Genomic DNA, 142,602 nt, shown 5'->3' with positions numbered 1-142,602 from the left:
TACTGTTTGAGTACTAGTTATAGCATTAAATCAAAATGTACAGCACATTAAGGACAGAGATCCCACATGAGGAGCAAGTGCACAGTGACTCCTGTTATTGACCCAACAAATTGACACTCTAGTTTATGGCGCCAGTAACCACCCTAGGCTGTCGTCATGAGTTGCCAAGGCTATGGAAGCCTTCCAAGTTTGCCGACTCTGATCATATTTAGACAAGGTCATAAAAGACAGAGTGAGGATAGTAACCAATGATCCTAAGAGTGGTATTTACAAGGTTTGAACAATTATACAGTATTAAGTGGGGAAGAGGACCATCAGTACACACAGGTTGGGAGTAGAGCCATTGGAGGTAGAGTAGAGGTTATGATTACAAAGGAATGAGGCCCAAGTGCACTAGACAGGGTCTAGAACAAAGGACAGAGTCATTATTAGAGGAGCTAAGAAAGGTGCTGTCTAAGCTACAATTGAGTTTTCTGATTGAGAGGCAAATAGAACCTGACAGAAGGGGCTTGATAATAATCTGGTGGGCTTTAGGCCTTGTAAGTTAAGAGGCCCAGACCTATCTATCTCTTCACATGGGGTACATCCTAAGGGAGGTGTGAACATCCTAGGGGAAGGCACTCTGTTGACTTTCATTACTTGGCTGGCCTGGGAGTAGAGCTGGCCAGATAAAGGCAGGGGGCATCTCTAACAAGAAATTTACAGTCCTGCCTGCAATGTTCCTGACCCTACTTGGCTGTCCCCTCAACTGCAGTGGTCACTTTGGAAGTTGGGCTGAGTGAAGGGCTTTTCAGCTTAGAGCCAATAAGATCTATGGCTCTGACCTGGGCATCCTTCGACTCCAGTGCAGGTCCATATCCAGTGATCCAATTCTTGGCAGAGCTGCCAGGGCTCTTCACAAGCTGACTTCTGCTGAAGCCCAGGCTTACCACATTGAAAGCCATTGCAGTGGACTGGCCTGTTGGGTCTCCTTGATGACAGATCACTGTACAGATCAGCCATTAATAGGCCTGCCACCCATTGCTTCTGATGCCTAGCTTTCTTTTCTTTTCTTGGTTTTTGTTAAAGCAGACCAGAGGATGCTTTCCTACCTGGAAGACAATAGAGAAATGAAAGAACAAGTTGGGCTTAGAATAGAGAAATGAGGGAGCAAGTCCTAGATCGCTTGCTGACAATAGCAATATCACATGAATAGTTAGCAAACAGTTTCAACCATTAGATAACAACTTAAGAAAACATTTACCAGAAGATCCGATGCCTTCTATAAATTTTAAGAATCATGTATTTGAAGCCGGCGCCGCGGCTCACTAGGCTAATCCTCCGCCTTGCGGCGCCGGCACACCGGGTTCTAGTCCCAGTCGGGGCACCAATCCTGTCCCGGTTGTCCCTCTTCCAGGCCAGCTCTCTGCTGTGGCCAGGGAGTGCAGTGGAGGATGGCCCAAGTGCTTGGGCCCTGCACCCCATGGGAGACCAGGAGAAGCACCTGGCTCCTGCCTTTGGATCAGCGCGGTGCGCCAGCCGCAGCGCGCTACTGCGGCGGCCATTGGAGGGTGAACCAACGGCAAAAGGAAGACCTTTCTCTCTGTCTCTCTCTCTCTCTCACTGTCCACTATGCCTGTCAAAAATAAAAAAATAAATAAAAAGAATAATGTATTTGAAAACACTTCTTAAATATCTAACATGGTGTAGTTTGTTTAACCAGTAAACTTAAGCACAACCATCTAAAATGTTTTTAGTTTCTTTCTACCAACACGTTTAAAACATATGATACACAGATTCAGGTCACACAAATTAAAATGTATCCTTGTTTCATTTTAGCAGCTTAAATTTATGGACAATCTTATCTATAAGCCACTTAAAATAAAACTCTTAATAAAATTTCCCCATGTGGACATACAATATGTACACACATATAACATAGCATAATAGACCAATATAGCAATTTTAATAATAGCTTTTAAAATCTTTAACTCTTTTTGTAGATTGCCAATTGATTTGAATTGCTTTTTGTTTTTAGTAACCTCAGTTAACCATACTTTCTCTCAGTTGGTACTGTTAATACATTATTGGCTTCATCTGTTTACAGAGCCATCCCAAAGTACTGAATACAATAGAAGTGGCTGGAAAAAGTCCATAGGAACCTATAGGAGGATAGATAAACACAGAACCAACAATGCTTTGGTTTTATGAGCAGCAAATCATATATAACTGTGGATGACAAAAGACTTTAAGTTGCCATGTTTAAAATTATAAACTCATCAACAAACAAGAGGCACTTGCTTACTTCACAGTATTTTTGAAAGCACCAGTAGGATTTTACAAGTATTTAACCCTTTGGGCCTCTGGGGCTTTCTCATTAAGATAACTATCATGTCTAGTAGCACAAGATCATTAGACTTTTTATTTCTCAAACATTTGTATTAATAGCATTTTCATTCTAGAAACTTAAAGTTTGGTACCACATCACATCTTGACAGTACTTCTAATATAATCCAAATAGCCTGATTAGTCGGTGTCTCTATAAGATGAGAGACATAGGTCCTTTGATTTTTTCAGTTGGGCCCAAACTGGAAAAACCAAAGTCCAGGATTTACTGGAAATTTTAGAGACCAGATTGTTTGAAACTTTGATTTTTTGAATGCCTGTCAAGAATGCCAAGAAGGCTCAAAATCCAAAATATCTGGTTGAAATAAGATTCCTTAAAATCATGACATAACATAGACCAAATTTGATCATTGTTACAAGGTGATTATTCAAATCTTTGAAAATAAGCACATATTTAAATAACCCATAGCTCTTAATAAAAATTCAGCTGTTTTTGAACAATTAGAATTTAACAGACATCAAGAGAACATAATAGATTACTTTAACACATTGCTTTAACAGAGCATCAGAGTTTAATTCTATGTCAAAGAGAAATTGAGCTTCCTGTGATCTTTTGCTGTGAGGTTTCCTTCCTTTACCTTCTTTCATATTGGTGACCATGTTTCTGTGTTTCTGTGTGTAACACATCTTTAAGCATCTTTTGCAGGGCAGGATGAGTGGCGACAAATTCTTTCAGTTTCTGTTTGCTATGAAAAGTCTTAATTTCACCTTCATTCACAAATGAGAGCTTTGCAGGATATAATATTCTGGGCTGGCTGTTTTTCTCTCTTAGTACCTGGGCTATGCCTCGCCATTCCCTTCTAGCTTGTAGGGTTTCTGATGAGAAGTCTGCTGTGAGTCTAATTGGAGATCCTCTAAGAGTAATCTGACGTTTCTCTCTTGTACATTTTAGGATCTTTTCTTTATGTTTCACTGTGCTGAGTTTGATTACGATGTGTCGTGGTGAGGATCTCTTTTGATCATGTTTATTAGGGGTTCTATAGGCTTCCTGTACTAAGATGCCTCTGTCCTTCTCCAAACCTGGGAAATTTTCTGCTAGTATCTCACTGAAAATGCCTTCTAATCCTATCTCCCTCTCCATGCCTTCAGGAACTCCTAGAACTCGAATGTTGGGTTTTTTAATAGTATCCTGTAGATTCCCGACAATATTTTTTAGATTTCTAATTTCTTCTTCTTTTCTTTGGTTTGCCTGTTTCCTTTCCTGTTCTCTGTCTTCTAAGTCTGATATTCTCTCTTCTGCTTCGCCCATTCTGTTTTTAAGGCTCTCTAATGTGTTTGTCATTTGATCTATTGAATTCTTCATTTCATTATGATTTCTCGTCACTATCACAGTTTCTTGTTCCACTAGTTGTTTCATTTCATTTTGATTCCTCCTTAATATTTCATTTTCACGAGAGAGATTTTCTATCTTGTCCATGAAGGATTTCTGTAGTTCAAGAATTTGTTTTTGAGAACTTTTTAATGTTCTTATCAATTTTTTGAGATCTGCTTCTTTCATTTCTTCTATCTCATCATCTTTATAATCTTGAACTGGGGTGTCTTTTTCATTTGGGGGCGTCATAGTTTCTTCCTTGTTCTTGTTACCTCGGTTTTTGTGTTTGTTGTTTGGCATGTTGGAGATATTTGGTTTCTTCACTGTGGTGTTTTTATTGTTACACTATGGCTCTATATTAAGTGGACTGTCTGCTTTTGGTGGATCCTTAGAGGCTTGAGATGAGTGTGGACTGAGAGCTGTGTTTGGTTCCTCAGGGTTGATTGTGTGCCAAAGATGACACTCCCAGGTTAGGCATGGTAAATCTCTCTTTCTTTCTTTCTTTCTTTTTTTGATTCAAAAGGGAAGTAATTCCACACAGCTGAATGTAATTGGAGGTAGTTAGCAGGCAAATGATATACCCACAGGAGCCAGAGATCGGAAGCTCTTTCCCAAGGACCACACAGGGAATCTCTGCTGCCCTCAGTGTGGGCTCCAATTCTCCTGCAGTCTCCCACTGGGTTGCCAAGTTAGATGCTAATCTCCTGTTATTCACCCCTCCCCCCAGAGTCAGGTTTTTCTGCTAGGCTCAGGGCCGGTGCAGACCTGAGGTTGCCCTGCTTATGACGTATGTCCAAAATGGTGCCTGCTCTTTGTCTTGCTCACCTTTGAGAGGTGAGCGGAGAGAGAGAAACTTGTGTCCATATCGGTCACATTTTTTTTCCCACTCTCTCTCTCTTCTAGTTAGCCTGGTGAACTTTTCCCCACGGAGTTTCAAGCCTCGTTCCCTCTAGTTTCCTCTTTCCGCTTTCCTGCTGGTGTCTCGGGCTATTGATGTTCAGCTCACCTCGCATTCCAGCGCTGGTGTGTTGATTCTGCCACTGGTGTCCCGAACTTGGGCTCCCACGCTCTCCACGCAGGTCCACTGTGAATCACTAGTTCCAGAAGAGTTTCCTCTGCTGTTTCTTCCCCTACTCTTCCTTGACCCTGCAGTATCTCCACTTTTATTAAAGTGTCTCTCCCCCGGACTAATAGTGTGCTACCTTCCTATTCCGCCATCTTGCCACGAAGAGCATTATATTTTAATGTTAGAGGTTATTTTTAATAATAGATCAGATTTAATAATAAATGAGATTAGTTTGATTAAAACCGAGAGTTTCAACTTCTCATCAAATAATCATTTTATACCATATTTTGTGATGTTACCCTTGGAATGATTTTAGGGAAGTATTGGAGTATGTTTAAATCCATAAAGCTTGTCACAAACACCTTTGTGATAAAGAATTCAGCATTTACTTGGCAGCTTTGGACAAATATGGACAGTGAAATCTTCGTGTTGCATGTAAAATCTATTTCCAGGAAGCTTTTACTCAATAGTTTCCATCTAAGCCCTATCAAATCAATGCATTCACATTGGTACCCACACCTGTCTCCATACCATCAAGTGCATCTATTTGATCTATATGGAAAGGGTATGCCTGGCGCTGGTAGCTGTTCTGGTGTGTTTTTTTTTTCAGACTCTGATCACAGAAATGTATGTATCCCTAGACTATCAAAAATTCCTTTTCCTGTTGATGTATTTGTAAGGTATCTTTCACTTTTTCTTTTTCCTTGATTCTAATAAGATATACCCACCTTTGTGGTGATGGTTAAGATTTGAGCGATATATAACCCCAGTTGTATTGTCAACTCATATTGCTCAAGAGGAAATCTTTTTCTTTAAAGATTTTTATTTATTTATTTGACAGGTAGAGCTCCAGACAGTGAGAGGGAGAGACAGAGAGAGAGGTCTTCCATCCACTGGTTCACTCCTTAAATGGCCACAACAGCCAGAGCTGGGCCTATCCAAAATGATGCTGTGACAGTGCAAACAGCATTCATTTTATTGCTCAATTTCGGCATGGGCACATACAATAGTTAATTTTTAAAAACCATTTATACAGATGTTATTGATAAAGCTCATGTAACAACTGAGTGAAAATACAAAGAATATCAAAGCTAAAACAGTCTGTAATAAATACAAATACAATGAAAATGATAAAACTTTGTGTTTAAAGTCAGTTTGAGAAAAGGAAGAATATTACATAAAGTCAACTAACTACATCTAGCAATAAAACAACTCAGCATTTGGTACAATCATCACCCTAACATCAGATGTTAAATACCACAAGTGGCACCCACCCGCTAACTTTAAGCTGAAGCTTAAAACAGAAGCAGAAGGAGCTGCTTTAACCAAACTGCGAAGATGGCTGGAGCAGTCTCCACTCCCACCAATGCACTGGAAGTTTAAAGCGGATTTAGTGTTGTAAAATAAAGTGAATTACACTGTATTTAAAAGAGAAACTTGTGCTCTGGACCACAAATACAAGAAAGATGACTTGGTAAAAAAAAAAACCATTCAGGGCAACAAACTATGTGCAAAACAAAATTACAATATACACAGCTGTATTTAAATGACACTAAGACATATGGCCCTCTGACAGACTCACCTCCACACTCATGCTGCCTGTGAGCTCTACAAAGTAACCACTGTTCATAATTAAGCATTCATTCATGATGGAAAGGCAATAATATGGAAAGGTGACATCACATATCTGAAATAATAGAACTAGAGGAAGGATAAGAAAAAAGAGGGACATGTGGAAATAAATATTCATATTAAACATGAGATGCAAGTCCAAAGTCCAATGATAGATTGGGGATTGGTTTGCTTAGCACCTATTTGGAAGCAATCAGGTAATTCTGAAACTGAAATCTGAATCATTTTTCATATATCATGTAGGTGATACTACAGACTGTAATGGAGGGTAATTTCTTTTAAAGCTGTATTAAGTCATTGTTACAAAGTTAAAAAAGCACTCAAAAAGCAATGGTATTTGCCTGCTTTCTACTTTACATTAAAACAACAGTGGTAGTAGCATTTCGTCACTACTGCATCCCTGTCAGTTACAACTTTATAAAGTGTTCATCACGTACTTACATTTTACTGAAAGATTTTAAGAGTAGGCACAATCAACAGCTGTGCTAGTGCTTTAATATAAAAGAGATGGATCTGTGAATAAAAGATGGAGGAGATGTACAATTTGGAACATGCTCAATCGGACTTACCCCAAATGGTGGAGTTAGAAACATGCCAGGGGATTCCAATACAATCCCATCAAGGTGGCATGTACCAATGCCATCTCACTAGTCCAAGTGATCAATTTCAGTTCACAATTGATCACATTGATAGATCTAAGAGTCAAAGGGATCACACAAACAAGACTAATGTCTGATAATACTAACTGATAAAACCAAAAAGGGAGAGAAGTATCCAACATGGGAAGGGGGAGACATAGCAGACTCATAGAATGGCAGATGTCCTAAATAGCACTCTGGCCTCAGAATCAGCCCTTAAGGCATTCAGATCTGGCTGAAGAGCCTATGAGAGTATTTTAGACATGGAAAGCCAAGACACTCTGGAAAAAAAAAGAAGAAGAAGAAGACCTAAATGAAGGATCTCAGCGAGTGTGATCCCAGTGGAAAGAACGGGGCCATCAAGGTAGGAGGTACCTTTCTCTGAAGGGAGGAGCGAACTTCCACTTTGACTATGACCCTGTCGGAATAAGATCGAAATCAGGGAACCCTAAAGGCTTCCATAGCCTCGGCAACTCATGACTAGAGCCTAGGGAGATTACTGATGCCATAAACAAGAGTGTTAAATTGTTAAATCAACATCAAGAGTCACTGTGTACTTACATCCCATGTGGGATCTGTCCTTAATGGGTTGTCCAATGTGAAGTAATGATATAGCTAGTACTGAAACAGTATTTTTACACTTTGTATTTATGTGTGGGTGCAAACTGATAAAATCTTTACTTAGTATATACTGAATCGATCTCCTGTATATAAAGATAATAGAACATGAAAAAAAAACTTGGTGTTAAATTGGAAATTACATAGAAAATTAATCAAATTTTTTTAAAAAATATCATGCAGGATCACTGTCATTAATGTGCTGTACACTGTTATTTAATACTATAACTAGTACTCCAACAGTATTTTTTTCACTTTGTGTTGCTATGTGGGGCAAACTGTTGAAATCTTTATTTATACTAAACTGATTTTCTGTATGTGGAGAGAATTGAAAATGAATCTTGATGTGAATGGAAGGGGAGAGCAAGTGGGAAAGGGGAGGGTTGTGGGTGGGAGGGAAGTTATGGGGGGGAAGCCATTGCAATCCATCAGCTGTACTTTGGAAATTTATATTCATTAAATACAAGATAAAAAAAGAAACAGTAGTTTTACACTTTGTGTTTCTGTGTGGGTGCAAACTGATGAAATCTTTACTTAATATATACTGAATTGATCTTCTGTATATAAAGATAATTGAAAATGAATCTTGATGGGAATAGAATGGGAGAGGGAGCAGGAGATGGAAGGGGTGCTAGTGGGAGGGAAATTATGGGGGGGGAGCCAATGTAATCCATAAACTGTACCTTGGAAATGTATATTTACTAAATAAAAAAAAAGAAAACTGTGGTGGACTATGAGATTTTTTCCTTTTTTTCTTTTTCTTTTTTTTTTTTTTTACTTATTTGACAGGTAGAATTAGACAGTGAGAGAGAGAGATGGAGAGAAATGTCTTCCTTCTGTTTGTTCACCCCCCAAATGGTTGCTACGGCTGGCACACTGTGCCGATCCAAAGCCAAGAACCAGGTGCTTCCTCCTGGTCTCCCACACGGGTGCAGGTGCCCAATCACCAGGGCTATCCTCCCCTGCCTTCCCGGGGCACAGCAGAGAGCTGGACTGGAAGAGGAGCAACTTGGGACTAGAACCCAGTGCCCATATGGGATGCTGGAGCTGCAGGCAGAGGATTAGCCAAGTGAGCCATGGTGCTGGCCCCAACTTTTTCCTTTTTAAGATTTATTTATTTATTTATTTGAAAGGCAGAGGTACACAGAGGCAGAGAGAGAGAAAGAGAGAGAGAGAGAGATCTTCCATCTACTGGTTCATTCCCCAAATAGCCACAATGGCCAGAAATGGACCAATCTGAAGCCAGAAGCCTGGGGATTTGTCCAGGCCTCCCACATGGGTCCAGGGTTCCAAGGACTTGAGCCATCCTTCAAAGCTTTCCCAAGCTATAGCAGAAAGCTGAATCAGAAATGGAGTGGCTGGAACTTGAACTGACACCCATATGGGATCTCAGCACTGCAGCACTATGCCATGGCACCAGCCCCCCAATTTTTTTCTTAGTATTAAATAAATCTAAGGTAAAAAAATTAATTAAAACCCACATGCTATGAAGAGCTTAAACTTCTCATTGAACAGGCTAAGATTATTTACAGGGACCGGCGCTGTGGCGTAGTGGGTAAAGCCTCTGCCTGCAGTGCCAGCATCCCGTATGGGCGCCAGTACAAGACCCAGCTGCTCTACTTCTGATCCAGCTTTCTGCGATGGCCTGGGAAGGCAGTGGAAGATGTCCCAAGTCCTTGGGCCCCTGCACCCACGTGGGAGACCTGAAACAGGCTCCCGACTCCTGGCTTTGGATCAGCCCAGCTCTGGTAGTTGCGGCCATCTGGGGAGTGAACCAACAGATGGAAGACCTCTCTCTCTCTCTCTCCCTCTCTCTCCTTCTCTCCCTCTCCCTCTCTCTCTCTCTCTCTGCCTCCTTTTCTCTCTATGTAACTCTTTCAATTAAAATAAATAAATCTTTAAAAAAGATTATTTACAAGTTAATCCTGGATATTTAATATTCTAATATTTGATATTTTAGATTATATATATATATATACTTGTGATATTCTACAGTAATAACTTCTGGAACTGAAAATATCTATATATATACAAATAAATATATGTATACTCAAATATATACATTTATTCATATATTTACTCAAATATATACACTCAAATAAACATACTCAAATGTAAGTTGTATTAATGGTTCAAAGCATATACTATTTTTAAATTTTTATTTGGAAGGCAGAGAGAGCTTCATCTGGTTCTCTTTCCCACAATGCCCAGTGTGGATAAAGACAAAGCTGGGAATTGGTAGCTCAGTTCTCCTACATGTGTCGCATGAATCCAGTTCCTGAAAGCATTACTTCATGCTCCCAAGGTGCATATTAGCAGGAAACTGCAATTCAAACTGGAGCTGAGACCTCAATCCAGCCACTGTGTATGGGATGCAGGAATCCAAACCCATGTCTTAATTGCTATGCCAAATGCCTACCCTGAAAGCTAATACCATTTGTAAGTTTCATCTTACATATTGCCAAATTTCTTCTTAGAAAGGTGGAGGCAATTAATATTCACAATGGTGATATTTGAGTCATTTGTCACTGGGCGTGTTCTTCTTGCTTTGATTTTACCTTTTAATTCTATGATTTCTACATATAATTTTTAATTTTATCGAGAAAGAAATTAGTTACTAACTTAATTATTTTCATGTTAAACATGTTTTATATATCACAAAGGAGATCAAAATATTGACACTCAGGGCTCGTGTGGTGCAATGGATTAAGCTGCCATTTACAACATCAGCATCCCGTATCAGAGTTCCAGTTAAGTCCTTGCTGCTCTGCTTCTGTTTCAGGGTTCTGCTAATGTGCCTGGGAAAACAAAAGGAAATAGCTCAAATATTTGAATCTCTGCCCATCATATAAGCAACCAGAATGTCTCTATTTTCCTCCCTCTCTGTTACTGAATTTCAAGTAAGTAAACAAATACATAAAAAATTTAAAATAAGAAGACTGACATTGTTTTGTTTAATTTGGTTTCCTATTAAATAGTATTTAATCAATTCTGTTTTATCTGAGATGAAGACAGACAGAAATAGAAGAAGTGGAAACAGAATTTCCAGCACTGGTTCACTCCTTAAATGTTGCAAACTGCCCAGGTGAGGCTACAGCAGTAGGTGGAAAGTCAATCCAAGCTTCACTTGACATATTGTTGCTGATGTTTAGTGAAACAGATTGAGACAATACACACTTCTTACCTTTTAAATGTAAATACAATGTGAGGTATTATCTAGTACAGAATGACAAATATCTTAAACTTTCAGAATGCCACTGAGAAGCAGACAGTGCCATTTCTAATTTCTTAGCTTCATGATTGCAGCAGTGTCAAGGAGACTGAAGCCTCTGCTTCTTGCAATGTTATCCAGATGTTTGGCTTCCTAACTTTCTTTATAAAAGATTTATTGATTTGAAAGGCAGGGAGAGAGAGAGAGAGAGAGAGACAGAAAGAGAGACCGACCTTCCATCCAGTGGTTCACTCCCCAGGTGACTGCAATGGCTAGAGCTAGGCCGATCTGAAGACAGGAGCCAAGAGCCTCTTCCAGGTCTCCCACACAGGTGCAGGGACCCAAGGACTTGGGCCATCCTCTACTGCTTTCCCAGGCCATAGCAGAGAGCTGAATCAGAAGTGAAGTGGCTGGGACGTGAACCAACATCCATATGGGAAGCCGGCACTGCAGGCGGCTTTACTTGCTACACCACAGCACCGGCCCCTTGTTTCTTGACTTCTAAATTTTCCTTTATGGCCCTTCTTATAACCACTCAATCCGTCTCCAAAATTCAATCATTTCTCATTCCAAGGGTGTTCTCTGAACTCTGGTTACTCAGATGCCCAGTTATCCATGCAAATATCCTTTATCCTAGAGAGGGGCACCTCTCTGTCTTACTTGAAGTCATTGATGCATTTTCCAAGTTTCTTTTTTTTTTTCACCTTTGATTACAGGAGCAATAAAATCAATCTAGAAATTCTAGTTCCTTCATTAGATCCTTGTCCAAAAAACTGTTAAACTGACCCTAGGAACAGACTCAAAAAGGCTCTATTCCTTATGATTTGATGGCCTATTAGAGAATTCCCAAGATTATTATGCATTTTAAATAATAAAAATTGGGGCCAGCATGGTGGCATCATAGGCCAAGCTTCCACCTGTGGCACCATAATCCCATTTGGGCACCGGTTTTTGTCCCAGTTGCTCCTCTTCCAATCCGTCTCTCTGCTGTGGCCTGGGAAAGCAGTAACAGATGACCCATGTTTTTGGGCCCCTGATCCCATGTGGGAGACCAGGAAGAAACTCCTGGCTCCTGCCTTTGGATCAGCTTAGCTCTGGCTGTTGGGGCCATTTGAGGAGTGAAGCAGCAGATGGAAGACATTCCTCTGTCTCACCCTCCCTCTAACTCTGCCTCTCAAATAAATAATATAATAAAATCTTTTAAAAATTGAAATAATAATTAAAATGTAAAAGAAATATAAAAATAAAAATATAACTACAGTGGAATATAAATTGGATGAAATGCTAATGCCTTTTGCTGAGGTTTAAAAATAGAAAAGGCAAAGGGCCTATCAACTTATTTGAAGTTAACTGGCTAAAAGAAGTCTGTACTTTTCTGTAACCTAGGGTTCTTCCAAGGGGAAATGTACTGGTATTTGCAACAATTGTTCAAGGCAAAGTATTGAATAGACCTCAGCCACTGCCTCAGCATATAACTGGGAGTGGCATGTAAACATTTTTAAGATTTATTTATTTATTCAAGAGGTAGAGTTACAGACACAGAGTGGGAGAGACAAAGAGAAAGGTCTTCAATCCACTGGTTCACTCCCCAAATGGCCATAACAGGCAGAGCTGGGCTGATCCAAAGCCAGGAACCAGCAGCTTCTCCCAGGACTCCCGCACGGGTGGAGGAGCCCGAGCATTTAGGCCATATTCCACTGCTTTTCCAAGCAAAATCAGAGAGCTGGGTCAGAAGAGGAACACCCAGGACATGAACTGGCACCCATATTGGATGCCAGCATTGCAGGCAGAGGCACTATGCCACAGCACCAGCCCCAGTGGCACATTATTTAGCAGGGGAAATAAGATGTTAGGGAACCACAAGCCTGGGGTTGGTGTTGGGGCATTAGCAGGTAAAGTTTCCACCTGTGATGCTGGCATTCCATATGGGTGCCAATTCATGTCCTGGCTGTTCAACTTCTGTCCCAGCACTCTGCTGATGGCCTGTGAAAAGCAGTGGATGTTGGTCCAAGTGTTTGGGCCCCAGCCACCAATGTGTGAGACCCAGATGAAGCTCCTGGCTTCTGCCTTTGACCTGAACTAGCACTGGGCACTGTGGCCATCTGAGAAGTGAACCATCAGATGGATGATTTCTCCTCTCCCTCTGTCTTTGTAAGTATCTCGAATACATGCTTTTTTTAAGAAAAATAAAACACAAGCTGTTTCTCCACTGATGTTGAGTCACATTATCAAAGGCAGAATTCATATCATTTCCATCCCTCTCCTAACCAGTTATGTTGTTCTACTCATTGACAGACTATAAAAATGTTTTTATATATATATATATATATATATGTATACACATATTAAAGGCAGAATTATGGAGAGAGCAGTAGAGAGGAGAGAGAGAGAGGGAGAGAGAGAGGGACACTGGTTCATTGCCCAAATTCCTGCAATGGCTGGGCTTGGGTGAGGCTGAAGCCAGGAGCCTGGAGCTTCTTACAGATCTCCCGGGTGGATGCAAGAGATCAACCCAAGCCCTTGAGCCACCTTCTGCTGCTTTCCCAGGAGCATTAGGAAATTCTAGTCCTGGTCGGGGCGCCAGATTCTGTCCCGGTTGCCCCTCTTCCAGGCTAGCTCTCTGCCGTGGCCCGGAAGAGCAGTGGAGGATGGCCCAAGTGCTTCAGCCCTGCACCCAATGGGAGACCAGGAGAAGCACCTGGCTCCTGCCTTTGGATCAGTGTGGTGCGCTGGCCACAATGTGCTGGCCACAGTGCGCTGGCCGCGGCAAAGGAAGACCTTTCTCTCTGTCTCTCTCTCTCACTGTCCACTCTGCCTGTCAAAAAAAAAAAAAAAAAGTGGTGCAATCTTGTCATCAGCAACAACGATTGAACTGGAGGTCATTGTGTTAAGTGAAACAACCCAGGCACATAAAAATACTGCATGATCCCACTAATATGTGGAAGCTTGCTGCATGATCTTTAGAATGAGCTTGACCAGTTGAAATGAATGAATATACTTATAGTATACTTATTTATATACCCACGTTTCTGCTATGTTCTTCTTACTAGATTTTTTTAGGCATTTTATTTTTATAAACCCACCAAATGTATTTCACATTACATACACACACACACACACACACACACACATATATATATATATAGCTGTGTGCTATGTTTTTTATGAAAATGCTATCTCTGTGTGTGGCTGTATGTGTACACTAACATTTAACCCAGTAATTTATCAAAGTCGTCTATTGTTTATATTCATTTTTAGGTGACTGGTTATTGTAGATAAAAAATTATACAATTTCTGTGATTCATTCTTTTTCACATCAAGTTGTTATAAGTGGTAACATAAATGCTAAATAAATGAGAATACCTGGATTCTTTCTTATTGCAATGAGAACACTGCAGTTGATCTTTTGCAGGCACATTGCATGACCTCTTGTCTGTTGGGTCCAATGTATAGAAATAGAAAGTGATAGGGGCTGGCACTGTGGCACAGTGGGTTAAAGCCCTGGACTGAAGCGCCAGCATCCCATATGGGTGCCAGTTCTAGTGCTGGATGCTCCTCTTCTGATCCAGCTCTCTTCTGTGGCCTGGGAAAGCAGTAGAAGATGGCCCAAGTCCTTGGGCCCCTGCACCCATAGGAGACCTGGAAGAAGTTCCTGGCTCCTGATCGGCACAGCTCCAGCCATTGCAGCCAATTGGGGAGTGGATGGAAGACTCTCTCTGTCTTTACTTCTCTCTGTAACTGTCTTTCAAATAAATTTAAAAAAAGAAAACCATAAAGAAATCATAGTACTGAGTATAATTTCAACAAACAATCCAAGATTCTTTCTATATCTAGTGCATATTATAAATATCACTCCATGATTGTAGCAGTAATAAGAAATATTGCACTTATGCTACTTGTTTCTTGATTAATTGAAAAATGTTTTTTAAGAATTTCAGTTAATTTAAATGAGATTAGGAGAGGAGGAAGGGGACAATTAACTATTGAGGAAAAGTGTCTCTTGATTCTGGGTATGATTCTTGTATTCTCATTGTTATCATCATTGTCATTTATTTATTTATTTATTTATTTTTTGGCAGGCAGAGTTAGACAATGAGAGAGAGAGACACAGAGAGAAAGGTCTTCCTTCCGTTGGTTCACCCCCCAAATGGCCACTATGGCCGGTGCGCTGCACCAATCCAAAGCCAGGAGCCAGGTGCTTCTCCTGGTCTCCCATGCAGGTGCAGGGCCCAAGCACTTGGGCCATCCTTCACTGCCTTCCCAGGCCACAGCATAGAGCTGGACTGGAAGAGGAGCAACCAGGACAGACCCGCACTGGAACCAGGACTAGAACTCGGAGTACTGGTGCCGCAGGTGAAGGATTAGCCTAGTGAGCCATGGCGCCAGCCTTCCATTGTTGTCTTTTTTTTTTTTTTTACAAATTTTATATTGTTGAATTTTATGTACAAAATCATTTGATTTCAAATAAACATTTAATGTAAAAACAAACGTTCTTTTAAACTGAATTTTTTTTTTACATTTACTGTATCATTCAAATGCTTTTATCATCTTACATGATTTCTTCAAAATCTGTTATCAAGGGTACATATAGAAAAGCATTTTTTATAAATAGGAACAAAGGGATTTTTTTCAGCTTTTATTATAAGATGACATAAAAAGTTTACTCAACAGAAGTAATTTCATTACTATTTGGGGGAGGGAAAGACAAACTTTTTGTGCAAACAATGCTAGCCTTCTTTTAAACATTAAGAGCATAATTCTACACCTACATCTCCCCTAAAATAACCTTTTTTTTCTTTTTTTAAAAATTTTTTGACAGGCAGAGTGGACAGTCAGAGAGAGAGAGAGACAGAGAGAAAGGTCTTCCTTTGCCGTTGGTTCACCCTCCAATGGCCACCATGGCTGGTGCGCTGCGGCCGGCGCACCACGCTGATCCAAAGGCAGGAGCCAGGTGCCTATTCTGGTCTCCCATTGGGTGCAGGGCCCAAGCACTTGGGCCATCCTACACTGCACTCCCTGGCCACAGCACAGAGCTGGCCTGGAAGAGGGGCAACCGGGACAGAATCCAGTGCCCCGACTGGGACTAGAACCCGGTGTGCCGGCGCCGCAAGGTGGAGGATTAGCCTAGTGAGCCAAAATAACCTTTTTTTTACATATGTGCACAGCTTTAGCAAATTAAAGCCTGAGAGAAATGCTCCAGATCCGCTATCCAAAGGCAAAAGTCAGTTTGCTGGAACTTGTCACTTGGAGAGCTTACCAATCAAGGAGTCTGTAACGAAAGCTGCACTTTCCCTCTTTCCTATTTTTTTAAACACAAAAATCAATGACAAAGAACTTAATACTGGATGACAAATAACATCCACACTATTTGTTAAATAGTTTCACAGTTAAACACATCTTAAAGACCAATCAAACCAGTATTTACATTTTGTAAATTTCTGAAGACACCATTAGAAAGCTTATATATCCCTTCATTAAACCAAATAGGGAACTGCATCTGATGGTGGTGGAATGAAATTAAAAAATTAAAAAACCTGTATTTACAGCAGCATTAATCCTTTATAAAAAAAGAATATGAAAATGCAATATCTTTAAGGATAATAAAAAATTGAGGTGATGTTACTCAACCACAGTGCTTGGAGTTGGAATAAAAACCTATTGCTGCTTATTAATGTGCCAGTAGTGAAACCACTTTCTGTTGGAAAAAATCCAACTGCAAATATGTACGTAAAACACACAACACAGGGCAAAATTTCTCAAAACAATTCAAGTCAGTTTATCTGTATTGGATATTCTAATTATGAAATACATTACAAACATATCCTTGCAAAAAAAAAAAAAAAGCACAACATTTCCCCCACCCCTAAAAGACGCATCTTAAAAACTTCTAACTTGTTCTACCCATGGTTTAACAATCCTAATGAAAAGATATGAACAGTTAAATTTTCCAAGTGATTACCTAATCAGAAGGGAAAAAAACAGTAAAATGTTCAAGTTTAAGAAATGTACTGGGTGAGCAATGCACTAAAATTATCCACATGAAAACAAACGGTCAGTAACCTTATAAATCAACATGACATTTCACTATCAACAATGTGAACAATGAGCATTGTCTCAAACAGGCATTAGATAAAGTGCTATTTTAAAATTGTAAAATGAATGTGTGTAAAATATCTTACACTGTAATTTTTTGAATCAAATATAAGTGATTTCAAAACCAAGGATCAAGGTCTGATTGTAAATGGTAATGCAAAATAATTTCACAAAAATCTTCAATTTCTAAAAAGGGAATCACATTCCAATTTTCCCTCCCCAAGAAAATTTCTCACAATTACAAAATAGAACACCAGTCACAAATGCAAAAAGCATTATGATTTAAATATGAAATAATTTCTATATTTAACATTTTTATAAGACAACTGTTGCAGTTAAAAATACTTTCTCTGAAGTATTGCTTTTCATGCTCAAACTAGAAAATGTTTTAATGACATCAATTAAACTGACATACATGTAATTCTGCATGACCCTTATAAAAATATCCTTGTTGAAATCATTTACTTCACCTAACACTGCCTGTTTGGAACCTATGATTTTTTTTAAACTTTTATTTAATGAATATAAATTTCCAATGTACAGCTTATAGATTACAATGGCTTCCCCCTCCCATAACTTCCCTCCCACCCGCAACCCTCCCCTCTCCTGCTCCCTCTCCCCTTCCATTCACATCAAGATTCATTTTCAATTCTCTTTATATACAGAAGATCAATTTAGTATACATTAAGTAAAGATTTCAAAGGTTTGCACCCACATAGAAACACAAAGTGAAACATACTGTTTGAGTACTAGTTCTGGCATTAAATCAAAATGTACAACACATTAAGGACAGAGATCCCACATGAGGAGCAAGTGCACAGTGGCTCCTGTTATTGACCCAACAAATTGACACTCTAGTTTATGGCGCCAGTAACCACCCTAGGCTGTCGTCATGAGTTGCCAAGGCTATGGAAGCCTTGCAAGTTCGCCGACTCTGATCATATTTAGACAAGGTCATAAAAGACAGAGTGAGGATAGTAACCAATGATCCTAAGGGTGGCATTAACCAGGTCTGAACAATTATACAGTATTAAGTGGGGAAGAGGACCATCAGTACACACAGGTTGGGAGTAGAGCCATTGGAGGTAGAGTAGAGGTTATGATTACGAAGGAATGAGGCCCAAGTACGCTAGACAGGGTCTAGAACAAAGGACAGAATCATTATTAGAGGAGCTAAGAAAGGTGCTGTCTAAGCTACAATTAAGTTTTCTGATTGAGAGGCAAATAGAACCTGACAGAAGGGGCTTGATAATAATCTGGTGGGCTTTAGGCCTTGTAAGTTAAGAGGCCCAGACCTATCTCTTCACATGGGGGTACATCCTAAGGGAGGTGTGAACCTCCTAGGGGAAGGCACTCTGTTGACTTTCATTACTTGGCTGGCCTGGGAGTAGAGCTGGCCAGATAAAGGCAGGGGGCATCTCTAACAAGAAATTTACAGTCCTGCCTGCAATGTTCCTGACCCTGCTTGGCTGTCCCCTCAGCTGCAGTGGTCACTTTGGAAGTTGGGCTGAGTGAAGGGCTTTTCAGCTTAGAGCCAATAAGATCTGTGGCTCTGACCTGGGCATCCTTCGACTCCAGGGCAGGTCCATTTCCAGTGATCCAACTCTTGGCAGAGCTGCCAGGGCTCTTCACAAGCTGACTTCTGCTGAAGCCCAGGCTTACCACATTGAAAGCCACTGCAGTGGACTGGTCTGTTGGGTCTCCTTGACGGCAGATCACTGTACAGATCAGCCATTAATATGCCTGCCACCCATTGCTTTTGATGCCTAGCTTTCTTTTCTTTTCTTGGTTTTTGTTAAAGCAGACCAGAGGATGTAAGTCAAGGAAGTGCCCAAGTCCCATCTCTAATCTTCTGTGGCCTCAACTACAAGTCTATAGTCACAGGCATGTTCTGTAGTAGTTTTTCTAAGGTAGACAATGCCCATGAGGAAAATTATGTTCTCACTTTAAAACTTTCTTTCCCTTTGGTCTGAAAGGGAGGTTTTTTCTACTTAGTGTATACTTTGCTGATGGCAAAGTAAATCTAGCTATGAGATTATTATTTAAGCTCTTATTTTGGCTATGCTATTACAGAAAAATGTTAGCCATCTCTTTTATAAGGTCTAAAGATTAAATTGTGCGTCCTACAGATTCCTTCATAATAGAATTCGTTTCCTACCTTGAGGAGAATAGAGAAATGAAAGAACAAGTTGGGCTTAGAATAGAGAAATGAGGGAGCAAGTCCTAGTTCGCTTGCTGACAATAGCAATATTACATGAATACTTAGGAAACAGTTTCAACCATTAGATAACCACTTAAGAAAACATTTACCAGAAGGTCCAATGCCTTCTAGAAATTTTAAGACTCATGTATTTGGAAACACCTCTTAAATATCTAACATGGTGTAGTTTGTTTAACCAGTAAACTTAAGCACAACCATATAAAATGTTTCTAGTTTCTTTCTACCAACAAGTATAAAACATATGATGCAGAGATTCAGGTCACACGAATTAAAATGTACCTTTGATTAATTTTAGCAGCTTAAATTTATGGACAGTCTTATCTATAAGCCAATTAAAATAAAACTCTTAATAAAATTTCCCCATGTGGACATACAATATGTACACACATATAACATAGCATAATAGACCAATATAGCAATTTTAATAATAGCTTTTAAAATCTTTAACTCTTTTTGTAGATTGCCAACTGATTTGAATTGCTTTTTGTTTTTAGTAACCTCAGTTAACCATACTTTCTCTCAGTTGGTACTGTTAATACATTATTGGCTTCATCTGTTTACAGAGCCATCCCAAAGTACTGAATACAATAGAAGTGGCTGGAAAAAGTCCATAGGAACCTATAGGAGGACAGCTAAACACAGAACCAACAATGCTTTAGTTTTATGAGCAGCAAATCATATATAACTGTGGATGACAAAAGACTTTAAGTTGCCATGTTTAAAATTATAAACTCATCAACAAACAAGAGGCACTTGCTTACTTCACAGTATTTTTGAAAGCACCTGTAGGATTTTACAAGTATTTAACCCTTTAGGCCTCTGTGGCTTTCTCATTAAGATAACTATCATGTCTAGTAACACAAGATCATTAGACTTTTTATTTCTCAAACATTTGTATTAATAGCATTTTCATTATAGAAACTTAAAATTTAGTACCACGTCACATCTTGACAGTACTTCTAATATAATCCAAATAGCCTGATTGGTTGGTGTCTCTATAAGATGAGAGACATAGGTCCTTTGATTTTTTCAGTTGGGCCCAAACTGGAAAAACCAAAGTCCAGGATTTACTGGAAATTTTAGAGACCAGATCGTTTGAAACTTTGATTTTTTGAATGCTTCAAGAATGCCAAGAAGTCTCAAAATCCAATTTGCTACTACCACCAAGATCTGCACCTGTGGGGCTCCACCTAGGCCCGCGCCCTAGTCTTCAAGGCTCACCGCAGCGGCCCTCCTACATCCACAGTAGGGGGGTGGCCAGGGACCCGCGGGGGTGCCCCGTGGCTCCCTCCACTCTGTTTCTCGCTCTGCCGACTGCCAGCGATGGCCGGGTATGGGTCCGACGCTCCAGCGCCATCCATTTTCAGGGCTAGTTGATTTGGCAGGTGAGTTGTTACACACTCCTTAGCGGATTCCGACTTCCATGGCCACCCTCCTGCTTAAAATTTGCCTTTTTAAAATTCACAAATAAATTGGAACTGACAATTTCATTAAGCAAAGTCCACGTTAAGTGCATCTATACATACCTATGGAACTTTACTTCAAATTGTCATCAGTACCTAAAACCAGCTGAACAAGGTTTCCCAATTTAACTACAGAAGTATTCCACCTATCCTAAAGATACTCCATTAGCATTCCACAATTATCTGTATAAACAGAAACAACTTTGATCTATGATCAACATGAATATCTAATAAATAGTAAAACTATTAACTATAGAGTAAAATGCAGGATTTCTCATAGACTTAAGTGATGTCATTTTGGTACATTCACCATTATTGTACTTTATTTAATAAAGAAATACATTTGCCCTTGCAAAAACAATTCATTGCAAGTTTACAAATAAAACCACAGACCTCAAAAGTCGTGATGTTAAATCTTCAACTAATAACCAACAAAACTAAATTGAATTGTTTGCAAATGGTCCATGGCAGAATAAAAAAAATATCAAAAGGTCACAGGATCTTAAAGACTAGGTTTATTGACAATAATTTCATAAATATTCTAAAGAAAATTTCAAGAATTTCTAAACTTAGAATGTTTAAAATTTGTTCCTATTGGCAAAATATCCCTTGATAAAATTAATAGGTCACTACAAAATGGATGACACATTTAAAATTAGCCTCATCTTAACATTTTGCAAAAAAATTTTTGAAAAATTTAGTTTGTTTTTTCTTCCCTCTTGAGTACAGCAACTCATTATTCAGTTTTTATTTCAACTATAAGATATATAAGACATATTAATAAATATATTATCTAGCTGCTGTGAATTTGACAGTCAAGTTAGTCAGTAGTATATTATCCTACAAACTTTTATGGATCGAAATCATTCTGGTATTTTTAGTCATAGCAATTTTACTTGATAACATGCAAAATTTTGTGGTTTCCCTCCAAACAGCCCAAAAGCATATGGTATAGTGTCAGGAATTATTTGCATCAGTTCTATAAGTTTATCTGTGTGCTTCAGGTATCTGAAACTAAAAAAAGGTGTTCTCATGTTTTGATAAAAAATGTACTCCAATACTTTATAGCATTAATATTTATTACTTTATATGAATACTTTATTGAAAGCCTAAGCCAAGTTTACACACAGAAATTATACAATTATATACCGCTTCACAAAGGCAGTCAACACATTACATTCTACAAAATCTACTTTACAGAAATTTAAAAATTCTAATATCAAAAATTACAGCTGAGGAAACAGGTATAAATTTGGCAAGCAGTAATTTTGACAGGGAAGTTGCAGCTCACATGACTTTAAATATGTGAATTTGAAAATACTAAGTTTAGAGTAATCATTGTGCTTTGTGTTGATTTGAAAACTATAACACTGGTTTTTGAAGAAGCATTTTCAAAAATATTAAATTCACTTCAAAATGTCACAGGAATTACGGTGGTTTCTATGCACCCAATGCCTCCATTAGCTCAGGTACATTTCTAAAGCAGTATATTAATTCTTCCAGTACAGTGGAGTTTCACATCATTGACATTTGCATATTCTAGAACAATTTAGAAGGAATGTGTAATATTCACAATGTTCAGAAAAGCAAGCAAAAAGTCAAGGAACCTGCCTGGTTCTTCTGAGATGGTCCCCTGTCAGCTTCATAAGCATTCATGCCACAGAATACTAAGCTACTGTTGGAACACAATTTCCAAGATAAGTACATCTTCTCATCAGTAACCATGTCCTTTTTTCAGGCACCTTGGAAGCAAACAGAAGAACTTCAAATCTCTTCGAATGTCTTTAACCTGGTATCTCCACAGACAAGATTTCCAGGGTTTCACAAGGGCCAGATTTTATTCGAATTACTCAGAAGAGAAAGAAAATGTCTTCTGAAAGAGGTGAGCTCAATCATTACCAAGAGAAAAAGTATCCACTGTGTCCATCTCTTATAGAGACAGAAAAATATGACATTTCCCCCCTGAGAATAATATATATGTATGCTGCAGGCCGCATTCACATCCGCTGACCACCGGGAACGGCCCCGCACGCTCACCATTCCCCGGCTTCCACGGAGTCCCGGGCGCTCCGCAGGGCTTCAGGGGCGCGGACGTTCAGACTGCCGAAGCCTAAGCCACCCGCGGGCGCCCTCAGCGCACAGCAGCGAAGCCCAGTGTGGCGGCCAGAGAAGACCCCGCCTGGTTACGCAGTGTTGCCTGGTGCACCTGAATAGACAGTTCGCACAGCCAGTGAGCACGCAAGACGTCATAGAATATGCAGCCAATCAGAATCGCCCCCAGCACGGGGGCGGTCACTTGGGGTTGTGACCCCTGCGGGTTGAGAAGGGAGAGGCCTGGGCTCCTCTGACGCTGCCTCTGCGTCCTCGGGCCCGACTGTCCGGACACCAGGGGGCGCTGTCTCCTCCCTGATGCCCCTGCCTCCTGGGAGCAGGGACCTGCAGCAATCACTGATTTGAAGAATATTTCAGAATACTACATAGATTAATCCTTTGTCTCAGTTCTCTTATAAAGTCATGCTGATTAAAAAATCCTTTCCTAGTCTGGTCATTTAAAATTGTTTTCTATGTGTTTTTTTTTTTTAAGATTTATTTTCTGAAAGGCAGAGTTACACACACACACACACACAGAGAGAGAGAGAGAGAGAGAGAGGTCTTCCATCCGATGGTTCACTCCCCAGAGGGCCGCAATGGCCAGAGTTGCGCCCATCTGAAGCAGGAACCTGGAGCGTCTTCCACTCGCTTATCAGTAGGATTTGTTTTTGGAATATGTTGATTATCTCTGTGTATAGTAGTGTCTTTCACATATATGGACAATTTAGTTTCTTAAAAAACGTTCTTCATATCTAATGTTTCCTTTGTGTTTTGATTTCCTCACTGCATCTCCAGTATAATTGTTGAGAATGAGCGATGGCCTCCTCCCATGAAAAAGGTTTGAAGGCTCTGTGTTAATTATACTGTTACAGGATAACTGTACACAGCCTTAACTGGAATAAGCAATGTATTATTTTTACTATTATGCTGTCACTTGCTTGATGATTTCTACATGCTGAATTTTATTGAATACTGTTTAACATTTAATTAAGTAATCATTTAGAGTTTCTTGTATTTTTCACCCACATGGATGATTTATATAATTTATTTTAGTGTTACTTTTTATCTTTACTTTTTAATAGTATCATATAGTATATTCACTTTGTAATTATGTATTATAATTTCATATGTGGTTTAATTGATGTAATATTTTACTTAAATATTTATATTTTTTTAAAATTTTATTTATTTGAGAGAGTTACAGAGAGAGGGAGAGACAGAAAGAGAGTTCTTCCATCCACTGGTTCACTCCCCAAATGGCTACAAAGGCTAGAGCTGAACAGATCCAAATCCAGGAGCCAGGAGTTCTCTCCAGGTCTTCCAGGTGGGTGCAGCATCCCAAGCACTTGGGCTATCTTCGACTGCTTTTCCAGGCCATAGCAGAGAGCTGGGTTGGAAGAGGAGCAGCCTGGACATGGACCAGTGCTACCGATGGAGGGGTTAGCCTACTACACCACAGTGCCAGCCCCTGTACATCTGTTTATGGAACAGATGCTCCTTAAATACCTATTATTTTATGTCATGGTCTGGATCATTAATTTTGTTTTCAAAAAGGAATTCAGACTACTGTGTTTAATTTCACTTTGTGTGAATCTCCAGAATTTTGAAATTTTTTCCATCTTTAAAAGTTTAGAATGTTCATTAAATCTAGGCCTAAATTTTTGCTTATAAACTTTTTGGGGGCTGGTGCTGTGGCATAGTGGCTAAAGCCACTGCCTGCAGTGCCGGCATCCCATATGGGCACTGGTTCAAGACCCGGCTGCTCCACTTCTATCCAGCTCTCTGCTATGGCCTGGGAAAGCAGAAGTCCTTGCCCCCACCCTCCATGTGGCAGACTGGAAGAAGTTCCTGGCTCCTGGCTTTGGATTGGCACAGCTCCAGACATTGCAGCCAATTGGCAAATGAACCAGCAGTTGGAAGACTTCTCTCTCTCTCTGCCTCTGCCTCTCCTTCTCTCTCTGTGTAACTCTTTGAAATAAGTAAATTCTAAAAAAAGTAAAATCTTTATAATAAAATACTTTTTGTTGGTTGCTATGCTCTTTCAAATATTAACTAAATATATTTCATTTATATAAGAGTTTTCTATTTTTATATTACATTTGTGTTTTGATAAAATGACTTCCAAAATTCAGTGGATTTTTTGTGTCTGTTTTAAAAAGTTACTCTTAAATATTTCAGAAAATTCATATCTTGCTAAGATCTACAAACCATGTAAATAATGATTTCCTTTTGATTACTGAGGTTGATTTTGTTACTTTTCTCTTTCTTTGTTCACTTTTGGTAGTTTTTAAGAACTATTTTTGTTGTTTTTGTTGTATCTATTTCACCTATGCCTACTGTTATCTTTTTTCTATATTTTTAATGTTGCATATATTCTTAAGAATGAACCAAAATGATTGGTTTTCTGTGTTCAATTCTAACATATTCATTAAAGTGTGTAAGTTTTCTCCAAGCTCTGGTTTATGTGAAATCTCATATTTTCCTGCTTGTGCTTCCACACCCTGTGTTAGGAAAAGAGGCACAGAACAGAGAGGAGGCAGAATATGAATTTACAGCCAGACTGAATTTATTCAGAGAAAATAAATCCACAGAGGTGGGTGACCAACTGTAGCCGTGCACATTGGTGGAACACAAGGCAGGAGGCCCCAGACACAAGCTGCCCAGCCTTTTTTAATCTTAGGAGGGCTAGGGGTGGGGGTGGGAGTAGGGGCAGTTGACGAGACTGCCCTTGCTCCAGGAGTTGGTTTTAGCTCCTCTGTCAAAGATAAGTTGGCTATAGATGTGTGCATGGATTGATTTCTGGAGTTTCTATTCTGTTCCATTGGTCTACACATTTTTTTGGCCAGTACTAGGATGCTTTGATTTTTAACTGCCCTGTAATATGTCTTGAAAGTGGTATTGTGTTGCCTCCAGCTTTGTTCAACTCTGATGCCCATTAACTGAAGACTGGATAAAAAATATGATGATATATATACACTATGGAATACTATTCAATGGTTAAAAAAATAAACTCCTGTCTTTTTTAACAAAATGGATGCAACTAGAAACCATTATGCTTAGTGAAATAAGCATAATGTCCCTAAAAGACAGATACCATACGTTTCCCCTGACCTGTGGTTACCAATAGAGTACCTGAAATGTAATGCATAAGGAGTGAAATTGACACTTTAAGATTTGAGGAACATTTACAGCCCTTGTCTCTACTATTGAGGAATAGTGTTTTTTTCTTCATACTATTTGTTGAACTCTTTATCTAGTGTAGAATGAATCTTATGAATATAAAATAAACTGAAAATAGATCTTTGTAAAAAAATGAGTGGGAATGGCAGAGGGAAGAGGAAGAAGGATGGGAATGTGTGGGCAGGATGGAGGCTAGAGTGGGAAACATCACTATGTTCCTAAATCGCTCTGTATGAAATACATGAAACTTGTATACCTTAAATAGCTTTTTTTTGACAGGCAGAGTAGATAGTGAGAGAGAGAGAGACAGAGAGAAAGTTCTTACTTTTTGCTGTTGGTTCTCCCTCCAATGGCCGCTGCGGCCAGCGCATCTCGCTGATCCGAAGCCAGGAGCCAGGTGCTTCTCCTGGTCTCCCATGCGGGTGCAGGGCCCAAGCACTTGGGCCATCCTCCACTGCCTTCCCAGGCCATAGCAGAGAGCTGGCCTGGAAGAGCTTTTGATACCACTTTTAAGTAAATTTTAGACTTCCAATTTTATCAGATTATGGAGTTTTCAAAAATTAATACATGTATAGTCATTCACTTTTTATTTTTCTTCTATGTCTAGATTTTTATAAATTTTTTATTTATTCTTGGCTTCTTTTCTTTTTTCTCTCTTTTCCTGGTCTAGGCACAATGACATCTGAAGTCACAATTTTAATATCTGTATTTCTGTTACATCATAGCATGGACCTTCTAGCTATCTGCAGGAAAAGTAGGCAGAGATGAGAGTGTACTTATTTGTCATGGTTCCTATAATAAAATACCACTTATAGGGTGGTTTCAATGATAGTAACTTATGACCCATAGCTCTGGAGGTTGAAAGTTCCACATGGAATGATATCAGGATTTCTTTCTCCTGGGAATTCTTCCCCAGGCTTCCAGGTGGCCACCATCTTGCTGTGTCCTCACATGGCATTTCTTCTATCCACACTGGTGCCTCTCCTTGGAAGGATACCTGCCAGCTTGGATTATGGCCTCTCCCTTTTGATAACGTTTGACTTTAGTAACCTCGTTAAAGTCCCTGTCTCAAAATAGAGTCACACAGGGGCTCAGGGATTTAAGGTATAAACCTTGGGGAGAAAAAGTTTAGTCCACCACATTAGTAAGGGACCCAGGGCTCTGCTGCACAGGCAACCAGCTCCATAGGGACTTAGTGTTTAAAATGAGAGCAAGGATAACTAGTACTCAAACAGTATGTTTCACTTTGTGTTTCTATGTGGGTGCAAACTGTTGAAATCTTTACTTAGTATATACTAAATTGATCTTCTGTATATAAAGAGAATTGAAAATGAATCTTGATGCGAATGGAAGGGGAGAAGGAGTGGGAGAGGGGAGGGTTGCGGGTGAGAGGGAAGTTATGGGAGGGGGAAGCCATTGTAATCCATAAGCTGTACATTGGAAATTTATATTCATAAAATAAAAGTTAAAAATAAAATAAAATGAGAGCAAGGGTTCCTCATAGTAATGATTTCATTATGACTGCATAATCTGGGAACACACACAGTCACACAAACATTTGTTTACATTTACACAAACTAGAATGGAAATATCTGGTGATTGTGTGCAGATAAAATTAATACAATCCATATTATGGAATATACATTAAAACTGATGAGGGGGCTGGCGCTGTGGTTTAGTGGGCTAAGTCTCTGCCTGTGGCATCAGTATCCCATATAGATGCTGGTTCATGTCCCAGCTGCTCCTCTTCTTATTCAGCTCTCAATTTATGGCCTGGGAAAGCAATGGAAGATGGCCCAAGTGCTTGGAGCCCTGCACACACATGGGAGACCCAGAAGAAATCCCGGCTTTGGATCAGCCTGGCTCCTGTCTTTGTGGCTATCTGGGGAGTGAACCAGCAGATGGCAGACCTTTCTCTCTATTATCCGTCTCTCAGTCTGAAACTCTACCTTTCAAATAAATAAATAAAACCTTTAAAATAAATCTACATGCTTTCTCTAAAAAAAAAAACACACTGATGAAAAGTAGAAAAAATGATTAATCACCTAAGAGTATTATGATATTTGGTGTTCACATTTACTAAAGATAAGAAATGAAGAATGAGAACTAAAAGTTAAATAAAAATTTATACCTCTAGTAATACAGACCAGTCAGCATGAGACATGTTTTCCTAAAGGTCTTGTACTTTTTAAACTAATGTTCACTGGGACCAGTAGGTTAATCCTCCACCTGTGGCACTGGCATCCCATATGGGCGCCAGGTTCTAATCCTACCTGCCCTCTTCCAATCCAGCTCTCTGCTATGGCCTGGGAAAGCAGTAGAAGATGGCCCAAGTCCTTGGGCCCCTGCACCCACATGGGAGACCAGGAAGAAGTGCTGGATCCTGGCTTCGGATCAGTGCAGCTCCAGATGTTGCGGCCATCTGGGGAGTGAACCAACAGAAGGAACACCTTTCTCTCTGTCTCTCCCTCACACCGTCTGTAATTGTAACTCTCAAATAAATAAAAGAAATCTTTAAAGAACAAAAAAATAAACTGTTAGTCAAAATTAATTCTTAAGATGTGACACACAGGAAAATACTATCCCATAAACCACAAATGTATTCCTGCAGGAAAAAAAAAATGATGAAGGCTTTTTTGATCTTTTTACCATTATCTGCTAAATTAATTTCACAGTGATCATTGTGGATTTTTCAGTTCCTTGGCAGCCTTTCATGACACCTTATATTTTTTCAACACTTGCACTAGTTTTAGCTATTAAATTAACAGGTGATGACCACTATTTAAATTTAGTTAATTTAAAATAAAATTTTATTTAATTTTTAGTAATTTATTAAACATTCTAATCCAATAATTTAATTAATTAAAGTTTAAAAGTATGATTATAGACACATAAACTTGCATCTGCAAAGTCTCCAAAGCACATTAGTGAGAAAGTGGATGATTCATGGATTGCTTCTTGGCCTTTTGGCTAAGATCAAATGTGACTGATAATTACAACTGATTAATTTAATTGGATGTAGTCACTAATGCATCCTTACTATGTTGCTATTTGTGTTTTTTTTTTTTTGGTTTTGGGTTTTTGTTTTTTAAACTTTCCATCTTCTACTGCTTTCCCAGGCCAGCCATAGCAGAGAGCTGGATCGGGAAAGGAGCAGCTGGGAGTAGAACCGGCACCCATATGGGATGCAGGCACTTCAGGCCATGGCTTTAACCTGCTGCACACTATGTTGATATTTCAAATATAATTTGGGGAACTAATTTGCTGGGTGTGGCAAGGTATCCCTATTTTTTTTAAGATTATGTATTTGAACAGAGTTACAAAGAGGCAGAGGTAGAGAGAGAGAGGTAGAGAGAGAGAGAGGTCTTCCATATGCTGGTTCACTCCCCATGTGGCTGCAATGGCCTGAGCTGCCATAAGCCAGGAGCTTCCTCTGTCTCCCTCATGGGTACAGGTTCAAGTTCAGCCTACTCCACTTGCTTCCAGCTCCCTGCTCATGCATCTGGGAGAGCAGTAGAAGATGGCCCAAATGCCTGGGCCCCTGCCCCTCAGAAGGAAGACCCAGATGAAGGTTCTGGCTCCTGATTTTGGTCTGGACCAAAGTAAACCAGTGGATATAAGGTCTCTTCTCTTTGCATATCCCTCTCTTTAACTGTGACTTTCAATAACTAATACTTAAAAAGGAATTAATAAGCAAATGTATATTCCCTTTTATCTACCCAAACACATATTTACCACTTTCATGATCTCGATTCTTGCCTGTATATCCAAATATCTTGTAGTATTTATTTCAAATAGGAGAACTTCATGTTATAGTGCAAGTATTCTAATAATTGCTTTAGAAATCTTTTTAGAAAAATGTTTTGTGTTTGCCTCATATTTGAGGATAGTTCCATTGAATATGGAGTCATATACTGCAGGGTAGCTTCTTTCTACCCTTTGAAGATGCCCTAACATTGTATCTGAGAAGTCAGCAATCATTCACATATGGTTGTACCTGAGTAAGCCATGTAGGGTTGTTTTTCTTACTGTTTTCAATATCTCTGCCTCATGGTGGGCATTTGGCATGGCCCTTGGGATACCACTTGGGAGACCCACATCCCATGCTGGAGTCTTTGAGTTTGGGTCCTGGCCCTGATTTTGACTCCAGCTTTCTGCTGTTGTGCACAGCCTTGGAGGCAGCATGCCACAGCTTTGGTAGTTGGGTTCTTGCCACAGAGTGGTAAATCAAGAGGCTCCTTGCTTCCACCTGCTCAGCTCTGGCTGTTGTAGGCATTTGGAGGTTAAGCCAGTAGATGAAAGATAATCTCTCTCTCTCTCTCTCTCTCTCTCTCTCTCTCTCTTTCTTTCTCTCTCTAATCATTGAGTAAAAAATAAAAATGTGAAAGAGCCACTTCATATAAATCTATTTTTAATTTACAAAAGGATGCATTTGTTTTTGATATTTTTGAATTTTTGATGCCTCATCTAGTTTTCTTTGTATCAATCCTGATTAGGGGGACTTTGAACATTTAAAATCTATATACTGGGGTCTTTCACAAAATTTGGGAAGCTTTTATGATTTATTGAAACATACATTTTTTTGTTTCTCTTCCTTCTGAAACTCTAATTTCATGTATTGAGAGTACTTCAAAAATTTGTGAATTAGAAGTAAAACAAGCTTATTTTCATGCATTTTTTTCAAATCTATGAATATAGAAGGCTTTAAAATATTAATGAAAATGGATGGATATTATACTCACAGCTGTCAGCATTTTTCACCCTGAAATGTAATTAGGTATTAATTCCACTCTCCACAAACTTTCAAAGTGTCTTTGAATATGAGATTGATTTGTAAATCACTCCATGTGTTTGGACCTCAGCCCATTTTTCTTTTATAAAGACTGGATAACAACTATTGATTTGTTTTCTTAGTATGTTTTGGGTTGCTTAAAAATACCACAGATTAGTAGTTTAAAAAGAAAAGAAATTTGTTTCTTAAAATCTGGGGTCCAGGAAATATGAAGTCAAGAAGCTGCATCTAGAGTAGGTCATCTCACCACATCATAGCGTTGCAGACAAAATTGCAAGATGAGGGGCTGGCACAGTGGCACAGTAAGCTAATCCTCTACCTGCACTGTTGGCATCCCTTATGGGCGCTAGAGCAAGCCCCAGCTGCTCTTCTTCTGATCCAGCTCTGTTCTATGGCTTGGTAAAGCAGTGGAAGATGGCAAAAGTGCTTCTGTCCCTGCACCCACATGGGAGACCAGGAAGAAGCTCTGGCTTCTGATCATCCCGGCTCCAGCCCCTGAGGTTATTTGGGGAGTGAACCAACAGATGGGAGACTTCTCTCTCTCTCTCTCTCTCTCTCTCTCTCTCTCTCTCTCTCTCTCTGCCTCTCACTGTCTATAACTCTACCTCTCTAATAAATAAAATCTTTTAAAAAGTTGTATGATGAGAGAGAGGGCAAGAAATTAAACTCATTGACTCAGGACCTTTCAACACTGGTATTAATCCATTCCTAAGGACAGAAACTGTTCCACTAAGGACTATTTTTAAAACACATGATTACAGGGGGTATGTTAAAACCATAGCATTTTGGGGGCCAGCACTGTGGTGCAGTGGGTTAAAGCTGCAGCCTGCAGCACCAGCATCCCATACAGGTGCCGGTTTGAGTCCCGGCTGCTCCACTTCCAATCCAGCTCTCTGCTATGGCCTGGGAAGGCAATAGAAGATGGCCCAAGTCCTTGGCCCCTCCACCCACATGGGAGACTTGGAAGAAGCTCCTGGCTCCTGGCTTCAGATCAGCTCAGCTCTGGCCATTGCGGTCATTTGGGGAGTGAACCAGCAGATGGAAGACCTCTCTCTCTGGCTCTACCTCGCTCTGTAACTGTCTTTCAAATAAATAAAATAAATCTTTAAAAAAACCCATGGCATTTTTAAAGCTAAAATATGGGTTATTATTTTGTCTTTTGTAACCTGTAGTTGAGCCCACGTGCATTTTTTTAATTTTATTACTGTATCATACAGCTCTAGAATTTCCATTGTTTTTCAAGTTGTTTTTTCTACTGATAATTTTGATATATCATTCTTTGTATTATAAACATATAGCATAATATAGCATAAACATCTTATATTTTACTTTCAAAATCTGGGTTAACTTAAGTTTCTTTCTAGTAATTCTTTTTCTTTTGATTATGAATCACATTTTTCTTTCTTTACATGGGTGTTGATTCTGAATTTCTTCCTGGATATTATAAATTATGTTATAGAAATTGAGTACTGTTATATTTCTCAAGTGATTTTTGTTTTACAATGTAGTCAATAGACTAAATTCAAATTCCAAACTCTGCATTCCTTGCAGTGATAAGTAATTAACTTTTTTAAAAAAGATTTATTCATTTATTTGACAGTCAGAGTTACACAGAGAGAGGAGAGGCAGAAAGAGAGAGAAGCCTTCCATCCGAGGGTTCACTCCCCAATTGGCCACAACGACTGGAGCTGCACATGAGTGCAGGGGCCCAAGGACTTGGGCCATCTTCTACTGCTTTCCCAGGCAATAGCAGAGAGCTGGATCAGAAGTAGAGCAACCAGGGCATGAACCGACGCCCATATGGGATGCCAGTGCTTCAAGCAAGGGAATTAACTGGCTGCGCCACAATGCCCGCCACTATTAATTTTATTTCATCCATTTATTTCACTAGCAGAGAGACAGCAAGACAGATAACCTAACTGACAGACATAGGTTTCACATCCACAAGTTCATTACCCAAATGCCTAAAGATCTGTGGGTGCACCAGTCCAGAGCTAGAAGCTGGGAACCTAATCCAGGTCTCCCATGGGAGTGGCAGGGACCAGATTACTTGAGTCACTACCTGCTGCTTCCCACGGTGCCCATTAGCAGGAAGATGGAATTGGAAGCAAAGTTAAACCATGAAACCACACACCTGAATATGAGCTACAGGCATCCCAAATGTACCATCACCACTGCACCAAACACCTACATCTCACAACTTCAATCCTTTCATGGATGTCTACATGATGATGGTTTGTTATCTTATTTATGTAAAAAGGTCACCATTGCTTTTAGGGAAATCAAAAGAACTATGTGTAAAATATAACTATATACATACAGGTAGCAGAGCATCTAGTTTGGCATCTGGGCCCAAATCTGAGTCTACAGTGTGTGTTACAGAATAGGGGCAAACCATGCCCATGCTTGCTTCTCTGTGTCTTGTCTAATCCACGATAGGTGTTCCACTTTTAGGTGAGTAGAAGAATCTGATCATTTCTTCTCTACTACAGCCCTTCAGGGATTTGAATTTTATTCTTCTGTACCTTCTTTGCTTTTTCCAGTCAGTTATAAGTATAGATGTCCACACAGAAATATTTAAATTGCCAGACCTCTTTAAGTATGGGGCATCAAGCAAAAGAGAAAAGCAGTGAAACAAAAACTGGTTTGTTGCAGAGGTCAACAAGATGGGATGATTTTTCTTAGACCAAGACCAAAACAGAAGAGACACGGTTCATGAACTAAGACATGAAGAAGGGTATATTGCCAATAATTTTACAGAAATTTAAAAGAATATAAAGGAATACTGTGAATTAATATGTCAAAAGATCCAACAATTTATATGAAACACATACATTGTTAGAAAAATATAAATTGTCACACTCTCAAGAAGAAACTAAAAATATTAGTAGGCTAAAGCAGTCAAAAATCAAACAATAATGATAATAATAAATTTTTTTCATTTATTATTCATTATTTAATGAATATAAATTTCCAAAGTACAGCTTATGGGTTACAATGGCTTCCCCCCTCCCATAACTTCCCTCCCACCTGCAACCCTCCCCTTTCCTGCTCCCTCTCCCCTTCTATTCACATCAAGATTCATTTTCAATTCTCTTTATATACAGAAGATCAGTTTAGTATATATTAGGTAACGATTTCAACAGTTTGCCCCCATATAGCAACACAAAGTGAAAAAAATACTGTTGGAGTTCTAGTTATAGCATTAAATAAGAGTGTACAGCACATTAAAGACAGAGATCCTACATAATATTTTTTTTAAAAAAATTAATTAATTTTCTATGCCATTTCCAATTTAACACGTTTTTTTTTCATTTCCAATTATCTTTATATACAGAAGATCGATTCAGTATATAATTAGTAAAGATCTCATCAGTTTGTACCCACACAGAGACACAAAGTGTAAAAATACTGTTTCAGTACTAGTTATAGCATCACTGCACATTAGACAACACATTAAGGACAGATCCCACATGGGATGTAAGTACACAGTGACTCCTGTTGCTGACTTAACAATTTGACACTCCTGTTCATGGTGTCAGTAATCTCCCTAGGCTCTAGTCATGAGTTGCCAGGGCTATGGAAGCCTTTAGAGTTCGCTGACTTTGATCTTAATAATAATAAATTTAACCAGCAATTTAAAACATTACCACAAAGTCCTGACCCAGATGGTTTCCTTTGTGAATTCTATCAAGCATTTAGATACAATAACAATATTTTTCAAACTCTACCAAAACACTTGTCAACTCATTGTCTTTTTTTTTTTTTTTTGGACAGGCAGAGGAGCAACCAGGACTAGTACCCGGCGCCCCAACCGGGACTAGAACCTGGGGAGCCAGTGCCGCAGGTGGAGGATTAGCCTAGTGAGCCACGGCATGGGCCAACTCACTGTCTTAAGACTTAAAAAACAGTGAGTTCAAATGAATTGTATTGATATCTTAAAAGTCAACAATAGCGGGTAACTGGGTCACAAGCAGAGGAGCCGGCCTCAAACTGGCTGTCCAGTACGGGATGCAGGCTCCCTAGCTGTGGCTTACCCTACTGCACCACAACACTGGCCCCAACAGATTCATTTTAACACACCATGCTGATTGAGAAGAAAAATTGCATTCTTAGCATAGAGAACGTCAGCAAGAGACCTGGAAACATCACCTCAGCATTGTCCCCCTGCAGGCTGTGCTGCTGGCCTCCCTGGCCTGGAGGTAAAGGGGAAGCTGATCAAGCTTACCACTCACTGTGCTTTGCCCAAGGCCATGGCCACAGATTCCAGAGCCAACCACGGGGAAGTGCAGGGCCCCCTGCAGCCAGTTCCAGCAGGTCCACCAACTCCACCTCCCCTTCTCGGGACACCAAGCTTCTGAGCCGTCCGGCTTCCTTTTCACAGGCGGGCAGAGGCTGGACCACCCTGGGCCTCTGGGCAGCAGAGCCTGACTACCACTGTGACGCGAAGAGCCCGCGTGTTCAGGTAATACTGCGCGGGCACACCTGATTGGATTGTTTGCAAAGCTGGAGGGGAGCGTTCGACGTCACAAAGGTGTAGCCAGTCAGAGGAGGGCGGTGACTTGGGGTGGTAGTGTGGGGGTTGTGAGGGGAGAAGCCTGGGCTCTGGTCTGAAGCCGCCTCCTCCCCCTTTCTGTCTTCCGCTGCAGCCAAGCCCGCTGTACCTCTGTTCCCACAGGGATCCGTGAGCTGGAGCCTGCAATGACCTGCTGCAGGTGAGTCACGGTTTGCCGACTGTTGACTCCTGGGCCCTTGTCTTTCTTCACATTCCTGGGTCATTGTTCTATATGGTCATTTACGTTTGATAAATTGATTTGAAGAGTGCGTAAAGGTATTAGATAATTGAATCCTTTTTTGATTCATTTCTCTTGTGTTTCCTAGTCTGTCTTTTGTCCACTTTGTTTCTTGCTGGTACTTAGTAATCCAATTGGCTTTATCTGTGGATCTACTGCCCAGAAGTGTTGCTGTAGCTAATTATCAGTTGCATTTGTTTGGGGGTTAGATTGAATTATCTTTGTATGTAATGTCATCCACATATATTGACAATTGCATTGAAAAAATGTGATTCTTTTATCTTACATGTCTTTGTTTCCCTGACTATAGGTCCAGTACAATGTTATGAGAGGAGGCAGCCTTGTCTGGGTGGGTGTCCAGGGAAAAATCTCTCAGTGCTCCTTAAGTAATTTATTGTATGCTAATTTTAGATAATCTTGATCAGATTAAGCAAATCATTATTTTTAAATATTTTGCTAACATTTGATTTTTATGGCTGGATGCAGAATTTTATTAAATGCTTTTTAAACATTCAATCTAAATGATCATGTAATCCCTTGAATTCTTCACCTACCTGGATGATTTACATGTTTTTTTGAGAATGTTAAATACTCTTGCATTTTTAGTGTATCTTGCTTGTCATTGATCTATTAGTTTTTCATATGTGGTTTATCTAATATTTAAAATATTTATTTATTTATTTATTTGATAGGCAGAGTTTCAGAGAGGCAGAGGCAGAGAGAGAGAGAGAGACAGGTCTTCATCTGCTGGTTTACTCCCCAAATGGCTGCAATGGCTGGAGCTGAGCCGATCCAAAGCCAGGAGCCTGGATCATCTTCCAGGTCTCCCACACAGATGCAGGGGCCCAAGGATTAGGGTCATCTTCCACTGCTTTTCCAGACCATAGCAGAGAGCTGGATTGGAAGTGAAGCAGCCGGGATGTGAACCTGTGCCCATATGAGATGCCGGCACTGCAGGCAATGACTTTACCCACTATGCCACAGCAAGAGGCTCAAATTTATATAATATTTGGTTAGAATATTTGCATTTTAGGGCCGGCACTGTGGCGCATCAGGTTAAAGCCTTGGCCTGAAGTGCTGGCATCTCATATGGCACCAGTTCTAGTCCCAGTGGTTCTAGTCCCAGCTGCTCTGCTTCCAGTCCAGCTCTCTGCTATGGTCTGGGAAAGCAGTAGAAGATGGCCCAAGTCCTTGGGCCCCTGCACCCACATGAGAGACCTGGAAGAAGTTCCTGGCTCCTGGCTTCAGATCAGCGTAGCTCCAGGCATTGAGGTCATCTGGGGAGTGAACCAGTGGATGGAAGACCTCTCTCTCTGTCTCTACCTCTCTCTGTAACTCTGTATTTCAAATAAATAAAAGAAATCTTAAAAAAGAATATTTGCATATCTTTTTGAACAAGAAGCTCTTTAATTTCACTTTAATTTATATCATATTCTGAGTTTCATCATCTGTGTAATAGCGGTTTCCCAAAAGACATTTAAAGATATTCTACTTATTTTCACTTGGGGCAAGTGTGGGAAACAAATGTTTTTTCCTTCCTTAAAAGTTTGGAATATTCCCTAAGTCATTTTCAAGTTCTTCAAAAATTGGCTCAGTTTGTTTAGGTTGTATAGTTTTTTTAATTCTATGCTATATTTGTGTTTTGGGAAACTGTTTTTCAGAATATAGTGGATTTTAGTGTCTGTAGTCATATTTTCACCCCTAAGAATTTCATAAAGCTCTCTTAGCATCTTTGTATGTTCTATGAACTCTGTAAAGATGATTCTGTTTTAATTTCTTGAAAGTGCCTTTTGGCTAATTAATTTTCTTAATATTTTTAAGATGTTTTTTGTGATGGCCTTTCCTTTCACTGAATGTCAAAAACTACAATTATATCACTATATCATTAATATGTTGTGGCACAGCATGTTAAGCCACCGCCCACAAGGCCAGCATTCCATGAGTCCCAGTTCCAGTCCTGGCTGCTCCATTTCTGATTCAGCGCCCTTTGCAGAAAAATATCAGAAAAATATCAGAGGATGACCCAAGTAATTGGGCCCCTACCACCCACATGGTAGACCTGGATGGAGTCCCAAGCTCCTGGCTTTGGCCTTGCCAAGCCCAGGGTGGAGGCCATTTAAGGACTGAACCAGTGGATGGCATTCTCTCTCTCTCTCTCTCTCTCTCTATATATATATATATATATATATATATGCATATATATTTATTTATCTTCCTCCATCCCTCCCTCTCTACTGTAAACTCTGCTTTGCAAATAAATAAAATAAACCTTTTTAAAAATAATATTTGGACATAGAAGAAGAACTGAAATAGGAACAAGAACAAAAACAGAAACGGGACTGATAGAGGAAGGAGAAGGAGAGAACAATCAATGGAGTCACACCACTGTGTCAGTTTCCGTGATGGTTCCCAATGACTCATGTCCTGGTACTCCTGCCCCAGTGCAATCTTTTTCCATACTGACTAGGACTCACCTACGTAATCCAGCAGATATTCCAGAAATGATGGAGTGGGACTTATGAGGCCAGATCCTAAAAGAAATTTAAATTTCTCCCTTTCTCTCTTTTAAATAAGCTCTGGAGAATAAGCCAGGATCGCAACTTTGAGAGCGCTTGGACAGCCCTCATAGAGAAATCCACATGGTGCACAACTGAGGCCTACTGCTAACAATCAGCACTGCATTTCTAGGCATGCGAGTGAGTGTACTGGACGTGAACCTGCCAGCCTCAGCCATACCTTCAGATGACTGCAGCCCAGCCAACAGCTCGATGCAGCTGCTGTGGAAACCAGGTACAGAACTATGTATGTAACATTTCTGAATTTCTCGCCCAGAGAAGATGGTGTGTTTCTTGCTTTTAAGCTATTAAATGTGGGGAAAATGGGGTACAGTAATAAATAACTATGAATGATAGGTGAAATAAGGTCTGAAGAATTACCATTTAATTTCATTCATTTAGTTTAACTTCTTGAAGGTTATTAGTGACCTTGAAAAGAGCAGTGCAGCAGAGTATGTGATCAAAAGCCTTAGTAGAGTGTGTTCAGAGGGACTGAGAGAAGAGAAAGTGGAGACAGAAACTGCAGGTAATTCTTTGGTAATTTTTTTCTGTAAAAACAGAGAATTGGGGCAGTAGCTGAAGGGAAAAGGGTGCTCAGGTTTTGCTTTTGATTTACCAAATAATATAGCCTGATGTATATGCTGCTGCTGATTTAAGAGACAGGCATAAAATTCAGTTAAATGTGTAAATGGCTGGTAGGTCCATTGTCCTTGAGTAGTTGAGGGAAAAAAGACCTAGATCCATGTCAAGGAATGGGCCATGAGAGGACAGACAGTTCATATTTAATAGGGGAAGGGCAGGCAGAGTACCCACTGCTGCTATTAATGGGTAGGTGTGGTGGTGGGCGCCCTTATTTATTCTGCTTATTGAGAAGCAATGTCATCAAAAGCGAGTGAGAAGGAGAGAATGTATAGGAGATTAGAGACGGTGTTGGAGAGTCATCCATGACAGCACACTGGGATGTAAGTACACTTTTCCAGGGAGTCCCAGCAAGGATAATTGAATCAAAATCAATACCCAGATATTCGATCTCCATGAATTCTTTTCATACAATTTTCTCTTTCCCTAAAATAGAATACCACCTAATAGGTACAGAGTTTGGGCTTGGGAAGATGAAAACATACTGGAGATGGTAGTGAAGATGGAATTGCAACAATGTGAATGTACTCACTACCATAGAATTATAGAAACACACACGTGATTAAAATGGTAAATTTTATGTACTTATTTTTTACTTAAGACACCCAAAGGAATGGAGTGCTGATACATACATCCTACAAGGGAAAAGACAGTCACAAAAATCCATATTATAGTATTCAATTCATAGGAGAGTCCAGAATAGGAAAATCTATAGATGGAGGAGGAGGAGGTGGACGAATAACTATATTTCTGAAGTTGTACTTCTGAAATTTGTATTACTTAAAAAATAAATTTAAAAAAATTAAAAAGCTCAAAGCATGCAAAGAAGAAAATCTATAGAGACATATCATAGATTAGAACTGGGGTTGAAACATGCTTTGTTATGCATTGCTGCTAAATGTAAGAAGCAGTTGTAATTTGTTTTTCAGGTTATATGTGGTTATATTTAGAAATTTTTTATGCTATATCCTCAGAAAAATAACGAATTCTGAACTTTTGTGTATGTTGTTAATAGTGGTGTTAAAACAATAATGTTGAGAAGAATTGGTGTCATTGATGTACATCAGTTTCTATACAATCCACAGTCCTTCTGTACAGGTTTTGTATGTAACTATGGGTTGGAATTAAATTTATATAATGGATTTGTTTTCCTTTAAATTGTAAAATATTAAACATATTGAAGGTTAAAAAAAAGAACTGGGGTTGAATGGGGACACTTTGCAAGAATAAGGGATTGATAAAGGGCACAGGGTTTCTTTGTGAGATGATGAAATGTTCTAAAATTCATTGTGAACATATCTGAGAATATGCCAAAATCATTGAATTATATGCTGTAAGTGGGTGAATGTTTTGTTATGTGAATTGCATCTCAACAAAATTCTCTTTTTTAAACATATTGACTAACTACTGATATAGGTTACATGAATGAACTTCAAAAACATGTCAAATGAAGGAAGCTAAATGAAAGAGACTCCTTATTATTTAATTCCACTTGTATTACATGTGATTTTTGGAAAGAGATCAGATGTCAAGTGGCATAAATGGGCATATACTTGTTCCCTTCCCACCCAGACTCGTACCACTCCAAGTAACCTTTCTTTTTTTTAAGATTTATTTATTTATATGAAGGTCAGAGATACACAGAGAGAGAAGGAAAGGCAGATAGAGAGGTCTTCCATCCACTGGTTCACTTCCTAATTGACTGCAATGGCTGGAGCTGTGCCAATCCAAAGCTTCTTTCAGGTCTCACATGCTGGTGCAGGGGCCTAAGTGCTTGGGCATCTTGTACTGCTTTCCCAGGCCACAGCAGAGAGCTGGATCAGAAGTGCAGCAGTCAGGACTCAAACCGGCATCCATATGGGATGCTGGCACTGCAGGTGGTGGCTTTCCCCGCTATGCCACAGCGCTGCCCCTCCAAGTAGCCTTTCAACTGATTAAGTTGCAGGAAAAAGAGAGGGGCAGGATGGACACTTTTGTGTGGCAGTGACCTCGTCCAAACCCAGCTCTAGATGTGCTTGGCCACTTGCTCTTCAGCAGATCATCTTGCTGATAACCATGGGGAAAGTGTGCACAGAAAGATCAGCCAAAGAGGAACTGAACGTCCAGACCTGGAAAGCTATTTTGCTGAGATAATTCTTTGTTAACCCTCAGAAATTACCACATTTGCTTCCTTTCCTTCAAACTTGCTGCTAGGCACTTAACTGAACCTGCCCACCTCACTCACTATGGTTTGGATATTAGTTAGGGTATGGGCCCAAAGGCACATCTTTAAAGGTTTGGTTCCCCAAGTCTTATGTTAATGGTAGTAAATGGGTGGAAACATAAACCGATTGTGATGTTTAGAGGTGGGACCTTGTGGAAGCAATTAGCTTGGATTAGATTACCAGTGTGGAGTCCCCATGATTGAATCCTGGTGGTCTCTTAAGGAGAGACACAGTGACTGTACTCCTCTTGCCATGGGATGCTCTGCACCACCTCAGGACTCTGCCAGGAAGAATGCCACCACCAAATGCCAAGTCACTGGGGCTGACTGATCTTTTTCTTTTTTTAAGATTTATTTACTTACTTGAAAGAGTTACACAGAAAGAGGAGAGGCAGAGAGAAAGAGAGAAAGAGAGAGAGAGAGAGAGAGAGAGAGAGAGAGGAGAGAGAGAGGTCTTCCATCTGCTGGTTCACTCCCCAATTGGCCGCAATGGCTGGAGTTGTGTAGATCCTAAGCCAGGAACAAGGAGATTCTTCCAGGTCTCCCACATGAGTGCAGGGGCCCAAGGACTTGGGCCATCTTCCACTGCTTTCCCAGGCCACAGCAGAGAGCTGGTTTGGAAGTGGAGCAGCCGGGTCTCAAACTGGTGCCCATATGGGATGCTGGTGCTTTAGGCCAGGGCATTAACCCACTGCACCACAGCCCTGGCCCCAACTCATCTTCTATACCTACAAAACCATAAGGGAAAATAAACATCATTCCACCACAAGTAATTTGTCTTAGTTATCTATCTCATTGTGGTAATAAAAAACAATGAGTAATACTGCATTCATGCTTAATTCATATCACACCTGGGTACAACGAGTGTGAAACCAGTTTTCAGAGTTCTACAGTCTTCCTTTGGTCACACATATTTTGGAATAGTTGTGCATCCCTCCAGTTGAGAACTATGAAGTGTGCAGTGATCAATGAGTTCTCCTCTCCGTATTCAACTCTTCTTCCTACCTGATCCTCCACTTAAGAACGAGTCCTCAAAGTGGAAAGAAGGAATCACACTTGTGCCTTTGGGCTCATCAAGGTGTGAACATTCACCTAGGAAACTGGGTGAAACTAAGAGATCAAATAACATTGGATAGAGGAATTATTTCAAATGATCTTTTCTTCTCCATATTCTAAGAAAATATATACTAGTTGGTTAGCTGTGACCATCAGAAAATTTGCTATTGATAGTGTGACTCCCTTTGCAAACATATCACAAATAAGAACACAGGGGCCAGTGCTTTGGCATTGCGGATGAAGCCAACACCTGCAGTGCTGGCATACCATATGGGTTCCAGTTTGAGTCCCAGCTGCTCCACTTCTGATCCAGCTCTCTGCTAGGGCTTGGAAAAGCAGTGGAGGATGGCCCAAGTCCTTAGGCCCTTGCACCCACATGTGAGACCTGGAAGAAGCTCCTGGCTCCTGGCTTCAGATCAACATAGTTCCAGCTGTTGTGGCTATTTGGGAGTGAACTAGTGGATGGAAGACCTCTCTCTCTCTGGCTTCAAATAAACAAATAAATCCTTAAAAAATAAGAACACAGGGGAGTGGGCATTTAACCTAGTGGTTAAGATGCCAGCTGAGACCCCCATGTCCCATATCACGGTACCTGCATTCAGTTACCAGCTCTGATTTCTGACTCTTGCATCTTGCTAGTGAAGAACCTAAGAAGCAACGGTGATGGTGTTAATAGTTCAGTTCCTGACACCTACTTGGGATACCTGGATTGAGTTCCAGGCTTACAGCTTCAGTAGGGGTCAGTTCTGACCATTTGGAGAGTAAACCAGCAGTTGGGAACTCTATTTACTTTTCTATCTCTGTCTCTGCTTCTTGAAAAGACAACAATTAGAGAAAATGACTCATGGGTGTTATGAAAATGAGGCTATCATATTCTCTTGCTCGTACATCAGATGATCAGTGGAAAGTAGTCTTCCTGGTGTGCCTGAGCACTGAGTTGGGCCATGGATTATGGTGGAAGACAGTGAGGGAGGAAGAGGAATATTAGGCAAAATCATTGCCCTCTTATCCTTCTATCTGAAGTGACCTCTCTAAAGCATCCACTTTTCCTCTGGCCCTCAGATTCCCGCACATACATTCACTCTATTCTGCTTGTGTACATGCAATGAAACACACTTTAGCTATTTCTGTGTAAGATGTTGTGTTTGTGTGGAGTGGCTAAAATTGAAACAACTCACTAGGCAACCCACAAAGTCTATGTAATTGAATGTCAGAGTTCTAGTGAGAAAGAGAAGAGGGAAGAAGGGAGTGAAGGAGGGGAAGAGAGAGAGAGAAGAGGGAAGAATGTAGGGAGAGAAAGAGAGAGAGAAGAGAGAATCTTTCATCCACTGGCTCTCTCCCCAGATGGCCTCAATGAAGTCAGGATCCAGGAGCTTCATCTGGCCTCCCACATGGGTAGCAGAGGCCCAAGTACCTGGGCCATTTTCTGCTGCTTTCCCAGGCCATTAGCAGGGAGCTAGATCGAAAATGGAGCAAAAGGACACTAACCAGCACCCATATGGGATGCTGACATTGCAGGCAGTAGCGTTACCCTCTGACACAATGCTGGCCCCCCGAAATAAAATTCTTAAAGGTTGTTTTTGATTTCAACTTAAACCAGTTCATATAACTGCCATCAGGTAGAATTTTAAGAATGCTCAAAGCATTTTGTTTACAACTAAACTTTCTCAGTAACTGAACACTGCCAAAAAAGGCATAACAGATTCAGTCTTCTTTTTATTTAGTTTTAAAGTTGTATCTAATTGGCTGGTACCATGGCTCACTTGGGTAATCCTCCACCTGTGGGGCTGGCACCCCAGGTTCTAGTCCCGGTTGGGGTGCCGGGTTCTGTCCTGATTGCTCCTCTTCCAGTCCAGCTCTCTGCTATGGCCCAGGAAGGCAGTGGAAGATGGCCCAAGTGCTTGGGCCCTGCACCTGCATGGGAGACTGGGAGGAAGTACCTGGCTCCTGGCTTCAGATTGGTGCAGTGCGCTGGCCGTAGCAGCCATTTGGGGGGTGAACTAATGGAAGGAAGACCTTTCTCTCTCTCTGTCTAAATCTGCCTGTCAAAAAAAAAAGTTTTACCTAATTATTTATATTTTATTTGAATGACAGAGACAGAAAGATATTCCATTCACTCATTCGCTACCTCCCCCGCACTGCAAATGATCACAAAAGCAGGGCTGGGCAGGGGGCTAGGACTCAATCAGAGTCTAACATGTGGGTGGCAGGAACCCAGATTTCTGAGCTATTTTGAGAGGAGTCATGGGTTAATAGGCAGTCTGGAAATTGAGGGTAGAAAATGTTCCCCCCAAAAGTTATCCTTAGCAAGGTCAGAAGTGCCTGCCTGCCCACTCCTTGGGAGCTTCCAGTCTCAACATGAGAACACCAAAGGTGTGGTGACTCCATCCTCTGAGCTCCCAGTTTACTGTAAAGCAAATTAGGTTTCCCACCCTTGTGATGGCTCTTTTGTTTTATCATGAACAGGCCAAATAGGCAAAGAGTTGTAAATCAGGTCTTTGGTTTATCCCCAACTTATTGATTGGCAGTTTCTTCCCCAAAATTGTACTTAAAAACTCTACTACCACATCCCCTTAGGGTTTTTTCCTGTCTTGGAAGCCCCCCTCCATGGCATCTGGCTGGAGGTCTTTGACTCTAATAAATCTTGCTTTTTAAATCTCTGTTTATCTGCTTGGAAAGTCTTCTTCCATATGAGACAAAGAACTGAGGTAATTATCTTTGCTGCCACCATTTCCCTGTAACTCTGTCTTCTGCTGCCTTCTCAGAGTGTGCATTAGCAACAACCATGGAAATGGGACTTGGAGCAGGCACACTGATATAGGATGTGGGTCTCTTAACTGCTGCACCAATCGCCTATTCCTAATCCCCTTTTTATATGAACCTTCAAGGCATTGTGCTCGTCACTGTTGCAGGTACACTTTCTTATATTTGATTCTTAAGGTGGACAGATAACCTTCTGTTTATTAAAATTAATTTCCATATGCCAAAAAGATAAACAGGTTTTTCTTTACCTAAAGAAATCACAGAAGTGATTCCCACCACCTTCTACAATCAGTAGAGATAGAGAGTGGAATACGTTGAAGATTTATAAGATGAAGGCTAGTATATAGGACCTGCATCTAATTCAAATATTGATTAATCCTATAGTACTTGAGGTGAATTTAATGAATCTGAGGTGGATTTTGGTATAAAATTGGGAGAAGGGTTGTGATGCAACAGTTAACAATGCTACCTGTGATGCAAGCATCCCTTATCAGAGAGCCTGAGTTCAAGTCCCACCTCCAGTTCAGATTCCAGCTTCCTGGGAGGTAGCAGGTCATGGCTCAAATACTGACACCACCCACATAGGAACCCTTATTGGGTTGTGGGCTCCTGGCTTCAGCCTGGCCCAGCCTTGGCTGTTGTAGTCTGTTAGAGTGTGAGCAAGTACATAGGACCTTTTTGCCACTTTCTTATTTTTTTTCAAATATTTAATTCATTTATTTGAAAGAGAGATTTACAGAGAGAGGTAGAGACAGAGAGAGAGGTCTTCCATCTGCTGGTTCACTCTCCAGATGGCCGCAATGGCCAGAGCTGAGCCAATCTGAAGCCAGGAGCCAGGAGCTTCTTCTGGGTCTCCCACATGAGTGCAGGGGCCCAAGGACTTGGGCCGTCTTCTACTGCCTTCCCAGGCCATAACAGAGAGCTGGATCAGAAGAGAAGCAGCGGGGACTAGAACTGGTGCCATATGCGATGCCGGCGCTTCAAGCCAGGGCTTTAACCCATTGCACCACAGCCTCTTTCTTTATCTTTGTATCTCTGCCTTTCAAGTATATGAAAATCAGAGAGAAAGAAACAGTATTGGTAGTCTAGAAAATGGATTAGATCAATGTGAAAGAATTCCTGTTAGAAAACACATTGGAGATAAGATGTACAGGCAAGAAGAGGAGTTGATTCCCAGTTGGTATGTGGGTTATTGTAGGTGAGGGGTATGTTATCTAAGTCAGTCAGCATGTGCCTCCCTTTCTTTTCTTGCCTCTTGTCCCCAGAAGGCCAGGTTGTTGCCTCTGAATCACAGCTTCCTTCTTGCTCTCCACCCCCCATGCTAGACCTCCTTCATTTGCTTTGTCCCTAGGAGCAGGCCCAGGGCCTGTAGGGCTAGAAGTGCTGGCAGGGAACAGGCAACTGGCTCGTTCCCCTCCTGACCACTCCCAGAAACCCTTCCCCTTGGTTCTGTCCTCCTCCCAGTCCCAGCTCTAGTGCTGACCCTGCAATGGCATTGTCAGCAAGCACTCTTCTGACCATACTTATCCCACGGACCCTGGCCCATCTGTGCCTTCTCATCCGACAGCTGACTGTCCCCAGGATCCTTGAGCACTCTTGCTCAGGAGTCCCTCCTGTCTGAGTGTCAAGAACCCGAGGAGGCTGAAGATAGAGAGTGTTGGCTATCCTACTTTTCTGTGACTGCTTAGCACCCCAGTGACCCATGGGACCTGCAGTAAAGTCCAGCAGCTCCTGGATTCTTCCTACCTTCTCCATCGGCTACATCCACCCTACCTCACCCATGCCTTCCAGGTACACTGGCAGGATGGGGCACAGCTGAGGAGGGCTCCTTCTGAAGACCATGGGTGGTGGGACCTGGCACTTGGACTGCTAGATCTGTCGGATACCACAGGTATTCTCAGGGTCCCTGCTGCTGTGTTGGTGGACTTCCTGGAGGAAGGACAGGAGGCAATGACCCAGGATCCTCTCGATTCAACAAAGCATCAGTCATAGGGGCAGCAATCATCCTCTAAGTGGAGAATTCTTTCCCTCCAGTGTAATGGGGCCTAGAGAGAAGCCTCAGTGGGAGAACTGGCAGGCTTGAGCCTCCAGAGTGAGGGCTGCTGCCCCTTCTCTCCCTTGCTTTGCAAGAGGCAGACCCCTGTGTGGCTTCCTTGCAGGGTGTCCTGGTGAGCATTTTGAGCAGGTGGGCTGCAGGAAGAGCTCCATGCTGGCTGCCCTCACTGGGAAGCTCCACAGGTGTCCACATCAGTGCACCCCATCCTCAGCTCTGCTCCTTGGCAGATACTTGCTAAGCCCCTGCTGTATGTTGAACCTCTTTTTAGGGGTCAGGGATCCCAAAAGTACAAGATAGGTTCTCTTTCTTGGAAGGGTTTTCAGTGTGGAAAGAGGAAGGATGGCAAGAATATGAGTCATTGTACTAATCAGACCGGAGTGCTATCAGGGCCGTGACCATGAGTGAAGGACAGAGATGGAAAAGATCCTGTGTCTGCTATTCCTCAGAAAATGGGGCTGTGCAAGGGAGGGGCCCAGAGAGGAGCACAGGCTGGGGGAGGGCCCTCTCATTCCCAGGTGAGAATGAGATCCATGTAGTGACCACATGCCTTTCTGAGCACCTGAGCTACCCAGATAGGAGAACTGCTGGGCTCTAGCCAAAGAGCCTCATTTGCACCCCGCACTGCCAACATCTGCTAACTCATATGAAACATGAAGGGGGACCCTGTAGAAGACCAGGAGGCTTCTGGGGGTGGGGGCTGGGCATGCCATGACCCAGTGGGGAGCTGGTCCCATGCTGCTAGCCTGGATCTCTGCAGGGGCTCTCCAAAGGCTTTGACCTGGACACCCACAAACCCTGGATCCAGTTTTCTGTCATCCAGGACAACATCTTCTTTGAAAAGACATTTGCTACCCAGCTGTGCAGGAGGCTTGTGCCTTCAGCGACAACCTCGGCATGAGTGCCTGATCTTTTTTTTTTTTTTTTTTTGACATGCAGAGTGGACAGTGAGAGAGAGACAGAGAGAAAGGTCTTCCTTTTGCCGTTGGTTCACCCTCCAAGGGCCGCCGCGGTAGGCGTGCTGCAGCCGGCGCACCACGCTGATCCAATGGCAGGAGCCAGGTGCTTCTCCTGGTCTCCCATGGGGTGCAGGGCCCAAGGACTTGGGCCATCCTCCACTGCACTCCCTGGCCACAGCAGAGAGCTGGCCTGGAAGAGAGGCAACCGGGACAGGATCGGTGCCCCAACCGGGACTAGAACCCGGTGTGCCAGCGCTGCAAGGTGGAGGATTAGCCTAGTGAGCCGCAGCGCTGGCCTTTTTTTTTTTTTTTTAAAGATTTTTATTAATTTGGTTGAGAGGTAGAGTCACAGGCTGTGAGAGGGAGAGAAAGAGAAAGGTCTTCCATATGCCACTTGTATATTATTATTTGGTATAGTGGAATATTTGAATACAAACACATCATAAACTGAGCAAGCAATAGAACTAGGCCTTCCCTTTCCTTTTCTTTGTGTTTAGAGCCAACCAGCTCTACATCCAGTTTGTTTCTTTTTATTTTTTTAAAGATGTATTTATTTATTTGTAAGGCAGAGTTACAGAAAGAGGAAGAGACAGAGAGAGAGGGAGAGACAGAGAGAGTTTCCACCTTCTGGTTCACTCCCCTAGGGGCCACATGGTCTGAGCTGGGCTGATCCAAAGCCAGGAGCCAGGATCTTCTTCCCAGTCTCCCACGTGGTTTCAGGAGCTCGGGTACTTGGGCCATCTTGTGCTGCTTTCCTAGGCATGTTAGCAGGGAGCTAGATCAAAAGTGGAGCAGCCAGGACTCAAATCGGTGCCTGTATGGGATGCTGGAACTGCAGGGGCCCCCACACTTGAGCCCTCACCGCTGCTCCCAAGGTCCCCATGCACAGGGAGCTGGGACCGGAACACAGTCTGACCCGGGATGCACTTGTCTCAATCCCCGCAACAAACAGGGGCCCTGAGGTCCCCGCTGGACGAGGCACCCAGCGTCTCAGGTCAGAGCTCAGCAGCTGAGCCCGAGAGGGGAGCGCTGTGTGCAGGACCCCAGGGAAGGCTGGGAGGACGCCCGCTCCCCCCATCAGATCCTGGGTTCCAGCCCCAGCTCTGCTCCGGACTCCGGCTGCAGGGGTGGCTTGGGCGCTCCTGGCCCAGCACCGAGAGACCCCGATGGCACTCCTTCCTCAGCACTGAGGGCCTGGGGAGTGACTGGAAGGGAGCTGGATCTGACTTCTGCCCCCAGCACTGTGTCTTCCATGGCACAGCTGTGGACCCCAGTTCCCCCGCTGCTGTCAGCAACATGGCTCTGCCGAGGGGTGGGGGACATAGAGCAGCCCACAGTGACCCCTAGGCCTCCGGCTGTTTGCTTCAGTTAAAGGGGAAGAGACCCAGGAAGTGTTAGGAGTCAAGTGTATGGGAGGTGCAATCACGGAAGGCTTTCTGGAGGACGTGACACTTGAGCTAGGTCCTGTAAGGGGACAGGCAGCCAGGTCAGGAGAATGAAGGTGGCCGTGAGAGGCCAACATGTCCAGCCCCAGGGGTGCTGCTTGCAGATGACACCCCGGTGGCCACCGCCAAGAACATGCCTGGGGACAGAGCAGATCTGTTTGGGGACGGCACAGCAGAGGACAGTGGTGCGGCCAGCGGGCGCCTGTGGCCCATGGTCATCATGGGGAGCAAGAGAACCGCATCGACCCTGCACATGATCCTGCTGCACATGAAGGTGGTCACCCATGGAGGGGAGGCCCCCAGTTACCACATGGTCACCCACGGAGGTCAGAACCCCCGGGTACCCGTGCTCACCCACGGAGGACAGACCCCCCCAGGTACCTGTGGTCACCCACAGAGGTCAGACACCCCCCCGGGGTACCCGTGGTCACCCATGGAGGTGAGGCCCCCCAGTTACCACGTGCTCACCCATGGAGGTGAAGCCACCCCAGGTACCAGTACTCACCCACGGAGGTGAGACTCCTGGGTACCCGTGGCCACCCACAGAGGTCGGACCCCCCCCCCAGGTACCTGTGGTCACCCATGGAGGTCAGACCCCCCCCATACCCATGGTCACCCATGGAGGTAAGAACCCCCAGGTACCCGTGGTCGCCCACGGAGGTCACACCCCCCCCCCGGGTATCCGTGGTCACACATGGAGGTGAGACCCCCCCCAGGCATCCGTGGTCACCCACGAAGGTGAGGCTCCCCCCAGGTACGTGGTCACCCCGGATGCGGGATCCCCTGCTGGGCCCGGAAGACCTTCAGTGCCTCTGCATGGCTCAGAGCCCAGCGACGGCCGCCCTCACAGGCTACCACAGCGAGGGCCTCAACGCCACCTGGACAGCAGCTGCCCATACTATCACTGTGTCTTCCTGTGAGCGGGCGGGGAGGGGCCGGGACGGGCAGGGTGGGCGGGAGATGGGGCGGGGCCGGGCAGGTGGGCGGGGCGGGGCAGGGCAGGCTGGGGGGGGGGACGGCCAGGTTCTCCCCATGCTGGCCCACTCTGGGCCTTCCCTGGGTCCCGGGGCTCCACAGCCGCCACCACCACACACGTCCATCACCAACACCATCAACACCATCATCATCATCACCACCAATACCGTGAACACCGTCACCATAGCCCTCGCCAGACCCTCCTGCGGGGGCCCGAGGGGCTTCAACACGGCCCCCACCCCAGAGCCCCCGCCCCTCCCCAGAGCCCCACGGCCCCCTCCCCAGAGCCCCACGACCCCTCCCCAGAGCCCCACGGCCCCCTCCCCAGAGCTCCATGGCCCCTCCCCGGAGCCCCGCGCACCCTCCCCAAAGCTCCACGGCCCCCACCCCAGAGCCCTGCACCCCTCCTCAGAGTCCCCGCCCCTCCTTAGAGCCCGCTTATCCTCCCCAGAGCCCCCGGCCCCCTCCCCAGAGCCCCGCCTCTCCCGAGAGCCCCGCCCCTCCCCAGAGACCGCGCCCCCTCCTCCGAGCCCCGCGCCTCGCCCTAGCGGGGACCCCCGGATCCCCGAGGCCCGCGGGGGAGGCCCGGGCCGGGCGCGGCCGCCCTGACCCCAACCCGCTGCCCCGCGCAGCTACAGCCTGAAGTCCTGGTGGCCGAGGACTACAGGATCCTGTACCTGAAGGGCGCCACGCCGGCGCAGGATGCCGGCCTCCGGGCTCAGGACGCGCTACCAGGTGACAGACAGGAGGTGAGGGCGCGGCCGGGGCCACGCGGTGCTCCGTGCTCGGTCCGCCGGCCCCTCAGCTGCCCGTGGCTTGTGGACGCGGCCCCGGCCCGCCCCTGCCGCCCTACAATCTGTTTCTGGCCACTGCCTGCCACACCTGCTTTCTGTTCATCTCCGCCTCCTCAGTGTCTGGCAGGTGGAGAGACATGGGAGCTGGAAAACCTTCCGGGCCTGTTCTCTCATGAGTTTGTCTTGGGCTGTCCCGGTTGTTAGCATGGAGACTTGGTCACCAACAGAAAACTCCCTTTTATGAAAATGCTAGCCTATATCTAAATGGTTTATGCATTTTAGGATTTTCTGTCAGTTTTGTAATTGTTTTGAAGAACGAATGATCTGTTTAATCATGGGGAACTATTGTTCCATAACTAAACTTTGAAATATATATTTTGAGAACTTGTATTTATACTTGATATATATTATATATTATATTGGCATTGATTAGCATTTTAAGTTTCCTTAGTAAAAGTATTTTTATTCTACAGACGAAGTTGAAATGTATAAATCTGAAAGGAAAAAAACTTGCATTATACTTCATTTATTCTTAGTAATTACATTGATAGCATTATTATGCAAATTAGGAGTACTGTTGGTTTATATCGTGGCTTCAAGGTGAGTATTTTTCCTAAAAGAAGTACAGAAGATAATTTAGGGAAGGGGCAAGGGGATTTTTTTTTTTTTGGCTAATATACTGCATAGAACTGTTACACAGCTGTTTCTTAACTGAAATGTTGCTTTGCAATCTCCATTATTTTAGTGTGTTTATTATTTTTTTTCCAGGAGATTCCAATAAAAATGGAAGAAGAACCAAGCTCTGCTTTGGACTCTGAAGAGACTTTTAGTCCTTGTAGGTAGGTAGTAGATACAGAGATATAGAATATTACGGGATAATGTATAAGATCCAATATCTTAGAGGATTCTAATCTTAGAATAGCAAGGAATTATGACTTGTGCTTTTAAAATGTGGTAATATATAAATATTACTGTGATATGTGATTATCTGCAGAAATAATGAGTAACAGAAACTGTAATATCCCAAATGCTTGTAAATGAGCTTACATCAGATATCTGTTGCTCGCCTATCCTATAGTACACTGATTACAACAAATGTACATGTAGTATTAACGTTCGTTATAATCTGCCCTTTGTTTTTCCATGTATCTTTTACAGTACTAAAGACTTCTCTCAGAGTACCTTCGAAAGGTTAAAATGTAAATGTGATTGAATTAAGTGCTGTTTGTTAATGCCCTTTTAGGGCTCTTAGCAAACAGGGCAGTTACAGCTCAAACAGTAGTTATCTGAAAGGATTCAGTAGTAAAGAAATATGTATTTCATTTATTTTTTTGTTGCCATTCACTTCACAACTTGTATTTTTCTTTATGTTTATTATAACATTTATAATGCTTTTATTTATTTATTTATTTATTTATTTTTTGATAGGCAGCGTTACACAGTGAGCAATAGAGACAGAGAGAAAGGTCTTCTCTTTCCATTGGTTCACCCCGCAAGTGGCTGCTACTGCCAGCGCGTTGTGGCCCTGCGCTGCGCTGATCAGAAGCCAGGAGCCAGGTGCTTCCTCCTGGTCACCCGAGTGGGTGCAGGGCCCAAGCACTTGGGCCATCCTCCACTGCACTCCCGGGCCGCAGCAGAGACCTGAACTGGAAGAGGAGCAACCCGGACAGAATCCAGCACCCTGACCAGGACTAGAACCTGGTGTGCCAGCACCACAGGCAGAGGATAAGCCTAGTGAGCCACAGTGCTGGTCATGTGATGCATTTATGATAACATAATAAACAGCAAATGTTTATTAACAGAAAACCCAGGAAGAACAAAGTATAAAGTATTTTCAGTATTCTTTGAGAATTTCTATACTGAACCAAGTTGTGTAAGATCTTGACTTTTTTCTTTTAGGAAAAGAAAGTGCGGATTCAACATTAGTACATTTTACCATTGTAGAGGACCATGTGTATTTTGGAAGAAATACTTTGAGTTCATTGTCCTTAGGGTGCATTAGTTCTGCTGCTTGTCTAACAGCTCTATAAGATATATGTGAGAATCACTGTGTACCTTGAAACTCATTTCAGTATTAAACTCTATCATTTTTCTATAGTAAACATGGAGAATTTGGGTAGTTTGTGTTCTTATTTGTATCCATATTCCATCTCCCTTCCCAGGACTGTGTCATTTGTTTCCTCAGATCCCAGGCTGGCTTTATGTGTAGAATGGTGCCTTGGATACAGGAAGCACTTCAGAAGGTGGTAAATGGGAACATTTTTACAATTTGTTTATGAATTCCAGAAATGAGATGATAACTGAAATACTTGACATCTTTATTTTCTACCACTTGGAATCAGTGTAAATAGTCGTTCAAGTGTCACAAACACTATGAAAGCCTTTATGTGCCTGTGGAATTCTGGAAGGGCAGCTTCACAGCAGTGAAGCGCCTATACTGTTGTGGTTTTTCACTGTGCCCTGCCCGTCCTGCTTTATAAATGCTGTAGTTCTCCAAATCCTACTTTTAGTCCTAAAGGGTAATATAAAGCTAGACTTTGACATCTTAAATAATAGAGAGATTCCCCTCTCTGAACCTGTCACAGCTGATCACAGCAAGCAAAAGCATGAATGTAAAAGATAGTTAAATTAATTAATTAATGATTTAGCATGTGACTGAGGAATGTTAATATGATAATAGATGTAAAATAGATGATGGAAATACTATTAGAAAGGGTAAATATAATAAACAATCACCAAGTCAACATGGAGGGAGAGTATGGATTTCAGAGGCAGAAAAATGTCTTCATATGTGTGTAAATTTCCCTGGTGAATTCTAGCTTATAGTTTCATTTGTAGTTTAATTATAATAAATAACAGACACAATATAAAGAGAAATGTTGTATTGTGAAGATACAATGATATTTTTAGTTTATTTTTTCTATGAATATTTGAAGATTAAAATAAATTAGTATTACTGAATTATGATTATGTTTTGAAAAATTCCTAAGGTAGCTTTGCACAATAAATACTATTGTTGTTCAGTACATATTTTTAATCAATGCTTGTCACTGTTGTAATGTTAGCATATTAATTTAGTGTTGTAATAAAAAGGCAAGATAAAAAGTTCAGGTAATACAGTATACTATGTAAAAGTAGGCTTTTAATAGTTGGCAGGCCAACACTGCTGTTAAATAGTATTATAGTATGTAAAGTGTGAAATTAATGTTTTTCTACCCAGTAGGCAGTAGCTCTTATAATGTAATAACTTAACTGTGAATTTGGCACTTGGGTTAAAGTAGAATTCATAGAAGCACAGAGCTGGTGTATATTTTCTTATTAATGTTAATAGACAAAACCTAGAAAAATGTAGCAGTGTCATATTAAAATAGCCACAGAATTATTAGTAAAATTTGCTTTAGAAGATGAAAATTATTTTTCTGTTGCCATTATAGCTTTTTTAAACTAACTAGTAACTCTTATTCAAAAAAACATAAATTTTCCAATGTTCAGAAGTCCTTTTGTGTAACAACTCTTTATTTAAACTGCCTCAGAAATCCTAACCTTTTCTCACAATCAGACAGCTCAGGCCTTAAGCCTACCACTGACACACTAGAGCTTATGTCCAGGGTAAAGATTTGCTTTAGTTTCTCATCTGTCAAAAGAGTATTAAATTGTCTAATCTGCTTCCCTCCCACAACTTTTTTAAATTCTGGGGTAAAATAAGTAAAATAAGCTCTCTTGAAAATCTAAGTGCAAAGCCATCATATTATGTATTTGTTTGCGCTAACCCCATGCAAGCAGAAAGCTTTATGCCTTGGTGTTCACCCTCTAACACATGCACCCTTTTGCAGAATATGTTGAAGTTTTACTAATGTTTTAATTCTGTCTTGTTTTGGTTATGGGAATCACTGTTTTTTTTCATTATTTTTATAATGTAGCATTAGATTGCTAGTTTTAAGGATGCGTAGTTTGTGACTGTTTGAAAATAATATCTAAACATAATGTGTTGCTTAAAATACTTTGAAGACTTTGGACAGTCTGCCTCTGTTTCCTCACTTTTGAAGTGGGGGTAATAAAATAGAGTTGACATGAGGGGGTTTATGGGATAATGTTCACTTGGTAAATGCTAAATAATGATAAACTGCTTTTATGTTACAGTTTGTTCCGTCATCATCATCATTGTCATCATCATTAACAACTTGATATTGTAGGAAATTTTTTATGTACTAGGCTAGAAACACTAACAAGAAAAGACAAGCAGTATGACTTATAGGGAAATAGCTTTGTTACCTGAAAGACAGCTAAGAATTAGCTTAGCCTGGGGCTTTTATTAAAAGTCTAAACCTCTGATATATTATTTCAAATTTTCCTTAGATAGCAAATTTATGTACTTGATGAAAGGGGAACATGCGTTACTATTAGTGTAAGTTTAGAGGTGATATCTGGAACTATAACAAATAAATCATGAAATTTAAAATCCATGGACCCTAATTATAGCTTCATAGGCCTAACACTCACAGATTTATTTTTATGGCCTACGAGGTTTTACTATGATTTGTATTTCTTTGTGGTTTTCTTCATTGATTTAGATAGGTAGAAAACAGCTGGGTTTAACTCCTGAGACATTTGTATGGGGTTACATGGTGCCTGAATGCTTTTAGGCCACATCTTGCTTTGGAAGGGTTGGTTTAAATTTAATTATTTGGCTTCCAACTAATTTGCAATAATGTGTTAAAATGGTAAATGTATAAGTATTGAGAATATATTATTAGTTTTATGCAATACACCTTACAGTTTTTACAGACCACTGTTACATGTTTTTTGTCAAGTTACATGCGAGAGAACACTGCCAGATGTGAAGGAAGAGAGAGAGTGTCCTGTGTGTGCTGCAGTGGATGTTTAACTTAGGGAATGGAGCACACATGGCCACATGGTGGAAGGACTATGGTTTCTCCATCCTCACCTCCTCTTCCCAAGGGCAACTGACCTTCTCCTCTCCAAAAGAGGTGAGCCCTTGCCAGCACAGAAGACTACAGACTATTACATTAATCTGTCTAGCTGCAGAACCAGCTGCTTGCATGTTTTTAGTTATCTTAGTAGATGGTATAACAGTGACCTATGAAATAAATTGAAAGTGAACATTTTAAAACTTTTTTTATTACCCTATGTCTCTAAAAATCTTTTTGATTAGATTATAACTTTCTACAAAATTCCTAGGAAGTCTCTTTGGTTTTTGATTCATGTAATGCTTTTTTTAAGGTTTTTAAAGTATAATGTCATATTTCCCAATACAGAAAATAACTTAATTTTTGTCTCATTTATTGATAGATTTTAGTTCTATTTATATAGCCAAAAAGCCATAGTTAACTTGGTGTATTAGGTGATTTAGTTAGATTGAACTCAGACCACTTATTTGGCTATTTCTGGGAAACTCAAAATATTCCTTTATTGTCACACACCAAAATCTGGGCATTGCATAAATGACATAGGATAGGATACAAATTATTGTGTCTTGCTTTAAAAAATTTTAAATTATAGTTAAGTCTTTTCTAGGTTCTTATATATGGTAGTTGATCACCAAGTTTACTCTATTTTTCTAATTAATTTCACTTGGCATCATTGAGGAGTATATTTTCCCAAGTTGTGCTGTTAGGAAAAAATGTATTATCCTCTGGGTTTTCACAGTTGAGTACTTTTGGATAATAATCTGCATATGTGATGTTGACTTCAAGAGATACACAAAATAATAAAAACTAATGATACTCAATTATAAGTCTTAACCAACAATCTATTATAATAATTTAGCTAGAGACCCTGATGCTGAATTTTAAAAAATTAAAAAGTTCCTGAATGCAAGAAAATTACAAAATACTTCTCTGTGTCTTTAGTTAATAAATCATACAGTCTCTCTCTCTCAAATAAATTTTAAAAAATTAAAGCTTATTTTAAGATATTTCATTTTTCTACAACTGTTGCAAATAGGATTGCTCTTAATTTCTTTCTTAATGAGCTCATTATTGATGATAAAAATACTGCTGATTTTTAGGTCTCAATTTTGTTTCCTGCAGCTTTACTGAATTCATTTATCAGTTCTCATAGTCTCTTGGTGGAGTCTATGTTACTCTGTATAAAGAGCTATGTCATCAGCAAGCAGGAATACTGTGACTTCTTCCTTTTCTACTTTTGTGTCTTTTATTTTGTCCTATTGGATAATGGCATTGGCTAAAACTTTCCACACTATATTGGATATGAATGGTGAAGAGTGAATGTCCTTGTCTGATTCCATATCTTAGAGGAAATACTGTTAGTGTTTCTTCCTCAAGTTGCTGTTGACTGAGGGTTTTTCATGTAACTGTATCTTTTAAAGATTTATTTTGATTAAGTTACTGAGAGAGAGGAAGAACAAGCAAGTGAGCAAGATCTTCCATCTACTGGTTCACTCCCCAGGTAGCCCTAGGTGAGGCCAAAGCCAGGAGCTTCTTCCTAGTCTCCCACATGAAACTTGTCTTCAAAGTCCAAGTTACATTTTATTGAATTTTGTATATATTTTTTGAAATTTCTTATCATTTGTTTTGGCTCTGATCTTTTTTAAGGATTGGTTTATTTGAGAGGCTGGTGTTGTGGCATAGCTGCTAAAATGACTACCTGCAATGTCAGCATCCTGCATAGGCACCAGTTCAAGTCCCAGCTGCTCCACTTCCAATCCAGCACCCTGCTAATTCACCTGGGAGAGGAGTGGAAGATGACCAAACTGCTTGGACCCCAGAACCCGTGTGGAAGACCCAGAAGAAGATCCTGGCTCCTGACTTTGGTCTGGCCTAGCCCTAGCCCTTTGTGGTCATTTTGGGAGTGAACCAGTGGATGAAAGAAATCACTTTCTGTCCCTTCCTCCCCTCTGTATAACTCTGCTGTTCAAATACATTAAATAAATTTTAAAAAAAACAATTCAAAAGTGATTGATTTATTTGAAAGGCAGATTGACAGAGAAGGAGGGAGGGAGAGAGAGAGACCAAAGCCAGGAGCCAAGAACTCCATCCTGGTTTTACACATGGGTGGCAGAGGCTCAAGCACTTGGGTCAACATCTGCTGTTTCCAAGGTGCATTAGCATAGAGCTGGATTAAAAGTGGAATAACTGGATGCAGCACTGTAGCATAGCAGGCTAAGCCACTGCATGCGGCACTGGCATCCCATATGGGTGCCAGTTCATATCCAGGCTGCGCCTCCTCCAATCCAGCTCTCTTCTATGGCCTGAGAAAGCAGTAGAAAATGATCTATGTGCTTGGGCCTCTGTACCTGCATGGAAAACCCAGAAGAAACTCCTGGCTCCTGGCCTAGCACTGACCATTGTGGCCATTTGGGGAGTGAACCAGTGGATGAAAGAACTTTCTCTCTTTTTTTAAAAATTTTTATTTATTTATTTATTTTGACAGGCAGAGTGGATAGTGAGACAGAGAGAGAGAGACAGAGAGAAAGGTCTTCCTTTTTGCTGTTGGTTCACCCTCCAATGGCCGCTGCGGCCAGTGCATCTCGCTGATCCGAAGCCAGGAGCCAGGTGTTTCTCCTGGTCTTCCATGCGGGTGCAGGGGCCCAAGCACTTGGGCCATCCTCCACTGCCTTCCCGGGCCATAGCAGAGAGCTGGCCTGGAAGAGGGGCAACCGGGATAGAATCCGGTGCCCCAACCGGGACTAGAACCGGGTGTGCTGGCACTGCAAGGCAGAGGATTAGCCACGGCGCCAGCCAGAACTTTCTCTTTATCTCTCCCTCTAGCTGTCTGTAAATCTACCAATCAAATAAATACATAATATCATTAAAAAAGTGGAATATTTGGCCAGTGCTGTGGCTCACTTGGTTAATCCTCTGCCTGTGGCACTGGCATCCTATATAGGAACTGGATTCTAATCCCAGTTGCTCCTCTTCCAGTCCAGCTCTCTGCTGTGACCTGGGAGGGCAGTGGAGGATGGCCCAAGTGCTTGGGCCCCTGCACCCGCATGGGAGACCAGGAAAAAGCACCTGGCTCCTGGCTTCCGATTGGCACAGCGCTAGCCATGGGGGCAATTTGGGGAGTGAATGAATGGAAGGAAGACCTTTCTCTCTGTCTCTCTCTCTCTCACTGTCTATAACTCTACCTGTCAAAAAAAATATATATAGACTGCCCTTTTCCCATTGAATAGTCTTTCAAAGAAAAAAAAGTAGAATAGCAGAGACTGGAACTTACAGTCCAATATGTGGTGCAGGCTTCCCAAGCTGGAGCTTAGCCAACTGGATCACAATAGCAACCCCAGATCTTTATCAGTTCTTTCACTGTACCAACATTTGGTTTGGTTTATTCTTATTTTTCTAGGTCCTTGAGATACATTGTTAGTATGTGTGTTTGATAACTCCTTTTTTTTCTTGTTCTTCCTTTTTGCCTTTTTTTTGATTGAAAGACAGATTGACAGAGAAGGAGGGACAGAGAGAAAAAGAGATGTTCCATCTGCTGGTTCATTCCCCCAAAGAATGCAACTCCCTGGGCGGGACCAGGCTGACGCCAAGAGCCTGGGACTCCATGTGAGTCTCCCACATGAGCTGCAGGGACCCAGATACTTGGGCTGTCTCCTGCTGCTTTCATAGGCACATTAGCAGGGAGCTGGATCATAAGCAGAACAGGCAGGGCTCAAACAGGTGCTCAGATATGGAACATCCATGTCATGAGAGGCAGCTTAATCCTGTGTGGCACAACACCAGGCACTGATCATTTTTTTTTAATGTAGGGACTTACTGTTTTATATTAATCCTTAAGAATATCCAGAATTTGCATATTTATCTTAATATTGGCCTACACAGTTCAAAGGCTATCTCCATTCTATATCCTTTTTAATGGGGGGGGGGTTCCTGGTTTATTCCAAAAGATGTCTTGAATTTCAGATAATTTTTTTTTGACAGTCAGAGTGGATAGTGAGAGAGAGAGACAGAGAGAAAGGTCTTCCTTTTTGCTGTTGGTTCACCCTCCAATGGCTGCTGTGGTTGGCACATCACGCTGATCTGAAGCCAGGAGCCAAGTGCTTCTCCTGGTCTCCCATGTGGGTGCAGGGCCCAAGCACTTGGGCCATCCTCCACTGCACTCCTGGGCCATAGTAGAGAGCTGGCCTGGAAGAGGGGCAACCGGGACAGAATCTGGTGCCCTGACCAGGACTAGAACCCAGTGTGCTGGTGCCACAGGCAGAGGATCAGCCTATTGAACCACAGCGCCGGCTACAGATAATATTTTTTCTTCTGCTTGGTCTAGTCTGTCGTTGAGGCTTTCGGCTGTACTTTTTATTAAACACTGGATTCTCCATTTTCAAGATTTCCGTTTGGCTCTTTTTCAAATTCTCTGTATTTTGGCTGAATTTCTCATTAAAGCCATGCATTGTTTTCTGGCTGCTGTTCATCTCAGAGTCTGTATTCTCTTGGATCTCTTTGAGCATCCTAGTAATCAGTACTTTGAAGAGCAGGTTTAAAAAGCATCAGGCTGTACTTCGGGACTATAGAAGTGTGTGAATGAACCCTTTAGTATCCAGTACAGCTGTCTGACCTTTGGCTTCCTCAGCTTCAGATATCCCACCATCTGCCTGTGACTGAGTCCTGCTTAAAGTCCTTTCATCCTGCCCTGGCCTTTTCTGTTTTCTCTCTACTGAAATCTCTGTGAGATGAGTGGGATTGGTTGGCTGGTGACTTTGGAACTGTGTGATTGGCTCTGAGAGCTCCGTCTGCCACACTGTCCTCTTAGCGCTGGGTTCACACAGCTAGGATCCGTCCCTGGGCTCTCTAACTTGCTGAGCTTCCCGTGATCATGATCTCGTCTGTTAACCACTAATTTCATCATCAGTAGAAGCCCAGCGTCTCTCCTTAATCAAGTGTTGGAGATCTTCAGTGCTTGACTGGGTGACGTAGTCTTACACTCGTGGCCAGGATTGTAGCTTTTTGGCTTTCTTAATTTAGATCCATCGAGACATTGATTTCTGTCCAAAAGACACCCAGAATTAGGATGGAAACTATCATATAAGATACAGTATAATTTTCTATAATGTATTATAGATACATATTTGGAACCATATCATATTGGTATCATATTTGGACTAATAATTCAAATATTTTCTAGACCTGTATTAGCACATAATTTAGTCATTTATACAACATTTTTTAAAACAATTAAATTTAACAATGAGTGGCCACCGCAGCTGCCATAGTTGCTGAGGCGAAGGCCGTGGAGGCCAAGGTCCCTGGCTGGGCCTCAACCGCTGCTGCGGATCCTGCCCAGGAGCTCCCAGAGTGCAGCCACCGTGCAGCCCTGCCATGGTGCAGAGCCTGCATATGGAGATCCCCAACTTCAGCAATGGCATCTTGGAACGCCTCAGCGAACAGCAGCTGCAGGGCTGCCCTGTGAGGTGTCAGTGGAGGTCAGGGGTCAGGTCTTCGAGGCCCACTGGGCCGTGCTGGCCACCAGCAGCTCCTACTCCCGGGGACTGTGCAACAGCAGCTGCAGCACCGTGGTGGAGCTGCCGGTGGCCATGCAGCCACAGTCGTTCCAGCAGACCCTGAGCTCCTGCTACATCGGCCGGCTGAGCACGAACATGGGGGACCAGATCCTGCTCACGGACATGGTGGGCTTCCTGCAGACCCAGGAGATCCTGGAGAAAGGTGCCGAGTTCTTCCTGAAGGTGAGCTCCCGGAGCTGCGACTGCAGGGCCCGCACGCGGAGGGGCGCCCTCATCCAAGCTACAGAGTCCCATGGCACAGACTTCCGGCTGGCCGGCCTGCAGCTCGCCGCTGCCCCTCGTGTCGCAGGTCAGGACAGAGCAGCAGGAGTCGGACTCGGTGCAGTGCACGCCGGGGCCAAGCTGCTGTGGGACGGTGGCCCCAAGGAGGCTGGGGGCCACGGCGGCAGCAGTAGCCGCAAGATGGCCAAGTTCTCCATGCCGGACCTGGCGGCAAACCGGCAGCCCCCGCAGCAGGCCCCATGGTGGTGGCCCCGCAGCCTGTGGGGGTGGCCCTGGCCAAGGGGGTGGGCGGGGCAGCCGGCCAGTGGGGCGGTGGCGGCCTCAGCGGGCATGGGGAGCAGGTGCAGCACATCAGAGCTCAGGAGCCCGGGCACCTGGAGTGCCTACACCAGCGACAGCCCGGCTCCTACCACGAGGAGGAGCGAGAAGGTTGAGGCCCCCCCAGAACTTGTTGTCAGATCCTGGTGCGGCAAGATTGGCTTCGCTCCCAGCCGAGCTAATTGACCAGATCGGCACCCGTTGTCACCTCAAGCTCCAGGACAAGGGTGACCCCTCCGAGAAGCTGGAGCTTGTGGCAGGCGCCAAGGTGTGCATCAAGGGGCGCAGCTCAGGAACCCGGCACCAGGTCTGGCTGCGGCTGCTCCTCGCCGCCTCCTTTGACGGGAATGCACTGGCCCCCAGCTGTGGCACTGGCAAGCCACTGGACAGCCGTGCCCTCCATGCCCTCAAGTACCACTGCCGGAACTTCAAGGAGAGCCAGAGGAATGCCATCGCGACTGGCGTGTGCCCCCATGCGTGCCGGGTGGTGCGCCAGAGCTGGATGCCCAAGCTGAAGCTGCTCACCCGAGGGCGGCCCTGCATGCCTGCATCAATGACTGGGGCAAGATGGAGCTGGAGGTGACAGGTGGGAAGCTCAGCTTCCAGCAGGCCAGGCACGAGGGCGAGAGGCCCTTAGGTGAGGGAGGCCCTGCAGTAACCATGCCCCACACCCGGGAGGGCCGTCACACTCCCCCACCCCACCCAGGGGGGCTGTCACACTCCACCCCACCTGGGGTGGCCATCACACTCCCCCCACCCCACCTAGGGGGGCCATCACACTCCCCCACCCCACCTAGGGGGGCCATCACACTCCCCCACCCCACCTAGGGGGGCCATCACACTCCCCCACCCCACCCAGGGGGGCCATCACACTCCCCCACCCCCATGTCCTGTCACACACACCTTGGTCAGGAGCTACAGTCGGTCCCTCCCCGGCACCCACACGCCGCTCCTCGGCTTTCCTGGGCAGTGACTTGCTGCCCGTCCTCCGGCCCTGTCCTCTGAGTGGCGCCTGCTGCAGGCATCCCTGTCCCGTAGCTGCCACGGGGACAACGCTGCCCCTGGGACCCCTCCCGAGGCTGAGCAGGTGGGCCAAGGAGCGAGCTCTCAGGTCCTGGCTGCACCGTCCAGCCCTGCCTGCTCACTCCAGTGGGGGTGGGGGAGCTGTGGGGCCCGAGGCACTGACCGATGGCCGGGGCCCTGGGCAGCAGGTCCTCCAGAGGCCAGGGTGGCTAGGGCTCAGGTGGGGCAGGGGCCATCCCCCAATGGCACACAGAGCACACGTGCTACCCCTGGACAGTGCACACGCGTGCACGCACATACAACACTCATGTGGATGATGCAAGCAGTACACACATTTGCAATGCACATGCATGTACAGTGCACCCACACAGTATGTCTACCCAGCACAAACATGTGAGTCTACACACAGCCATGCACAGTGCTCGCTGCACATGCTGGAAGAGCACGCACTCGCACACGACATGCCACGTGCACACAAAGCACATGTGTGTGCACACAGCACACATACACAGTGTGTACCTGCACCCCAGTGAGCATGCACATGGGCACACGCCCTGCTGTGGTCTCTGAGGAATGGGCATGGCCGCTTCCCCAAGCTGGGGTGCCAGTGCCCCCGAGATCTCATCCACTTGACCTGCAAACCCCACCAAGGGCTACCCCTGTCCCTGCCCTGAGGGCCCCATGGCAACCCTGGCTTGTGGGGCAGGAGGGTAGCTCCTCCGTGGATGGCGTGGCCCTGCATGGGGCCGTCTCCACCCACAACTTGGTGTTGCAGACCTGCACTTCTCTCCTGGGTGTCCTGAGGCTTCCTGTGCTGACCACAGGGTCCTGGAGCTAAGGCCCCACCACTGTGGAGCTCCCGAGGGCGGGGTGAGGGCCACCCGGTGCTAGTCGCATGGGACTACCATGGCGCCAGGCGAGAGGGGGTCAGGACAGCCATGCCGGCTGGAAGAGGTGAAGCCACAGACTCAGCTGTGGGGAGTTGGTGCTGGGAGGGAGAGAGGCTGCCATGACAGCGATGACTGGGGGAGGGGGCGTGGACTGAGCCAGTAGCCTGGGGGCCGCTCGGTCCCCTGTAGTCACAGCTGCCCTGGGAAGCTGAGCCAGGGTCTTTCTGCTGGGCCGGAGGCTGAGCCGTGATAGGGGTCAGTCACCCAGCCCTCGCTGAGGACAAGGGCGGGAGTGTGCTCACTGCGTTTCCTGTGTCCCCTGTGCCCCTGAGAGTCCCCCATGCCCCCTGTGTCCCCCCAAGCCCCCTGAGCCCCCATGTCTCCCAGTGTCCCCCATGTCCCCCTGTGTCCCCGTGAGTCCCCCTGAGTCCCCCTCTGTTCCCTGTGTTTCTGTGTCCCCATGAGTCCCCCATGCCCCCTGTTTCCCCCCTAAGCCCCCTGAGCCCCCATGTCTCCCAGTGTCCCCATGTCCCCCTGTGTCCCCGTGAGTACCCTTGAGTCCCTCAGTGTTCCCTGTGTGTCTGTCCCCATGAGTCCCCCATGCCCCCTGTGTCCCCCCTGAGCCCCCGTGTCCCCAAGTGTCCCTTGCATCCCCCTGTGTCCCCGTTGAGTCCCCCTGAGTCCCCCTGTGTTTCCTGTGTGTCTGTCCCCATGAGTCCCCATGTCCTTCTATGTCCCCCTTGAGCCCCTGTATCCTCCAGTGTCCCTCACATCCCCCTGTGTTCCCTGAGTCCCCGTGTCCCTGTGAGTCCCCCATGTCCCCCTGTATCTCCCTGTGTCCCCCAGTGTCCCTGTGTCCCTGTGAGTCCCCCCATACCCCAGTATCCCCCATGTCCTCTGTGTTCCCGTGAGTCTCCCTGTCCCACTGTGTCCCCCAGTGCCCCTGTGTGTCTCTGTCCCCATGAGTTCCCCTGTTCCCCAGTGTCCCCCATGTCTCCTGTGTTCCCATGAGTCCTCCGTGAGTTCCCAGGGTCCCCCATGACTCCTGTGTTCGTTCCCGTGAGTCCCCCATGTCCCCCAGTGTCCTCTATGTCCCCTGTGTTCCTGTGAGTCTCCCATGAGTTCCCTGTGTCCCCCGCTGTCCCCTGTGTGTCTGTGTTCCTGTGAGTCCCCCATGTCCCCCAGTGTCCCCCTGAGCCACAGGGCACAGCACGTTCAGAGGCATCCGAGGGCAGGCACAGGTTGCTCTCTAGAGTCCTGGAGGCCTGGCTGTGGCTCGAGTGTCACTGGGCCGCCATCCGGTCCGGGTGTGGGCAGGGCTGAGTCTGCTCCCCGTCTTCCCTGGCTCCTGGAGGCTCCTGCACCTGCTCTCTCGGCACCCTCACCGCCTGCTCCCCAAGGAGCAGTGACTCCCGCCCTCAGCTCTGTCCCCATGTCTGCACCCTCCCTGCTCCTCCTGTGAGCACCTGTGACTGCCCTCAGGGCCCCTGAGTCGCCCAGGGCCACCCCCACCCCAGGGTCCTGACTCCCTCCTGTCCCCAAGTCTACAGCTTCCCGGTTTTAGGGCCCGGCTCCTTGGGGGTGTTACGCAGCCCAGCACACCTGCCCAGTGTGGGGGTCCCATTGGGACCCGGGCAGCCTGGGGGTGCCCCCGAGGGCCTTGTCCCCGCCCGTGCTGCTGCCTGCCCTGCCTGGGAGCTGCCTCTCCAGTCTCCCTCTCCAGGCTCTAGGAGCCCCCACCCTCCCTCAGGACCACTCTGCCCTGTTCTCCGCCCCCGCCCCCTGGGATGACAGACATCTGGGCCCTGCCCACGATTTCCGATTTGGAGTTGGGGTTGGAGCCCTGGATTCTGCATCTCTCAGACTCCAGGGGCTGCCGACGCCCTTGGCCAGGTCCCCTCGCGGGAGCGGCTGTCCTGTCTGCACTTTCCTCTCTGCAGAGGCCTGGCTGTGTACCCGACCTCGTCCTCCTCCCCGGCTCCACTCCGGCCCCAGCCTCCCTGATGCTGCTGGACTGGACAGGGCCCAGTCCGGGAGGCGCAGGCCTGGGCACACCCCATGAACTGTGCTGGTCACGGGCACCATCAGGGGGCCACCTGCGCCTCCCTTTCCTGGTCGGGAGCTGAGGGACATGGGCCAGGCCCGGGGCTGGACGCTGTCTGCACCCACTCTGCTTCCCCCCATCTGCGGTGCTGCCTGGCTCTGCCAGGGGCCGAAGGGTGCTCCCTACCCCATGGGGTGACCACTGAGTGGCGGGGCGGGAACAGGGGCTGCAGCCCAGCCTCCCTGGAGGCCGCCTCGGCCCCAGCTGCAGGATGGGGGGCGGTGCCCCGGGAGGGGCTGCGTTCACTCCAGTTAATGCCCAGCGGGCCAGGTCCCCACGGCTGCCCCTCCGTCCAGGTCCTCCCCGAGGGGACAGCGGCCATGCAGCCATCTGCATGTTGATCACGCACGCGGCCATTATGTATCTCGGCATCTTCCTCGTGAGAAGAATGAGGTAATCATGTTGGTATCTACTGAATAGACTTAAAAAGATTGCAAGACGGCAGTTTCATTGGGAGAGGAGAATTAGTTTAAAAATATGCTGTCAAAATATGTTGTTGCAAATGCTGAGTTGATGGTTCTTTTGTTTTGCTTTCTTTCTTGAATGTGTCATTAGGAAAAATTAGCAGTGACATCGCCCGTGAGATGGGACGGCTGTTCCTGGGGGAGGCGTGGGGTGGTTCCGTGGTTTCCTTCTTTGAGGTCCCCGCCTTCGGGTATCAGCTCGTGTGTTCCAAGTCCCCTTGTGACTTCTGCTTGGTCGGCTGGTGGAAAGTCAGGATGTGCATGTGCAGGGGAGACAGGGTCTGCGCCAGCACCCCCCTCCACCATGTAGGGCCAGTCCAGCCTGGAGTGGACAGGGTCAAGGACAGATGTGATGGCCATGTTGCACCCCGCTCATCTTGATCTCGCGGGAGCCCCAGTCCAGACCCCGGGAGCCCAGCAAGCTTGTGTCCCCCGAGGCCATTTAAGGGGCAGGTAGCCGGAACCAGCACAGACAACAGAGCAGTGTGTGTGCACCACGAGCCCCACCCTCGGAATCCTCTCGAGAAACCCTAGGGATCCATGTTGTTGTCGCCGGTGCCAGGCTTGGCAGCCGAGGCCCGCCCGTGCCGGAGCTGTCCGCGAGCAGAGAGCACAGCAGGGACTCTCCCTCTTAACACTGCTCACACCCAGATCCACACTGAACTGGCAAGAAGCTGTGGGTCCAGAGCCCCGAGGCCAGAGGCTGCAGGGCCAGGAGGAGGGGGCTCCAGGCCTGGGTCAGAGCTTTCCTTTCTTTTATTTTTAAAAAGTCACAACCAGGCAAATCGAGAAAAATACTGTTGTCTTCAACTCATTTTGTGGGAAGAGTGACAGGAGAGAAGGAAACTAAACTTGGAATCGATGAGGTCTTAAAGGTAGCGATAAATGTACTTTTCAGGTGGCAGGCCGAGTCTGTGGGTCGCTCACCCCGTGGTGCACACACGCCGGGCTGGAGGAGCAGCAGACACGGTCACTTCAGGAAGACGTGGGCGCCACCACAAAGGCAATGTGGGGGCATGTGTCACAGCACCTCCCCCCAAAGGCTGAGAAAGCAAAGGCAGCCCCAGCCCTCCTCCCCAGCAGCTCAGAGCACCCGGCTGGCCCCCACAGCCAAGAGCAGGGCCTGCCCGGTCCCGGCCCAATGCCCACTGGGACAGCCGAGAGCTGCCACGCGCCAGGACCCAGGACACCCACAAAGCTCCTGCTGATAAGATGGCAAAGGAACGATTAGGCTTTGTGGGAGTTCAGAGGTCCTCTCGGGACACATGCATCCCCTCCCTGAAATCAACTCCATGTGGTCTGACCACGTGGCCTCCTTACGGTCTTGGCGGGCCTTTACAAATCGTTTCTCTGTGGAGCACTGTCCAGTGTCTGTATTATGTGGACTGGGTCAGAAGGCCAGGCCAGGAACCTGTGTGTTTCAGGGTGCTCGTGGCAGGCAACCCAGATCCTTCATCTCAACACCATCTCCACACACAGCAATGTGTGGCCTGGCAACACGGTCAGCCTCCCTACCCCCTCCCCGTCATGGACACCAGACTGGGCCCCTGAACCTCAGGGATGGGTCCTTGTGCTGGAGTCCGACACCAGCCAGGTTAGACAGGATCTTGGCTTTGGGTGTTTCATCCGCTCAGGGTTACACACAAACCAAACAGCAGAGCCACTCGCAGGGACCCTGCCTACACGCGGGAGAACAGCGGACCCTACAGAGGAGGTTCACCTCCTGACCTATGACACAGCAGCTTGGCACCTCCATCCTGCAGTCAGAGAGCAGCTGAGGTGCCGGCGCCATCCCTGGGAAGGAAGGGACAGCTGCCAGTCTCACTGACGACAGGCAGGAAGCAGAACACTGAACGGGCAGATCAGAAATGAAATCACCGTCAGCCTCTTGCCAACAAACGGGGAAAAAAACGCGGAACGAGGGGGCGCTGGCACGGAGTGTCCGACACGTCCCCACCGTCAGAGATGGCATGGCTGCAGCAGGAAAGCAGGACGTGCAAGTGCCCACCTCTTGCGTGCTGTCCTCCAGGGAGTACCATCTCCCCAGGTTGGGCACAGAGGACAGAGGCAGCTGTGCAAGTCATGTTGGCCTGCAGGGCGGACCCGGCCAGGCCTGCAGAGGGAGGGATGAGCGGCCCCAGCAGCCTGAGCCCCTGGCTGCCACCTGGCCTGCAGGTGGGGCCCCTGGAAAGCGTGGCTTGGGGAAGAAGGTGTGGGGTGAGTGGGGCCCTCCACTGTAGGCGTGCCCAGGGGTGGGGGTGCTGGGCCGCTCTGTCCTTGCTGGACACAAGCACGGCCGGGGCCTGCCCAGCTCTCCAAGACCAGGTGAGCAGTGGGCAGCGCTGTCCACACCTGCCCCTGTGAGATCCAGCTGGCCGGGCTCAGGGGAGCCAGGGAGGTTGTCCCAGCTGGGAGGGATCCCGGGGCCACCTAGGGCTGCGTCTAAGTCCTAGGTTTTTCCATAGCAGGAGAGACATGAGGTCCTCCTGCACAGGCTAGAAGCAAACCTGCCAGAAGGCGGCTCAGGGTGTCTGTGCGCCTCATCCAGAAAGTTCCACCTTGGCCCCTCAGGGACCAGTGGGCGGTGGCTCCTGTAGGGAGGGCTGCCCCCTCTGCACCCTGCCGGGTCCTCACAGGAGCTCCGAGAGGCGCCCCCCTCACCCTACACCCGTGCAGGCTTCAGTGTGGCAGGAGCTGCCAGCCACCACGAGGAATCTCCTGGTCTCCCAGGCACTGCTGTCAACCCACCAGCCCCGGGGAGCTTGAGCTGTGCAGGGAGGACCCAGAGACCCTCGGCAGGGCAGGCAGAGGGCGCATGTCCACGGGCTGGCATGGGCCTGATCTGCAGACCGAGCTGCTGCTTCCTGTCCCCAGAGGTCAGCATCCAGCCCTGGGTCAGAGGCGGGCAGCTCCGTCCTGACCCCGCCCCTCCCCTCCCTCTCCAGATGCCAGGCTCCTGCTCAGCCCTGTGCACCTGCCTTTTTTCAGGGACAGAGCCTGGGGCATCCTGGTCTCAGGTGCAAACAGAAGGATGCACTGGGCATTGCTGGCTGATGGCTGGGCCTCAGGGTCTCAGGTCGCTGACTGTGGATGCCACATCCTGTGTGTTGCTCCAGCCCAGCCACTGAGACCCAGGCTGGTCCATCTCGCGAGACTGCCACCTGACACGTGGCTCTGAGGCCCCTGTGAAAAGAAAAAGAGGAGGAGGAAGGTGCAGGGTGTGTGACCAGCCTGGCAGAACCCCAGGGTGCTTCTGTGAGGGTGGTTCTGGGGGGCGGTGGCTGGCGTCCCCAGGAACCTGTTAGCTTCAGAGCTGATGAGGCTGAGGGGTGTCCAGACGCCTGCTGGTCTCCCACCAGCTGTCTGAGGGTGGCAGAGCTGGGAGAGTATCCTGGGCTATGAGACCTGTGTGCTCCCTGCGGGAGGCAGCCCTCAGGAGGGGCTGAGTGGGCACTGGGGGCCCAGGTGGGAGGGGCAGCCCCACGTGTGCCTTGGTCCCTCCCAAGGGTCCTGGCATGAGGAGGGTGTGGAGGTCAGACCTCAGCCCAGCCCTGGACCCAGTGTCCCTGTGCTGTCTCAGTGCGGCTGCAGATGGTCCCGGCTCAGCAGTGCCAGGGCCCCGAGCTCACCGGGGCTGTGATAGGGGCACAGTCTGCCCCCCACTGCGGGCCCCAGGACCTAGTTCTGGGATCAGAGCTGGAGCTTCACCCACGGGAGGCGCTCGGCATAGTGTGGGGGTCAATTAAGTCAAACCAGGATCCCAACCGGCCCTGGAGCCCAGGAAGTGGTCACGCCCTGGGCCACCGGGAGAGGTCTGTAGAAGGATCTGGAAGAATCTAGAAGGTTTGCCAATGTGCATCTGCCCTCTGGGCGTCTCGTTTCGCAGCAGAGTGAGACAGCGTCACCCAGAACCCTGGATCCCCCCTGCCCCACATCATTCCCCCTCTCCCCCCGCCGTCCTTGCTGGGCAGAGTGGCTGCCAGCCGGGGCCGGGCTGAGGAGCTTCGGTCAGAGCAGGACACGGGACTTGAGGACAACTGGGACAGCTCTGGGGGTGCAATCAGAGTGGGGAGAAGGGTCACACCCCAGGGCTCAGCAAGGGTCAACACCCTTGTGCTGGGGCCCCCTCCTCCACCTGCGTCTCCCCCCCAAGGTGGGCAAGAAAGCAGGTGAGGCAGAGCCAGAGCTGAGGACTAAGGGAGTGGGCGGGGCAGTGAGGAGAGGCTGAGTCCAGCCTGCAGCAGGTCCAGGGCAGCGAGGGGCGGGGCTGGAGGCCAGGGCAGAGGGAGGGCCTGGTCGTGGTGGTCGGCACAGGCAGATCTGTGCCGCAGGTGGTGTGCAGGTGGATGCAGTGCCCGGCCACGGGGCACAGCCAGTGAGTGAGGGTTAGCAGGGGGTGAGATGGTGGCCATGGGGGGGTGCCCCTGGCCATGCGGGGAGCAGAAAGGTGAGGCAGCTTCTGGGTGGGCACTCTGGGCCAGCAGCAGCCTCAAGGTAGACGTCTGTGCTTTGCTCTCATCCTGGTTCCGCTTGTCACCCACCTGGTGTCACCCCGGCTACTGCAGCATTCTGGGGACGCCGCCCCTCACCCCAGGCTCTGGGGTCCCTGGCCCTTGGGGCTATCAATGCTCAGAACTGCTGGGCGGTGGGCACCCCAACAGGCTCCAGGACCTGTAGGAGCCCTCCTCAGGGGACCGTTCTCATTCCGTGTGCGCTGGTGACTCAGGAGGCATTGGAATGACTCCACAGACTGGAGTGAAAATGTCCTGCTGCTCCGTGACTCACAGAAATGTATCGTATGTGCCATTCACAGGCACACACGTGCACCTCCACCTAGATAAGCCACGTGTGTGCATGCGTGTGGAGCCACCACGTGTACATCACACACACCCCTGGGGACCAAGAGAATGGGCGTCCTTTGTGGGCAGACGTCTGTCACGTGGCCTCTGTGTGCACACACGTGTGGGTATGGGCTTATTACACATGCACACACCGCTCACGCCCAGGCACACACATGCACACACACATGCCTGCACATGCACACATTCATGCATGCACAGAGCATATGCACACATTGACACATGTGCACACATGCAGACCCAGACTTGAGCCTGCATATGACACACACTGCTGATGTACCATACACGAGCACACACACATGCATGCCTGCACTCACAAGCAGACATGCACTTTCAGATGCACGCCCTGCGCCACATGTGCACACAGACACGAGTGTCTGCTCCAGTGCCCTGCTGGGCGCAGGCGAGCGTCCGTGTGTGGGCGTGGGACTGCTTCTTCTTGCTCCCCCGCAGCCCTGCACACACAGGCGAGTCTCAGCTAACGAGGGAGACTTGGAAAGCAGCCGACTGCCTTGGGGCGAGTGGCAGCAGCCCCAGGTGCTCTGTGCAGAGACACAGAGGGGACTGTCCATGCGAGGGCTTTCCCTCCGTGGAACCAGCCAGCAATCACATTTCCTCTGTCAGCCCACAAGTCAGGCGTCCACAGAGACACACCCACAGTGGCCGCGCGCTGCCGGCCCAAGCTCCCCCGGCCGGCAAGAGGGTCCCTTGGCTCCTGGCAGCCCCCGCTTTGCCAGACACGCGGTGGAGCGAGGAGGACTCCAGCCTGGGTATCAAAACGCAGCATCTCCAGACGGCCTGGTGTTTTGACTCTTGGATCTCTGTGTGCAGTGGCTTCCACCGTGGCTCCACGCTGCCCGGACAGAGCGCCTTTGTCTGCGGCTGCCAAGGGGAACACGTGCGCAGGACGCCATGTAGGGAGGAGGTGCTGGCGCTCCTGGGGTGCCCCGGCCTGGGCCCTGCTGAGCTTGGTCCCCTACCGGGGGTCGTGGACCAGTCAAGGAGCCCCTCTGAGGCCACTCGGTGTGCAGGATGCTGCTGCCCACATCAAGATCCAGCCAGGCTCTGGTCTGCAGCAGCTGGGGAAACCCTGTTGAATCGGGCCAGATAGCTCCGTGCTGGCAGAGCGTGGTGGTGGTACAGAATGTTCTGGAATGTTCCAGGCTGTCCCTTTCCTCTGCCTGTGAGTGCACAGGCGCAGATGGGAGGGGAGCACTGGATCCCCTCAGCCCCACCCATCACAGGTTAGCGGTCAAGGGGGGGCTGGGGGGCCGGCTGTGGGAAGCTGTGCTCCGTTCTCACCATATCCCCATGCCTGGGGCCTGTGTATAGGGTGGAAGGAAAGGGTTCGGATCCTGTCCCGGCCACATGCTGGCCCTCTGGGTGGCCTCAGCACACCTGACCTCCGTGGACCTCCGGCAGCTATGAGATACTGGGCTCAGGGCCAGCACTGTGATGCGGTGGGGAAGCCACTGCCTGTGATGCCTGCATCCCATCTGAGCACTGGCTTAAGTCCAGCTGCTCCACTTCCAGCCCAGCTCCTCACTCATGGCGTGGGAAACCAGCAGAAGATGGCCAAAGTGCTTAGGACCCTCCTGCCCACGTGGGAGACCCGGATGGAGCCCCTGCTCCTGGCTCCGGTCTGGCCCAGCCTGGGCCATTGTGGCCATCTGGGGAGTGAACCAGCAGGCGAGAGACCTCTGTTTCTCCTGCCGTCTCGTGCTGTAATTCTGCCTTTCAAATAAATAAATGAATCTCGGGGAAAAAAATAAGCAGCAGCTGGACCCCCAGGCCGCTTGGCAGGACCAAGCAGTGGGGGTCTCCCTGCAGGCTCAGGACAAATGTCACAGCCTATTTCTGTCCAGGGAGATGCAAGCTGCACACACCAGGGACCACAGCCAGGGGGACCACAGTCAGGGGCCACAGCCAGGGGGACTACAGCCAGGGGCCACAGCTGGAGGCCATAACCAGGGGGACCACAGCCAAGGGCCACAGCTGAGGGCCATAACCAGGGGGACCACAGCCAGGGGCCACATCCAGAGGCCACAGCTAGGGGGAACCATAGCTAGGGGGACCACAGTCAGGGGCCACACAGCCAGGAGGACCTTATCAAGGGGCCACAGCCAGGGATGACCATAGCCAGGGGCCACATCTGGGGCCACAGCCAAGGGGACCACAGCTAGGGGGGCCACAGCCAAGGGGACCACACCAAGGGGGCCACAGCCAGGGGGATCACAGCCGGGGGAACCACAGCCATTGATGACCACAGCCAGGGGGGCCACAGCCAGGGGGACTACAGCCAGGGACCACAGCCAGGGGCCATAACCAGGGGGACTACAGCCAGGGGCCATAAGCAGGGAGACTACAGCCAAGGGCCACAGCTGAGGGCCATAACCAGGGGGACCACAGCCAGGGGGCACATCCAGAGGCCACAGCTAGAGGGAACCATAGCTAGGGGGACCACAGTCAGGGGCCACACAGCCAGGAGGACCTTATCGAGGGGCCACAGCCAGGGATGACCATAGCCAGGGGCCACATCTGGGGCCACAGCCAAGGGGACCACAGCTAGGGGGGCCACAGCCAAGGGGACCACACCAAGGGGGCCACAGCCAGGGGGATCACAGCCGGGGGAACCACAGCCATTGATGACCACAGCCAGGGGGGCCACAGCCAGGGGGACTACAGCCAGGGACCACAGCCAGGGGCCATAACCAGGGGGACTACAGCCAGGGGCCATAAACAGGGAGACTACAGCCAAGGGCCACAGCTGAGGGCCATAACCAGGGGGACCACAGCCAGGGGCCACATCCAGAGGCCACAGCTAGAGGGAACCATAGCTAGGGGGACCACAGTCAGGGGCCACACAGCCAGGAGGACCTTATCGAGGGGCCACAGCCAGGGATGACCATAGCCAGGGGCCACATCTGGGGCCACAGCCAAGGGGACCACAGCTAGGGGGGCCACAGCCAAGGGGACCACACCAAGGGGGCCACAGCCAGGGGGATCACAGCCGGGGGAACCACAGCCATTGATGACCACAGCCAGGGGGGCCACAGCCAGGGGGACTACAGCCAGGGACCACAGCCAGGGGCCATAACCAGGGGGACTACAGCCAGGGGCCATAAGCAGGGAGACTACAGCCAAGGGCCACAGCTGAGGGCCATAACCAGGGGGACCACAGCCAGGGGCCACATCCAGAGGCCACAGCTAGAGGGAACCATAGCTAGGGGGACCACAGTCAGGGGCCACACAGCCAGGAGGACCTTATCGAGGGGCCACAGCCAAGGATGACCATAGCCAGGGGCCACATCTGGGGCCACAGCCAAGGGGACCACAGCTAGGGGGGCCACAGCCAAGGGGACCACACCAAGGGGGCCACAGCCAGGGGGATCACAGCCGGGGGAACCACAGCCATTGATGACCACAGCCAGGGGGGCCACAGCCAGGGGGACCACAGCCAGGGACACCACACAGGCAGGGCACTGCCAGGCCCTTTCCTGTCCCCTTGGCCCTCACCAGAGTGCCCACCCTGGGCTGCAGCTGGCTCAGGGCAGCCGCCTCCTGCTTGCTCACCTCTGTGACCACAGCCCAGCGAGGTGCCTGTCAGAGGGACAGATGCGAGGGGCGTCTGGAAGAAGCCCCAATGTCCCTGGGTGGAGGACACTCCAGAAATTGGGGCAGGGGCCAGGGTTGATGGGGCAGGGGCAGGACTTGTAAAGGCTGAGGTGCAGTGCCTTCCATGCCCCACAGGGCCCCTTGTGGGTTCTGGGCTCCAGGTGACAGTGGACACAGCTGTGCCCCTTCTCCCCAGAGCCCGTCCCCAGGCAGCTGGGTCCTGCCCCAGAGCTCAGCGCGGCAGAGCAGGGAGTGCGCAGCCGGGGGTCCAGGCGGCACTCCAGGCTACAGGCAGAGGTCCCTGGTGGGAGACCTGGGTGCAGGTCCCAGGGAAAGCACTAGAATCCCACCACATTTGTCTCTTGACTGCCCTGTGTTTTCAGCGTCTGTGTTGGAAATTGTGCGGGAGCCCAGTCTCAGCGAGGGGCCCGGCCTGCGTTCCCAAGCCGGCAGTACCCTGGGGCCTTCTGCTGACCTGCAGAGTAATTGGCATTTTCAGAGCTGGCTTTCTTGGTAAATAATGACATTTTTCCATCTCACGGAGGACACTGGCTGTCGGAAGACGCGGGCGAGGCCAGCCCTGCCGGGGCCCTGGAGAGGTGACCAGAAAGACCCTGGTGGGCTCCCAAATTGGTTTGTTTGCCAGATAATCGGAGGTGAGAAGACACCATAATAGGACACGGGCGGCTCTGAGGCTCGCACGGGGGATGGCAACGGGGGCTGTCACCGCTTACCAGCAGGAAAAGCAGATGATCTGCCTCCTGGCACCTGGGCCAAAGCAGCGAGAATTACCGCGTGGACTTTTCCTGATGGCAGAGGCAGGCTGAGCTGGGTGGCGTAGTCAGGAAGACTTTCCCTGCGTACCCCTGGATGTGCGCTCCAAGCAGGTGCAGCTTCAGCGGGAGCCAGGCGGGGGTCATGTTGGAGGCTTGAAGTGCAGGGCCCTGAGGGTGCCTGCTCGGGGGGAATGGACCCCTGGACGTAGAGCAGGTGCCTCCATGCTGGACACTGTCTGCCACAGAGGGGCAGGAGGGCTTCAGGCAGCACCTGGCAGGGCAGGATACGTCAGCACACCCTGGATGGCAGGAAGGAGCTGGACGGGCCCCTCCCCGCCTCAGCCAGCTGCAAGTGTGGCCTGTTCGGAACCCACCATGGCCTGCACAGGGTGGGGGGCAGCAGGAGGTGGGTGGAGCCCAGTAGACCGTGGAGGCTCTCGCTGGCCACTGGGCGGCTTTGGTTGGGGTCAGACATCGAAGTGGGAGGCTGGCAGAATAGTCCAGACAGGAGCTGGTGGTGCTCAGAACCCCCCCACACACACCCTTATACCCGCTTCTTGCCAGCCCTGCCACACTGGGGCCGCTGTCCCCTTCAGAACTGAGCTCCAGGGAGCTGTAATGTCCAGCAGATGAGTCCGGTGTCCGGGGCACCCTGGGCTGTGCCGTCGTCCTCCCAGACTCTCCCCACCACATCCCCCCGCGCTGGGGGGTGCACCTGGGTCCCAGTGTGCGTCACCCTTGTGGTTGAATGCAAGGGACACTGAAGCCTTGGGGACAGGCCAGTGCCCAGGGACCGAGGCTGCCCGGGGAAGCTGTCCCTGCGTGCATACCAGGAGGGCCTGGGGCAGCACACACTGGCTGGCCCCCCGGGGGAGAGCCCCTCACAGGGCCTCCTGCAGCCGACAGAGCCCCAGCGCTGCCCCCTGGTCAACAGAGGTGCTGTAGCCTGCGGCCCTTGGGGCGTCCCCAGCTCCCAGCAGAACCAGTGACCTCCCCCCACCCCCGGCCCAGGAAGACGAGCCGAGCAGATCTCTCCAGGAGTTTGCTGTCCATGGCTCCCAAGGACTCCTCCATCCTCTCCTGGATCCGAGCTTGATTCCTGCCCATTCTGCTCTTTCCCGGGGGACCCGTGATTTGCCAACTCCTCCGTCCTTGTCCTTACACACCGCCCCGAGAGGTGCGGCCGCCATTCCAGGCGGCGGCTGGCAGAGCAGGTCTGTTTGCCAGTGTGCTCGGCAGCGGTTCTCGCCGGCAGTAACAGGAGTTGGCTGAGAAGCTGGCTGGGGTGGGAGGGGGCGGTCCTGGTGAGAGCTTGACCAGGGTCCCTGCAGGAACCCAGCCGAGATCCCCAGAGAGGGCGGTGGAGGCCGAGGGCGGCGCCGTCTCCACTCACCCTGAGTGACCGCAGGACGCTTCCTTGTGCCGGCAACTGAGCCCCTGTGCCCCCACTGCTGTGACCGTGGTGTCCCCCGCGTTGCGTGCTCGTTCTGACATGGCTGGCAGGTGTCCAGTGTGGGGACAGTTCCAGGCTGCTGTCCCCACTGCTGGCCTGTCCTGGGCTTGACAGGGCGCCGGCGGAGGTGACGACCCAGCAGGCAGCGTTTTGCGGGAAGGTGCAGCCTTGGCGCGGGTGCTAATTGGAGCTGGGTTCACAGGAGCGGCAGCACTGGGAGCGGGGAGAACCCAGCACTAATTACACTAGCACCACACCAGCGTCCCCCGAGGCAGGGAACGAGCAGGCCCAGCTGTGCCGAGGTGGCTGGCATCTTGCTGCTCACTTTGGTCACGTCTCCACGCGTGCCAGGCACTAACTCTGGGCATCCCCGCGAGCCCTTGCTGAGGAGAACACCTGTCCACCAGGCTGTGGGGATGCCTGCTCCCCGACTTCCTGAATTCTGGCCATGTGGGGCACCAATGGGCACCCGGACGGGGACAGGGCAGCAAACAAGATGTGGTTGGGGTCTCAGGGTGCTGGGGGCGTGTCGAGGAGGAGGCTGGGTCAGGGCTGAGATTCTGAATCCAGCCCCAGGCCAGGCCGCGGAGGCTGAGGGTGCAGCAGAGCTGGGCAGATGGGTGCTGCTAGGGGCAGAACCCTTGGTGGTTCTGTGGGCGGCAGGAAGAATCCTCCTGCCGGTGATGACCTGCGCTGTCCCCAAATGCAGTCCTGAAGAACAGGGTCCCTGGTGAGTTTTCAAGCCCTCAAGGGAACAGTTTGACCATAGAATATTCCATTTCTTCTCTCTGCCTGCACCCTCCTCCCTCAGCTCCCCTGCTTGCTGAATCCCATTGGCCCAACCAGGTTGTGGCCGCCTTCTTGCCTGGTGCCCAGCTGTCCGGGCCAGCCCTGCCCGGTGGGGGCCGTGCTGGGCACCCCTGGTGACGTGGTCGTTGTTCGACTGCTCCTTCACCCTAATGGGGGTCTCCCGAGGGCGGCGACCTGGGTGTCTTGGGCCCCCGTGGCCCAGTAGGTGCTCATGGGGTGTCCAGAACACTCGTACCATGCCCTTGGGATTTGGAGCAAGGCCGGGCATCGTGCAGGGGAGAGAGCCGAGGCTGCCCTGGTTCTGCGTGGTGGGTGCCCCTGACAAAGTGGTCCCCAGCAGTGGGAGGCACTGGCAGGCACCTGAGTGAGTGGAGGGGGTGTGAGCACCACGGAACCCAGAGCACAGGGCGAAGGAAGCCCCTGTGGTGACCCCTGCTCTGGAAGAGCCAGCAGCCCCACCCCTGCCAGAAGCACTGTCCGCAGGCTCGCCTGGTCACTGCCGGGTGAATGAATGAATGAGTGAATGAATGAATGAGGGTGGGAGCACTGCATGCTGTGCACTGTCGGCTCGGCAGCCTTGGGGAGGATGGCTCCAGGGTCGGGGTCTCAGGCAGGGGCTGTCTGGGGAGCAGAGACCCAGCGCCGAGCTGGGAGGAGAATCGGGGGCCAGGCTGGGCCTCCACGCGGTCCCTGGTCAGCCGAGGAGCCGGGGGCTGGCTCTGCAGGTGGCTGGCAGGTGGAGGGGGCTCCCCAGCCAGCCTGGGAGACGGGCACCCTCCCTGGGGGGCAAGGCCCCCTCCCTGGCCTCCCTTCAGGTCTTCACGGCTGGTGCGATCCCAGTGACACTCATAGCTCGCTGTGCTCTGCCCTTCGGGGGACCTGTCTGTCCTGGTCTTGCACACGCATGACCTGGGCCAGGGCCTTGAGTCAGACCCGCCATTGGGAAGTCACAGATGCATTCGGTAGATTTCGGTCCCACCGGGCACCACGTGGCCCTTGAGACCCTCGGCAACTTCTTGCACCCTGCCTGCCCTCTGGGCGTGTGGGGCAGGAGGAAGCATCTGCGGGAGAGGTGCTCTTGTGGTTTCCCAGCCTCCCCGACACCCCTCCAGGGGACCAGGGGCCTTGGGGTGGGGCCAGCTGTAGAGCAGACCCCAGCGTGAGTGGGGAGTGTGTACTGGAAAGTGTCTATCCTGCCTCCTTCTGCCTATCTGGGAGCCCTCCAAGGGGTACAGGTGTGCACCTGGGTGCCCCCAACCAGGGCCCAGACCGACGGACACCCATAGTCAAGCCCTCCTCTGAGGTTCCAAATGCCACCGTGCCGGCCACTGGAGGAGGTGCCCCTTGCATGGGGCAGCCATGGCTGAAGGCAATAGGCCACCGCCACAGACCGCCGCAGCTGGGTTCAGCAGGGGCTGCAAACAGCCAGTTGCTCCATCTTGTTTCAAGAGTTTGTTTTTCCAGACTCTCTCCAAGTCTGTTTTAATCCACCAAAAGAGGAGCTAAGTTTGATAAATAAAAGAAGATTAAAAATGGTAGAGAAAAGTGTTTTCCCCAGCTCCCGAGAGAGCACTGCCAAAATGGAGTGTCGAAACCAAAATAGAAGCCATCAAATGTCTGATGTCTGTGTTTCTGAGCGAAACGGCAGGCGCGGCTTCAGCCGAGCCAGCCCCCGGCTGGAGGGGCTCCCGCGGGTTCACCTGGTCAGGACCTGGGGCTTGGAGCTGCTGGGTCCTCCGTGGTGCAGCCCAGGCGCAGCCGTCCCCACCTCTCGGCCAGAGTATCTGTGATATCACTGGGCCTGGACCCTGGAGCGCTGGCCCTGGAGCCGAGGTGACACACACTTGCGGGCTCAGCTCTACCAGCACCAGGCGCCCGTGAGACACCAAGCATGGAGATTGATAGCAGTGACAGAGAGAGCAGCTCACTCATGCCAGGGACCCTGCCCCCTCCCAGACGGCCCCTGGATCTTGAAGACAACCGAAGCCAGCAGAGGCCCAGGGCCAGCGACACCCACCGGGCCTGGGGGACCGCGTTCCCCATGCAGCTCAGATCTGGGGTGTTGGGCGTCCATACCCCTGGGTCCCTCTTGCTGCGTCTGATGCACGATCAAGTTTGAAACCCAGGAGAGCACACCCCACCCCGCGGCCATGGCTGACCAGGGGACGGGTGAGGAGGCCAGCTCCCCTCGCCCCGTGTCCCCCACTGTTGGTGACTGGGCCCGTCACAGCAAGCCGTCCTGCCCCGCGGGCCCTCGCTCCTTGTCCCCATTCATGCCTGGAGATCTTCCCTCCTGTGTGTCTTCTGCTGTTGCCCAGGTGGGAGCAAGTGGCCCTGGAGCCCCCAGCCCCATGACTGCAGCTCCTTGAGCCCCTGGTGGGAGCCTGGCTGGGGCCGAGGGCCTCCCAGGCCTGGGCAGCCCTGGCTCGTGACTCAACTGTGGCCCAGGAGATGGCCGGGACTTGGTGTGGTGCCACCACTCTCCCGAGCGCCCCCAGCCGCCCTCTCCAGGCACTGCCGCCCCCACCGCCCACAGTGGGGCTACATCTGCCTAGCTGTGTTCCTCAGGTCCGTGTGAGCCTGGGTTCTCAGCCAGGCCATGGAGTTTTGAAATTAAGCGTCTGTCTCAGGTAGCCACGGCCACAGAACCTCTACCCTTACAAACCAGGGACTTGGTGGTTCCCATGGTACCCGTGACGTGGCTCTGGGTTCTGTGGAGTGTGAGACTGTGGGCTGGGCTCAACGGGGAGGAGTAGGGTGGACTCGCCAGGGACCTCCCAGCCCTGCCCCTTCCCCCCGTGTCCCCTCACCCCAGCCCCCCGGTGCCGGGCAGCCAGTGGAGGCTTAGGAAGCGCTTGGCTCCTGGCGGGGCTGTGCCGATTGTTTTTGCTGAATTCATTATCTTTCTTGGAAGCAGTGTGCACGGTGCCACACACCCATGCACCGAAAGGAGCCGTTTGGCCACAGAGACAGAAACCGAGGTGACCTGGAGGAGTTTGCAAGTATAGCAGGTGAATCCTGCCAACGTGGAGTGAGGGTGTCGGGCGTGTCGTCAGCTGTCCCACAGGGAGCACACACCCCTCCTCTGGGGCTGGAATGGCAGTCGCAGTCACGTGGGCCACCCAGGACCGCCAGGGGCTTGTGGAGCCCGGGTTGGGCCTCACACAGCGAACAATTGTGCCTGCACTGATTGGATTCCAGTGTTTGGCATCACCTTCCTGGGGAGAGCATTTGGAGAAGCAGGGCACAGGGACTCAACACACGGGGCCCAACCTGGGGATGTGGCCGCCCCGATGGACTGGGTGTCCCTGGGGGTCAGGGTCCTCCGTCTGCCCCCACTGCCGTGTGGCCCCTGTGCTGGTGCTGCTGTGAAGCCCACAGCAGCCGTGGATCCATGGGGCCACGCCACGCCCTGGGAGTGCGGAGTGTGCCGTGTGTGCCGAGCGTGCTGAGCGTGGAGGCCCCGTCTCCTCCACCTCGAAGGTCCCGTGAGCCCCCTGCTCTGCAGGACGCAAGGTGCAGGGTGCGTGAGCCCCCTGCTCTGCAGGACGCGAGGTGCAGGGTGAGGGCTCCATGATGTCTTGGCAGGGGCGGGGGCGGAAGCTGCTGATTTTGCCAGAACCCAGGCCCGCGCCGCTGCCCTTGCAGGAGCATCAGTCACAGCTCCAAGCTGACGACGTTTCTCCATGGGACCCAAACACGGCTGTGTGGTGACCTCTTTCCTGCTGGGCACATGTATTGGATACGTGTCTGTCCCTTGGCTTCCCCATTGCAGTGCCTTCTGTCACCCTGCGAGGCTGACAGGGCCGGTGGCCAGGTGGGGGCTGAGCAGGTGGCGTGCCTGGCCAGGACAAGGTGTGAGCATGGGGAGACAGGTGGACATGGGGGCAGCTGAGGCTTCTGGGGTAGGCAGGAAGAGATGACCTTGTGTGGTGCCTTTGCACTGTGGGGCGTGGGGTGGGGGGTGGCTCTCTGGATGGCTCTGGGCTCTTGTGTGTGCCAGTGGTGGTGGCGGTGGCGTGGGTCTGAGCCACGGGAGGTTCCGCTGTCCCAGGCAGGCAGTGGAGTCCGCTCCCTGGGAGCAAGCTCAGGAGGCTAAGGCGGATACAGGGAACAGAGGCTTCAACCTCAGAGCTGGAGGACACCATGCCTATGAGAGTGACCCTGGCCCAGCCCGAAGGGGCATCTGGGACCAAAGCTCACGCCCCCACCCCGCCCCCAAACTTCAGCTCCTGAGCGCCCCCCCCCAGCTCCTTTGCATGGGAAGCTATAGCTCAGAGGCTTTGGCCAGAGCCACATGCAGGTGGGGGGTGGAGCTGGATGCTGTGGGTCCTGGGCCAGGCCCCTCCCCTGGGTCTCAGGCTCCAGGAAAGTGCCGGAGCCTGCAGGGTCCCATCCCCTGTGTGCCCAGCCCCAGGGGAAGCCACTCCCTGCCTGGCTGCCTCTGCAGTGCCTCAGCCGGCCGGAGTGAGCCCGGCATCAGTGTGGCAGGACCACACTAGTGACCACTGCGTCTAGCACCCAGGGATTGTGACACAGACCTGGAGGAGGCCGGGGCACGGGCAGCCCCAGCAGACAGACGCCCGGTGAAGGGAGCCGAGCTGTAGGGGGCGCTCAGTCCAGCTCTGCCCTGGAGGCTACTTCCGGCCCTCAGCGCCACGATGGGACCCCTGTCTGGAGACAGCAGCCCCTGGCCCAAGACAGCAGGGCCCAGGCCATGGCCAGAGCACAGCCGCTCACCACTATGGAGGCACAGGCGGGGGCTGGGCCATCAGGAATTCCACCGCGGAACTCCTTGATATTTGGCTTAAAGTTCAGCTCTAAATACAGCACCCTGGGGCAAGCCGCATGTTGTCTTAGATGTGAGGGGACGGGGGACCCAGGAACAGGGAGATCCCAGCAGCTAATGGCCCTTCTACTGCCAGGACCTTGGCCCTGGGAGCCAGGTCCCACCTCCCTGAGGCCCCCAGGCCCCTGTGCAAAGGTGGAGGCTGTTGTTGGTAGCATCTGGGTGGGTGTCTGTGTTGGGGGGGTGAGTCACTGTGCAAACTGGCACAGAGCTTCTTGTGGGAAGACCGCTGGCTCTCCCGGGTGCCTCTCCCAGCTGCAGCTGGCCTCCAGACCCCTCTACCCGGCCCCACGCCCTGCAGCCTGTTGGGAACCTGCATGGCCCCTGCCATGGGGTGTTGGGGTGCCCCTCCCCGGGGAGCAGGGTCCTTGCCTGCCTGCCCCAGGCTGGGCTCCTGGGTCTGCCCACTCTCCCTCCAACTGGCTCTGGGAGCAGAGTACGGCTTCTGGGGGCGTGGCCAAGGCTGGCCCTGGAGGAGGGCAGAGCGGGGCTTGCTTGGAGCCCTGGTTCAGGAACAGAATCCCCTGAGGTTGAGCCAGGGCTGCATGTGAGGGTCAGCCGTGGACACGCCTGGCCTGGCCTCGCTGGATCAACCACGGAACCCTTCTGGGACTTGGCAGAGTGGGGGTTCCCCCATAGATTACCTCAGAGGACGCGATTCATCGATCCTGTCAGAAGTCTATGCATCGCACTGACAGCTGCAAAAGCTTAAAAAAATATTTCCCATCTGAGGAGGGGCCCGGCCCAGCCCGCACAGTGGCCCCGCTGACCCTGGAGGCAGAGCTGACCGTGGGCAGCACGCCTCCTGCGAGCCCGTCCGGGAAGCAGCCAGCTGCGAGCACCCTTCCTGCCCCATCCCCTCCTCCTCGTGCCCCAGCCCAGCCACACGCTGGGGGTATGAGCTGAATCTGTGCAGTGGCTGTGGGGACAAGTGGCCCCACCCACCAAACGGCCCCTGCCTGGTGGACACCATAGGGCCTCGGCCCAGGCCACACGGCCGCCCACGGGGCTCCTGCTGAGTCTGCAGACTCAGGAGCGGTCACTGCCCTGCCTCGTGGGGCCGGCTGACCTCCCTGTTCACTCCTGGTGCCGACCCTCTGGCTGCAGGCTCCTCCCACTTTAACCCCGGGGGCTCCCCCTGCTCAGAACCACGAAGATTGAACCCCCAGAGGGCCCCAAGTAGGCAGCAGGGCCTGGCCGGCCCCACTCCAGAGCAGGGGTGGGTGGGACGGGGCAAGGGGGCAGAGGTCAGAGGGCAAAGCACAAGGCCCCTGGGCCGTGGGTGCTGAGACAAGGGCTCAGGTCAGCTGGTGACCGGGCCCGTGGGTATCTCAGGGAGAGGCGGCTGGCAGGCTCTGTGTTTGCCCTGGAGGGCCACCCTGTCTTGTCCCTGCCTGTCCCTCCCTCCGCTGCTTGGCATGGGTCACAGCCTGGCATGCAGGGCCAGCTCTGTCCAGCCAGGAGCAGCCAAGATCCCAGCGGGGGAACGTGGCCCCCGGCAGAGGGGAGCTTCTTGCTTTCGCGCCCTGCCCGGGGTCTCCCTCCCTAGCAAGTGCAGCTCAGGGCCCCACCTCCTCCTCATCCAACCCCGGCTCCTAGAGCCCCCAGCTGTACAGGAGGACCAAGCCCGGGCTGGGGCAGGGTCTCCAGGGAGGCACCGCCGGGTGCCAGGGCTCCGCCGGCGTGGGTGTGAGCTTGCCGGGCTCGCTCACTCCCCTGGAAGGAACAGTCATACCCAGTGTGGGCACTGAATCTTCCCGTCTGTTGCTTGCCCTGTGAGGGTTTTTCTGTGCGAAACGACTCTGGATGCGCATGGTGCGCAGGGAAACTTTGAACCTGCACCTTCCTGGGGTAAGACGCGTCCCCACCACATCACATTTTTAATCACAGGAGTTAATGGCTCTTCAGGGAGGCCTGAGGGACTCTGGAAAGGGCAGTATCAGGGATTTCCAAGAATGATACTGAAACTGTCATTTTAATGAGAATGCAAATGAGAGTTGTTAAGGTTCGGTGAAGGTCACCGCCACTTAATCATCAAATTATTATGGCCATTTATTGCCAGTAACAAATGAATATTAAAAGCTATTGTTTTAACAGATTAGACCTCCAAATTATTATTATTTCAGAATTCCCCAGGTGTCTGGAAGTCCATTTAAGAATCATTAGAGGCGGCATTCTCGCTGCACCTGTTGTGCTCCCCCGAGGGGGTCGGGTGTTCGAGGATGAGGGTTGCGTTCCGGGGCCAGCATCGGCTTTGTCTCTGCAGAGGACGTGGACACTCGTGGTCAGGCCCTCCACGCGTGCAGCTCTGGGAGGCATGGCTCCCACCAGCCCTCCGCCGGGTGGCCACTCTATGTCTTTGAGAGTCGCTGGACAGCACTCCAGGGTGGCTTGTGGGGGAGGCAGGGACAGAAGCAGGTGCAGGAGTCAGAGGGACGGGGGATGGGGCACTGAGTCCTTAGGCCCCTCTCAGGGCCACAGCCAGGGCACAGGAAGCAGGGAGGCAGGGAAGAAGGAATGAATGGATGAATGAATGAGTTTGGGAATGTATGCCCACAGGCCACTGTGGGCCATGCGCTCTTCTAGCTCTGCGGGGTCCGGCTTCCCTGGTGTCTGACCCGTGGGTGCCCCTCGCTGCTTCTGAGCTGACAGCAGCCTCTGTCCCCAGCTGAGCCTCCCTGGTGCACAGCAGAGACCCAGCCCTTCCTGCTGAGCTCAGGCTGGGGGTCCCAGGAGAGGCCACCACCCTCCAGCACCCAGTGCTTCTTCCCTCTGTCCTGCACCTTCCCAGACCTGGGGGCCTTACTTAGAATGGACAAGAGACAGGCAAAGCAGAGTTGCACACTTTGAGTTGCTGGTGGCAGGCGTGGTGCAGCCCCCAGCCCCAACCTGGGCCGGCCCCAGACGTTGGGCAGGGAGAGGGGCTCTGCGGGGGCTGCCCCTGGCGGCAGTGGCTAGTCGGAGATCTTATCAGGGGCAGCCTGGTGTGAGGGACAGAGCCCCACTGCCTACTCCCCTGCCCTTGCTGCTCCCTGCACGGGGTGGGGGTGGGGGCGGGGCTGGGGGCTCCTAGCCTGGGCTCAGGGTCCTGGCTGAGTCTCCAGACTCTGCAGCCCACTCCTCACAGAGCATGCCAGGCCCTGGGGCTTCAGTCTGCCAAGGAGGCTGGATGGGGCCCTGGGAGAAAGAGCCCTGCCTGGGGCCCCTGGGCACCCCCTGTGGGTTTGCTTATCTCTACCTCGAGATCTCGCACGCCATGGGGCAAAGTAATTCAATGTAATAGATGCTGAGGCTTCCAAAATTACATTATTTAGAAGCTCAGCTCACACACACACGCGCGCACACACACGCACACACACACGCTAAGCTGCACATAATTAATAGATTTATTTAAATCAGCCTCTGCCATCTGTATCCATCAGGGACGCACGCTGCCCAGGCAGGCCACATAGAACACTTCTGTTTGTGAATAGGAAGCCGGGAGTCCCCATGGGGAGCTGAGCCCAGCAGGTGTCATGGGGCCATGGCCACCGGGGAGGCCTGGGGGTTCCTGCAGGCGAAGGGACCCTGAGTGCAAGCGGAGAGGCAGGGGCGGGGGCGCCCAGGCTGCTCTGCTGGCCGTGGGGACCTCTCCCTCCTCAGAGAGTAACTCCCTGTGTCTGCTGCTGCACGAGGCTCAGAGGGGCCACGTGGAGCTGCTGGCTCTCAGCTCTGCCGGCCCCCCGGGCCCTGCCTCGGGCTTAACCCCCTGGCTGGTGCGAGGGTAGGACCCAGACTGCCCCCAGGACTGAAGCTCCAGCTGCCCACTACCGCGAGCTGGAGGCTGGGTGAGAGGCAACCCGGTCATCCTCACCGGACCCTGTGGCCTGCCCTGGGGGGGCCAGGGTGACAGCTGTGCCGCAGAGCCCTGTCCTGGCACCAGGGGGGTGGCTTCATATGTGGGAGGTGAGCATGCCAGGGGCCTGTGTTGGGGGGGTCTGCACTGAAGCCGGAGTCGGCCTGTGGGGGCGGGGTGAGGGTGACAGGCCCAGGCACCTGGACCTCTCATTGTACACAGGGCTCTGCCCCATTAGGATGCAGAGTGGGGGTGGGGAGGCCCACACCTTGGCCATGTCCACCCATGGCCTGGCTTGCTTCTGACCTCCAGGAGCCCTGGACACACGGGTCCTTGGGGCAAATCTGACCACATCCCCAGGGCTCCTTGCACCAGCCCTGGCTCCTGGGCGCTCGTGGGGTCAGCAGGGGAACAGCTGCATGATCTGTTTGGGGAAGCTGGGCCTAGCACCGCCGCCCTGCCTGCGTGCCCCGGTGCGGTCTCCACCCTGTGCTTGTTATGGGGCCATGTGTGTCTCCCCAGGGGTGACCCATGCCAACAGGCTTGAGATGGCCTGGAACGGGGGTCACAGGCCCTGTTCACACCTGATTTGTCCCTGCCTCTGAGCCGCCCCGAGGAGCTGGGGCTTCCATGAGCACAGGTGGGTGTGGCCGGCCTGATGTGGCCTCCTGTGGTGGCTGCCAGCTCCCTCTCCAGGAGCCCAGGTCCCGGGCATGGGGGGCGGGGTCTGACCTAGGCCCCCTCCTCGTCCCTCCTCTGCTGGCTTTCTGCCTGAGCCAGCTCCTCAGGGAGATCTCCGCCGAGTGTCCGCCCCCCAGAAGGATGCACACCCATTCGCAGAGGCACCTGTCACTCCAGTGGCTTCTCAGGGGGCGCTGCCTTGGGGGACTCGGGGAGAGGGGAGTGGGTAGGCTCAGAGGCCCAGGCCCCCTTGCCAGGGCCTGAGCTCTCCGTGCCCACTCACTGCCCATGGTGGGCGCTGCCTGGCCTTGGGGGAGGCAGTTTCAGTTCCATCCAACCTCCGTCTCCCGCTCTGTCCTCAGAGAACAACCAGGGGCCAGTTATAGCTCGGGAGGGGGAGGGAGTCAGCCAGGGCACAGTGTGGCTGCCCTGTAAGTCCCCAGGGGCAGAGCCCGCAGAGGGTGCAGGGGGCAGCAGCAGGACCCGCCTGGGAGCCGTGCCGTGGGCTGGCCATGCTGTGACCCTGGACCCCAGCTTCTGGAACAGAGAGAAGTGTCTCTTGCTGAGATCACCTGGGGCAGCCCCCTGGGCAGTGGGGCTGGGTTCCCACAGATGCTGGGCCACCTGTCACCCAGCACCATGGCAGCCTCCTGGGGAAAGGGTCACCTCCAGACTCTTGGCGGCGTCCCAGGCACTGTGGTGGAGTCGTGCTGACTGTGGGGGCTGGGGTGGGTGCCCGCGTCTCTGCCCCTCCCCCGGATTCTGCCCCTGCAGGTGCGGGTGCTGGGCGAGGTGGATCCTGCCCCCACTCCTGAGATAAGGGAGCTTCCTGCTCCTGCCAGCAGCGGGCCGTGCTGTGTGCCCGGCCTCTTGCACAGTCCCAGGTTCAGTCTGGGTGGGACGAAGCCCCTGGATCCGCCCCGCCTCTCCCGGGGTATTGAGTGCGGGGCCCTTGGCATGTCCTCCTGGTAGGAAACAGGCTGCGAGCCACCGTCTCAGGGTCTGGGGGCGGACAAGGCCGCGTCTGTCCTGCGTTTGTTCGATTGTAGAAAATGTGTCCCCGTGTCCAACAACAAGTGAACCCGGACAGGGAGGGGCACTGCCCAGCTGCCTGGGACCGGAGTGGGTGGCTTGAGGGGTCAGAGGGACACCAGCCCTGTGAGGTCTCCTCGGCCAGGAGTGGACGCCAAGGCCCCTCCTGAACCACTGACCGGGGCAGCCCGTGCCTCTGTGGCCCCTGCCCATGCCTGCTGTGACACTGCAGGTCCTCGGGGCCTCCTGCCGCCCCCGCCGCTGTCACCAGCCGGCTGTCTGTGCGGCTGGAGAGCATCGTGGGGGGGGGATAGATGTGGCTGGGAGCCCCTGGCCCGGGTCTTCTTTCTGTGGACACACCGAGCCATTCCAGGCTATGCAGCTGCCTGTCAGGACATGGGGCCTCCATGTGCTGCCCGGCAGAGGCCTGTCCACTTCCTGGGTGGGTCAGTGATGGCCGGGGCCGCTATCCAGATGGACTCCTTGGCTTCCATATGGCCCTGACAACATGTCCGTGTCTTCCTTCTTGGCTTCTGGTCACTGGAGGGCATGCTGGGACGCCTGGGAGCCCAGAGGGACAGCACCAGCAGGTGCTAAGGACACAAAGCACTTTCTGCTCTTTTTAAAAAAGATTTATTTTATTTTTTATTAAAAGAGTGGCATAGAGGGAGAGACTGGGAGAGAGAAAGAGAGAGAGAAGAAGAGACTGGGGAAGAGAGAGAGGAAAGAAAGAGAGAGAGGTCTTCCATCTGCTGGTTCCCTCCCCGAATGGCCACGATGGCTGGGGCTGAGCCAGGCAGAAGCCGAGTCAGGTGCTTTGTTCGGCCATCCTCTGCTGCTTTCCCAGGGAGCTTGGGACTCGAATCGGTGCCCACATGGGATGCTGGTGTTGTAGGCAGGGGCTCAGCCCGCTGTGCCACAGTGCCAGCCCCACAAGGTACTTTCCGGACACGGAAATGAGAGAACCACGTTCCAAGGTGGGCTTGATCCTGCTCCTGGGGTCTCACAGGCACTGCATCCCATTGGTTCCTGGGCAGACCCATCTCTGCTCTGTGTGGGAGTGGGGGCCCCACGTGACTGCGGCTCTGAACTTGGTGGGTGTGGACACAGCAGGGCCGAGGGCAGGGTGTGGACAGGGAAGGAGCCCACGCTGATGTGGGAGCCGTGAGCCATATGTCTCAGCAGAGCTGGCCAGCCATGATTCCCAGAGGGCCATGGGGCACAGGGCAGGGCTCACCGCACACACTGCCCAGTGTCCCCATCAGCGGCTCTGGGAATTCCCTTCCTGTTTGACGGACAGACGCACAGAGCCCAGGAAGGGCCCACACCCCACAGCAAAGCCTTCCATCCTGGCTCGAGAGGGTTCTGTCGCCAGTGTGTCTGTGGCCCCGTGGCAGGTGTAACACGGCTAAGGGGTGAGGGGTGCAGGGAGGCAGGTGCAGGTGACCCCAGGCATGGGCCGTGCCGCCTCCATCCCGAGCAGGCCCTGTGGCCTCTCCACCTCCTCGTGCTGACGCGGGGCTGACGTGATTGGCTTTGGCCATGATTGGGGTGGCCCAGGTCCCCGATGGAAAGTTCCAGGCTGCAGCAGGTGGTAATGAGCTGCTTGCACAAATGACACTCCCCTGTGTTCTGCAAAAATCAATAAACCATTTCTGATGCTCCACGCGGAGCCCGAGTGACTGACGTGGCTCTGACCTCCTTCAGAAATCTGTGTGCTCCACAGCCAGCTTTGGGCAGCTCTGGCCAGGGCTGCACACGCGCTGGAACAGGAGACAGCCATGGGGTCACCTCCATTGTGCTGTCCATGGCTGGAAGGCCCTCGGGACAGTGACTCTGCTCGCAGCTCTGCACCGGCCCTCACATCCGTTCCTCGAGTGCCGTCTTCCCCAGGCTGTGGTGCGGGCAGACAGGGAGGCTCCTAAGGACAGCTGGGGACAGGGCGGCTCCTACAGGACAGCTGGGGACAGGGCGGCTCCTACAGGACAGCTGTGGGCAGACAGGGTGGCTCCTACAGGACAGCTGTGGGCAGACAGGGCGGCTCCTACAGGACAGCTGGGGACAGACAGGGTGGCTCCTACAGGACAGCTGGGGACAGGACAGCTGGGGGACAGGGAAGCTCCTACAGGACAGCTGTGGGCAGACAGGGCGGCTCCTACAGGACAGCTGGGGGACAGGGCAGCTCCTACAGGACAGCTGTGGGCAGACAGGGCAGCTCCTACAGGACAGCTGGGGACAGGACAGCTGTGGGCAGACAGGGAAGCTCCTACAGGACAGCTGTGGGCAGACAGGGTGGCTCCTACAGGACAGCTGGGGACAGGACAGCTGTGGGCAGACAGGGCAGCTCCTACAGGACAGCTGTGGGCAGACAAGGCGGCTCCCACAGGACAGCTGGGGGCAGACAGGGCAGCTCCTACAGGACAGCTGGATACAGGATGGCTCCTACAGGACAAGTGGGAGTGTCAGGGTTGGAGCCACCATGGCCGCTGCTCTCACTGCCAGTGCTGGGTTCAGTGCCATGACCACCACCAGGTAGTGGGGGCCACTGGTTAATGCACCACGCTGCTCACTGCAGGTAGGATGATGACACCACTGCTGGTTAGCACATTCCCAGTGCTAGTTATACACCCTCACTACTAGTTAGTACATCCCCACTGCTAGTTAGTATGACACTACCACTAGTTACTACACCACTGCTGGTTAGCACATCCCCACTACTAGTTGGTGTGACACCACTGCTAATTATACACCCCACTACTAGTGTGACACCATTGTTAGTTACTATCCCACTGCTATTTAGCACACAGTTATGCCACACTGATTAGCACATCCCTACTACTAGTTAGTGTGACACCACCACTAGTTATTATATCACTACTAGTTATTACATGACTACTAGTTATACACTCCACTACTAGTTAGTGTTACACCACTGCTAGTTATTATATGACAACTATTATATACCCTACAACTTATTGGTATGACATCACTGGCAACTATATCACTACTAGTTAGTACATTCCCACTACTAGTTAGTATGACACCACCATTAGTTACTACATCAATGCTAGTTATATATCCCTACTACCAGGTAGTATGAAGCCACTGCTAGTTACATCACTACTAGTTAGCATGCCCAACTACTAGTTAGCACACCACACTACTCGTTAGCCCACCCCCACTACTAGTTTATGCACCACCGCTGCTACCTTTTCTGCTACTGTTCATGCGGTCATAGCCCCCAATTATTTCCAGTGCTGGGAGGGGAACAGACAGTGCCCAGCAGCTCCATGGGCTGGCCTGTGGCCAGTGACCCAGGGATCACCTATGTCTCAGCAGGAGCCTGGCTCCCAGCAAAATGGCTTCTCGGGCTGGGGGACACAAATTTGGCTTCCCTGGGGGTCCACAAGGTCCAGGTTGCAGCCCCCAAAGCCCTTGGCCCCTGACGAACAGAGACGGCTGGTCTCCCCAGGTGCATCTCTGGCCAGCTGGGCCCAGCACTGCTCCCGTGGACAGTGCTCCTGAGCACAGGGGGAGAGGCTGACAAGCTTCGGGGAGCTGCCTCTACACTAGATGGCATCTGTGACCTTTCTGCCCCCCTCGAGACCCAGGGCCGCCATCTGGGCAGGAGATGGTGCCAGCAGCCATGGGGGGAGCCACAGGCTGGCAGCTCCCGCACCAGACACTGGCTGGATGGAGCCTCCTGCTGGCTTGCTGGCAGCCGAGCGGTGGCCTTGACCTTCAGCCATCTCTGACATTCAGCGCACAGGGCCAGGGCCACCCCCACCTTGCTATCTCCATTCGGCCTCCAGCGGATGGTGGCCTATCTCATCCGTGGGGGGTTCTGTGTCCTGGTCCGGTGGGGCAGGCATGGGTGCTGGTGCCTGGAGGGCAAAGGGATGGACTCCCAGGCCACACGGAGTCTGTGCCCCTCGCCAACAGCCTGGCTTGTGCTGATGTGGTTAGGGGCCAGCAGGGGCCAGTGCTGGCTGTGCCATTAGTGTGTTCACCTGTGTCTGGGAAGGGCCCTGGCCAGGGAGGGGACCTGTGCCTCCCCCAGGTAAAGTGGTCTTGCCACCAGAGCCAACACAAGGATGCTGCCTCCCCAGCGCCGGCTGGCACCGGGCTCTCAGTCTCGGGACTTCCCTGCCCCCTGCGTTGATCCCACAGCCCGGTGGTCCAGCCATGTTGCTGTGGCTCCTACTCATGGAGCAGCCAACACCAGCCACTCAGATTGAGGTCCAAGAGGTCAGAGGTCAGGAGGAGAGATGGGCGTCACACAGCAGGGGTGCCCTGTATGGGTTCCCCCACCAGCTGCGCTGGAGATGAGGCATGTCCTATCTGCTCACTGTACTCAGGGAGCGAGGATGGTGGGCAGCTGGGGCCAGCCCCTGTGGAGCCAGCAGAAAAGCCGCAGAGGACAAGTGAGACCATTCCCTGGGGGAAGCTGGTGCTCACTGAGCTGGGCTCTGCAGGGCCAAGGGTCAGAGCCCTGCTGTCACTCGCCCTGTGGCACCTGTGTGCTCTGTCTCAGCCCACGGGGAGCCCAGGAAAGCTGCAGGTCACGGGCCTCAGGGCCATCCCCTGTGGACCTGAACTGACCCAGAGCAGTGACTCTGGGTAACAGGTGAGGGTTTTATTCTCTACTGAACACTCCTTGCCTAGACCAGCGGCAAGGAGGGAGAGGAGATAGATCGATGTGTGAAAGGATGGATGGATGATGGACAGATGGGTGGATGATTGGATGGATGATAGATGGATGGATGGATGATGGGTGGACGGACAGACAGGTGGATGTATGGACAGACAGATGGATGGGTCATGGGTAGATGGACAGCCAGGTAGATATATGGATGCACAGACGGGTGGATGGATGGATGGATGGATGATGGATGGATGGACAGGTGGATGGATGATGGATGGATGGATTTATGGGTGGATAGACGGATGATGGATGAATGGATGGACAGATGGATGGATGGAAGAAAGGACAGATGGACAGATGGATGAGTAATGGATGAACAGACGGATGGATGAATGATGGGTGGACAGACAGACAGGTGGATGTATAGACCAACAGATAGATGGATGGATGGGTCATGGGTGGATGGACGACTAGATGAGGGAACTCATGGGTAGACAGACAGATAGACAGGTGGGAGTGTGGATAGATGGACAGGTGGGAGTGTGGATAGATGGACAGGTGGGTGAGTGGATGGATGGACACGTGGGAGTGTGGATGGATGGACACGTGGGTGAGTGGATAGATGGACAGGTGGGAGTGTGGATGGATGGACACATGGGTGAGTGGATAAATGGACATGTGGGTGAGTGGATGGATGGACAGGTGGGTGAGTGGATGGATGGACAGGTGGGTGAGTGGATGGATGGACAGGTGGGTGAGTGGATAAATGGACAGGTGGGTGAGTGGATAGATGGACAGGTGGGTGAGTTAGGGAGTGAGGGGCTCTGTGGAGACGTTCACTCTGCTCTCGAGGGAAGTAACAGGGGCTGCCCAGGTGGATGCTGCTCCGGCTGGCCTCTCCTGTGCTGACACAGGTCACAGAGCCTCAGTCTGCTCCACGGTCCATGAGCATCTTTGTCTCCTACGCTTGCTGCGAGAACTGCGTGCACGAGGCCCATGCCGGGGCCTAGCCCACCATAGCGGGCTCCTGCCTGCCCCTGCAGTGTGCTCTCCAGGGGTGTGGGGAAGTGTGTTGTCGGCGGTGGGTCCAGTTCATCTGCGCCCCCTCCCCACTCCACAGTATCCTGTCACCTGCTGGCTGGGGCAGAGATATTCCCAGGCTGTGCTGTTACAAAGCGGCTGTCTCTGCGCACCTGTGCTGGGTGGCCTTGGGGGGTGTGCTCTGGACTTCAGCTGTAGCATCTTCAATTTAATTACATTTCTACAAGGATATTTGAATGGAAAATAACTGTTTTTCAAGAATAAAATGTTTCTGTTTATTTACTGGAGGGGCAGGCTGAGCCCTAGCTTGGCGGTGGGGGGCAACCCTGGTGTCCTGCCCATGTGGCTGCAGAGGCCCCAGGTGTACAAGCAAGATGAGAAAGCACCTGGTCCCCACCCAGGCCAAGAGGCTGCCCCCCAGCCCCACTTGGAAATGCATTGAAAGACAGCCCACTCTGAGACCAGGGAGAATCCAGGGCAGCTGATGTGTGAGCTGATGTGTGCAGAAACGATAAGAATTTCAAAATGGGGAGCAAGGAAATCGTGGCCACGGGTCAGATAAGAGCTGCCCCGGTGGCCGCTGGGATGGGGCAGGAGCTGGCAGAAGCTGGACAGAGTGAGCTGGCTGGGGGTGGGCAGGCGGCTGAGAGGAGGGTCCTCCTGTCCCATGCACTGAACTCCTGCTCCAGGCAAGGCTCCAGCTGCCTTGTGACCCAGAGCCAAGGCCCTGGCCAGGGGCAAGGATGTGGGGCACAGGGTGCCCCTGGGGTGTTGCAGGGGGAGGTGTGGCCAGGTACAGGATGAAGGACAGGCTTGGGAGATGAGCAAAGGGCCAGGTGGCCTTGAGTAGCCGGCGGGCCCCTGAGCAGGGAGACGAGGAGGGGGGAGAGGGGGTGTGGGTCCCCTGCCCAGGCAGCCCAAAGCACCAAGCAGCCACGGTTCCGGCTCTGCTGGACAGGGAAGGTGGGTGCCATGGAGGTCACAACCGCTCTTGTCTGGGGTTCCAAGGCGGCTAAAGGGTAAATGAGAGTGCAGCGGCAGGCCGACCAGCCAATGGTCTGTGTGCACCCAGGAAGGGAGCCCCCGCCTGCTGACCAGCCAGCGGTCACTTGCTGCCTCAGCTTCAGCCTCTGCTGTCCTTTAACTGGCCGCCTTCCCCTCTGTCTCTGCTGTGCCCCCAGAGCAGGAGCCATGTGGAGTTCAGGCCCCGGGATGCTCGCTGCTGGAGCTGGGTGTCCGCCCACCTGGGAACTGGGTCTCGGTGCAGCATCGGAGCTTGAGCTTGGACCACAGTCCCTTCTGTGTGGCCGAGCCCACCCCACCGGTGCCCATGGAGGAAGACAGTGCTTGGGGCCAGCCTCCGGCAGTGTGCGCCACCCGCATGCGGGGAGTCTCAGCACATGTGAGTGACGGGCCAGGCCTGCAGTGTGGGGAGATCCACATGTGGCTAGTGGTTGGGGTGCAGCTGCCGACCATGGCTCAGCCACCCAGAAGCCTGTGTTGATTTCGTGGTCCCAGCCAGTGGCTTATGGGCCACTGGATTGCGGCCCCTCACCGGGCCTCCTTCAGCTGCCCAATGTTCCCAGTCCTCAAGTGCCAGGGGACAGTGCAGAGGTGGGGAGCTCACTGCCTTAGTCCTGAGGCCAGGGCCAGCCTTGCACGAGGGGCCCGGTGGAGAGTGGGCTGGGGCGTGGGGCCCTCCCCTGCTGGCCTTCCTGGGCGGGGCCTCATGTGGACGCCCCACTGGCAGCCGTCCGGGATCCTGTCAGTGACGTGGGTTGGTTACCTGGCACCATGAGTGCTCAGGGTGGTGGCAGGGATGTGGAAGAGGGGGTGTCGGGAGGCAGCATGCATCTGGACATGGGGACCCATCTCTGACTTCCGCTGCCGGCCTGGATGTTTCTGGAAACTGCAAGGCCAGGCCCAGCTTCCTTGTTGGGTGCCTGGGGGCCTGGGGTGTGCATGGGGGAACCATTGCTGGTGTCTGGGCAGGCGTGAGGCGAGCACCACGAAATGCAGTCGACATGAGTGACATTTGAATGTGGTGTTCAGATCTTATCAGCAAACTGCAGCCTGAGGGGCGGGCCTGTGTGTGTAACCGTGGTCGGGCTGGGGGTACAGGCTCCCCCAGGGACCCCTTTCTCCCACTCCTTGGAATGACAGACAGGCAAGGCGAGGGCTGGGATCCCTCAGGGAGTGAAGTGCAGCTGGCGTGGGAGAGGGGATCCCACGCACAAGCTCAGGTGTGGAAGACTCCAGCTTCCTCCTGGGCCCTCTGTTGCAGCTGCACTCCTGCCTCTGTGCCCTTTGGGGGCTGTTCTCCAAGTCGCGCCTGGGGCATGGTTACAGACACCACCCAGGAAGAAAGGCCCTGCTCGGGAGCCATGCCCAGCACCAGGTGCAGGTGCACAGGGGCACGGACGCAGGAAGAGGAGCCCGGCGTGACGCTCCCCATCCCTGCTCCAGGAGTCCGGCTCTGTGCCTGCCTCGTGGGCTGCAGGAGACCCTGTGGAAAGCCCGGTGTGTGCACAGAAGGCTGCCAGCCCCTCCCTTCCCTGGGTTGACACCTTCTTGTCGACTCCCTGGGGCTGCACGGCACACAGAGGGGCTGGGGTCCCAGCAGCACTCCAGCCACCAAGCTGCTCTGATGGCCCCACACCAGCCCCATGGCTTCCCGTGATGCTGCTGTGGTACTGGAAGGAGGCCGGGGACTTGCCTGGGCTGCGTGTGCAGTGAAGGCACACAGCCAGGCAGGTGTGCGCATGCCAGGACACAGGCAGATGCACTGCACGTGTGTGCACTAAGTGCTCACTCATGCATGTAGGTACTGCACACAGAGACACACTCCACACACACGCAGACCTGCACATGCACACGGCTACACATACATACACACAGTCCTCACACTCAGTTCCGTCCCTCTTGCACCCCCTGGTTGGAGTGTGCATGAGTTGGAGTGTGCATGAGCTCACACCCTCCGCCTCCCTTTTCCAGGAGGCGGGGGTGCAAGAGCACAGTGCTGTCTGGGGCAGAGCTGCTAGGAGAGTGGCCACGGGGGGGTCCCTGTTCCGCAGCCCAGCGTGCTCCTGCCACATGTGTGAGCCCCAGGGCCCAGGAGCTCTAGGACCCACCCACCCTGCTTGGGGACGTCTCTCCCTCCCGCCAGCCCTGCTGTTCCCCGCTCCTGGACTCAGCCCACACCCTGGCTCGGGTCTGGCCCCCACCCCTCGCCCCGGCTTCACACTGCTGGTGCGTTCTAGGCCCCGGCAGCTCTGCCTGTGGAGATTGGAGAGCCCGGTGCACACTTGCTCCTCAGGCTTCCCAGCCTGTGCTGTGAGCTCTGCCTGTGTCCCCACCCCTGCGGGGCCTCCCCCCCCAGCCTCATCAGACTCCTCCCCCGGGGAGAGCTGCTTTGTCTAGGGGCCCTGATTCATTCTGCCTCAGGGGCTGGACTGAGGCCTCCCTGGCTCCTCAGGGGCTGGACAGAGCCCCCTCCTCCAGCCTCTGTGTGCATGGCCTTTGTTCAGCAAACTTTGCACTGGGGGCATCTCTGCTGGGTCTGAGTATCTGTGCTGTGTGACCTTGGGGGTGTGTCTGGTAGTGAACTTGACCTCTGACAGCACAGGAGTCCACCTGCTGTGGTCCAGCTGGGTGGCAGGTGTGCATCATGGGCTCCCATGGCCTCTGCTCTGCACCCCTGGGGCCAGGTCCTCCTGTGATCCTGGGAGCTGTGCCAGATGCTACCGTGATCGGTTCCAGCCAAGCCTCCAGCCGCTGCCTGCATCCCAGCTGAGGGTGACGTGGGGGTCCTGGGCTCCCACCCAGGCCTGTTTCCCTCCCTAGCCCCAGGGGCCAGCAGGAGCTGCAGCTACCATGCTCTGGGCCCTCCCAGGACATCTCGAGGTCCCTCGAGGGCCACATCGGGTCTGCCCCCAGCTCCTGACCTGTGCTGGGGCCTCCCGGGCTGCGCCTTGCTCTGCACACACTCAGAAGCAGCCCCCCCCCCCTGCATTCTGAGGTTACTCTGCTGCCCCCCTGCAAGTGGCCCTGAGTCCCCGCCCACCTGAGATGCTGCATGGACATCCTCTGGCTGAGCCTTCCACCGCCACGGCCTGTGGCGGTTGGAGAGGCCAAGGGGGTTCATACCACTTAGAACACACCAGCAGGCACTGACATCTCTGTGGGACGCCAGGTCTCCCAATCATGGCACCGCCTGCCCCTCCCCCACCCACCCCTGGGGACTGCACAGCTCCCAGCTCTCATTCCCCTCTGCGGCTCCTCACTCTAGGGCCATTTATTTATCCTCAGCAAATACGATGTCCAGCGCGTGCTGGAGCTCTGCTGTGGCTGCCAAGCCTCTGCCCGGGCCCCTCACTTTCTACTCTGAGCAGTAAGAAGCAGGGCCCCCCCACCTCCCTGTGTGTGTGTGCGCTCACCTTGAGTGTCGCTCTCTCCAGAAACACAAGGGCACTCGAGCCTGTGTGGGAAATGAAAGGAAACTGTGTGGTGCAGAAGAATCCGCCTGAAGCCGCCCGCTGTGATGGGTTAGCTGTGCGCACGAGCTGATTGGAAGCAGTGGACAGAACGAGCGCATTTACAGCATTTACAGCTCCGTCCCGTTGGCGGGGGTCGGGTTGCAGCTCTGTGTCCTATAGGGCTTCTGCCTTCCAAGGAGCGGCTGCGGCCCAGGACCAGGCACGGCGCTTCCTCGGGCGTATTCCTGACAGCTTAATTGGCCGGTGAACATTTACTTTGCCCCATGCTGCTTTCTGGGGACAGCTGCTTCTCTGGAGGGGACAGCTGAGCTGGACAGGGCCGCTGTGGTTGGCAGGTTGGCCAGGTGCAGGGTCTTCTCGGTAAAAGCGTGAAGATGGCCCCACCACTGGCTGCGCTGCCAGATCGGTCCTCTCCCTCCGACTACACAGGCCTGAGCTGGCTGCTGCCCAGGCTGCCCTCCATCTGCCGGGTTTCGAGCTCCTTGGAGCATGTGGCTCCCGGTCCACCTGTCAGATCTCGTGGGGACCGAGTGACGCAGTCAGCCTCGCTCTGCACAGTGTGCACCTCTGGGTTGCCTGCCTTTCTCCCGTACGGTTTCTAGCCAATCGCAGGCGGCCAGCATGGGTCACCATCCCTGTGTCCACTCTCTTCCACCTTCCTGCATGCCACTTTCCCAAAGCCTGGTCTTCATCCCCCACCCACCCTCTGGCCGCTGCACCCTCTGTGCAGCTCAGTCACGCTAACGTCCGAGATTTCATTGTTTACCTCTGGTTCGTCTCTGGGTTTCTTCTGTTCCCATCCTGGTCTCTCAAACACTCTGGGACTGGGTTTACTCAGAGTCACTACGGTTAGGATCACTTTACTCCACCCCAGATCACTTCCATCCCATAGGACACAGGTGTCTGTGCCCCCACGTGTCGGCCAGCGCCTGTGGCGTAAGAGGCACAGATCCCGGCTGGTCCCCGTGAGTCTCGCTGCCCAGCACATCCCGAGGGGCTCCTTGCTTCACGGGGATACTGGAGCGTTCCTCTTGGAAGGGCCAGGTTGCGGGCACAGGCGGGCCTCCCTGGAAGCAGGCACGGGATCTGCTGGCCGGCTCCACCCCGGGGCCCGGCTGCTTTGTGCATCTCGCTCATGCCACGTGCCTGGTCCTCAGCCCCACTCCACCCTGACTCTCGCAGAGGCAGGGGCAGGGGTCTGGTCTGCAGCCTGTCCTGCACCCTGGGCCTCTTGGCAATCTGCTGAAGCCACCGGAGCCCCTCTCAGGATTAAATAACGATGCACAGAATTACTAAGAAAGCCAGTTGTATTAAAACACAGCCATCAAATGTTAAAAATCCTGTTTCATAGAGTAATGTGCGTGCTTCTTCATTAAAACATTACAGAATGGAGCGGTGGGACAGCTATAACCGCAGTAGGGGTGGGCACGGCCATGGACGGAGACGACCCTGAGAGCCGCACCGATGGTTACCCTGCCGCTGGGTGTCACCTACTGGCTGCGTCCCAGTGAGGCAGAGCCCGGCCTGTGGGGTGCAGCTTTAAGGAAACGCACATTTTCCATGGTTGGGGGGACCTCCAGGCAGTCTGGCCAGCATCTGCCTGCCTCTGGCCTGAGCTGAACTTGCCTGGGTCCCAGGGCAGGACAATGTCGCCCAGCACCAGGGGAGATAGCGCAGTCCAGGCCGGCGCAGTGGCTCAATTGGCTAATCCTCCGCCTTGCAGCGCTGGCACACTGGGTTCTAGTCCCGGTTGGGGCACTGGATTCTGTCCTGGTTGCCCCTCTTCCAGGCCAGCTCTCTGCTGTGGCCCGGGAAGGCAGTGGAGGATGGCCCAGGTCCTTGGGCCCTGCACCCCATGGGAGACCAGGAAAAGCACATGGCTCCTGGCTTCGGATCAGCACGGTGCGCCGGCCACAGCGCGCTGGCCGCGGTGGCCATTGGAGGGTGAACCAATGGCAAAGGAAGACCTTTCTCTCTGTCTCTCTCTCTCACTGTCCACTCTGCCTGTCAAAAAAAAAAAAGAAAGAAAGAAAGAAAGAAAGAAAGAAAGAAAGAAAGAAAGAAAGAAAGAAAGAAAGAAAGAAAGAAAGAAAGAAATAGCACAGTCCAGTCGGGATTCCCCGCACATCCGCCTACGCCTGGGGGTGCTGGCGCCCCCCAGTGGCGTCCCACGTGTGCAGCCTCTTGGCGGCTCAGGCTGCAGCCCCTTCCCCCTGTTCAGCACAGGCCCGGGATCCCCTCACCCTTTGGATCTCTCGCTCCTGACAGCACCATTTCGGGTCCCGCGTTGCCTTGCCTGTGCGACTGGCTGCCTCGGTCCTGCTCGGGGCCCAGGGGCCCAGGCTGCCGCCCTGAGCTGACTTTCAGGAGCCGCCACAGTCGGCTCTGTCGGGGTCGGGGGCCAGACACAGGGCTCTCCCCTTCTCACGTGCCATTCCTCTTCCGGGTACACATTCGGTTACCTGCCATCCCCGACAGGTGGTCTTCCGGACCCTCGGCCCCCACAGCACAGAGGCCCCGTCCCACCGTTGGAAACGCATTAGCAGGCCCTGTCAGTCGTGGTGAGATTTCTTTCCCTTTTCTCTGTATAGAAGCCTCTGGGTGGGTCATCCCTCCACGTCCCCCAGCAGGGGTGGGCGCTGGGCGCGGAGGTTAAGAGGATGGTTGGGACCCCAGGTCCTAACACCGCAGTGCCTCCTCCACTTCTGCTGCCTCCTTCCTGCTTCCGTGGACGCTGGAGCCAGCAATGCCAACTCAGGCACTCGGGCCCCTGCCTCCCACGTGGAGACCCCGACTGAGTTCTGAGCACCCGGCTTTGGCCCTGCACAGCCCTGGCTGTTTCAGGCATTTAGGGATTGACCCAGCAGACAGAGGACCTCTGCCTCTCTCTCTCTCTCTCTCTCTCTCTTTCTCTCTGCCTTTCAAATAAAAGGAAATGAATTAAATTTAAAGTTAATTCCCCTAGTAAATTCAGAGTACTTTTTTGGTTTCCAGGGACATATGCCTGACCGGGCACTCTGCACATGTGGCAGCTGGGGTCCCTGTGGGGTCTGGGGGCCCCCTGTGTGATGCGTGCCCTGCAGGCCTGGGAGGCTTCTGCTGTGGAGAGCCCACTCCAGGTGAGCGCCCAGGCCAACGACCTTGGTGGAGGTCAGGGTTTGGGAGCTGGGAGAGGCAGGACCGGCGTGGAGCACTGGCTGGGGCTGGGGCTGGGGCTGGGGCTGGGAGGGTTGGGCGCCATGCTTACTGCACATGGAGTCCAGGGGACCCTGTGGTAGCTCCTGCCAGGACAGGGCCTGAGCCCCTGGGCTGCTGGGCTGGGTCCTGGGGGCGGGGTCTGGGCTATCCTGTGTCTCCTTTTGGTGTGGGGGGACCTGCTTCTCAGTCCCCTGCGTCGGAGGCAGGACAGGCACGTGGCCAGCTCAGGTTCTGGCTGGGCCTCCTCTGCCAACCTCAGTTGTGTGCCTCAGTTTCCCCAAATGCACACAGCAGAGCCTGATCTCGCTGACCTCCATGAGCCCTTCAGCCTCTGGCCGCTGCCCCTCCCCGGCACATGACCACTGTGTGTGTAAGAGCCAGGCCCCCTCGCTGCCACCCACACAACCCCGCCCCCCTCAAAGCCAGGGGCAGGCCCAGGCAGAACCGGCAGCACTGGGTCACTGCTCCTTGCTGAGCGAGGTTGGAGGCGCAGGCTCCGGGTTCCTGGGTGGCTCTCCGGGACCAGTACCCCTGCTCCCGGCCGAACAGCCCTGCCCCTCCTCCACGAGGGCAGGGGAGGAAGCCAGGTGCGGGCCAGGGGAGTGCGCGTCTCCAGGCGGATGCTCCGTTTCACGGAGCTCGGAGCGCCAAGCCCTGGTTGCGCCGGCCAGCGGTCAGGGCTCAGAGACCTTGGTCCGGGCTTCCCGCTTAACCCCAGGCCTCGAGGTGCCGCCGCGGGGGCTGGGCCCGCCCTGAGGCCGCGCGTCCCCGCTGCCGGCGCCGGCTGCTGTGGGCTCTGCAGTGATGCCGCTGGGCGCCTAGGTGGAGCCCGACCCGCAGCTTTCCACTGGACCGGCCCGCATGACCCTTCCGAGCGCCAGGCGGGGGCGCTGCAGGGCGGCGGGGGTCCCCGGGGTCCCCAGCGCGGCCCAGTGCGCGCCGGCGGCTCTGCAAGCAGGGTGCCAGCCTCCCGAGTCCGAGGCAGCGCGGGCCCGGCCGCCGGCGTCCGCGCGCCCTCCGCTCCCGCCGCCTCCTGGAGAGGGGCCGGCTCCGAGCCCGGCGGGCGGGCGCAGCGTCGCGGGCCCCACCTGTGGGCGCGGGGCCGCCTCCCGCACCGCCAGCGGCGGCGCAGCCCAGCGCGGGGCCCGGACCTCTCCCGGCCGCAGCGGAGCTGGCGCGGGACGCACGGAGGTCGGCACCGGCCGCCAGGCACCCGCCCGTCGGTCCCGGGTGGCGCAAGTTGGAGCGCGGCGGGCTCGGCCGGGCCGCGCGGGCCCCGGCAGCGGCGATGGTGCTGCTGCGGCGGCGGCGCGGAGGCCCCCTGAACCCCGGGCCGGAGCGAGCGCGGGCGGCGGCGGCGGCGAGGGAGGAGGAAGAGGAAGGCGAAGCCGAGTAGCGGGCGGGAGGGGGGAAGACGGCGCTGGAGGGGCTGCGGCCGGCCAGACCCCCGCGCCCCGGCCGTTGCGCAATCCGCGGCCCGCCGTCCGGGCCCTGCCGGCGGCGCGTTCATGGAGCCGCGGCGGCCGCCCCCCCGCGCCCGGGCCCCCGGCGCGCCGCAGCCCGCGATGGTGGCCGAGTGGCCGGAGCGGCGGCCGCCGCGGCCCGCGCCTCTCCGCTAACCTCCCCGCCCCCGCCCGCCCCCGCCCGCTCCCCTCCCCCTGCCCGAAAAGACACACATCGCCTCCCGGAGTGGCGCCTCCAGTCGCGGCGGCGGATGGCGGGCGCGGGGCACCCGGCGGGGCGCTGATGCGGCGCCCGGACCTCCGCTGCGCGACTTCGGGGGGGGCGGCAGCGCGGCCTTTCCGAGATGCAGCTCCTGAAGGCGCTCTGCTGCTTCCTGGTGCTGGTGATCCACGCGCAGCTCCTCAAGGAAGGTAATGGCCCTCGGCCGCGGCCCCGCGCGCGCCCCGGCTCCCGCACCGCGCGGCGCCGCCACCGCCGCCTTCGGCCGGGGCTCGGCGGGTGCTGCCGCCGGGCCCCGCCATGCGACCCTGCCCGGACCCCGGAGCCCCGGCGTTCGCGGGCCGCCCGCGGGGCGCGCAGACGCGCGGGGTCGTGGCGCGCGCGGCGGCGGCGGCGGCGGCTTCGGTCGCTCCCGCGCCGCCCCGGAGCCCCGGCCAAAGCCCAGGTGCCGCCGGCGGCCCCCGCTCCGCACCGCGCGGTGGCGAGCGCCTCCCGTCTGCCCGCCGTCGGCTCCAGTAGGTGGCAGCCGCGCTCCACGCGCGCGAGCCGGGCTGGGGAGGTGCGAGGCTGGGGTCCCCTGGGCATCGCAAGTGCGGCCTGCGCGCCCGCGCCTCCCTCCAAGCGCGGTCGAGGACCCGCGTGGGCCCGGGTTACCGGAGCAGGTGCGCGCGGCTCTGCGCGCCCGGACCCCTCACCAAGTTCCCGCCGGCTTCCTCTCGCGGTCTGGATCCTGGGACTCAGTCGTTGCCCCTTGGACCGGGTAGCACCGCGCCAGCTGGCCTGGGTCGTGGGAGCGCCCTTGCTGACCCCTGGGAACTTCCTGACCCCGAGGCCCCCTGCTGGCCCTAGCCCTGTCTCAGCCAGAGGTGAGCAGGTAGCTGGTCGGTGGGCGATGTGCAGGGTCTTCCAGACAGGACTGCGGGAGGGAGCAGGTACGTGGGGAGCCCGCCTAGGAGGGACCACTGCCCATCTCCTGCCCTTGAATTTGGGTCCAGCCTGGGTGGACAGGGCAGGGGGCGGGTTCAGGAGAGGGAAGAGGGGCACCTGCTCAGCCGGCTCCTGACCCCTTGCTGAAGTTGCAAGCAGTGCCGACCAGCGCCCAGGAGGACGTGGCCCCTGCGCCCTCACTCGGGAGCCCAGCCCCCAGGCACGACCCAGAGGGCTCCCTCCTCTGGGCCCTTTGCCTGGCTTGGACCATGCTCTGTCCCCTCCCTGCTGGCCCTGCTGGCCCTGGGCTTCACCTTTGGGAAGGGCGCAGAGTGCGTTGTGATTTTCCAGCAAGTGCAGGTTTCTCTCTATTTCCAAGCGGAGATGAGTGACAGAGGGCACAGGGCCTCCTGGGGTGGGAGGAGGCTCTGAGGTTTAGCCTGCCTTTTGGGCTCAAGAGGAGAGAGGGTGGGTGGAGTGCTGGGCCAGGGGCCGGCTGTGTTCCTGAGTGGAGCTGACTTTGAGGCTGGGCTGCGGGCCTCAGGGTTTGCCTTGAGGAGATGTGTGTGTGCGTGTGCCTGTGCGTGTGTGTGCGCGTGTGTGTGTGTCTCAGACGGGGCCGGGGTGCTGGGTGCAGCACAGCGGTGAGGACCATGAGTGCCACCCATCCAACACCACTTAGTTGCCCGCTGCTGCTCTGGCCCCCAGCACCCTGGCCGCGTCTGTCTGAGTCCAGGGGCAGAATGGCCTCGTCGCCCCACCAAGATGCCCTCTGGCTCCTGAGGTCAGGAGCCACAGGGGCCCAGCAGTGGGAGGCGTGGGTGGCGCGGTGCCCTGCGGAGACCCCTGGCTGGGCCTGGTGGGCGGGCTCAACCAGGAAGTGGGAGGGAGGTGGAGAGGCAGGCAGTGGACAATTGGGACTTGTATGGGGGCGCAAGGAAGGAGCTGTTTAAATGGCCACTTCCACGCGGCTCTGTTTTTCAGGGTGAAGAATGGGGCCGTGGGGAGCCGCTTTTCCACACTCCGCCTTTTGTGTGGAGCTGCAGGCCACCCCGGGGCTCGGCGTCCCCCTCTGGCTGGCCTGGCCGCAGTGATGAATGGGGCTGTGGGCCCTGAGGACAGCTGGGGCCTTAATAGCAGCCCTGGCCATCCCCGGCTCTGGAAGAACTCGGCCTGGCCCAGGGCAGCCAGGGGCTGCCGCGTGGGACTGGGCCCCAGGAGTGGGGGACACCCTGTCTCTGGTGGGGTGGCCATGAGGGCTGGGTGGGGGTCCTCGCAGCTGATGCCAGGGAGGGAGTGGGGGAGGCACAGGGGCCGTGGGGGAGGGGAGCCGCTGGTTATGTCCTTGGTTAATGTTTGCTCTCAGAGCATGGAGTTGAGGCCGCAGCTGGAATCAGGAAAACACTTTCCCTTCCTCTTCCGGGGCCTTTATGGCCCGGATTCACATGGGGCAGGGCACAGGGGCTTCCCCGGGGGCCCTCAACCGTGCGGGGATGAAGGAGACCCCTGTATCTGGTGCGGCCACGTGGGCAGAGAGGGAAGGGTCTGTGCTCTGCCAGGGCGTCCTGGGGCCACGTGGGAGAAGCAGCGCCTCCACCCTCACCTCACGTGCACACTCGGGGTTTCAGGGCCCCCGCGAGCCCTTGGGTGGTGGCCGCATGAGTCCGGGGCTCAGCACGCCAGCGCGGAGCCCCGTTTGCAGGTCTGTTTGGACAGCCCGCAGGGCAGTCACCGAGCACCTGTCCCCGGCCCCCAATTCCAGAGCTGGATTCCGAGCCGCTGCAGCTGCTCCAAGGGCTCAGCGGGGTGGGCGGGGTTTGCTTTGTTCGCTGCCTCTCTGGGAGGTGCACTATGGCCATGCACAGCCCCATGGCCAGCCCGAGGGGCAGGGCTCACCGTCCAGGTGCTGCCCGGCACCATGTGCCCACACATCCTCACGTCTTCGTCAGTCAGCTCCTTTTTCAGGAGTGTGCGAGGAACTTAGGAGACGTAGCCAGGACCTGGCCCTGGGTCCACTGGAAGTAGCTGCTGGGTGAGGTAGACAGACAGCAGCCCCGTCTGAGGGGCCCTGTGTGGGTGGGCTCAGGGCGTCCCAGGTCCAGAGGCGGGGCCTGGCCGCATCCCAGCCTCTCTGTTCAGGAAAGGCAGGAGGCAGATGCTGCAGCTGGGGGTTAAGTGGCAGGAGGGTCTCAGCAGCCTGCGCTGCAAACGCTGCCTTCATGGATGTGACCTTGAGGCTGCAGGGCTGAGCGCGGGCCCTGAGCGCCAGTTCCTCCGGCATCCCTGGGCTGTGTGCAGAGGCCTCCCCAGCTGGGGTCCCGGTGCCTCCCTGTGCCTGCACATGACCTGTCCCAGTGCAGTCCCCCGCACCTGGGCACCAGCAGGGAGCTCGTAGTGCCTGCCGGGGGGCCTGGCCCTTGTTAGAAGGAACCCCCCGGCCGGCGCCGTGGCTTAACAGGCTAATCCTCCACCTTGCGGCGCCGGCACACCAGGTTCTAGTCCCAGTTGGGGCACCGGATTCTATCCCGGTTGCCCCTCTTCCAGGCCAGCTCTCTGCTCTGCCCCGGGAAGGCAGTGGAGGATGGCCCAAGTCCTTGGGCCCTGCACCCGCATGGGAGACCAGGAGAAGCACCTGGCTCCTGGCTTCAGATCAGCATGATGTGCCGGCCGCTGCAACCCATTGGAGGGTGACCCAACGGCAAAAAGGAAGACCTTTCTCTCTGTCTCTCTCCCTCACTATCCACTCTGCCTGTCAAAAAAAAAAAAGAAGGAACCCCCCCCACACATCCTCATTTACCACCGCCTGTCAGGTGACGCAGGATGAATGACACTGAGGTGGGATTCTCCCAGCTGCTGTCGGACAACCATAGGAATTCAGACACAGTGGGACTGGCAGAGGGGGTGGGGGCTGGCCTCCGGGGGCTCCCCCATGCCCGTCACCCACACAGAAGGGCCGGGGCTTGGGCCACCCAGTGCTCCACACGTTGGCCATGTTGGCTCTGCGTGGTGCAGGGGCACCAGGTGGGGAGGGAGGGCTGGGGCCGGTGCTGGGCTACCTGGGCTTGTGCTGGGCGGGGGCCTGTGCCAGGACGGACCATGTGCACTTCCTCAGAGCAGCTCGCCTGTGTGATTAGGCCTTCATGGGTATTTGTGCGGTTGTGTGTAATCTCCTTATCCACTTAGCACAAATACAGGAACACGCATTGGGACGCTGATTGGAAATGCAGCCGCGTGATTAGGGAGCAGAGGACCCCCCTGCGGCGTGCGTGGGGGTCGGGGGCACTGAACACACAGTGAGACCCAGATGCGGGGACCCACGTGTGCTTCCTGTGTTGGGGCGCAGCCACACACCAACGACGTCACATGCTCCCTTGTGTACCTGCCTGTGCCATGTGCCTGTGGCTGCTCCATGCAGGTGCTCAGGGGGTTGGGGGCTGGGTCCATCTGTGCTGACCTCCCTGCCTTCCCCACGAGCCGGCCTCCGGGAGGTCCCCTTCTGCACCTGCCCTTGGCACCTGCAGGCCACACGCCGCTAACCAGCCCTGCCTGTGTGGTGACAGGGACCGTCAGCACCTGAGCTCTGCACAGCACACACGTGACACACAATCACACACCACACACATGCCACATATGTACTACCTGCATACCACACAAAACACCATACATGTGACATGCACAGCACAGACACACCACTCATAACACACACGTGCCACTCATGCCATATACAACACATGTGGCATACATACCACACAGTGCTACACACTACACACATTATATGCGCATGTATCTGAGAGACACATATGTACACATATGTGGAATGCAACTACTAGCAACATGCATGTGCCGCTCGTGCCACACACACATGTGCCATGCACACCACACACATGGCATGCACAATGCATGTGTGCCACCCATACAACATGTGCACATGCTAAGAACACTACACACACCATGTGTGTGACACACTCATATACCACATACACCATGCACAATACACACATACCACACATGCCACCCACACAACATACATGCCATGCACAATACATCACACGTGTGGTACACACCACACACATGCCATTCAAAGCATTCATCACACAGGTGTTACCACACATGTGCCGTTCATGTCACATGGCACACATGTAACACCATACATGTCACACATCACACATGACATGTACACCACACATGCCACACATGTGCCACTCATGCCACAGTACCACACATGACAAACACCATCAACACCAAACCATACTCATGCCATGCATACCACACACCACACATGTGCCATGAATACCCCAAACAGCACACACCATGCTACACACATCATTCATATAGCATATACACCACACATGACAACACACCACAGAGAGGACACATCACACACAGTGCTTGCTGTCCCCACACAGCACTGAGCTCACACACACCACATTGACACCGTGTGCACCACCCACACGCCACACAGAACATCACACACGTGTCACATGTACGCATCACACACTACACACAAATCAGGAGGCACACAGACACACATACATCCTATACACGTAATGGAGATACAGAACACACAGTACACAGGCACCACACACACACACTCCATACAGAGCATCGCAGACATGTCACATGTACACACTACACAGAAACCAGGAGACACACTGCACACACACACGTCCTGTACACATAACGGAGATGCAGACAGAGCACACAGGCACCACACACACCTGCAGCTCGGGCTTTCTAGGAGGAAACAAACCCAAAGAGGCCATGCTTGTGCAGAGCAGGGCAGGCGTGTGTCTTCACATGCAGAGCAGCTGTGCCCCAGGGGTCAGAGACTCGAAATAGGAAGAGCCCTGGCAGCCAAACCCTGGGGTGGCTGTGGGGAGACCTGGTACGTGGAGTCATGGCCCCGAGCCAGGCTCTGGTGGTGATGATGCCTGGTGCTGTGTGTGCACAGGCCCAGGGGACTCAGAACTCACCTGTCCTAGGAGCCTGACAGGGCGTCCCTGAGACCAAGCCCCACCCCACCCTCAGGGTCACCCTCACCCACCAGCCACACACGGGGACAGCATGGCCCCCACCCTCACACACCAGCCTCACATGGGGACAGCACAGCCCCCACCCTCACACACCAGCCTCACATGGGGACAGCACGGCCCCCACCCTCACACACCAGCCTCACACAGGGACAACACAGCCCCCACCCTCACATGCCAGCCTCACACAGTGACACCAGGGCCCCCACCCTCACACGCCAACCTCACATGGGGACAGCACAGCCCCCACCCTCACACACCAGCCTCACACGGGGACACCAGGGCTCCCACCCTCACACACCAGCCTCACATGGGAACAGCACAGCCTCCACCCTCACACACCAGCCTCACATGGGGACAACACAGCCCCCATCCTCACCACCAACCTCACACGGGGACAACACAGCCCCCATCCTCACCGCCAGCCTCACACAGGGACAGCACAGCACCCACCCTCACCGCCAGCCTCACACGGGGACACACAGCCTTCACAACCCCCACCCCATGCCAGCCTGGTGCGCACTGAGTGTTCCCCTGGGAGCATCAGCCTTGTCTCCACGTCCTGGAGCTCTGGGCCCTGGCTGCTGACTGCTTGGTGTTGGTTGGTGCGTGCTGGGTGCTGAGTGCTGATTCCTGGGTGTTGGGTACTGGTTACCAAGGAGTCTCAGTGAAATAGCCACACCCTCCCCCCAACTCAGATGTTCTGATTGGCTGCCCTCACCCTATGCCTCTCCTGTGCTGGACAGCTCCCCCACCCCGGCCACTCCACACAAGTCCCCTTTGGGACCCGGGCCTGTTCCTGGGGGAGACTGGCCAGCAGGATGTGGGAACAGCCTGGGCCCGAGACTCAGTGGGGCTGGGGGCCAGGGACCACCCTCTGCTCTCGTGCACAGGCTCCTCCTGATGTCACCCCAGGGTTCACCCAGGCTCCTCCAGGTCCCTGATTGCTGTGTTGACCGTGACAGGGGTCACCCAAGCCACTGAGGGGTGGGGAGAGGGAGGTTTGCCCCTGGTGGGCAGGCAAAAAAAATCCACTGAAGTTCCAGAGATGCCGGGTAGTGTGAGGCAGGACTACTCAGTGCTTGGTTCACAGAGGGGTGGAACGCCCAGAGTGGGCAGCGGGCAGCGGGCAGTGGGCTGAGACCTTGGTAACCTGCAGGAGTGGGTGTGGGAGGCCTGGGGCTTGGCCTGGCAATGGCCACTTGCTGGTGGCTTCTGCCCACGGCACTGATGGCATGCTCTGGACCAGAAGTTCCAGGTCAGGGTGCCACCAGGGTGGTCCCTCTCCCCGGTTCCAGGGCAGGATCCATGCCCGGCTCCCACCAGCGTCCCAGGTGCTCTGGCCATGGCTGTGGCTCCCGTGTGTGCTCACCCCATGCTCGCCCACTGCACCGTGGCCCCCTCGAGTCCAGGATGCGCTGGCCTGTAGATCCTTCGTGTTTGGGCGTGTGCCAGGATATCTGCTCCACGTGATGCCATGTTGTGGGGTTAAGTCTCTAGGGGCTGCTCTCCAGCCAGCATTTGGGGGACACCTGCCACCGGCCCCATCTGTCTCAGGGTCCTGATGGCCCCCAGCCAGCACCCGGCCAGGTCCCGGGTCTGGGGGAACCCTGCACCTCTGAGTCCCGGGGACCCCTGAGTTTGGAGATTGCCAGTGGGGTGACTCCCGCCCACCCAGGCCTGCCCTCTGGGGGCCCACCCCTCTGGGAGCAGCTGGCATGTGTCCACTTGAAAGTTAATTTTCTCTCACTTTCTTCTTTTTTTTTTTTTTTCTCCTCCAAATGGAAATTGTGAGGAGAAGTTGACATGGGGGCCCGGCCTCCTCCCCAGCATTTTTGATTCCAGTCGGAACAGACTGCAAGCAGTCCAGTGCCCTGGAATGTTCTGGAATGTTCTGGAATGCGGCTAAAATGTGCCCCTGGTGTTCGCTCATTTTGGTTGTGATCTTTCCCCAATGTTTTAATTCACGTTCTCTTTCTACCATGTCGGGGGCGCAGGTGGAGCTCTGGGGGTGGGGGGTGCCAGCCTCTTGCCCCGTGGGGGAACCTTCCAGAACAGAGCCTGGCGGGACTGCCAGAGTAGGAGGGGGCGCCCGGGGCCATGGTGCCTGCTCCTGCCCGTTCCTCCCAATGGCCACTGCCTCCCACTTCAGGGAGTCCCCCCCAGCTGTGACTGAGAGGACACTGGACGCAGGGCAGCCAGGCAGGACAGGAGGAGGCCGCATCAGGCCTGCAAGGTCAGGGGGCCTGGGCCGCCCCCGAGCTGGGCAGTGACCCTGGGACCATGCCGCTGTGTGGGATGAGGCGTGGGTCCTGCTGCTGCTGGACCCATGGTGGGAGCAGCGTCCCGTTATGGGTGGGGGTGCCCTGGGCCCGGTTCCCACCCCCTGCTCTCCTTCCTCTGCAGCGTGGGTGACGTGGGGACCCCAGAATTGGTGATGCAGGGCAGCCAGTTTACCCCGAGAGCTCCGATGTGTGGCCGGCGGCGGCTCCTGCAGAACTCTTCGCTGGGCCAGGCTCTCTTCCACCTCCCCCTCCCATCCTCTGAGCTGGGCGGAAGGACCAGGAAGGGGTGCTGGATGGGGCTGTGGGTGTCTCCAGGTCAGAGCAGCCTCTTTGGGCCAGGGCTCCGAGTGGGCGCAGTGCCCAGCCCCACCAGCAGGAGGCGCCAGTGGGCGGCACGTTCCTGGACTCCCACCTGTCCCAGGTGTCTTCAGAGGTGGCCCTGGGCATCGCAGCAAAGGAGAGAGGCCTGGGCATGGGGTCTGACCATTCGGGGCTGGGCCTGGGAACCTCACAGGGACTCGCTGAACAAGGGAGGGGGAGGGTGCCCAGGAGGGGGGCGTGGCCTGCCGCCACAGGGAGTGAGGCGTGGAACCCAGTTAGGAGGGACCAGAAGCCCAGGGTCCTGTGCATAAACGATGTCGCCCGGAGACAGAGGCCCTGCCAGGCTGGTGGCTTCCAGTTTGTGGAACAGCCCTGTCCCTGGCAGTGCAGAGAACACTGGACCTGAGGTCCTGGTCGTGAGGGTCGCTCAGTGCTGGGCGGGAGGACCCTGAGGTGCGGGCAGTCCTGTGGGGCGTGGGGCCAACAGGTGCAGGGGGAGTGACTTTCAAGCCGAGTCTTCCGTGGGCTTGCAGCAGGGGCTGCTTCCACGCTGGCCATCTGGGCTGGGAGCTTGGGGCTGCCACAGCGGAGGGGACGGATCGGGGGTGCTGGGCTGGGGCCTGGGCCCCTTGGCCTGGGTCTGGCTGGACCTGGGGGCTGGGCCCCACGGGCTGGGTCTGGCTGGACCTGGGGGCTGGGCTCCATGGGCTGGGTCTGGCTGGACCTGGGCTCAGGTCAGAAGCCCAGTGGCCCCACTGCCTGCGGGTGTTCAGGCGGTGCCTTCTCGTTGTAGCTCCTGTCGGGGGCTTCCCACAGCGTCCAGAGCAGGGAGTTCCCGGAGCTGGGGGCAGGCGTGGGATCTGGGAGAGACCCACCTCCAGGTCTGAGTGTAGCTGTCCCACCACCGCCCTGGCCTCCACGCCCTCATCAGGGCAGTGGGACACTAGGGGCCTTGACTGGGACATTGCCTTTTCTCTTCTTACTGCACTTGGCTGTGGCCTCCAGAAGCTCCGAGCGGAGCCCCAGGGAGGCCCCACATCCACTCGTAAGAGACCCCCTGCCCCGTGCTGGCCCCAGCTGTAGCCACCAGAGGCCACCGTGGTGTCTCATAGCCACCATCTTCTGCCTGCCTGGCCTGAGCAGGGGCCTACACAACTGCCAGGCTCTCCCAGCTGTGCCTCCCTTGTGAGTGAAACAGCTGGCTCTGGGGTGGCACCTGAACCCCTGAGCTGCCTGGGTGTGGGGTGCAGGTGAGGGTCCCAGGCTCAGAGCTGCCCGGGTGTGGGGTGCAGGCAAGGCCCCCAGGCTCAGAGCTGCCCGGGTGTGGGGTGCAGGTGAGGGTCCCAGGTTCAGAGCTGCCCAGGTGTGGGGTGCAGGCGAGGCCCCCAGGCTCAGAGCTGCCCGGGTGTGGGGTGCAGGCGAGGGTCCCAGGTTGAGAGCTGCCCGGTGTGGGGTGTAGGTGAGGGTCCAAGGCTCAGAGCTGCCCTCTTCCCAGCAGATCCTATGGGCTTCTGAGAGGTGGGGGCCAACAGGACCGTCAGGGCACACACAGGGAGGATTCTTGTGTGTCACCAGCACTGAGTGCACACAGGTGAGCACACACAGGTGACTACACACAGGTGAGCATGCACACACAGGTGAGAGTGCATACACAGGTGAGCACACACACAGGTGATCGTGCACACAGGTGAGCACACACAGGTGAGTGCACACACAGGTGAGCGTGCACACACAGGTGAGAGTGCACACACAGGTGAGCACACACAAGTGAGCACACACACAGGTGAGAGTACACACATATGTGAGCACACACAGGTGAGCACACACAGGTGAGTGTGCACACACAGGTGAGCATGCACACAGGTGAGCATGCACACACAGGTGAGCACACACACAGGTGAGCGTGCACACACAGGTGAGCACACACACAGGGAGCACACATGAGGTAGGTGCTGGCACGTGTGCACGTGCGCGCTGGATAAACCCAGGGCTCTGGCTCTGCAGGCAGCTGCCTGCCTGTGGATTGCGGTGCAGGGACTCGTGCCTCCTTGTCAGCAGTCCCAGGGTGGCTGTGATGTGACAGACCCCGTGGGATCCTGTCACCAGCAGCTGCCCGCCTGTCCACACCCTGCCTCTGGGTGCCCGGTCTACAGCCCCATCTGTGGTGCCCGAGCGCTCCCTGCGGAGGCTGGGCTGTGGAGGATGGCTGGCAGCTGGCAGTGGGGGCCAGGGACCTCTCAGGGTGGGTCTGTGCCATCACTGGGGTGCACCTGCCAGTTAGCGCTGAGCCTCGGGAGTGTCCCAGGCTGCGCCCCTTGGGCCTTCTGCACCTGCCTGTGAGCTCCACTCGGCCAGGTGGGCAGCCCTGTGCCCCGAGGGATGTGTAGGTGCCCAGGAGCCTGTCCACATGGGGCAAGAAAGGCCGCGCACTGGGCAGTTCTGGAAGGGCTTCCGTGAGCCCTGCTGCTGCCGCACCTCGAGTCTCACCGTGGGACTGGGGCCCGGAGGTGACTCAGGCGTGAACCTGGCTCTGTGTCCGCGACCCCACCTGCCCCGCTGCAGCCCGCGAGTGGCAGAGGACTTCTCTCCCCACCTCCTCCACACAGCACTCTTGGCTCTGACATCTGGGTGCACCCCCTCCCAAGATTGCACCCCTGCCCCGTTCATCCGGGCCCTGGCCCTGGCCCCAGCTGGAGTTGCCAGGAGGGGGTGCTGCTGACCGAGCAGGGGCCATCCTGGTCCCCTGCACAAGACTGAAAGCAGATGCCTGTGACACACAGGCCATGAGGTCCTCACTGTCCCCTCTCTGAACCCAGCCCGGCCGCAGGTGTTCGGCAGGTGAGACCGAGTCAGCTGGGCGGGCGGCCTGCCCAGCAGCCAGGGGTGCCTCTGGGGGCCGCCGCGAAGATCCATGGGAGCTGCTTCATCAGCGTCTGCTGGGGGCCACGTCGGCATCCCTGCTCTGTAATCCCTTAAGCACCAAGCTTGCAAGCACGGCTGAGCATCAAGCTGCAGGCGGGAAAACATCCCGTGCTCGGATCTCGTAGCCTGATTAAGTGGCAGGAAAAATCGTTCGGTGTGATAATGCCACCTGCGGCCTGGCGTGTGACGGGACGCTGGTATCCGGCACGCCACACTCTCTGAGCTGCATCCCCGGGGAATGGGTGGCATTCCAGCTTCAGCCTGAACTTCCGTGTCGGAGAAGTGTGTTCCAGAGTGTTTGAAATGTATCTTGAGGCCGGCGCCATGGCTCACTAGGCTAATCCTCCGCCTAGCGGCACCAGCACACCAGGTTCTAGTCCCGGTCGGGGCACCGGATTCTGTCCCAGTTGCCCCTCTTCCAGGCCAGCTCTCTGCTGTGGCCAGGGAGTGCAGTGGAGGATGGCCCAAGTGCTTGGGCCCTGCACCCACGTGGGAGACCAGGATAAGCACCTGGCTCCTGCCTTTGGATCAGCGCGGTGTGCTGAACGCCGCGTGCCGGCCACGGTGGCCATTGGAGGGTGAACCAATGGCAAAGGAAGACCTTTCTCTCTGTCTCTCTCTCACTGTCCACTTTGCCTGTCAAAAAAAAAATGTATCTTGAAAACGGCATTTGAGTGTAACAGGTGTAACAAGGGATGAGCAGGAGCGATTTTAAAGCCCAGCTAATCCGGCAGCGGTGAGGGCAAATGGCTTGTTCCCATCTAATTAATGAAATAAATAAATAGCAGCTGGCGGTCGTTGGCCAGCAGTGATCAGATGAAGCAGCTTCCAGGCAACCATGGCTGGGGAGTGGACAAGAGGAGGGGCCTCCTGGGCCCTTCTGTGATGACGCTGTCCGGGCGTCCAGCTCTGGACACAGCTCTGGGGCCTGGACATGCATCCAGCATCTCAGGGCCACTCGGCGGCACCATCCCTGCTCTGAGCCCCTGCTGGCCCCATTGTCATCTCCGTGTGTCGCTGTCTTGGCCCTGGGCGAGTTTGCAGGCCAGGTCCTTGCTGAGTGTGGCCGAGAACCTGGCTGCCTCTCGGGAGGTAGAGCCTGGCCCGGGCCAGGGTCCTGTGCTCTATGAGGACCTTCATGGGACTGCGGGCAGCTGGCGGGGGGGGGAGATGCTGGGGTCGTGGGGCTGCCCTTGGCCCGTGTAGAGGCACCCCTGGGAAACCTCCGCGGCTGCCCCACTGCTCCAAGGCGCAGGCTTCACCCCACTCCATCCCCTGCAAGGCCCATGGGAGTTGCTATCCCCTTTACTTTGTAATGTTTCAATAGGAGCCCAGAACTGGCGTTGAAGTCACTTCAATTTCCTTGTAAATCCCTAGGAATATGTCATCTAGATTGGAGAGGCCAGAGTGTGTGTGTGTGTGTGTATGTGTGTGAGTAGTGCACATGCATGCAGGCAGCAGTGTGTCTGTGAGGAGTGCACACTCATGCAGGCAGCCTGTGCGTGTGAGCAGTGCACATGTGTGCAGGCAGCCTGTGTGTGTCCACAGTGCACACGCGTGCAGGCAGCCTGTGTGTGTGGGAGTACACACTCGTGCAGGCAGCCTGTGTGTGTCCGCAGTGCACACACGAGGGAGCAGTGACCCTGGTCTCTGCCCTGGGTGCCAGCAGCAGCCCCCGATGGTGGAGGTGACCCCGACCACCTGCAGACACTACCTGTGTTCCGTGTTCTCCTATGGGAGAGCAGAGCCAGCCGCCCGTCACCCTAGGCCGGGCCCTCTGCCTGCACCCTGCCAGGCCCGAAGCTGGCCTGTGGCATCTGCTCAGTCTCCTGAGCTTCCAAGGTGTCTGTGTGAGGGCTCGGGGGGGGGGCATGTTCCTGCCAGAGCTCGGGTCCTGGTGAAAACAAAACGGCAGCAGAGAAGGGGGCAGAGCAAGGCCCCTCCTGAGCCCAGGGCCCAGCCCTCAGTGCTGTGACAGCGGCCTGCTCCCTGTGCCGCGGCGGAGGGGGGGGTGCAGGAGGCTACTGGGGGAGAGGCACATGAGCCTGGAGCCTTGGAGAGGATGGGGCCTTGCTCCGGAGCAGCTGTTCATGTGGGGTGCCACGTAAGCCCCCTGTGGGGTGCTGGTGGACAGCGAGGGGGCTGGCGTGGGGGGCACTGGGCCCACAGGGAGGCTGGGGGCTCCCAGCAAGTGCAGTCAGAATGGGGGTCAGGCGCCAGCTCTGGAAGGTGCCCCGGGTCCAAGATAGCCATCGCAGCCACTCCTGCACCTGCCATGTTAGCTGTTCATGCCAGTTTCCAGTCTTGAAGTGCACTCAGGGGTCTGCGTGTATGTGTGTGTGTGTGTGCTGATGCCGATGCCCGGAGGGGTGGGACTTCCTGTCTCTGTATCCCCCTTGAACCCTCTCAGCCCCTCTGAGCAGCACACGGGCATTTTTCGGGTGAGGTGTTCTAGCGATTGTGCAACTTGCGAAAGGCCCAGAGTTCCCGGCCGACCCTAATTCTGATGCTGAATTTGAGTGCAAGACTTGCAGCCCTGCCTCCTGTCTCCAGGGCACCCACTGGAAATGATTCAAGTTTGTTTAGATGATGGGAGGTTCCTCTGGTCACAGCTGTCCCCACCCACACACCGGGTGAGCGGTGCAGGCTCAGGCTGTGTCCCTGAGGCCAGGCCCAGGGCCCCACAGCCCTCTGCTGTGTGCCAGGAGGGACCCCTCTGTGGTGGGAACCTTGGGCTCTGCAGACCCCAGGGCAGGAGGGGGCAGCAGCTGGGTGATGACTCAGCCCAGGGAGCCTGGTGAGTCAGTAGAGGTCGACCTTGGGGGATTGGGGTGCCTGTAGCGCAGGGCTGCAGGTGCACCTGCCAGGGGGCTTCTCTGCTCCACCTGCCGCCTGGAGACGCTGGGACCTTTTGCCTGAGAGCCCACCCGGGAGTCCATGCTGACCACCGAGACAGAGCTCAGGGAAGAGGGGCAGTGGCTTTTAGAAACCGAGCGGAAGGGTTGATCAGCAGGTCCCATGAGGCCTCACTCCCAGTGCTCATAGCCAAGACCGTGTGCGCCGGGGGTTTAGTGCTACGGGTGGGGAACTCAGAGTCTGGCCGTGGCCAGGAGCTCTCAGCCGCATGGGCGGTGGGACTGTCCATCTGATTTGTTTTCCTCTCTGATTTTCCCTTGGGATACATGGACCGTGTTTATTTTTAAGGCAAAACCATGTTATTAAAACTCACTGCCGCCCCCTTGTCGTGTGTTGGCTTCCATGGCTCACCCTGGAGTGCTGGTCCTTGGGTCCAGGTCGAGCTTCTCTGCATGTGGGCTTCTGTCCCGTGGCCCTTGGGCTGAGACAGAGCCCCCAGGTTCATGCTCTGTTCAGACCAGCCCAGACCTCAGGGCCTGGGAGGCCTGAGCTGGCCAGAGATGGCCGGGCCGAGGGACTGCAGACTGTTCCCCAGCTCCAGGGCCATAGGACCCCTGCTGCTTCTCCCTCCAAGACCCCCGCCCACCCACCACCAACGCCCAGACTTCCACATGTCCGTGAGGTTTCCAGAAGCAGAGGCAGGGCCCCAGGACCCCACATCCCCCCACCCCCCCGCTTTCCCTGTGCTGTGCATGGTAGGGGGTGGGACAGTGGGATTCCTGGGGTGGGGCCTGTGCTGTGTGTGGTGGGCAGGGCTCGTGGTGGGTGGGGCCTTGCTGTGCCTTGGGGCAGGACAGTGGGGTTCCTGGGACAGGGCCTGTGCTGTGCGTGTGGGGGGTGGGACGGGTACAGGGGGTTCCTGGGGGCAGGGCCTGCGCCGTGCACTGGAGCAGGACGGTGTGGTTCCTGGCCCAAATGCTGACCTTGGCTGCCTTGCTACTGCTCTGGGGCCGTCAGAGAACCTGCCACACAGGAGGTTGTGAGAGAAGACATGGAGCGCAGGCAGGCAGCAGGGTCTGGTGCAGCCCAGAAGGCTGCCGAGGAGCCCTGCCCCGCCCCCCCCCCCCCCCCCCCCCCGCCCGCCCAGGCTGCTGCCGGCTCTGCCAACACTGCAGGCAGCACTTCTGGTTCCTCCTGCTCTGCCCGCTCCCGCTGCTGCACCGCCGGATGACACGTGTTCACGTGAGCAGTTGGTTGGGATAGGCGGCAGGCACATTCCCCCGTGTTTGCAGCAGGAGGCTTTGAGGGCTCAGAGCCGGGGGGTCTGCGGGTCCTGGGATTGTGTGACACCGTACTCTGGTTTAGTCCTTTGGAGGAAAAAAACGATTATTTACTTGAGAAGCAGAGTTACAGACAGAGACGGGGGAGACCTGGTATCTTCCATCTGCTAGTTCACTCCCCAGATGTCCACACAGCTGGGGCTGGGCCCCGCGAAGCCAGGAGCCAGGAGCTCCATCTGGGTCTCCACACACGGGTGCAGGGCCCAGGGACTTGGGCCATCTTCTGCTGCCTTCCCAGGCCACAGCAGAGAGCTGGACCGAAAGAGGGGCAGCTGGGACAGGAACCAGCGCCTCTAGGGGATGCCGGTGCAGCAGGCGGCCACTTCACCTTTACGCCACAGCGTCAGCCCCCCCAGCCGGGTGCTTGCTGCTGTCCTGGGAGCTCCCGAGAACCCGTGGTGACTCCGAGTCCTGCCACGTTGTGTCCCTGAGCTCACCTGCCCGCCGACCCTGCCGTGTTCCGGCTGTGCCGTTGTGGGCCGGGGTCTCAGTGTTTACTGGGAGCACCTACTGGAAGCCCTCAGCCGGCCCCCGCCTCCTGCCACCCCATCCACAGCCTCTCCCTTCCATGGGCAGAAGCTGTTCCAGGCACTGGGTCCACTGCAGAGGGAGCCCCCCAGGGATGTCCTTCCCCGTGGGGGCCATCAACCTCAAACAAGGAGCCCTGGGGAGGGGCAGGCCGGCCTGTGACAGGGCAGGGCCGAGGGGTCTGGGGAAGCAGGGACCTGCTCACTAGGTGGCCCCTACCCCAGAGCCTGCTCTGAGCTCTGTCCTGGAACAAGCGGGATAGGGCCCGGCCCCCAGCCTCAGCTCACCTGCCCAAGGCCCAGGGCAGCCAGTCCAGGTGAGCCCTCCTGAAATCCATAGCAGGCCTCCCTGCCCAGGCCAGGGCAGCAGGGCCAGCACAGGGCAGTCTCTGGGATGTGTGCTGGAGGCCTCACCCAGGAGCTGAGTGGCGAGGCCAGCAGAGCAAATGGCAGAGAAGCCCCCACTGGCCGGTCCCAATGGACACAGGTCGGGAGGGTTCCTGATGTGCAGGGTGGGGCCTGAACGGGAGGGGATGCACAGCCTGGGTGGCCCCGGGGGGACAGGAGCCTGTGGAGAGCAAGGCCTGGGCTGCGCGGGCTCCGGGCTGGGTTTGCATTGCCCGCATCTGATTCAGACGTCAGCAAAACTCGTGCACCCCAAGGTCAGCAGAGCAGGCACCCCGGTCGTCCACAGCCTGGCCGTGCCCACCTTTCCTCCCCTACACCATTGAGACCCACATGCTGGGGGTCCTGGGCCGTGCCTGAGGTGTGGCCATGGCATAGTGGCACCTGTAGGACGGTGTGACTGTGGCTGTGCAAACTCAGTCCCCGCGGGTCCCACAAGGCCGGGCATGACATGGGGAGCTGAGCAGCAGGAACAGGGTGCTGGCCCCCCGTGGGTCCCACAATGCCATGCAGGCCCTGGGCGTGACTTGGGGGCTGAGCACCAGGAACAGGGTGCTGGTCCCCCGTGGGTCCCACAAGGCCATGCAGGCCCTGGGTGTGACTTGGGGGCTGAGCACCAGGAACAGGGTGCTGGTCCCCCGTGGGTCCCACAAGGCCATGCAGGCCCCGGGCGTGACTTGGGGGGCTGAGCACCAGGAACAGGGTGCTGGCCCCCCGTGGGTCCCACAATGCCATGCAGGCCCCGGGCGTGACTTGGGGGGCTGAGCACCAGGAACAGGGTGCTGGCCCCCCGTGGGTCCCACAATGCCATGCAGGCCCTGGGCGTGACTTGGGGGGCTGAGCAGCAGGAACAGGGTGCTGGTCCCCCGTGGGTCCCGCAAGGCCATGCAGGCCCCGGGCGTGACTTGGGGAGCTGAGCAGCAGGAACAGGGTGCTGGCCCCCCGTGGGTCCCACAATGCCATGCAGGCCCTGGGCGTGACTTGGGGGCTGAGCACCAGGAACAGGGTGCTGGTCCCCCGTGGGTCCCACAAGGCCATGCAGGCCCCGGGCGTGACTTGGGGGGCTGAGCACCAGGAACAGGGTGCTGGTCCCCCGTGGGTCCCGCAAGGCCATGCAGGCCCTGGGAGTGACTTGGGGGGCCGAGCACCAGGAACAGGGTGCTGGTCCCCCGTGGATCCCACAAGGCCATGCAGGCCCTGGGCGTGACTTGGGGGGCCGAGCACCAGGAACAGGGTGCTGGTCCCCCTGGGTCCCACAAGGCCATGCAGGCCCTGGGCGTGACTTGGGGGCTGAGCACCAGGAACAGGGTGCTGGTCCCCCTGGGTCCCACAAGGCCATGCAGGCCCTGGGAGTGACTTGGGGGGCCGAGCACCAGGAACAGGGTGCTGGTCCCCCGTGGATCCCACAAGGCCATGCAGGCCCTGGGCGTGACTTGGGGGGCTGAGCACCAGGAACAGGGTGCTGGTCCCCCATGGGTCCCCCAAGGCCATGCAGGCCCTGGGAGTGACTTGGGGGGCCGAGCACCAGGAACAGGGTGCTGGTCCCCCATGGGTCCCACAAGGCCATGCAGGCCCTGGGCGTGACTTGGGGGCTGAGCACCAGGAACAGGGTGCTGGTCCCCCTGGGTCCCACAAGGCCATGCAGGCCCTGGGAGTGACTTGGGGGCTGAGCAGCAGGGACAGGGTGCTGGTCCCCCATGGGTCCCACAAGGCCATGCAAGCCCCAGGTGTGACTTAGGTCCTAAGCAGCAGGAACAGGTGCACCTTGCCCGCCTGAGGGGGCCAGCGTCCTCCCTGGGTCTCCTTTGGCCTGGTCACTTGGCTCTGGGTGCACGCCATGGGCGCATTTTAATCCCCTCACCCTTGAGGTGGGGAAATGGACCCCAGGCTGCCCCATTCCTGGGCCTGGAGGGCGTGGCCACCAGCTGGAGTGAGCCCATGTTATCCAGGCCTCTCCAGACCACCCCGAAGTGTGGGGCTGCAGGGCCCAGGGAACCTTTGCTGTGTGCTGTGGGGCCGCCTCGCTCTGCAACACCCCTGTTCCCCAGCTGCACCTGGTGGTCGTTGGGAGGGGGCCCTCCGTGTGGTTGTTGGGAGGGGGCCCTCTGCACCATGGCTGTGAGGATGCAGACCCCTCCCTGCCCCTCAGAGTCAGGACCTGTGTGGGCAGAGAGCAGAGGGGGAGCTGGGCCTCGGGGGGCCGGGCTGGGGGCTGGGGTCCACTGCGCTGTGACTGAGCAGGGCCACCACCGGGGTTGGCACCAGCACCAGAAACCCCTCTGAGAAGCGACCCTGGGCAGGCACGGGCACTGCGTGGGATGTGCGGCTCCACTCCTGGGGTGCACCAAGGGTCAGAGCCAGAAGCCAGCCACTGGGCCAGGCCAGAGGGCAGGGGGAGCCTGGCCCTGAGGCTCTACCCCCAGGAAGCAGCAGGATCCCTGCTGTGCGGGGGGTGGGGTCTCAGGTTCAGGGTGCGGCTGAGGCTGCTCGGGATGTCCTGTCTCTCGTCCAGGAGCTGCTGTGCAGTGTCCCTCACAGGTCACACTGAGGTCACACACGTAGAGGCACACACAGACGTAGGCTGCACATAGATGACTGTACATGCAGACACATACATGTAGATGCATGTACACAGAAACGCGTGTGCACTGATGCACTCAGTTGCACACACACGTTTGCACACTGACAGGCAGCTGGGAGACCCACTTGTCCTGGTTCTCCTGAGACTTCTGTTTCAAAGGTAAAATCCTGCATCACCCCCCCCACATCCAGGCAAGTGGGGGCCCGGGCAGGAGAGTGACCACCCCTGCCTGACTGCCCCTGCCTGACCGCCCCTGCCCACAGACCGCCGCTCGGTTAGGGGAGGGCTGTGCCCCCATGGGAAGTGGCACCTGCGGCCCAAGGCAGCTTGCTTTCTGCCCCCCTGTCTCTTAACCCACGCGGCTTGGGAATGCTTGGGCGAAACACCTGTGGGCCTCCCCACACAGCACCACCCGTCAGCAGGCAGAGGCTCCAGGTACCGCTCGCAGTCAGCCACGCCCTCTGCACCTGCAGGTGAACACACTGCAAGGGGTGGGGGTGGGGTGGGCTGGTGGCCCCACAGCCGGAGCTGAGCCCAGGCGGGAGTGCTGGGGACCGGTCAGCTGGTGGCCTGTCCGCAGAGCCCTGGGGGGAGTTAACCCGCAGAATCCAGCCCCACCTGGGGCAAAGTCTCCATGTCACCATTTAGCCGATTAGAATGCCCGCCCCCCGGGGTGGTGGGCTCTCAGCCCTGTAGTCAGGACGCCTGCATCGCACACTGGAGCACCTGGGTTTGACCCCAGCTTCCTGCTGACGCAGCCCTGGGAGGCAGCAGTGGCAGCTCAGGTGCTGGTTCTGCGCTGAGTTCCTGTGTCGCGTTCCCCGCGTGGGAAGTTTGGGCTGAGTCCCAGCTCCTGGCTCTGACGTTGTGGTTACCTGGGCAGTGAACCAGCACACGGAACCTCTCTCTCTCTCTCTCTCTCTCTCTCTCTCTCTCTCTCTCTCTCTCTCTCTCACCTGCATCTTGAAGAAAGGAAATGTGACCACAAGCAGACCCTAGAGAGCTCAGGACTGGTTTAAAGCGATGTGTGTGTGTTTCCCGCATACCCCCTCCACCCCGCCCAGCACTGCAGCCCCCATCTCCCCCCCGCCCAGCACTGCAGCCCCGTCTCCCCCCGCCCAGCACTGCAGCCTCTGTCTCCCCCCCGCCCAGCACTGCAGCCCCTGTCTCCCCCCGCCCAGCACTGCAGCCCCTGTCTCCCCCCCCGCCCAGCACTGCAGCCCCTGTCTCCCCCCGCCCAGCACTGCAGCCCCTGTCTCCCCCCCACCCAGCACTGCAGCCCCTGTCTCCCCCCGCCCAGCACTGCAGCCCCTGTCTCCCCCCGCCCAGCACTACAGCCGCTGTCTCCCCCCACCCAGCACTGCAGCCCCTGTCTCCCCCCGCCCAGCACTGCAGCCCCTGTCTCCCCCCCACCCAGCACTACAGCCCCTGTCTCCCCCGGCCCAGCACTGCAGCCCCTGTCTCCCCCCCACCCAGCACTGCAGCCCCTGTCTCCCCCCCACCCAGCACTGCAGCCCCTGTCTCCCCCTGCCCAGCACTGCAGCCCCTGTCTCCCCCCTGCCCAGCACTGCAGCTCCTGTCTCCCCCCTGCCCAGGGCTGTGTGGCCATGGGGGCAGGGAGTGCACAGGGTGGTCTCTCAGGCGACAGAGCTGTGACGGGGCAGGGGGCGATGATTGGAGTCATCCGCTGGCAGATTCCGAGGGCCGTGCCTGGTGGCAGCCAGAGGCCTTGGTCCCAGCAGCCCGTCTGCAGGAAGAGTGCCATCGGTGTGCATGGGGACTGAGTCGGCCCAGAGAGGCTGGGAGGACACCGTTGGCACCCACAGATGCCTTCCAGGGTGGCAGCATTCCTACCGTCCAGGGCATCTGTGGCCTGTGGTTGCTCCCAGCTTCCGCTCCCGCTGTGCCATCCCAAGTCCCTTCACAGGAGCACAGTAGCCACGCACTGACTCCTGTGGCTCAGGGGCCCCTCCTGGGCCACTTCGGGGCACCCTCTGACCTGCCCTGGGGTCCATGGCCCTGGCCACTGCCGCAGCCCCACCCCTCAGAGACTGAGGCCAGGTCCTCCTGGTGGCCACCTGACCACCTGCACACCCAGCCCCGGGAACAGGAGCTTCCCAACTCAGAAGGACGCATGGCCCTGGACGCAGCAGGAACACAGCTCCGTGCGGGTCAGCAGGGGCCCTGGGAGGATGAAGAGGAGGGCACCAGCTGTGGATGTGAGTCTCGAGTTCGAGAGCTGCCCTGGTGGGTGCCCAGCCCTGGAGCTGCCCCGCCCTTCTAAGGGGCCTGGAGCTGGTCTGGAGGCTCTGGGGGCCTGGAGGTGGTGTGGAGGCTGTGGGGGATTCTGGAGGAGGTGTGGAGAAGAGATTGTGAGGGGCCTGGAGGTGGTGTGGAGGCTGTGGGTGGTACAGGAGGTGGTGTGGATGCTGTGGGGGCCTGGAGGTGGTGTGCAGGCTGTGGGGGGTCCTTGAGGTGGTGTGGACGCTGTGGGCGGGCCTGGAGGTGGTGTGGAGGCTATGTGGCCTGGAGGTGGTGTGGAGGCTGTGGGGGCCTGGAGGTGATGTGAAGGCTGTGGTGGCCTGGAGGTGGTGTGCAGACTGTGGATGGTTCAGGAGGTGGTGTGGAGGCTTTGGGGGCCTGGAGGTGGTGTGGAGACTTTGTGGGGTCCTTGAGTTGGTGAGGAGGCTCTGGGGGGGCCCTGGAGGTGGTGTGGAGGTTGTAGGGGGTTCTGGAGGTGGTGTGGAGGCTATAGGGGATTCTGGAGTTGGTGTGGAGACTGTGGGGCCTGGAGGTGTTGTGGAGGCTTTAGGGGGGGCCTGGAGTTGGTGTGGAGGCTGTGGGGGACTGGAGGTGGTGAGAAGGCTGTGGGGGCCTGGAGGTGGTGTGGAGGCTGTCAATGGTTCAGGAGGTGGTGTGGAGGCTTTGGGGGCCTGGAGGTGGTGTGGAGCCTTTGGGGGGTCCTTGAGTTGGTGTGCAGGCTGTGGGGGGTCCTCGAGGTGGTGTGGACACTGTGGGCGGGCCTGGAGGGTGTGGAGGCTGTGGGGGCCTGGAGGTGATGTGAAGGCTGTGGTGGCCTGGAGGTGGTATGGAGGCTGTGGGGGCCTGGAGGTGATGTGAAGGCTGTGGTGGCCTGGAGGTGGTGTGGAGGCTGTGGATGGTTCAGGCGGTGGTGTGGAGGCTGTGGGGGCCTGGAGGTGGTGTGGAGACTTTGTGGGGTCCTCGAGTTGGTGAGGAGGCTCTGGGGGGGACCTGGAGGTGGTGTGGAGGTTGTAAGGGGTTCTGGAGGTGGTGTGGAGGCTATAGGGGGTTCTGGAGTTGGTGTGGAGACTGTGGGGCCTGGAGGTGTTGTGGAAGCTTTAGGGGGGCCTGGAGTTGGTATGGAGGCTGTGGGGGACTGGATGTGGTAAGAAGGCTGTGGGGGCCTGGAGGTGGTGTAGAGGCTGTCGATGGTTCATGAGGTGGTGTGGTGGCTTTGGGGGCCTGGAGGTGGTTTGGAGCTTTTGGGGGGTGCTCGAGTTGGTGAGGAGGCTCTGGGGGGTCATGTAGGTGGTGTGGAGGCTGTAGGGGGTTCTTGAGGTGGTGTGGAGGCTATAGGGGATTCTGGAGTTGGTGTGGAGGCTGTGGGGCCTGGAGGTGGTGTGGAGGCTGTAGGGGGGGGCTGGAGGTGGTGTGGAGGCTCTGGGGGGTTATGGAGGTGGTTGGAGGCTATGTGGGGACCTGGAGGTGGTGTGGAGGCTGTGGGTGGTACAGGAGGTGGTGTGGATGCTGTGGGGGCCTGGAGGTAGTGAGAAGGCTGTGGTGGCCTGGAGTGGTGTGGAGGCTCTTGGGGGTTTCTGGAAGTGGTGTGGAGGCTATGCAGCCTGGAGGTGGTGTGGAGGCTGTGGGTGGTAAAGGAGGTGGTGTGGATGCTGTGTGGGCCTGGAGGTGGTGTGGAGGCTGTGAGGTCTGGAGGTGGTGTGGAGGCTGTAGGGGGGCCTGGAGGTGGTGTGGATGCTGCGGGCAGGCCTGGAGTTGGTGTGGAGTCTGTGGGGGGGCCTGGAGTTGGTGTGGAGGCTGTGGGGGCCTGGAGGTGGTGTGGAGGCTCTTGGGGGTTTCTGGAGGTGGTGTGGAGGCTTTGGGGGACTGGAGGTGGTGTGGAGACTTTGTGGGGTCCTCGAGTTGGTGAGGAAGCTCTGTGGGGGGGCCTGGACGTGGTGTGGAGGTTGTAGGGGGTTCTGGAGGTGGTGTGGAGGCTGTGGGGGGTTCTGGAGTTGGTGTGGAGGCTATAGGGGGTTCTGGAGTTGGTGTGGAGACTGTGGGGCCTGGAGGTGTTGTGGAGGCTTTAGGGGGGGCCTGGAGTTGGTGTGGAGGCTGTGGGGGACTGGATGTGGTGAGAAGCCTGTGGGGGCCTGGAGGTGGTGTGGAGGCTGTCGATGGTTCAGGAGGTGGTGTGGAGGCTTTGGGGGCCTGGAGGTGGTGTGGAGCCTTTGGGGGGGTCCTCAAGTTGGTGAGGAGGCTCTGGAGGGTCCTGTATGTGGTGTGGAGGCTGTAGGGGGTTCTTGAGGTGGTGTGGAGGCTGTAGGGGGTCCTTGAGGTGGTGTGGATGCTGCGGGCGGGCCTGGAGGTGGTGTGGAGGCTGTGGGGGGCCTGGAGTTGGTGTGGAGGCTGTGGGGGCCTGGAGGTGTTGAGAAGGTGGTGGGGGCCTGGAGGTGGTGTGGAGACTTTGTGGGGTCCTCGAGTTGGTGAGGAGGCTCTGTGGGGGGAGGCTGGAGGTGGTGTGGAGGTTGTAGGGGGTTCTGGAGGTGGTGTGGAGGCTATAGAGGGTTCTGGAGTTGGTGTGGAGACTGTGGGGCCTGGAGGTGTTGTGGAGGCTTTAGGGGGGGCCTGGAGTTGGTGTGGAGGCTGTGGGGGACTGGAGGTGGTGAGAAGGCTGTGGGGACCTGGAGGTGGTGTGGAGGCTGTCAATGGTTCAGGAGGTGGTGTGGAGGCTTTGGGGGCCTGGAGGTGATTTGGAGCTTTTGGGGGGTGCTCAAGTTGGTGAGGAGGCTCTGGGGGGTCATGTAGGTGGTGTGGAGGCTGTAGGGGGTTCTTGAGGTGGTGTGGAGGCTGTAGGGGGTTCTGGAGGTGGTGTGGAGGCTGTGGGACCTGGAGATGGTGTGGAGGTTGTAGGGAGGGCCTGGAGGTGGTGTGGAGGTTGTAGGGGGTTCTGGAGGTGGTGTGGAGGCTATGTGGGGGTCTGGAGGTGGTGTGGAGGTTGTGGGTGGTACAGGAGGTGGTGTGGATGCTGTGGTGGCCTGGAGGTGGTGTGGAGGCTCTTGGGGGTTTCTGGAGGTGGTGTGGAGGCTATGTGGGGGCCTGGAGGTGGTGTGGAGGCTGTAGGGGGTTCTGGAGTTGGTGTGGAGGCTGTAGGGGGGGCCTGGAGGTGGTGTGGAGGCTGTAGGGGGGCGTGGAGGTGGTGTGGAGGCTGTGGGGGGTTCTGGAGGTGGTGTGGAGGCAATGTGGGGGCCTGGAGGTGGTGTGGATGCTGTGGGTGGTACAGGAGGTGGTGTGGATGCTGTGGGGGCCTGGAGATGGTGAGAAGGCGGTGGGGGCCTGGAGGTGATGTGGAGGCTCTTGGGGGTTTCTGGAGGTGGTGTGGAGGCTATGTGGCCTGGAGGTGGTGTGGAGGCTGTGGGGGTGCCTGGAGTTGGTGTGGATGCTGTGGGGTCTGGAGGTGTTGTGAAGGCTGTGGGGGGGCCTGGAGTTGGTGTGGAGGCTGTGGGGGCCTGGAGGTGTTGAGAAGGCTGTGGGGGCCTGGAGGTGGTGTCGAGGCTGTGGTGGGCCTAGAGTTGGTGTGGAGGCTGTGGGGGCCTGGAGGTGTTGAGAAGGCTGTGGGGGCCTGGAGGTGGTGTGGAGGCTGTGGGGGGCCTGGCGTTGGTGTGGAGGCTATATGGCCTGGAGGTGTTGAGAAGGCTGTGGGGGCCTGGAGGTGGTGTGGAGGCTGTCGATGGTTCAGGAGGTGTTGTGGAGGCTATGTGGGGTCCTCGAGTTGGTGAGGAGACTCTGGGTGGGGCCTGTAGGTGGTGTGGAGGCTATAGGGGGTTCTGGAGTTGGTGTGGAGACTGTGGGGCCTGGAGTTGTTGTGGAGGCTGTGGGGGGTTCTGGAGGTGGTGTGGAGGCTATGTGGCCTGGAGGTGGTGTGGAGGCTGTGGGGGGTTCTGGAGGGGGTGTGGAGGCTGTGTGTGGGCCTGGAGGTGGTGTGGAGGTTGTGGGGGGTTCTGGTGGTAATGTGGATGCTGTGGGGGGGCCGGGAGGTGGTGTGGAGGCTGTGGGTGGTTTAGGAGGTGGTGTGGAGGCTGTGGGGGTCTGGAGGTGGTGTGGAGGCTGTGGGGGATTCTGGAGGGCGTGTGGAGGTTGTGGGGGGTTCTGGAGGTGGTGTGGAGGCTGTGCGGGGTTCTCGAGGTAGTGTGGATGCTGTGGGAGGGGGGCCTGGAGGTGATATGGAGGCTTGGGGGTGGCTGGCAGTGGTGTGGAGGCTGTGGGTGGTTCTTGCTTGGTGTGCACTGCAGGCTGTGGGGGGCCTGGAGGTGGTGTGGAGGCTGTGGTTGGTTCTGGTGGTGGTGTGGAGGCTGTGGGACTGGACGTGGTGTGGAGTTGAAGCTCTGGGGCCTGGAGGTGGTGTGGAGGCTGTGGGGGCCTGGAGGTGGTGTGGATGCTGTAGGGGGTTCTGGAGGTGGTGTGGAGGCTGCGGGGTGTCCTCGAGGTTGTGTGGATGCTGTGGGGGGGCCAGGAGGTGCTGTGGAGGTTGTGGGGGTGGCTGAAGTTGGTGTGGAGGCTGTGGGGTCCTGGAGGTGGTGTGAAGGCTGTGGGGGCCTGGAGGTGGTGTGGAGGCTCTTGGGGGGTTCTGTAGGTGGTGTAGAGGCTATGTGGCCTGGAGGTGGTGTGGAGGCTGTGGGGCGTCCTCGAGGTGGTTGGAGGCTATGGGGGCCTGGAGGTGATGTGAAGGCTGTGAGGGGCCTTGAGGTGGTCTGGAGGCTTTGGTGGTTCAGGAGGTGGTGTGGAGGCTGTGGGGTGTTCTGGAGTTGGTGTGGAGGCTGTGGGGGTTTCTGTAGGTGGTGTGGAGGCTGTGGGGCCTGGAGGTGGTATGGAGGGTGTGGGTGGTTCTGGAGGTGGTGTGGAGGCTATGGGGCCTGGTGGTGGTATGGAGGGTGTGGTTCTGGTGGTGGTGTGGAGGCTATGGGGCCTTGAGCTTGTGTGGAGTGGAGGCTCTGTGGACTGGAGGTGGTGTGGAGGCTGTGGGTGGTGTGGAGGCTATGAGAGGCCTGGAGGTGGTGTGGAGGCTGTGGGGGCCATGAGGTGGTGTGGAGGCTCTGGGGGCATTCTGGAGTGGTGTGGAGCCTGTGGGGGGTTCTGGAGGTGCTGTGGAGGCTGTGGGGGGTCCTCAACGTTGTGTGGATGCTGTGGGGCCTGGAGGTGGTGTGGACGCTGTGGCAGGGCCTGGAGGTGATGTGGATGCTTGGGGTGGGATGCTGGAGGTGGTGTGGAGACTGTGGCGGGGGGGCCTGGGGGTCGTGTGGAGGTTGTGGGGGGTTCTGGAGGTGGTGTGGAGGCTGCGAGGGGTTCTGGAGGTGGTGTAGATGCTGTGGGGGGTTTTGGGGTGGTGTGGAGGCTGTGTGGGGGCCTGGAGGTGGTGCGGAGGCTGTGGATGGGGCCTGGAGGTGATGTGGATGCTTGCTGGGTGCCTGGAGGTGGTGTGGAGGCTGTAGAGGGTTCTGGAAGTGGTGTGGAGGCTGTGGGGCCTGGATGTGGTGTGGAGGCTGTTGTGGTGTACTGGAGGTGTTGTGGAGGCTGTGTGTGGGCCTGGAGGTGGTGTGGAGGCTGCGGGGGTTTCTGGAGGTGGTGTGCAGTGGAGGCTGTGAGGGGCCTGGATGTGGTGTGAATTCTGTTGTGGGGTTCTGGAGGTTGTGTGGATATTTTGGGGGGCCTGGAGGTGGTGTGGAGGCTGCGGGGGGTTCTGGAGGTGGTGCGGAGGCTGTGAGGTCTGGAGGTGGTGTGGAGGCTGTGGGGGGGCCTGGAGTTGGTGTGGAGGCTGTGGGGGTCCTGAAGGTGGTGTGGAGGCTGTGGGGGGTTCTGGAGGTGGTGCGGAGGCTGTGAGGTCTGGAGGTGGTGTGGAGGCTGTGGGGGGGCCTGGAGGTGGTGTGGAGGCTGTGGGGTTGCCTGGAGGTGGTGTGGAGGCTGTGGGGGGGCCTGGAGCTGGTGTGGAGGCTCTGGGGTGAGGCCTGGAGGTGGTTGTTTGGCTGGGAAACAGCACGAAAGGTGTCCTGGGTGCCTCCATCCCCTTGGTCACTCGGGGCCACCCTTGTTGCCAGAGAAGTCTTTTCAGAGGGGTGCAGCCCACCCCAAGAATGCCTCTGTGCACCCCTGTGTGTGGAGGTGGGTGGAATCCCCATGTTTGCAGCACGGGTTCTGGAGAATGGGGGCCTTCCCTGCCGCTCCTCCCTGTCTCCCATGTCCATCCGAGAAGGGGATGGGAGGTCCCAGGAGGGTGGCGAGGAGCCGTGAGCACCGGGGTTTCTCCGGTTCAGGGCCTGTCTCTGCCTCCGTCAGGGTTGGGGTTGCAGAATCTGGGCCGGGGCCAGGCCCTGGGCTCCAAGCAGCCCCTCGCCAGGCACTGGTGTGGGCCGGGGTTCTCCTGTGTGTCTCCTGTTTCCTCCCTGAGGGCTGCATTAGAAGAAGGCCACATGCATCTGGGACACTGGAGCCCTCCTAAATACTCCACCGCGACAAGCCCAGATGCACTCCCCCAGGGGAGAGCTGAGGGCTGGGCCCAGCGGCACAGGGGCATCGATTGGTTCAGCTTAATGCTCATCATGTGGGATGAGGCAGCCCCGCCCCTGCCCGTGCCGCTGGGGAGGCCCTGGGGCCCTCTGGGTGGATGTGAGAGCTGCCCCCCCTGACACCTGCTGGCCCCATGCATCTCAAATCCAGATTGGACTCCCCGTATGCCCTCTCTCCCCGGCACGGATCCCCACCCGGAGTCCTGGCTCTCAGGAGGCCTCAGGAGACCCAGGGTGGGGTCCATGTCCATGTTGGGAGCACTGGAGCGTTCTGCTTCTGTGTCGCCATGTGGACACAACCCGGCTCGCTCTGCCACAGCCACCAGCAGGGCCAGCGCCAGGCGCTGTGGGGGACGCGGCCGTCGTGTCCAGCTAGAGGGGAGGCAGGGAGGGTGCAGGGTCGCCGACCCCAGGAGCTCCACCTGCCCCTTGCTGTCCTGGCCGCCCAGCCTCCTGGCTCCTGTCGTGCACCTGTTCTCAGCCAAGCGTTGGAGACACCGTTTTTCTGGTGACATACAGGGGCCTGGGGCTGAGGTTCTAGAAGGTTCTGAGTGTCCGGGGGAGTCCAGACTAGCCCCCAGGCCCCTGCTCACTGACTGCCCTGCGGCTGGGAGCTGCCTGGCTGCTTCTCCATGGCAGTGGTGGTGGCCTCCATGGTGGTTGAGGCTCCAAGGTTTCCTGGGAGGGCCGCGGGGGTCTGGGCCACAGGGTGGTCATTCAGCCACTCAGCAAACACCCGCCAGCCACCAGCACTCTGCGCCTCTGCTGAGCTCAGACCCTGGGGCCTCCTTGTGCCGCCTGTGTGGGAAGCCCTGCCCTGGCCGGCAGCAAGCGGTGAGTGGGCCAGGGGCCTTCTGCGTGGGCCACAGACAAGCCATCCAGGGAGGCGGGGAGCCGAGGCTCTGTGCAGGGCTGGGCCTTACTGGCCAACAGGGACACCCTGCCCTTCCCCTCCTCTCACTCCCAGGAGGCCCTGGGACCCCCAGGGACCCCGGACCCCGCCCCCTCACCTTGTTGGAGCACTTCTCTGCCTTCCCACATCCGGGTAAATGAACCCGCGTGTTTTGGCTTCGGTATCTCAGAGTGTCCCGGTCTGGAGTTGGACTTGGCCGGTGCCTGTCATGGCCGGGGGGCGGGCTTTCCCCCTCAGGGAAGGGCACTGGCACCCACGTTCTGTTCGGGTCTCGGGCTCGGGCCAAGGGTGCCCTGCTCCCAGGCTGGCCCTGTGCGTCCTGCAGCCTGACCCTCGAGGTGCGGCCTCCGACCCTCCACGCTGCCTGCGTCCCCAGGGGCTGAGTCCTGGCTCTGTGATCTTCCTCACCCAGTGCCTGTCTAACGAGCACCCACACTAGGCCAGCTGCAGACACGGATACAGCAGAGGACAGGAGTGACCCCGCCTCGGGCACCTGATGGTCAGATGTCCTCCCATCTGTCCGTCATCCTCATCACACAACCCATCCGTCATCCATTCAGCACATCCATCACCCATCTGCCCACCCACCCAGGGTGGTCTCCCCTGGGTGTCGGCGACAGGTGTGACTGGACCATCTCTGCGCCCTCAGCCCTGTGGAGGGGGCCTGCCTCCCCTGTGGGCCGGGCAGGCGTGGCCAGGGTGCTCATGTCCTCAGCCTGTGGGAACTCACGACTGGGTCCTTGTGCAGCCCTTGTCCCCTCCAGGCCACCCTCCCGGTGTCCCCATAATTACCCAGCAGACGGCGCAGGCCTGCAGGCCGTGTGCGGTGGCCGTGGTGAGCTCCGACAGCAGCTTTGACCTTGAGGGGAGCTGAGCAGGCAGGAAGGGGGATCACGTGCTCGCCAGCTCGCTGGCTGCCTGCTGCAAGGCCCGTGAGGCCCCTGGAGCTCGGTGCGGGTCGGAGTGGGTGTGTGGCAGGGGCCCTGTTCTGGGCAGAAGGAGCCCCAGCCAGGTCCCCGGAGGCGATCATTTGTCGCTGAGCTCAGGGCCAACGTGAAATCCCCAGGGCTCAGCACATCTCTGGAAAGCCAGGAGCCAGGTGTGCAGATGCAGCAAGCGGGTGCGAGCACACTCCATTTCCCCGCCTTGGAGGTGGCAGGTGTCGGCACAGCAGCCACCCGACTCCTCGGCCACGGGCCATTTCCTGCGCGTCTCCCAGCGCGGGTTTCTTCAGCGCTCTGTTTCAGGGATGTTGTAGATTTACAGGGAGACTGACGATCAGAACGCCGCTGTGTGCTATGCACCTGCCACCCAGACCCGGGCCCGAGGTATGAGCCTCGGAGGGCGGTGCCGGCATCTCCCCCGGGACAGAATACACTGCCCTCAGAACCCCGCCCTTGTCCGGAGCCCCCGGGCCCTGTGTGGTGTTCCGAGGTCACCTCTCCGAGGGTTCCCTTGAAGCCAGCTCCCCAGGCTCCCGGGTTTTGGGGACCAGAAGTCTTGCAGAGGGCTGGACAGGTGCTCCCTGTGTGGTGTCTGATGCTTTCCCCATTACCGTGCTGGGCTCGCTGGCTCCCAGGCCAGCGGAGGGACAGAGGCACCGCCAGTGACCTGCATGGCTGTGAGCACCTGCCCGGGTGCGGTCCAGGGTCCTCCACTGTGGAGGGGCATGCTCCCCCGTCCCACCCCCATTCCAGGCGTCCTTGGCAAGAGCCCCCCAGTCGCCCCCGCTGAAGGAGCAGAGAGCAGAGGATTCAGCCACCTTGGGAAGGTGGGCTCTGTGTTAGTGACGGGGGCTTCTGCAGCCTGCCCCATCAGCTGTCATTTACCCCGCAGTGGGGGCCTCCGTGCGGCTGCACACCTGGCTGTGAGGCACCTTCGCCACAGCTGCACTCAGCTGCGTGGTGCTGTGATGACGCACACCTGCGCACCTGCCGTCACTCAGGTGCGTGGCCCTGATAGGTGGGAGCTGTTCCAGGCCCTCGCTGCTTTGGCCCAGTTGTGTGTCCTGGGTGCTTCCTCAGCTCCTGGGTAGCTGGCCCTGAGCGTGGCCTGCCCCGGTCCCACAGACCCCACGTCTTCCAGAGACCACGTCCCTGCTGCCGGGCGTCCTTGCTGCCTGCCAGGCTGGCTCCCTTCCCTTGGCAAAACCCACGGCTGCCTCGTCGGCGTCTCTCTGAGCCTCAGCGCCACGTCCCCGTGCACAGTGAGCGGCGTTCCGTAGTGGGACAGCCCTGATGGGTTGATCGCCTCCCTCAGAAAGACGCGGGGCCAGGCTGGGACAGGGTGAGGGGAGCAGCGGCTCAGACGCTGCCTGGGGGCTGCATCTCATCTGGCAGTGCCCGGATGGGGCCCCAGCTGCCTCGTAATGTGACCTGGGAGGCAGCAGGTGATAGCCCAAGTCCCCGGGGCCCTGCCACCCTTGCCGGGGCTGTGCTGGAGCTCCTGGCTCCTGGCGTCGGCCTGGCCGCGCCTGGCTGCTGTGGATGCCTGGGCAGCGCGGCAGTGGGCGAGCAGATCTCTCGGCGTCTGTGTCTTTCAAATGGAATGAACGCAAATAAGCCTCTAAGATTTTGATAAAAGACGCACCTCCAGGTGCCTCCTGGTGCCCGCCGTGTTTGCCGACTGGGAACGCATCTGCTGCGGAAACAGCTCAGCGTGGACACAAGTTTTCACATCGCTTGGCTGAGTCCCCGGGAGTGGGATTCCCCGATTGGGTGGCGAGGGTGTGCTCTGCCAGCTGCTCCCGCATGGCTGTGCCATTTGGCGTCCGCGCAGCCATGGGTGAGTGTTCCAGGGCTCCACATTCCCACCAGAGCCTGTGTTTCTGGGATTTCAGCCCTTCCAGGAGGTACGGGGTGGTTCCCTCCCGGCTTCCTGCTGCCAGAGGTGCGAGTGCATGTTTGGCGGTGTGGGTGGGGCGCGTGCTCAGACCCCCCGCCCCGTGTAACCGGCCGCGGTGTCGCCATGGTGTGTAGGGTCGGGCCCTCACCCGAGCAGCGTTGTCTCGGTTCCCCTAACAGCGTCTCTGCGGACCAGGTGTGGGCAGAGCTGGTGACGCCGCACTTGTCAGTCTTTCTTCCTTGGATCATGCACCGGGCACTTTGTCTACAAATGGCTCACCGTCCCCAGCCGAGCACACGCGGACTCCTCCCCCACCCCCGCGCCCATGTAAAGTCTCGCGCTGTGCTCCGCGTCCGTCTGCTCTTCCAGGAGACACCACACGCGCTGTGGCTTGGCCACGTGTTCCCCTTGTGCTGCTGTGAGGGTCGAGGCCTGGGATCCACCAGGGGGCGTGGCAGCCGGCTCAGTGGAGCCCGGGCTGGGGAGGCGAGCACATGGCGGTGACCACAGAGGGAAAGTCGCCGCCCAGCCTGGTCAGTGGGGCACACAGGCAGCTCCCGGGGGCAGCAGCAGCCAGGCTGGTGCTGGGGGTCCCAGGAAGCCACCTCAGGGTGGGCTCCACGTTAGCTATGCACACTCCGTGCCCGGGCCTTCCCTCTTGGAGTAGAGCCCGGACCCTAGACCAAGGCCCCTGGCTCCCCGGTCACCGTCGTCAGCTCACAAAGGCGAGACCTGGCCCACACGGGGCCCTTCCCCTCCTGACCTGGCCCACACAGGGTCTCATGGGAGCCCAGTGTGTGGCCCAGGTGGACCCCAGCCAGCCCTCCAACACCCTATCCAGCCCTGGGCCCTCCTCCGGCTCCTCTTCCTCCGGGCAGCCCTCCTGAGTTTCCCATGGACAGCCAGCTGCCCTGGGCCTCGCGGGTTGTGCCAGGTCCACTTCCCAGCCCTGACAGGAGTGCAGGACAAATGGCTGAGCTTGTGATGGAAGCGAGGATGTGTCTGTGGGACCCGGGGCTCTCGTCCGAGAAGGCACCGTGCCTGAGTGCCAGGCCCTTCCCAGCCTTGGCAGCCTCCTGGGTGACGTCCCCTCCTCCCTGTGTGGCCTGCAGACCCCAGCGCCGCCCAACACAGTGTGTGCGGAGATGGGAGACAGATTCTCAGACTGGTGGCTGCACCGGGGGCCATGCCCCTGCCTGTGGCCGGGCTGGGAGGCCGAAGCCGGGCCTGGCGTTGATGGACATGGTGTCATCAGCAGAGCTGGGGATGCGGTGACGATCGTTTGCCCCACCCTCCCCCAGCCTCCTGGTCCTCACAGGGGCGGGGACGTGGTGGCCAGCAGGGGCCTGTGCACCTCTCTCGCCTCTCACCACTCCCTCACAGCGACTTCCAAGCGTGGGTTCAGAAGCAAGTGGCTGTGCACAGAGCATCAGCCAGGGGTTGACGCTGAGTATTTTAAACCCCGGTCTGCAATCCGTCACTGGCGCCCAGAACCAAATGGCAAAATACAGGCAGGGCTGGGTGCGGGCCCAGGGGCAGCCCCAGGCCATCAAGCCCCCGGCTCCTCGTCTGCCTGTTTCTGACCGCTGCCCTGGCCCAGCCACACTCGTGCGGCACCTGTGTCCACTGTGAACACTCCGTGTGTAATGTTCCAGCCACCCGTGCTGACACTGGGTTTTGGCCATTAACTCCCCGGGACTCAGACCCTCCCCTTTGAGCATCTCAGGCAGGTGTGGGGGTCACCGATGCTGCCCGGGAGTGCTATCCGTCCCTCCATGGCCAGTCCCCACCCGGTGCAGACACCCCCAAGCCCTAGGGGAGGAGGAGTGGGGGGGACATGCAGGGGGCTCTCCCTGGAGGAGGGTGAGGCGGCTGGGACAGAAGTCACCGCAGGAGAGAATCAGAGGTGACAGGCGAGGGTGGGAGCCCAGGCAGAGGCCGCCTGGGCACTGCGGGACAGCGGGGAGAGGGGCCCGGCCGGGGGCTCAGGGTGAACCAGATGTGTTGACAGCCACTGAGGAGTCGTGCCAGCAGATGCTTGGTCCTCCTGAGACAGAGCCATGTGGCGTGCATGCAGAGCCGGGTGGTCCATGGCATGAGACGCAGCTCAGCGTTCTCTCTGTGGCACTGGGGATGTGGCTTTGTTTGGAAGTGGGGTGCTCGCAGACGTAGCAGAGTGATGCTGGGGTCTCTCGGGTGGGGAGAGGAGGACACTGGGGAGCTGGCCGCGTGGTGATGGAGAGAGTGGACAGGCGCAGCTTCCGGCCAGAGGTCAGCTGGCGGCCACCCAAGTGGCTCTGGGGATGTGGCCCTGACCCCATGGCTGTGAGAGACGAGCATCGTGTCCGTCAGGCAGCACATGGGTCCCCTGTCCTGGACCTGAAGAATCAGAGTGGCCACCCAGGTCGGGGCCTGGGGCATGGGCCTCACGGGTCTCGCGGGCCTGACCTTTCCTGCCCAGCGAGGCCCAGCATCGCGGCCCCTGAGGGACAAGGGCGTCAGGCGGGCAGCCTCGGGCTCTGGCTCAGGGCTGCGGGTGGAAGTGCTGCCCACTACTCTCGGGAGGACACTGGCGCCTCAGTGTCCCCGCGGTCCCCTGCTGCATGTGCAGCTGCTCCCCAGCCCGTGTGGTTTGCATTTTGCCTCCTTGCCATCCCCTCACCCCGGTGGGCTGGGGTCCCCGAGTGCGGGCTTCTTTGGAGCGTCACCCGCAGGGGCCCGCGCAGGGTACGGCACAGCAGGCACTCAGTGTTGGCTGAGTGAGCCAAACAGCGAGACTGCAGGAGGCTGAGTCTGGGGCATGGGGCGGGGGCCAGGGTTCCAGGCTGTGGACACCCTAGTGGGAGGCCGGGGACCTAGGAGGCCGAGGGGGCGCTGTGTCTGCTGCAGAGCAGTCACAGCCCGGCAGGGGCTGGGGGAGGGGGTAGGGGCGGTTCTTCCTGTCACCTGCCTTGTGGGTTCTCCACGGCTGAGCAGGCCTGGGAGCTGAGGGGCTTATCTGCGTGGTGGAGCCCCTGGGAGGGGCAGGTGCTGCACCTGCGGACAAGGAGGAGGTGGGGGAGAGGAAGCCAGTGAGTTGACCTCTTGGGGAGGAAGCCATTCTGCTCTGGGCCTGGGCCAGGCCCAGCCCCTCCCGCCGGCCAGCGATGGGGTGACTGCAAGGTGGAGTCTCTGGTGAGCGGGTGTTGGGGGCGGTGGGTGCCGGAGCACCTGCCCTGCTAGGAGCACCCCAGCACCACCGGCCTCCCTGCCTCCCAGCCCTGGTGTGTTCACACCCACGTGCCACCTGCGTCTGCCTGTGTGTGCCCCGTGTGCCATGTGCTGTCCTGCAGGTGTGCAGAGGGAGCCCTAGCCTCCTCTTGGCTTGAAGGCCAGGTCCCCGCTCGCCCCCTGGCTGCCTGTGCACCCGGGTGGGGGAGGCTGCTGTCTGTGGGCTGTGTGGCCTCTACACTCCCGTGCTGGCGTGTGGGGTGGGGTGGGGAGGGGACCGAGGGTTCCACCGGGTTTCAGGCGGCTACGCCATGCACAGAGGGCGCTCGCGGGTCAGGGGCTGATGTGTGGGAGGGGCCTGCTTCTGGCCTCGAGGTCCCGCCCTTCCGCTTCCGGGTGTGGCAGGGGTGAGGCCCCTTGCAGTTGGCCACCTGCCACCTGGCAGCTGCCGGTTTTTCCCAGTGCCGGCTGCCACGAGGCTCCTCTGGGCCCAGCGTCCCTGCGCCGTGGGTGCTGTGCTGGGCATGGGGCGGGGGGGGGGGGGTCTCCTGTTGCAGGCCGGGGTGGCTGGGCCGGGGTTCTCCGTCTGCGGCCGCTCAGCGTGGTTCTGCTCCTGTCTTACAGGTCAGCTGGCCGCGGGCACCTGTGAGATTGTCACCCTGGACCGGGACAGCAGCCAGCCGTGGAGGACGATCACTCAGCAAACAGCGTGCTGCGCCTGTAGGAAGGGCCAGATTGCTGGCACCACACGGGCCCGGCCCGCCTGCGTGGACGGTGAGAGCCCTGGCAGCCCCGGCAGCGGCCCCCACCCCCACCCCCACCCGCTGGCTGCCGGGAGTGCCGTGAGTGACCCTGACGGCTGCCCCCACACCAGGGCTCTGGGGCCTTCCCGGGCGGCCAGGGTGGCGGAGCGGCGGGACAGTCACGTCCCTGGGCTCCTGTGGGTGGCGGCGGCCACTGCAGGGACTCCTGTGGGTCTGTGTGTGGCTGCCCACGAGCTCTGCTGTGAGTGACGCTGTCAGGACAGAGAGCCAGGATGTCCTGGCCTGGGCTGTGCGTGAGGATGGTGGGGGAGCCAGCGGCAGACTGGGGGACCCCTGGGATGGAGCTGCCAGCAGGGCAGGCTCTGGGAGGGGAATGTTCACAGCCGGTCCCCGGGACAGTGGAGCTGGGAGCGCCCTGCGCTGGGGGGACCTCGGCTCTGACCCCAGCCAGGCTCAGGGCCCTCAGCCAAGCCAGAGCCACCCAGGGACCCCATGACCAGAGCCATGGGGAGCCTTGTGGGCCTGGCCACTGCCAGCATGTGTCCATCCAGGTCGCATCGGGTGACCCCATGGAGGGGATCCAGGCCTGAGGAGGAGGGTGGGCCCTGAGGGGAGGGCAGGGTCCCTTTGTCCTCACCCAAGGAGGGCAGGGGCCCTGCAGGCATTGCCCCAGGCCAATTTGGAGACTGGGTTTTCTGGCTCTGCTCTGAGGCTTTTTCCCAGGCTGCAGTGGCCTGGGTTCAAATCCCATGGCTCCACTAGGGAGCGGCCTGAACGGCCCCTGCTGCTGTCCTTTGTCTGTGACCAAGACAGCCAGGAGGGCCAGGGAGAGAGGAGCTGATGATGACGCAGCCCAGGCTTCGTGGTGTGGGGGCGGCCAGCTCAAGGGTGCAAGTGCCGTGAGCAGGGCAGGCCGCCCAGCCGGCTGGGCATGTCCAGTGGTGTCCAGGCTCCACAGGTAGCGCCCCGCGTGGCCGGAGGCTGGGGGTGGAGTCACCGATGACCATACTCTGGACCCTGCAGAGATGGGGCCAGGCACCCAGGGAGCCCCAGGTGGCCGCTGCCGGTGGGGACAGTCTGAGCCCATGTGTCCTGTGCACCTTCTGGGCTGAGGGAGGTGCTCTGTGGCCCAGCCCGGGATGAGAGCCCCGGGGCGCCCAGAAAGCCTGCACCCGAGAGGCCTGGAGGGATGCGGCCCCCTCGGCCCCTGCCCAGCAGAGCTCTGTGGGAGGGGCTGCACATGCAGCTGGGCTGGGATGGAACGGGTTGGGGGGCTTCACTGGGGCCGATCTGTCTTCCTCTCACACACCAGAGGGACAGTGCATCCATAAGGCTGAGCCAGTGGCGAGCAGCTAGTGGCGGGGGGTGGGGGGAGCACCAGTGGCAGCTGTGGAGGCTGGTGCGGACCGCGTGGGCTGCTACCGGCTCAGGGTCCCCCACCTCCAGCCCCGCAGCATCTGTTGGCGTCGCGCCTGGGCAGGGCAGCGGGGCCAGCTCACAGGACGGGTGTGCATCCTGGTCGCCAGGCCTCCGCTGGGCAGCAGGATGCCCTGCCAGGAGGCGCCCCTGGGGCCCAGCTCGTACTCTTGCGAGACTTCCAGCGTCCCTACCCCTCCGGGCCAGCCCGCCCTGTCCCCTAGAGGTGGTGCTACGCTGAGCGCCCTCTTCCACCCTGCCAGCCTCGCGGCTCTGTCCCCCACCTCACCAGGACCTGGTCTCCCGGCCATCCCTGACGCCTGTCCCTCCCTGTCAGTACCAGCAGCCCTCAGACTGGGCGTCTCCCCAGAAAATGCCCCAGGTTGCAAGACCCGCTTGTTGGCAAGGCAACTCAGCCGAGCTGTAGAGGGGGTCGTGGTGGGGCGGGGTGCTGGAGGGTGGCAGGGTGCTGTGGGGGCATTGATGTCGGCATCCTGGGTGCCAGGGAAGGGGCCGGGCATCAGGGGTCCCAGGTACCAGGAAAGGGGCTGGACGTCGAGGGTCCAGGGTGCCAGGGAAGGGGCCGGGCATCGGGGGTCCCATGTGCAAGGGAGGCAGCCAGACGTCGGGATCCTGGGTGCCAGGGAGGGGCCCGGGTGTCTGGGGTCCAGGTGCCAGGGGCAGCACAGATAGTGGCTGATTATGGTCCCTGCTAAGCCCCAGAGCTGGAATTGGCCAAGTCCTAGGGCATCTCCAGCGTGGATGGAGCAGGGGTATGACCAGGCTGTCTCTGTGGGCTGCTTGGCTAACAGTCTGAGAGGGTGCAGGTTCAAGGGCTGACCCCTGGTTCGGCTGCTCAGAGAAAGGACAGCCCACAGCCTGGCCCTCATAACGCCTTGGTGCCACTGCAGCCAGACCCTGCAAAACACGCCCAAGCCCGTGGAGGGGTCATGCCCAGCAGAGTCCTGCACGGGGGCTTAGGAGTAGATGGAGGAGGTCCCCAGCTTAAAAAAAGATAGAGAGGACTTGGTCCAAGGAAGCAAAGAACTTGGAAGTGTCGAGAGGAGAAGCCGTGTGCTGGGAGACTTCTGCAGGCCCTCCCGTGAACTGCGGGGAACTACCCCGTGTGTCTCCATCCTGTATGGCCCATGCCCAGGACCTGGCCTCTCTTCCCCTCTACTAGGAAAGAACCGCCCTGAACCCATGGTGAGGACACCCAGGAGGGCCTCCCACTGGTGTCTCAAGCCAGACCTGAAGCTGGTGCACCTCCTGGGGGGGGGTGTGGGTATTAAGTAAGTGGTCCACAGCGATGGGAATGGAAATGAGTGTGTGAAGGCGTCCAGCTGAGGATGGAATCGGATGTCAGCAGGTGCTGATGGAACAGAGGAGGAGAGGGGGTGGCAGGGAGCTTCTCAAGCATGGGGCTGGTCAGCTAAGGTCAGGGTGGGGCTTGACCTTGGCCTTCCGCACCTTGTCCAGTGTTCTTTCATTTCACTGCCGCTGCCTCTGCACGGAGGTGTGACTGCGGAGCCGTTGTAGTCCAGGTCTCCCACCTCCCCGTGCACCTCCCACAATGGGATCAGCCGGCGTGGGACAGCCTGTGGTTGCCTGAGCCTTGCAGCGTAGGAGTGACCTGGACTATAGACGAGAGTGACAGGCTGATTGGTGGCATTCCTGTGAAGCCGAGACTGCTTTTGTTTTTAAACAAAACAAAACAAAAACTGTAATTAAGATGACAAGGCACACAGCACAGTGGAATCACTTAACAGATGCGCACTTAACAGATGCTGCCCCTGGCACCCGGACCCCAGGCACCCGGGCCCCTCCCTGGCACCCAGGATCCTGACGTCTGGCCCCATACCTGGCACCCTGGACCCTCGACGTCCAGCCCCTTTCCTGGTACCTGGGACCCCTGATGCCCGGCCCATTCCCTGGCACCCAGGATCCCGACATCAATGCCCCCACAGCACCCCACCACCCTCCAGCACCCCACCCCACCACGACCCCCTCTACAGCTCAGCTGAGTCACCT

At 54.4% G+C, this 142,602-nt stretch overlaps 1 pseudogene; it reads left to right on the top strand.

The window, feature by feature from the left end:
• Positions 1–61,235: 61,235 nt before the first annotated feature.
• On the top strand, positions 61,236–103,145 carry LOC133746995 (nucleus accumbens-associated protein 1-like; annotated as a pseudogene).
• The last annotated feature ends 39,457 nt before the right edge of the window (positions 103,146–142,602 follow it).

The sequence above is a fragment of the Lepus europaeus genome, chromosome 18 (genome assembly GCF_033115175.1).
Source record: "Lepus europaeus isolate LE1 chromosome 18, mLepTim1.pri, whole genome shotgun sequence".
In the NCBI taxonomy this organism is placed as follows: domain Eukaryota; kingdom Metazoa; phylum Chordata; class Mammalia; order Lagomorpha; family Leporidae; genus Lepus; species Lepus europaeus.
This window is presented reverse-complemented; position numbering and strand designations above follow the sequence as displayed.